Here is a 144,179-nt window from a genome sequence, read left to right as displayed (position 1 = left end):
TAGCCGATTTATACATCTCCCGAATAGTGTCTCTTCATGGTGTTCCATTGGAAATTAACTCAGACCGTGGGAGTCTCTTCACCTCTCGATTTTGGGAAAGTTTCCAAAATGCTATGGGAACTCGTCTCTCTTTTAGTACCGCCTTCCATCCTCAATCAAGTAGTCAAGTAGAACGAGTTAATCAAATTCTGGAAGATATGCTCCGAGCTTCTGTTATCTCGTTCGGAATGAGTTGGGAGAAATGCCTTCCATTCGCGGAGTTTGCTTATAACAATAGTTATCAAGAGAGCTTGGGCAAGGCTCCTTTCAAAGTTCTCTATGGACGAAAATGTCGAACGCCTCTTAACTGGTCAGAAACCGGGGAAGGACAACTCTTTGGCCCGGATATGATTCAAGAAGCAGAAGAGCAGGTTCGCGTTATTCCTGAGAAATTGAAAACAACACAATCTCGTCAAAAGAGTCAATATGATCGTAAACATAAGCCTATGACTTATGAAGTCGACGAGAAGGCTTACCTTCAGGTTACTCCGTTAAAGGGAACCCATCATTTCGGTATCAAAGGCAAATTGGCTCCTCGTTACATTGGACCCTTTCGCATTCTTGCCAAACGAGGAGAAGTTGCCTACCAATTGGAACTACTTTTTCATCTTTCCAGAGTTCACGATGTCTTCCACGTTTCTCAACTCAGGCGTTGCTTCGTGGATCCCATCCGTGGAGTGGACCACGAAACGCTTGATCTATAAGATAACCTGTCCTATCGGGAAAATCCCGTTCGTATCCTTGATCAAGCCGAGCGTACCACTCGACGTCATAATATCAAGTTTCTCAAGGTTCAATGGTCACACCATTCCGAGAAAGAAGCCACTTGGGAAAGGGAGGATCGTCTTCAACTCGAGTACCCCACCTTCTTGCCGGAGGATCCTAAATCTCGGGGCGAGATTCTTTTGAGTGGGGGTGAGTTGTTACACCCTAGTTAGTTCAAGCATTAGAGTGTGCATCATGTTTAAATTCCTCTTAAATTTGAAATGGGGAAGACAGAACCCCCAACACCCCCCGGAAACAACTAGGGTTTACTAAAATTATTTTTCAATGAACCTGAAATGCCCTTCTAAAAAGTTCACTCTCTTTGTCTTGGGTTAGAACCTCTGGCAAAATTGGTGCACAATTTTCTAGGTCAATAGAAGGTCATTGAATTAAATCATAAGTATTTGATTTTGGGCATTTAAATGCTATAAAATAATTTAAATGCTCAAATAATTCTGGAAATAAATGTATACTGTTGGAAATATTCTAAATAGAGCCCATATTTATTTTCAGGATTTTTGGAAATGTTTTAGTATTTTTAATAAAGCCCAACAGTTGCAGTTAAATAGAAAAACAGAAACAAATCAAAAAAAGAGAGAGAGGGAAGCCCACCTGGGCCTTACCTGTGCTGGCCCAACCCACCTGGCTCGTCCTAGCCGACTAGCCTTGCCAGACGTCGTCCTCCTCCCGCCAGGAGGACGAGGAGCGCGTGGCCGGTGCCCGCGGCCTCACGCTGGCCACCTCCTGCTTCTGCCGACGCCCTGGAGACATCCAGGGATGCCACGCCGACCCCCACGCCCCCCTCTCATCCTCCCTCACTCTCCCCCTCGTCTCCCTCACACTCTCCCGTGATGGCTGAGCGCGATCCTCGCCACCGTTCGCCGTAGACGTCACCAGAGCCACCCCCTCGCCCCTCTGACAAGCCCAATAGCTCCGCCTCATCGCCCTGGACCTCTCCGCTGACCCACGTGACTCCAAACGCCGCCGAACACCGTCTTCGCCCTCGTCTTCAACCTCGGGCACCCGAGCCATCTCCGGTCGATTCGTCGCCGCCAGGACCTCTCCGAGCTCGCTGACCCCCTCTCCGACCCCGCTGTGAGCTCCTCTTCCTCTTCCCCTAGCTCCCGTGCCCGTTTGGCCTCTGTAGTCGCCACTTCCACCGCACCCGAAAGCTCCCTGCCGCCGGCCATGGTGCCGTCGTGGCTAGAGCCATAGTGGCTCGAAGCCAAGCTCACTGTTGTGCTCAGCGCAGCACCAGGAGCCCGTAGCCACCACTAGCTCTTTCTCCCGTGCACCATAGCGTCGAACCCAACCCCGTCCGAACTCCGACCGCCACTGTCGAGCTCGCCGACGTCGTTTCCAGTGTTCCCGTATCCAACCACTTGCACCACTGGATGCGGCAGCTCCCCAGCTACATGTAGCACGTCTCCACCGGTGATTTGGTCATCGGAGGACCAAATCCGAAGCTTTCCGCCATCTCGGCCTCGCCGGCGACTCAATGCCGGCGGGATTAGCCCCGCTGACCAGGGGTTTGACCCCACTTTGACTCCATCTGAGACACTGATGTGTGGGGCCGGCTTCTAACTAATTTAGATTAGTTTAAATTAGAGCTAATCACTCTGTTAGAGGTTAATGACGCCGTTAACTACCCCTCTCTCACTGACATGTGGGCCCAGAGCCTAACTAACCCAGTTTAGTGCTAACTAAACACTAACCAACTCTGTTAGTTAGCTGAGAGACTGACAGAAGGGGCCCACCAGTCAGGTTTGACCTGGGCTGGCGCCTTTGACCCACTGACGTCACAGTGACGTAGTGCTGACGCATTAATTCAACTTCTGGATTTATCCTTTAATAGGAAATTCAAGAAAATAATCAAAACTTCTAAAAATCATAGAAAATCAACCATAGCTCCAAATGCAAAGATTTATATATGAAAAATGATCAGAAAAATTCAATCTATCCATCTGTAATGGTTTCGTGCATGACAAAACAAGTTAACCTTGCTGTTTAAGCAGAATGAGGTAATGCACTAATAAAGCCATGTTTAATAAGCTAATAATTGAATCTATGACTCAAATGAGTTCATCCCTTTCTGTTTTAGCTTGCATTAGGCCAAGACACCTTCATCTTGCCATGTCATAGCATGCATCATATTGTTGCATATTGCCATGTGTTGATTATGCTTCGGTGTGTCTTTCGTGGTAGGTTCTGCCTCCGAGGATAACCCCGAGTATCCGTCTGAAGGGCAGTACCCTACTACCACTACAAGAGGCAAGCAACCCATTGATCATTCCGATACAAAACCATGTTCTCGCTTCTGCTCTGGTTTACTGCATTAAGACAACGCGATTCAAACTGCTGTGTGTTACGGTAGTTGAACCCTTATGCTCTGCATGACCTGTCATTGCCACGGTAACTAGATGAAACCCACTAGCATGTGTAGGAGTTGATTGAGCCATGTATGTGATTCCTACCTTGCTATGCCTGCTATGCTTAGAGTTGTGTCAGGTCTGGTTCATCTGGGTGATGGGCTAGAGTGATATGATATGTTGGTAATGTGAGGAATGTGTTGAACATGTTTTGGTAAAGGTATCGATGAGAGGCCATGTAGGAGTACATGGTGGGTTGTTTCATTGAGACTGTCCATAAGAACTGAGATCTGTATGCGTGATTTAAGATTCAGCTACGACCGCACATTGGGCCCCGAAATATGACCCCGCTTGACTTACTGACCCCTCTCGCCCTCTGTCCAGGAGTTGCAACTAGTTTCTGGTGTTTGTAGGACATGTGTTGGCGGCCGTGCGTGGCGCTGACCCTTAGGGTGGGCTATGATGCGGTAGATACACTGTGGCCGGGTATGCCGGGCGCCCGTTTAGCTTCTCGTTACCCAGTACACACCGTTTGGGGCCGTTGAGGACACCCCAGCCGGATTTCCTTGCGGACGGAACCTGAATAGGCGATAAACCTGGACTAGAGACTTGTGAGGTTAGTCAGGTCGTGGTCTACACCCACGTCGGTTTTCGCTTGAAGTCTGCCGAGCACATGTCGTGTGCAGACGCTAAGTGGTGGAAACATGTGTGATGAAGTACACCCCTGCAGGGTATAAAACTATTCGAATAGCCGCGTCCGCGGTAAAGGACTACTTGGTTGCCTATGCAGTTCATAGACAAGTTAATGGATACTACTAAAAGACTCAAGATAAGTGTGAGTACCGAGAATGGCCCTCTCGTAGGATGACGAGGGAGGATCCTCGGTGGAGTATTGTGTTGGTGAGTAGTGGACTCCTGTGCGAAAACTATTTTACTGGTGGAGTTCCGTAGGATAGCTTAGCCAAGAGTCAAAGATGGCTTGCTGCAATAACCCCACCTCCTTCTTGAGAATAAGCATGTATAGTAGGTTCTGTTGTAAGACTTGCTGAGTACCCTTGTACTCATGTTTGCTTAATTACTGTTTTCAGATGACAACACCGCCCCCTCCGATGGGTTCTACGTAGACCTTGACGTCGATGAGTGACTAGCCACCCAGGTGGTGATCCTGGCCATGGAGGGCCCTATGTAGATAGACGGGCTTCGAGAAGCCTTCTTTCTTTCTAGTGTCTGTACTCAGACTAGTTGCTTCCGCATGTGCTTGTATGATTGTATGACTTGAGTGTCGGGTCATGTGACCCCTATCTGTATGAACATGTTATGTATGGCTCTCTGGAGCCTTTAAATAAAGTACTTGAGTTGTAGAGTTTTGTTGTGATGCCATGTTGTATGTACTCATATCGGGCATATTGTGTGTATGATTGAAATGCTTGGTATGAGCGGGATCCGACAATCTAGTTGTTTATCCTTGGCAGCCTTTCTTATGGGGTAATGTAGTCTAGTGTTCCTCGAGCCATAGTAGTCCGCTACAGCCCAGTTCACCAGAGTCCTGCTAGCCCAGCACTACTGTTCAGGACACTTGACTGGCCGTCATGTGGTTCACTTCGTTCCTATGTCTGTCCCTTTGGGGAAATGTCACGCGGTGACTTCCGGAGTACTGTTAGCCTAGTGCTACAGCCCGGAATCACTCGCTGATGACCGACATGCTCGATGTGATTCATGTATGCCTGTCTCCATAGGTCTGTGCCGCTTTGGGTTCATGACTAGCCATGTCGGCCCGGGTTCTCTGTCATATGGATGCTAGCGACACTATCATATAAGTGAGCCAAAAGGCGGAAACGGTCCCGGGCCATGGTAAGGCGACATCTGTGGGATACCGTGCGTGGGCCGCAAAGTGATATGAGGTGTTACCGGCTAGATCGATGTGGCTTGGAATCGGGGTCCTGACATGGTCAGACGAAAAGATGTAATGTTGTATGCGCGAGGAGTCAACCACGAGTAGACAACATTACGAATATCGTTGGTTCTGATTTGATTTGAGGATAGCCCACACTCAAATCAAGGTTGGACAAGACGATAGATTCAAGAACTGATCACGAGGATCAATCCATGAAGATATCATCTTTCTTCAACACAACCACAACACAAGGATAGCCCTTCCGAAATGAACTAAGTGGGAAAAGCTTTCATTTTCCAACTATACAAGTTGTTGTTTAGCTTAACCAACTAGCTCGGGGGTATCCAACACCGATTCTTGGAGGAGGGTGTTGGAGAACGTTGCAGAAAACAAAAATTTTCCTACTCGTTTCACCAAGATCCATCTAGGAGTTCATCTAGCAACGAGTGATTAGATGCATCTACGTACCTTGTAGATCGCGAGCGGAAGCGTTCAAAGAACGGGGATGATGTAGTCGAACACGACGTGATTCAAATCACCGATGATCAAGCACCGAACGGACGGTGCCTCCGCGTTCAACACACGTACGGAACGGATGACGTCTCCTCCTTTCTTGATCCAGCAAGGGGGGAAGAGAGGTTGATGAAGATCCAGCAGCACGACGGCGTGGTGGTGGATGCAGGGCGTCACAGTAGCAGGGCTTCGCCTATACTACGAGAGAGAGACGTAACGGGGAGAGAGGAAGCACCAAAGGCTGAGGTATGAAATCCCTCCTCTCCCCCACTATATATAGGAGGGCCAAGGGGGGGGGGTGGCGCGCAGCCTAGGAGATCCAATCTCCTAGGTGCGGCGGCCAGGGGAGGGTTTCCCTCCCCCCCAAGGCACCTCGGGGTGCCTTCCACCACTTGGACTCCTCCGTGGTGGAAACCCTAGGCGCATGGGCCTAGTAGGGCTGGTGCCCTTGGCCCATATAGGCCAAGGCGCACCCCCTACAGCCCATGTGGCCTCCCGGGACCCCTCCGATGGTCCCGGTACAATACCGATAACCCCGAAACTTGTCCCGATGGCCGAAACAGCACTTCCTATATATAATTCTTTACCTCCGGACCATTCCGGAACTCCTCGTGACTTCCGGGATCTCATCCGGGACTCCGAACAACATTTGGGTTACTGCATATTCATATCTTCATAACCCTAGCGTCACCGAACCTTAAGTGTGTAGACCCTACGGGTTCGGGAGACAAGCAGACATGACCGAGACGACTCTCCAGTCAATAACCAACAGCGGGATCTGGATACCCATGATGGCTCCCACATGCTCCACGATGATCTCATCGGATGAACCACGATGTCGAGGATTAATCAACCCTGTATACAATTCCCTTTGTCAATCGGTATGTTACTTGCCCGAGACTCGATCGTCGGTATCCCAATACCTTGTTCAATCTCGTTACCGGCAAGTCACTTTACTCGTACCGTAACGCATGATCCCGTGATCAACCACTTGGTCACCTTGAGCTCATAATGATGATGCATTACCGAGTGGGCCCAGCGATACCTCTCCATTATCCAGAGTGACAAATCCCAGTCTCGATCCGTGTCAACCCAACAGACACTTTCGAAGATACCTGTAATGCACCTTTATAGTCACCCAGTTACGTTGTGACGTTTGATACACCCAAAGCACTCCTACGGTATCCGGGAGTTACACGATCTCATGGTCAAAGGAAAAGATACTTGACATTGGAAAAGCTCTAGCAAACGACCTACATGATCTTTGTACTATGCTTAGGATTGGGTCTTGTCCATCACATCATTCTCCTAATGATGTGATCCCGTTATCAATGACATCCAATGTCCATAGCCAGGAAATCATGACTATCTGTTGATCAACGAGCTAGTCAACTAGAGGCTTACTAGGGACATATTATGGTCTATGTATTCACACATGTATTACGATTTCCGGATAATACAGTTATAGCATGAATAAAGACAATTATCATGAACAAAGAAATATAATAATAATGCTTTTATTATTGCCTCTAGGGCATATTTCCAACAGTCTCCCACTTGCACTAGAGTCAATAATCTAGTTACATTGTGATGAATCGAACACCCATGGAATTCTGGTGTTGATCATGTTTGGCCCTAGGGAGAGGTTTAGTCAACGGATCTTCTATATTCAGGTCCGTATGTACTTTACAAATCTCTATGTCTCCATCTTGATCATTTTCACGAATGGAGTTGAAGCGACGCTTGATGTGCCTTGTCTTCTTGTGAAACCTGGGCTCCTTGGAAAGTGCAATAGCTCCAGTGTTGTCACAAAAGAGTTTGATTGGCCCCGATGCATTGGGTATGACTCCTAGGTCGGTGATGAACTCCTTCATCCATATTGCTTCATGTGCTGCCTCCGAGGCTGCCATGTACTCCGCTTCACATGTAGATCCCGCCACGACGCTCTGTTTGTAGCTGCACCAGCTCACTGCTCCACCATTCAACATATACACGTATCCGGTTTGTGACTTAGAGTCATCCAGATCTGTGTCGAAGCTAGCGTCGACGTAACCCTTTACGACGAGCTCTTCGTCACCTCCATAAACGAGAAACATTTCCTTAGTCCTTTTCAGGTACTTCAGGATATTCTTGACCGCTGTCCAGTGTTCCTTGCCGGGATTACTTTGGTACCTTCCTACCAAACTTACGGCAAGGTTTACATCAGGTCTGGTACACAGCATGGCATACATAATAGAACCTATGGCTGAGGCATAGGGGATGACACTCATCTCTTCTATCTCTTCTGCCGTGGTCGGACATTGAGCTGAGCTCAATTTCATACCTTGCAAAACAGGCAAGAACCCTTTCTTGGACTGATCCATTTTGAACTTCTTCAAAATCTTATCAAGGTATGTGCTTTGTGAAAGACCTATGAGGCGTCTTGATCTATCTCTGTAGATCTTGATGCCTAATATATAAGAAGCTTCTCCAAGGTCCTTCATTGAAAATCTTTTATTCAAGTAGGCCTTCATGCTGTCCAAGAGTTCTATATCATTTCCCATCAAAAGTATGTCATCTACATATAGTATGGGAAATGCTACAGAGCTCCTACTCACTTTCTTGTAAACCCAGGCTTCTCCATAAGTCTGTGTAAACCCAAACGCTTTGATCATCTCATCAAAGCGAATGTTCCAACTCCGAGATGCTTGCACCAGCCCATAAATCGAGCGTTGGAGCTTGCACACCTTGTTAGCATTCTTAGGATCAACAAAACCTTCCGGCTGCATCATATACAATTCTTCCTTAAGGAAACCATTAAGGAATGCCGTTTTGACGTCCATTTGCCATATTTCATAATCATAGAATGCGGCAATCGCTAACATGATTCGGACGGACTTCAGCTTCGCTACCGGTGAGAAAGTCTCATCGTAGTCAACCCCTTGAACTTGTCGATAACCCTTAGCGACAAGCCTAGCTTTATAGATGGTCACATTACCATCCGCGTCTGTCTTCTTCTTAAAGATCCATTTATTTTCTATGGCTCGCCGTTCAACGGGCAAGTCAGTCAAAGTCCATATTTCGTTTTCATACATGGATCCTATCTCGGATTTCATGGCTTCTAGCCATTTGTCGGAATCCGGGCCCGCCATCGCTTCTTCATAGTTCGAAGGTTCACTGTTGTCTAACAACATGATTTCCAAGACAGGGTTGCCGTACCACTCTGGTGCGGAACGTGTCCTTGTGGACCTTCGAATTTTAGTAGGAGCTTGATCAGAAGTATCTTGATCATTATCATTAACTTCCTCTCTAGTCGGTGCAGGCACCTCAGGAACATTTTCTTGAGTTGCGCCATTTACCGGTTCAAGGGGTAATACTTCATCAAGCTCTACTTTCCTCCCACTTACTTCTTTCGAGAGAAACTCTTTCTCTAGAAAGAATCCATTCCTGGCAACAAAGATCTTGCCTTCGGATCTGAGGTAGAAGGTATACCCATAAGTTTCTTTAGGGTATCCTATGAAGACGCATTTTTCTGACTTGGGTTCGAGCTTTTCAGGTTGAAGTTTCTTGACATAAGCATCGCATCCCCAAACTTTTAGAAACGACAGCTTAGGTTTCTTCCTAAACCATAATTCATACGGTGTCGTCTCAACGGATTTCGACGGAGCCCTATTTAAAGTGAATGCGGCAGCCTCTAAAGCATAGCCCCAAAATGACAGTGGTAGATCGGTAAGAGACATCATAGATCGCACCATATCTAATAAAGTGCGATTACGACGTTCGGACACACCATTACGCTGAGGTGTTCCAGGCGGCGTTAGTTGTGAAACTATTCCACATTTTCTTAAGTGTGTGCCAAATTCGTGACTCAAGTATTCTCCTCCACGATCTGATCGTAGAAACTTGATTTTCCTATCACGTTGATTCTCAACTTCACTCTGAAATTCCTTGAACTTTTCAAAGGTTTCAGACTTGTGTTTCATTAAGTAGACATACCCATATCTACTTAAGTCATCAGTGAGGGTGAGAACATAACGATAGCCACCGCGAGCCTCAACACTCATTGGACCGCACACATCAGTATGTATGATATCCAATAAGTTGGTTGCTCGCTCCATTGTTCCTGAGAACGGAGTCTTGGTCATTTTTCCCATGAGGCATGGTTCGCACGTGTCAAATGATTCATAATCAAGAGATTCTAAAAGTCCATCTGCATGGAGCTTCTTCATGTGTTTGACACCTATGTGACCAAGGCGGCAGTGCCACAAGTATGTGGGACTATCATTATCAACTTTACATCTTTTGGTATTCACACTATGAATATGTGTAGTAATACGCTCGAGATTCATTAAGAATAAACCATTGACTATCGGAGCATGACCATAAAACATATCTCTCATATAAATAGAACAACCATTATTCTCGGATTTAAATGAGTAGCCATCTCGTATTAAACGAGATCCTGATACAATGTTCATGCTCAGACATGGCACTAAATAACAATTATTGAGGTTTATAACTAATCCCGTAGGTAAATGTAGAGGTAGCGTGCCGACGGCGATCACATCGACCTTGGAACCATTCCCGACGCGCATCGTCACCTCGTCCTTCTCCAGTTTCCGTTTATTCCGCAGCTCCTGTGGTGAGTTACAAATATAAGTAACGGCACCGGTATCAAATACCCAGGAGTTACTACGAGTACTGTTAAGGTACACATCAATCACATGTATATCAAATATACCTTTGGTGTTGCCGGCCTTCTTATCCGCTAAGTATTTAGGGCAGTTCCGCTTCCAGTGACCCTTCCCTTTGCAATAAAAGCACTCTGTCTCAGGCTTGGGTCCATTCTTTGACTTCTTCCCGACAGCTTGCTTGCCGGGCGCAGCAACTTCCTTGCCGTCCTTCTTGAAGTTCTTTTTACCCTTTCCCCTTTTGAACTTAGTGGTTTTATTCATCATCAACACTTGATGTTCCTTCTTGACTTCTACCTCTGCTGATTTCAGCATTGCAAATACTTCAGGAATGGTCTTTACCATCCCCTGCATATTGAAGTTCATCACAAAGCTCTTGTAGCTTGGTGGAAGCGACTGGAGGATTCTGTCAATGACCGCATCATCCGGGAGATTAACTCCCAGCTGAGTCAATCGGTTATGTAACCCAGACATAGTGAGTATGTGCTCACTGACAGAACTATTTTCCTCCATCTTACAGCTAAAGAACTTATCGGAGACTTCATATCTCTCGATCCGGGCATGAGCTTGAAAAACCATTTTTAGCTCTTCGAACATCTCATATGCTCCATGTCTCTCAAAACGCTTTTGGAGCCCCGGTTCTAAGCTGTAAAGCATGCCGCACTGAACGAGGGAGTAGTCATCAGTACGTGTCTGCCAAGCGTTCATAGCGTCTTGGTTTTGTGGGATGGGTGGATCACCTAGCGGTGCTTGTAGGACATAATCTTTCTTGGCAGCTATGAGGATGATCCTCAGGTTCCGGACCCAGTCCGTATAGTTGCTGCCATCGTCTTTCAGCTTGGTTTTCTCTAGGAACGCGTTGAAATTGAATACAACGTTGGCCATTTGATCTACAGGACATATTGTAAAGATTTTAGACTAAGTTCATGATAATCAAGTTCATCTAATCAAATTATTAATGAACTCCCACTCAGATTAGACATCCCTCTAGTCATCTAAGTGTTACACGATCCAAGTCAACTAATCCGTGTCCGATTAACACGTGAGACGGACTAGTCATCGTCGGTGAACATCTCCATGTTGATCGTATCTTCCATACGACTCGTGTTCGACCTTTCGGTCTTTGTGTTCCGAGGCCATGTCTTCACATGCTTAGGCTCGTCAAGTTAACCCTAAGTGTTTTTGCATGTGTAAAACTTCTTACACCCGTTGTATGTGAACGAAAGGATCTATCACACCCGATTAACACGTGGTGCTTCGAAGCTACGAACTGTAGCAACGGTGCATAGTTAGGGGAGAACACTTCTTGAAATTGTTGTAAGGGATCATCTTATTTACTACCGTCGTTTTAAGTAAACAAGATGCAAAACATGATAAACATCACATGTAATCAAATAATAATAGTGACATGATATGGCCAATATCACATAGCTCCTTTGATCTCCATCTTGGGGCTCCATGATCATCCTTGTAGATCGTCATACTCATCGACATATAAGTCGTGATTCCTTGTACAAGAACATGATCAATCTCATACATCACATATATCATTCATCACATCCTTTTGGCCATATCACATCACATAGCATACCCTGCAAAAACAAGTTAGACGTCTTCTAATTGTTGTTTGCATGTTTTACGTGGCTGCTATGGGTTTCTAGCAAGAACGTTTCTTACCTACGCAATGACCACAACGTGATATGCCAATTTCTATTTACCCTTCATAAGGACCCTTTTCATCGAATCCGATCCGACTAAAGTAGGAGAGACGGACACCCGCTAGCCACCTTATGCAACTAGTGCATGTCAGTCGGTGGAACCTGTCTCACGTAAGAGTACGTGTAAGGTCGGTCCGGGCCGCTTCATCCCACGATGCCGCCGAATCAAGATAAGACTAGTAACGGCAAGTATATTGAACAAAATCAACGCCCACAACTACTTTGTGTTCTACTCGTGCAAGAGAACTACGCATAGACCTAGCTCATGATGCCACTGTTGGAGAACGTTGCAGAAAACAAAAATTTTCCTACTCGTTTCACCAAGATCCATCTAGGAGTTCATCTAGCAACGAGTGATTAGATGCATCTACGTACCTTGTAGATCGCGAGCGGAAGCGTTCAAAGAACGGGGATGATGTAGTCGAACACGACGTGATTCAAATCACCGATGATCAAGCACCGAACGGACGGTGCCTCCACGTTCAACACACGTACGGAACGGATGACGTCTCCTCCTTTCTTGATCCAGCAAGGGGGGAAGAGAGGTTGATGAAGATCCAGCAGCACGATGGCGTGGTGGTGGATGCAGGGCGTCACAGTAGCAGGGCTTCGCCTATACTACGAGAGAGAGACGTAACGGGGAGAGAGGAAGCACCAAAGGCTGAGGTATGAAATCCCTCCTCTCCCCCACTATATATAGGAGGGCCAAGGGGGGGTGGTGCGCAGCCTAGGAGATCCAATCTCCTAGGTGCGGCGGCCAGGGGAGGGTTTCCCTCCCCCCGAAGGCACCTCGGGGTGCCTTCCACCACTTGGACTCCTCCGTGGTGGAAACCCTAGGCGCATGGGCCTAGTAGGGCTGGTTCCCTTGGCCCATATAGGCCAAGGCGCACCCCCTACAGCCCATGTGGCCCCCCGGGACAGGTGGCCCCACCCGGTGGGCCCCCGGGACCCCTCCGATGGTCCCGGTACAATACCGATAACCCCGAAACTTGTCCCGATGGCCGAAACAGCACTTCCTATATATAATTCTTTACCTCCGGACCATTCCGGAACTCCTCGTGACGTCCGGGATCTCATCCGGGACTCCGAACAACATTCGGGTTACTGCATATTCATATCTTCATAACCCTAGCGTCACCGAACCTTAAGTGTGTAGACCCTACGGGTTCGGGAGACAAGCAGACATGACCGAGACGACTCTCCAGTCAATAACCAACAGCGGGATCTGGATACCCATGATGGCTCCCACATGCTCCACGATGATCTCATCGGATGAACCACGATGTCGAGGATTAATCAACCCTGTATACAATTCCCTTTGTCAATCGGTATGTTACTTGCCCGAGACTCGATCGTCGGTATCCCAATACCTTGTTCAATCTCGTTACCGGCAAGTCACTTTACTCGTACCGTAACGCATGATCCCGTGATCAACCACTTGGTCACCTTGAGCTCATAATGATGATGCATTACCGAGTGGGCCCAGTGATACCTCTCCGTTATCCAGAGTGACAAATCCCAGTCTCGATCCGTGTCAACCCGACAGACACTTTCAGAGATACCTGTAATGCACCTTTATAGTCACCCAGTTACGTTGTGACGTTTGATACACCCAAAGCACTCCTACGGTATCCGGGAGTTACACGATCTCATGGTCAAAGGAAAAGATACTTGACATTGGAAAAGCTCTAGCAAACGAACTACACGATCTTTGTACTATGCTTAGGATTGGGTCTTGTCCATCACATCATTCTCCTAATGATGTGATCCCGTTATCAATGACATCCAATGTCCATAGCCAGGAAATCATGACTATCTGTTGATCAACGAGCTAGTCAACTAGAGGCTTACTAGGGACATATTATGGTCTATGTATTCACACGTGTATTACGATTTCCGGATAATACAGTTATAGCATGAATAAAGACAATTATCATGAACAAAGAAATATAATAATAATGCTTTTATTATTGCCTCTAGGGCATATTTCCAACAGAGGGGTGATTTATAAGAAAACCAATTTGATCACGAACCCAACATGGCGGTCAGGGGACAACCAGGAAACACTTCCGATAAGATCTTCAGAAAATCACGAACCACCGATATGTCACTAAGCTCGAGAACAATCTTGCTTTTCAGGGCAAGACGATATGATCAAATAAGCAAGGAATTCAATCCTAACTTCAAGATCGAAGAGTGCACCAGAGATAAGGACAAGGTAGAACGATCAATCCTAGAATAGTGATTCGATAACCAACACGCTAAGAATGATATTAATGTCCATAACTACCAAGCAACAAGGTTGCTAGGAGTATTGATTTCACACATCATGGTTCACTTGTCGGCATTCCGATTACAACATCACGGGACCGAGGAATGAATAATGATGGAGAGAAGTATCACTGCGTCAAGACTTCATAAGAGGTGGTGCAATTCTCATGACATTCCTAACATAAAGATGGTAACACTCCAAGGTAGAACAGAGCAAAAGCTGGATTGGCATTTTGATCTGCGAAATACAACTACTTTGACCAGTCCAAGAAATGGATGAGGTACTGGAGTTTGTTTCTCCTAGTCATTCTGAACTAGAATGGCTTGACGGACCACAAGAACGATAGGCACCGATGAATGAATGCTCACATACTCTTGACTATCAATTGATAGATGAAGGTCAGAGTATAACTGAAGGGGGGCAACTCAAAGGAACATATAACTTTCTGAGTTGTGGATGCATAGATTAGTATGTCGAACGAGTTCAACGTATTTCTTCCAGATAATGCATGCAGAAAGGTAGGACTGGTAGATTCACAATGCAGAATGGAGAACTCCTCAAGAGCACTCTTGTTGTGATCTTTTGGTTCAAAGAACTTATGCCATAAGCAGTTCATGGTATTCGGAAGAAAGAAATACCACAGACCTTGAGGACTAATGCAAAGGTTACTAATATCCTAAAGGAACTAGCAAACACTATCGACATGAGGTAAGTAGAGTGAATCTTGAGTTCAAGAACCCAGAAATAGAATACCTACATACTAAATGGCATCACGGGATGCTTTTCAAGAATAATGGCCAGAATCATCACACCAGGAAGACAAAACATGGCTAGATTACTAGGTGATCCTCTAAGACACCTAGGGTCATAATAATACTCCAACACATATACCGAGGCAATCAAGTACCTCAACTCACCGATTAGTGTGGTTGAACTGGCCCAAAGGAACAACGGGAACGGGAAGAGGGAATTTGCAAATGCATCAGACTATCTAGAAATCTGGGATGTCTTGGACAGCATAACAGCTGTAAATGCTCAAAAAGATTTAGGACATCCTGCAAAATGGTGGCATAACCACTCAACAACATCATATCAAGGTTCTGAGGCCAGCTATGAACACACGGAAGTAGTGGAGACTGAACCGAGCCTTGAATCCAGCAATCATATAAGTCTCCAACATAGTAACTCGTCATCCTGATAGATAGATGAGAAGACCTATTTCTTAATCCACGTAGAAGAGAAGAGGATGACTCAAATCAGAAGGGCATAAGCTAAAGGAGTAAAAAGAGCCTTACGTTCCCTTCCCCAATCAATTCCCGTATATAACTAAAGCATTTTTAGACTCAACTTCGACCAGTTTGGCTTGGTAATCCTAAAGGCAGCCATGCTCTGATACCAAAGCTGTCCGGACCCCGATCCTAAGTCACACCGATCTAGCATGTAACACTTCATATCACTTTGCGGCCTCACGCACGGTATTCCCACGGGTGCCACCTTACCTGGCCCGGGACCGTTTGCGCCTTTTGGCTCACGTATATGATAGTGTCGCTATCATCCATATGACAGAGAACCCAAGCCTACATGACTAGTCGTGAACCCAAAGTGGCACTAACTTACGGGGACAGGCATACATGAAACAACATCGAACATGTCTGAGGGAGTCCTGGATTAGGGGGTGTTCGGATAGCCGGGCTATACCTTCAGCCGAACTCCTGGACTATGAAGATATAAGATTGAAGACTTCGTCCCGTGTCCGGATGGGACTTTCCTTGGCGTGGAAGGCAAGCTTGGCGATGCGATATTCAAGATCTCCTAGCATTGTAACCGACTCTGTGTAACCATAACCCTATCCGGTGTCTATATAAACCGGAGGGTTGTGGCCCGTAGAGGATCAACTCCATACACAATCATACCATAGGCTAGCTTCTAGGGTTTAGCCTCCTTGATCTCGTGGTAGATCTACTCTTGTACTACCCATATCTTCAATATTAATCAAGCAGGAGTAGGGTTTTACCTCCATCGAGAGGGCCCGAACCTGGGTAAAACAAAGTGTCCCATGTCTCCTGTTACCATCCAGCCTAGACGCACAGTTCGGGACCCCCTACCCGAGATCCGCCGGTTTTGACACTGACATTGGTGCTTTCATTGAGAGTTCCTCTGTGTCGTCGCCTTTAGGCCCGATGGCTCCTTCGATCTTCAACAACGATGCGGTCCGGGGTGAGACTTTCCTCCCCGGACAGATCTTCGTCTTCGGCGGCTTCGCACTGCGGGCCAATTCTCTTGGCCACCTTGAGCAGATCGGAAGCTACGCCCCTGGCCATCAGGTCAGGTTTGGAAGCCTAAACTACACGGCTGACATCTGCGGAGACTTGATCTTCGACGGATTCGAGCCACAGCCAAGCGTGCCGCACTGTCTCGATGGGCACGATATAGCTCTGCCGCCGAACAACGCCTTGGAGGCCGCACACGCATCGGTTTCGACCATTGATTCAGAACCTACTGCGTCGATCGAGGATCAGCGGTTGGATGCTGCCTCAGTGGCTGCGATCTCAGAGGCGATCGAGCCGAACTCCAGCCCCGCACTCCGCATGGCCCGTGACTCCGAGGAGCCGGATCCCTCTCCGAACTCCGAGCCCCCCGCGCACCTGCCAATCGAATCCGAGTGGGCGCCGGTAATGGAGTTCACCGCAGCGGACATCTTTCAGCATTCGCCTTTTGGCGACATCCTGAATTCTCTTAAGTCTCTCTCTTTATTAGGAGAGCCCTGGCCGGACTACCGTCAGCAAGGGTGGGATACGGACGGTGAGGAAATTCAAAACCCACCCACCACCCACTTTGTAGCCACTGTTGACGACTTAACCGACATACTTGACTTCGGCTCCGAAGACATCGACGGCATGGACGACGATATAGGAGACGAACAGGAACCAGCACCTGTAGGGCGCTGGAAAGCCACCTCGTCATACGACATATACATGGTGGATACTCCAAAAGATGGAGATGGCGATGGAACAATGGGGGATAACGCCCCCAAGAAACAGCCAAAGCGCCGGCGTCAGCGGCGCCGCTCTAAATCCCTCCAAAGAAAAAATGGTGATTCCGGCACGGGAGATAATACTACCCCGGACAGCGCCGAAGAACGCCCACCTCAGCAAGATTCGGCATAGGAAGATGGAGAAGCCAGCCCTCACGAGAGAGCGGCAGACCAAGAGGTCGAGGATGATAACTATACGCCTCCCTCCGAAGACGAGGCAAGCCTCGATGACGACGAATTCATCATACCATCAGACCCTGCCGAACAAGAGCGTTTTAAACGCAGGCTTTTAGCCACGGCAAGCAGCCTCAAGAAAAAGCAGCAACAGCTTAGAGCTGCCCAAGATTTGCTAGCTGACAGATGGACTGAAGTCCTTGCGGCCGAAGAGTATGAACTCGAACGCCCCTCCAAGAGTTACCCGAAGCACAGGCCGCTACCCCGGTCAGAGGAGGAAGCACCTACATCACCAGCGCATGATACGGCAGACCGGCCACCCCGTGGCTGTGACAGAGAGGCCGCTCAGCCCTCCACCCAAGCCATGCCCCGACGCCGCACAACTAAGGCATGGGAAAATGCGCCCGACCTGCGAGACATACTGGAGGATAAAGCAAGACAAACAAGATCGATCTACGGATCGCGCAGGCACCCTACGGCATGTGACAATGATCATCACTCTGGATACAACAAATCCGGCCGGGCCGAACACAACAGACATAGCTCTTCCGAGCTGCGTCGTGATATAGCCCAGTACAGAGGCGCCGCACACCCGCTATGCATCACGAATGAAGTAATGGATCATAAAATCCCAGAGGGCTTCAAACCCGTAAACATCGAATCATACGATGGCACCACAGACCCGGTGGTATGGATCGAGGACTATCTCCTTCACATCCACATGGCACGCGGCGATGATCTACACGCCATCAAGTACCTCCCGCTCAAACTTAAAGGACCGGCCCGGCATTGGCTTAACAGCTTGCCAGCAAACTCAGTCGGTCCTTGGGAGGACCTGGAAGCCACATTCCTCGATAACATCCAGGGCACTTACGTACGACCGCCGGATGCCGACGACTTAAGCCACATAATTCACACTACAAGAAATATGTCAACTTATGACCTTCTGTCAGTGACCCTCGAAGAATTGGTCATAAATTTATGACCATTTTAGACCAATTGGTCAAAAGCTGTTCAGGGGGCTTCAAACCCTAAACCATTGCGACCATTTTGGTCAGAAAGGTCGTAATTTCCTTACACGAAATGGTCACAAAGCAAACAGTGCTAGTCCGCTGCCTTATTTCTAGTTGTTAATGACCAATATAGATGGTCATAGCCTTTTAGATTGTGGTGGGTTGTGATGACTAGGCGCCATCTCATCAGTTTTGCCTATGTGTCATGTCCATGTGGCAGTTTTTGCCCTAGGTTGTGAAGCAACCTATATTTCTATCATTCCAAAAATTCCCAAAAAAATCTCATAAATTCTTTGGGTCATATCTTCATCAAATATGTAAAAATCCTTCCTTTCCTAGTTCAAAACTAATTCAACAATATTCATTTTCCTATTATGTTCACAACAACACTTTATGAAGGAAGTGCTATTTATATATTCTTGATTGCCCTACGAATTTTTGGACACTCTTTCCTATCCAAATCATTACCGCATGACAAAATTCAGCTCCATTTTCCTAGCAAATCTTCCTCGGCAAATTTTCAAAGTTTTTGTCCACCTAGAAGCATTGTGAAGGAAGTACCTTTTTTATAGCTCTAAATGACATGAAATTTCTACAGTTTCTTCATATGCCCAAATTATCACCCTCCTCCAAATTGCAGCTCAGTCAAATCACCTATGTGAGCCCAGGTTCAATTTATATTTTATGGCCAAATTGGCACGTTGCAAAGCAAGTGTTATATATACCCCTCCTATTACCCTCAAACTTTTCGGGCACTCTTCCATACCCAAATCATTGCCACATGATAATATTCAGCTCAATTTTCCTAGTAAATCTTTCTCGGGAAATTTCCAAAGTTTCTACCTCGAGAGAAGCTTTGTGAAGTAAATACTAGCTAGGCTTACCCAAATGATCTGAAAATTGACCAGCACATGACCATACCTAAGTAACTTACCTACACCAATTTTGAGCTCATTTCATTCATCCAATCTCTCTCACTAGTTTTCCCAAGTTTCTGTCCATAGAAGAGCATTGTGAAGGAAGTACTACTTTGGCAGTCCAAATGGTATAAATTTCTACAATGCTTTTCTATGCCCAAATAACCATCCTCCACAAAATTTCAGCTCACTCCATTCATTATTTTGAGCCCAGCTTCAACATTCATATTTTTGTCCAGCGTGGTACTTTGCAAAGCAAGTACCACCTAGTATCCTCCTTTTGAGCTAAAAATTTGTGAAGACATTCTCCTTAGTAGATGATCATCCTCAGCCAAAACTCACGCCCAATGGCCATGTGCATTTCCCGTACCGCTAATCAAACACTTGGCTGCTAATTCATGTTTGAGCATCGATCAGTCTTCTCGTGAGAATCTTATGTTGTAATTTTCTTCCTAGCACCAACCTGGGGAGTTCCCAACCCACTAGACATGCCTAGGCCGCCCAGAACACATGGCAACGTCACGGTCACGCGGTGACCACGCGGCGGGCATGCGAGCTTACGCGCTCTAGAGTTGGGGCCCTCGGCCACTGTCCAAACCTCGATGTCTCTCCATAAAACCATGTATTTCGGATTAAATAGGTACTTATGTAACTAGAAATGATTTTTGGAAAAAATAAATAGCAAACTATGAGGCAGCTACATTTCAAATTTGACCCGCTTCCAACTGAATCGACGGGAATTTGTCTTTTTCACCAGAGGTGGATCAAAAAATTTGACACCCAACCATTTTGTCAATTGTGCACTAAATATGTCCTAATATTTTAGAAAAATGATTTGGTCCAATTTTGCAACAATTATTTGGTAGTTCCTTCACAAAAAAACCTCCTTTCGGGCACTCGGAAAATGAAAAATGGTTTTTTCGTCCAAAGAAAATGAAAACTTCCTTAGGCAACATTGTTTGCCATTCCAATATGCACCCTTGTGCACAATATGAGATCATTTGAATAAACTATGCCACGAATGTGGCCATAAGATTGATCATTTGGCTTGAAAGCCATGAATCTTCAGAGATGATAGCTCATTTCTGAGAACACTTCTTAAAAATAATTGCCGTATTACAAGTTTGTTATTTTTCCTGGGAACTTGGCCACATATAATAACACAATGCGAAGGTTTCCCAATTTTTTGATTTTTTTTGAATTTTTTATGCCCGTTTCAGAATGTGGTCAAAACGGCGGGAATGACCGTTCCTAGCTAGTTGTTGAATCTTGGAATGTTTTCGGTGTTTATCTGATTAAATAGATACTTATTTACCTAGAAATGATTTTTGGAAAAAATAAATAGCAAACTATGAGGCAGCTGCAGTTCAAATTTCACCCGCTTCCAACTGAATCGGTGGAAATTTGTCTTTTTCATGAGAGGTGGATCAAAACTTTTTACACCCAACCATTTGGTCAATTGTGCATTAAATATGTCCTAGTATTTTAGAAAAATTATTTGGTCCAATTTTGCAACAATTATTTGGTAGTTCCTTCACAAAAAACCTCCTTTCAGGCACTCGGAAAATGAAAAATGGTTTTTTCGTCCAAAGAAAATGAAAACTTCCTTAGGCAACATTGTTTGCCATTCCAATATGCACCCTTCTGCACAATATGAGATCATTTTAACAAACTATGCCACGAATGTGGCCATAAGTTTGATCATTTGCTTTGAAAGCCATGAATCTTTAGAGATGATAGCTCATTTCTGAGAACATTTTTTTAAAATAATTGCCGTATTACAAGTTTGTTATTTTTCCTAGGAACTTGGCCACATATAATCACACAATGCGAAGGTTTCCCAATTTTTTGATTTTTTTTGAATTTTTTATGCGCGTTTCAAAATGCGGTCAAAACGGCGGGAATGACCGTTCCTAGCTAGTTGTTGAATCTTGGAATTTTTTTGGTGTTTCTCTGATTAAATAGATACTTATTTACCTAGAAATGATATTTGAAAAAAATAAAGAGCAAACTATGACGCAGCTGTAGTTCAAATTTGACCCGCTTCCAGCTGAATCGACGGGAATTTGTCTTTTTCACCAGAGGTGGATCAAAATTTTTGACACCCAACCATTTTGTCAATTGTGCATTAAATATGGCCTAGTATTTTAGAAAATTGATTTTGTCCAATTTTGCAACAAATATATGGTAGGTCCTTCACAAAAAAAACTCATTTCAGGCACTCGAAAAATGGAAAATGGTTTTTTCGTTCGAGGAAAATGAAAACTTCCTTAGGCAACATTGTTTGCCATTCCAATATGCACCCTTGTGCACAATATGAGATCATTTGAACAAATTATGCCATGAATGTGGCCATAAGATTGATCGTTTGACTTGAAAGCCATGAATCTTCACACTTGATAGCTCATTTCTGAGGACCCTTTTTTAAAATAATTGCCGTATTACAAGTTTGTTATTTTTCCTAGGAACTTGGCCACATATAATGACACAATGCGAAGGTTTTCCAATTTTTTGATTTTTTTTGAATTTCTTATGCCCGTTTCAAAATGCGGTCAAAACGGCGGGCTTGACCGCTCCTACCTAGTGGTTGAATCTTGAAATTTTTTTGGTGTTTCTATGATTAAATAGATACTTATGTACCTAGAAATGATTTTTGGAAAAAATAAAGAGCAAACTATGAGGCAGCTACAGTTCAAATTTGACCCGTTTCCAACTGAATCGACGGCAATTTGTCTTTTTCACCAGACGTGGATCAAAACTTTTGACACCCAACCATTTGGTCAATTGTGCATTAAACATGGCCTAGTATTTTAGAAAATTGATTTGGTCCAATTTTACAATAAATATATAGTAGGTACTTCATAAAAAAACTCATTTTGAACACTCGAAAAATGAAAAATGAAATTTCGGTAGTTAGGTATTGAATCTTACAAACATTTCAGAGTATCTCTGATGAAATATATACTTTAGTATCTATAAATTATTTTTAGAAAAATTAAATAAGTACCTATTAATGTGAAAAAAGTAGAACAAAACAAAAATGTAAACACAGTTTGTTTTACTTTATTCTCATTGGTGGAACTAGCTCTCACCCGGATCGATGACGTGGCGGCCATCCATCCATCCATCCAACCCCTTGCCCTAAAAAAATCTACCCATCCCCTGCCCTCGTCTCCCACCCACCCACCACCCCGACCACTTCCCTCCCCTCGCATCGCGCCGCCACCCATCTAGCCGTCCCGCCCTCCCGCATCACGCCGCCATCCACATCCATCCCCTGGCCGCTCTCCCCCGTTCCGAGCACTTGACGGCGTCGGCCCGGCCCCCAAAACCCCCGCGGCGGCCACCGCATCCCTCCATCGTTCGCCGTTGCCGCCGCCACCGTGCGATGCACTTGGGGATCTGCTTCATGCGACCCCAAGCGGCCCTTCTCCTCCTCGCCCTCCCCCGCCTCCCCGCGCCGCCGCACATGAAGAAGGCCAAGCTCCCCACCGTCTCCTCCTCCTCCGCCGGTCACACCACTCATCCCCTCCTCTCTCTCGCCCGCACACCCCAGCGCTCCCCGATCCAGATCCCTCCCCTCCCCTCGCCGCCACCCACCCCTCCCCCGCCGCCACCCACCTCCAACACCCACCCCTCCCCTCGCTGCCACCCACCTCCGCCACACCTCCCCTCCCCACCTCAGATCCTCTCCCCACTCCCAGATCCAACTTGCCACCGGAGAACGAGGAGGTCGCGGCCAGGATCTTCGAGACGCGGTGGTCGTCGACGCGGGGTCATGACGCGGGGCCGGCCATGGAGGCGGTGGTCGTCGACGCGGTGTCCAAGCTGCTGAAGGCCGGCATCGCGCTGTCCGAGATCTCCTCTGCTCCCTGGGCTGGTGAGTCGCCAGATCTCCGCTGCTCTTGTTTGATTCGCTTGAGATTTCGCTGGGCGTTATGCATATGCGTGACCCTCCCTGTTCGATGTGTCTGCGGTCAGGTGATGCCCTCGAAGGTGATGATGGGCTGAGATGGCAGGCTGCTTGTTGCCTCGGCCCCGAAGATGAAGATGACGGTGGAGGAGAGCGAGCGTGGGTGAGATGGCCTCTCGCAGCATGTCCGACCGCCCCTACTCCCCCGACGAGCACATGCTGCAGCTCCTAGGCAAGGTATGCATCTCCCTCTGTCCTTCCCTTCCCCTACTGTTGCTGCTCTCCCCGGTCTCACTCCTCATCTTGTCTCTTGTGCAGGGTACACGAACTCCACTTCTTCCACCAGCCACCCTCCCCTCTGCGCCCAGCTTGTGGAACACCTCCACACCATCTTCGGAGCCGCCTGCTGGTGAGATTGGTGTTCATTGTGGCGCAATAGTGACTACACATGCCATCGAGTTAGTGATGTAGTCATGTAGGCAGCGAAGCTTAAAGTGTTATGTTTACTTCACATAAACTGAAAAGGGTATCATTTCATACTTTTCGTTTGGTTTGTGAATCTGCTTCACTTAAATTTCAGCCTGAGCTAGTAGTTGACTAAAGGAATGCTCGTACATTTAGAGATATTATATCACTATGCTAATGTGTTTCAACAAGGGAGTACCGTCTACTAGTCTGTTAATCTATGAGCGATGGATAGTTTAATCACGGCTTGTTTCTAGACTTGTATTAACACAGCATTCCCCTTTTAAAATTTCTACTACTATTCTGTTGAAAGAGATCTCAACAATGCTGTTTTAGTGAGCTTATTGTTGTCGGAGACTGGGTAATGATAAAAGACTGCCACGATTAAGTTCAGAAACGATAGTATGTGCATTCGTCTAGAGTTCATTTAGCAAAGTTCAGAAACGCAAACAACATCAGTTCATTAGTTACACTAAGCATTTGCCTGCCTAAGTTGTATTTAGACCAAAATTTGCTATTTGCCCTTCACAGATCTGCTATTTTTTGGCGTGCACATAATATGTATGTCTTAACAGTTTCCAGTAGTTGTGTTCTATTGTTTGATTAAATGAATCAAAACCTGAAGGAGATCTAGATTAACAGTAGAATCACATAGTTGTAATTACCCGAGAAATTTTAACAGAAGCTCACTGTTATGTCCTCCATCGGGCGATCTTGTTTGTTATCGTAGTAGAATTTGGTGTGCTTGAATAAAATGGCGCTCATTTGCATCATTGTATTTCTGCAGAGTTTTAAGAAGAATTCTGGTACGAATGCACTGACCGTATACTTGTACATGTGCAGCTGAGGAACATCATGTGGGCTACTTCCAAGCATGATGTGTACGTGATGTAGAACTATTCTGTGATGCATTGGTCGTCCTTACTCCGCAAAGGAAAAGAAGTGCTCAACGTGGCAGGCCCAAATCAGGTGATCTACCACAGAGCGATGTGATAGTCCTCTATCGTCGGAATTTCGGTCAATCTCTGATCCACTGTGCGACCACACTGTGCAGGATATGCAGGGAGGTCGGCCCTTGTCCAGGGGAAGATCAGCACCATGACGGTGAAAGACAACCTCGGCAGTGCCTTGTAGCAAGATTTCAATCATAAGCTGTGCATACTTGTTTATGATATGTGTGTGCCTCCATCAATCCTCTTTGGCATCATAGGATACAAGATACCAAGACTAGCAGTTCTTGTCTTGCTTATGTTTTGTGATCTCAGCTTATCTAATAAAACTGGCAATTATAGGATACAAGATACCATAACTACATAACTGGGGTCATTTGCGTTACTGTAGTTGTGCCGTCTGGCTAGTGGGCTAATATGGGAGCCACAGCATGGCATCCTTCTCCATTGTAGATCCATTGTATTTGCATGCTGCTATATTATGTCAAGTTGAGTGAAGCAAACATATCCTGGTGTGTGTGTGTGTGTGTGTGTGCTAACATCTCCTAAATGCTCCTACCAGCTTTCTGACTTTGGCAAATGATTTGACTCCTCCCACCTGGCCTAGGAGCAACACCACTGCTGATGAGAGCAGATCCTTTCCCTCAATAGATTAGCATCATTCCATTCTTACTGTGTAGTAGAATTGGTAGTGATAGAGTGGGTGAATCTATGTGATGTAGAGATACACTAAGATAATGCAAAAATATATATTAGTTCCGCTAATGCTTACCAGTGAATTCAAGTCTCCTTATTTGAAGGTCCAACACTTGTGCATACTGATTTGTGTGCTTTCTGGTTTAGGGAGGAGCTGCATGCTCTGTACCAGCTCATCCTTGGCCTGCTCGAGGAGCAGGAGGAGGAGGGGCGCATCTAGCCAGCCACAAAGGGCCTGCTCTGTACGACCACGTCATCGGCCTGCTGCAGCATCGAGTTCAATATGTCAGGTGACCCTTCCTATCCTGATGATGTCTAGTAGATAGTTTGATGTATACCTGCTGCTGATTGATGCTCTTGTGGTTAGCATTATACTCCTGGAATCATATTCTACTATATCTAGTGTTCTTGTGGTTCTCAAAGATCTAGTGTTCTGATATAAAATTGGTCTCTAAAATATGTTTCTAAAATTGGTCTCTAAAATATTATACTATACCTGTTGTTGATTGATGCTCTTGTGGTCTCTTGAAGTTGGCTGAATCTGTTGCTTTATCATATATTTGGTCCAACCAGAATCTGTTCTTGAAGTAATCAAATATTATACCCACTAGATAATTGGTCTCTAACCAGAATCTGTTGTTGTTATTGTGTCATCTGCTGATCACTTCTTCTATTAATCGCCTAATGCTCTTGTTAGTGAGATTCATCTAGTATTTTCTTTGCAAAGCACGGAATGGTTTTGAGTAGTTGATCATTGCTTGATGGAACCTTCATGTCGTTAGCTTGCACTACAGTAACCAGATGCAATCCATTTTTATTAAATGCATTCTGGTTAGGATTTTGTCGTGGCTGTTCTGTTTCCTATAGATCTAGATCTGGTCACTACTGAAATTTCATTCTAGGACTTCATCATGTGATTATTAGTTATTTTTAACCAATGCTATTCCTAGCATGTGTACACTCTAATCTCTAATGATGTTTGTCTTTGTGTTCAGGAGCTCGAGGTCTACAAAATTTGAAGATTGAAAGCATATAGCTCTACTCAGCAAAGAGCCGTCTCTTCTGTTTGATTGTAATAGAATGTAAATATTGCAATATTGTAATAGTAGGCATATCTGGGTTGTAATAACTATGTACAAATTGTAGTAGACTTAGTGTTATTTGACGTACTACATCTGTACTGCTCCGTTTGAAATAATGATTATGTATGTGATTTGAAAACGTGTGGAATGGAAACCTGACTTGTGGGATCCACTTATGAAAATAATCTGAGCATTTTTGAATTTTCTGTCAAGTGGGCCCAATGTGTGAGAAGATGACAAGTGGGACCAGCTCCAAAATATACTGGCCCAAACAATGTTAAAAGACCCGACCCAGAAATAAATAAAAGGTTGAAATGGGCTTGGCCCGTGTAACTTACAGAAAAAAATACATTAAAAGGCCGAATTGTTGGGCTAGGCCCATGTAGAAAACCGAATTGGACTGGGCTGAATCTTGTGCCACATCAGCTTGCCACGCTGGATGCCTACGTGGCCTGGAGAGGTTGCTAGTGACCAAAACGCCACAGTGGACATATTTTGGTCATAAACGTTTGCGACCATTCCAGAAGAAAGGTCGCTATAGTCAGTTTATGACGCCCAGCTTTTGACCTTATGTTTTTGGTCACAAAAAGGTCATAAATGGAAATTTGTGACCATTCAGTGACCAATAGTGGTGGTCATAAGTTGACATATTTCTTGTAGTGTCAGCAGCCAAAAGAATCAGCCAGACAATTCTGGACACGGTTCCTAACAAGGAAAAACCAGATAGTCGACTATCCGGACGCAGAGGCCCTAGCAGCCTTCAAAGCATAACATCCGCGACGAGTGGCTTGCCCGGCACCTGGGACAGGAAAAGCTGAAATCCATAGCAGCACTCACGACACTCATGACCCGCTTTTGCGCGGGAGAAGACAGCTGGCTGGCTCGCAGTAACAACTTATCGAAGAACCGTGGTAATTCGGATACCAAGGACAAAAGTGGCAGGACACGTCAGAATAAGCAAAAACGCCACGTTAACAGCGCCAGCAATGAAGAGACGGCAGTCAATGCCGGATTCAGAGGCTATAAATCCGGTCAGCGGAAAAAGCCATTCAAAAAGAATACTCAGGGCCCGTGCAGTTTGGACCGAATACTCGATCGCTTGTGCCAGATACATGGCACCCCCGAAAAGCTAGCCAATCACTCTAACAGGGATTGTTGGGTCTTCAAGCAAGCAGGAAAGTTAAGAGCCGAAAACAGAGACAAGGGGCTGCACAGCGACGACGAAGAGCCCAAGCCGCTGAACAACAATGGACAGAAGGGCTTTCCCCCACAAATGCGGACGGTGAACATGATATACGCAACCCATATTCCCAAGCGGGAGCGGAAGCGTGCGCTGCGGGACGTATACGTGATGGAGCCAGTCGCCCCAAAGTTCAACCCATGGTCCTCCTACCCGATCACCTTTGATCGAAGGGACCATCCCACTAGCATCCGTCATGGCGACTTCGCCGCATTGGTTCTCGACCCAATCATCGACGGAAGTCACCTCACAAGAGTCCTCATGGACGGCGGCAGTAGCCTGAACCTGCTTTATCAGGACACAGTGTGGAAAATGGGCATAGATCCCTCAAGGATCAAACCCACAAGAACGACCTTTAAAGGCGTTATACCAGGTGTAGAAGCCAACTGTACAGGCTCAGTAACACTTGACGTGGTCTTCGGATCCACGGATAATTTCCGAAGCGAAGAGTTAATCTTCGATATAGTCCCGTTTCGCAGTGGCTATCACGCCCTGCTCGGACGAACCGTATTCACAAAATTCAATGCGGTGCCGCATTACGCATATCTCAAACTCAAGATGCCAGGCCCTCGAGGAGTAATCACGGTCAATGGAAACACCGAACGCTCCCTTCGTACGGAGGAGCATACGGCGGCTCTCGCAGCGGAGATACAAAGTAGCCTTCTTAGGCAATTCCCCAATCCGGCCATTAAAAAGCCAGACACCGCCAAGCGCGCCCGGAGTAACCTACAGCAGGACCACCTGGCACACTCTGAGCAAGCGTAGCAATGCGGACCCAACCCCAGCTTTCGTGACCTAGCGAAACCAGTACCTCGCGTACACAACTACGCCCTTGAAATATCATGGGCACAGGGGAAGGGGCACAATAAACGGCACGCCCAACATACGGCTTAAAACGTACTAGGGGCTGCCGGATTCTTTTTTTAATTTTTTCTTACTTTCAGGACTACATACCCCGGACGACCTGTTCGGCAACTCGACTGCCGCACAAACGATGCAATATCCAGGGAGGCAGACAAGCCATGCCGCATTATGGAACTCCCAGGTGGTCTTTGTTACGAGCGGTATACCTGTTTTAAATACAATTCCGCGGCCTGCCCCTGTTTTAAATATCTTTTCCTTATCGCACTATTTGTATCGTTCGGCTTTGATAAATAGCCTCTCTACAAACAATGCTTAGCTTCTCGTCTATTTTTTGCATTACTCTATTTTATATATGTTCATTAATGACATGTTGCACCCGTACACTATGGCACGACAAGTATGCCAGGGGCTTCAGTACCCTTTAATATGGTGTGAAAAGTCCGTACACTTTCACAAGTGCGGCACCCCGAACTTATAGCACTATATGCATCGGCTCCGAATCATGATTTGGGTCAATAGTTGGGTTTGCCCGGCTCCTATGTTTTGGTGCCTTACGTTCCGCTATATCGGCTAAGGTAGCACTAGGAGAACCACTGCGATTGTGCTCCGGTTGAGCTGGGCTAAGCACCTAAGTGGAGAAAGCTAAAACTGACTGTCATGATGAGGCGAGAGACCGGTCGCTCTTCGAGAGGTTTTTTGGGTCCCTAAAGGCCTATGCCGCTTCGAGCGAGGAGCTGGATAACCCCAGCCAAGGCGTGGATAGCGCCCGAACTCGGTCTTCCGAACTAGGGGCTTCACCGAAATTTAAAATTATAAAGTTCTATGGCTAAGTGAGAGTGTTCAAGCATTGTAGTCCGATTGCCTGGTTCGCCGTGCTGAGCGCCTCCCTCGAAGGACCCAACTATGGGAAAAAGAGTGCTCTGGTTTATCCCCGAACACCCCAACATTAGTGGCATGGGGACAGAAGCCGACGACTGGCCATCTCTCAATTTTTTGATAAACGGCCGCACAGAAAATAATATTTTAAATTCAACAAGCATTGCTTAAGCGCCTATGAACAAGTTTTCAGTGCATAGGATAAAAACGAGCGAGTTTATTCAAAAATTACATCCTTGGTACATTCATCTGCCACAAGGCAAGCACCCGCAAGAACATCCTTGTAATAGTTCTCGGGCTTGCGATGCTCCTTCCCCGGTGGCGGCCCGTCCTTCACAAGCTTCTCACCGTCTAGCTTACCCCAGTGCACCTTTACACGGGCAAGGGCCCTATGGGCACATTCGATGCAGACGGAGCGCTTGAGGACCTCGAGCCTCGGACAGGCCTCCACCAGCCGCCGCACCAGCCCAAAGTAGCTCCCAGGCAGGGCCTCTCCGGGCCACAGCCGAACTATGAAGCCCTTCATGGCCTGTTCTGCCGCCTTGTGGAGTTCGACCAGCTGTTTCAGCTGGTCGCTCAAGGGCACAGGGTGTCCGGCCTCAGCATACTGAGACGAGAACACCTTCTCCGTCGAGCTTCCCTCTTCAGCTCGGTAGAATGCGGCGGCATCGGATACGCTGCGGGGAAGATCTGCGAATGCCCCTGGAGAACTCCGGATTCGGGTAAGTAACAAGTAGTTTACTTTTATATTTCTGCTTTGCATAAAGAATGCCTCACCTGCTGCTATCTTCTTCGTATCCTCCAACTCTCGGAGGGCCTTTTGGGCTTCGGCCTTGGCAGACTTGGCAGTCTCAAGGGCCGCGACGAGCTCGGACGCTCGGGTCTCTGACTCAAGCTCCAAGCTCTCATGTTTTCTCATGAGAGCCTGAAGCTCTTGCTGCTCCTCGCCGACCTGAGCCCCAAGTTTTTCTCGCTCGGTGCGCTCCGCGGCCATTTTCTTTTCGGCCTCAGACAGTGCCTGCTTGAGGGTCGCCACCTCAGTCGTGGCCCCTACAATAAGCAGTACAATCCTGTTATTTTTTGCAATCACGCCTCTCTATAGGCACTTATTTCTATAAGGTATTTCTTACCTTCTTTCTCCTCGAGTTGCCGCTTGGCAAGGCCGAGCTCTTGCTCGGACCGCTCGAGTCCCTGTTTCAGGACACCCACCTCCGCAGTCAGTGCGGCGGTGGACAGCAGCGAAGCCTGCATACGCATATTGACTCTTTATTGTTAGACTCCTACGAAATTTAATAGATCCTTTATTCGGCTTTTCTTTCCGAACGCCAAATAGAGCATCAGGGGCTATTGTCTATGCGGTAATATTTTTACATATTTTTACTTACCTCGAAGCCTGTTAGGAGGCTAGCGCAAGCTTCACTCAGCCCGCTCTTGGCGGACTGGACCTTCTGGACCACCATACTCATAATAGTACGGTGCTCCTCGTCGATGGAGGTGCCTTCAAGCACCTCCAGTAGATTTTCCAGCACCTCTGGTTGGACAGAGGTTGCCGGCTCAGAAGACTTGCTCCTCTTGGAAGGAGCTTTCCTACCGCGGTCCGGAATCGTTGAAGATTCCGGCACGGTATCCGGCTTAAGGCCGGACTTGGAGCCCTGGGGGGTCTTGTCCCCTTTACTCCTGGAGTCCGGGAGGTTGCCTTGCGGCTCCTCTAGGACCACCTCCTCCTGCCCCGGAGCTTGTTGCGATGCCACATCGGCGTCGTCCGCAGTGCGGGGGGAGACAGCAGGCGGAACAGAGTTCACGTCCGATGAATCCAGGGAGCCGCTCAACGACTCGTTGAGTTCGGCCCGGGGCGGGCTGCATAAGTATCATCGACATTAGGTAAAGCTGTGCAACAAAGGAACATCACGAGTTACTCTGATATCCGAACTTACGATTTCGCCGGACGCTTGGCCCTGTCCGGCCACTCCTCTTTGTCTTCTTCGGCGTCGGGAGAATAGTCCGGTGGAGGGGTCTTCCTCTTCCTGGACCCCTCGGCCTCCCCAGTTGGGGCGGCCTCCCTCTTCTTTCCTCCGCCCGCTGGAGGGGGAGAGGTTTCTTCTTCCTCCTCCTCGTTTTCATGGGAGGAGGGTGTCTTGGACTCGCCGGATGATTAGTCCGACAACACCACATTACGGGTACTCTTTCGAGTCCCCGTGGTCTTCTTCTTCTTAGCCTTCTTCTCTGGCACCACATAAGGCGCCGGAGTCAGCAGCTTCACCAGTAGAGTTGGGGCTGGGTCTTCGGGCAGCGGAGCCGGATAGTTAATCGGTTCGGCCATCGCCCGCCAAGCCTATCAAAGGCAAGGGAGTTTAGATCCCGCATAGAGTCAAACTATGAAAAAAGCTTGAACATCCCGTAACAGGTGTAGATAGCGTACCTTGCTAGCGTGACGCTGTGAGCTGTATCCGCGGTCCTCGGAAGCGGATGCGGGAGCCTCGGCGCCCTTGAATAGCATCTTCCAGGCATCTTCGTATGTTGTGTTGAAGAGCCTGCTGAGGGTTTGATGCTGCGCCGAGTCGAACTCCCACAGATTGAAATCCCGGTGTTGGCACGGGTGGATCCGGCGGACGATCATAACCTAGATTATGTTGACAAGCCGGATTGGCATGTTCACCAGGGACCGGATGCATGTTTGCAATCCGGTCACCTCTTTCTCATCGCCCCACAACAGGCCCGTCTGTTTCCAGGACACAAGCCGTGTGGGGGGTCCGGATCGGAACTCAGGGACCGCGGTCCATTCCGGATCGCGTGGCTCGGTGATATAAAACCACCCGGATTGCCATCCCTTTAGGGTCTCCATGAAAGAGCCCTCAAAACCATAGGGCGTTGGCCATCTTGCCCGCCATGGCGCCTCCGCACTCTGCCTGGCTGCCGCTCACCACCTTGGGCTTGACGTTGAAAGTCTTGAGCCAGAGGCCAAAATGGGGGCGGACGCGGAGAAGGGCCTCGCACACGACGATAAAGGCCAAGATGTTGAGGATGAAGTTCGGAGCCAGATCGTGGAAATCTAGGCCGTAGTAGAACATGAGCCCCCGGACAAATGGGTGGAGTGGAAAACCCAGTCCGTGGAGGAAGTGGAGGAGAAATACCACCCTCTCATGGGTCCTTGGGGTGGGGATAAGCTGTCCCTTCTCGGGAAGCCGGTGCGCTATGTCCTTGGACAGATACCCAGCCTTCCTTAGCTTCTTGATTTTGTCCTCCGTAACGGTGGAGACCATCCATTTGCCTCCCGCTCCGGACATTGCTGGAGAAGGTTGAGGTGGGAAGTGCGGGCTTTGGCGCTGGAGCTCAGGTGCGCGAGAGATGGGTAGGCAAGGGAGGAAGAAGGCATAGGTAAATAGGGTGGATCCTTATCCCCTTATATAGGCGGATGCGGTTATGCGTCCCCACTTGCCTAATAAAACTCGCTTGCCTCCCGAGCGCCGTGATAAATGGCGCGGTTGGGTTACCCACATCCGTATTAAAGACGTGCCAAGGAAACCACCTCGCAAAATATGCTGAGGTGGAAAAGTAAAAACGATTCGAGTAAAGGATTTGGCTGTAGTGTGATGGCGCACTGCAGAATACGTCAGCAGATTTGTTTTGTGTTAATATTATTCTCTCTATGGCAATATGTGGAAACTTATTTTACAGAGCCGGACACTACTCTTGGTGATTACAATCTTCTATGAAGGACTTGGAGGAGGAACCCGCCTTGCAATGCCGAAGACAATTTGCGCGCCGGACTCATCGTCATTGAAGCCTAGTTTAGGGGCTACTGAGGGAGTCCTGGATTAGGGGGTGTTCGGATAGCCGGACTATACCTTCAGCCGGACTCCTGGACTATGAAGATATAAGATTGAAGACTTCGTCCCATGTCCGGATGGGACTTTCCTTGGCGTGGAAGGCAAGCTTGGCGATGCGATATTCAAGATCTCCTACCATTGTAACCGACTCTGTGTAACCCTAACCCTATCCGGTGTCTATATAAACCGAAGGGTTGTGTCCCGTAGTGGATCAACTCCATACACAATCATACCATAGGCTAGCTTCTAGGGTTTAGCCTCCTTGATCTCGTGGTAGATCTACTCTTGTACTACCCATATCTTCAATATTAATCAAGCAGGAGTAGGGTTTTACCTCCATCGAGAGGGCCCGAACCTGGGTAAAACAAAGTGTCCCCTGTCTCCTGTTACCATCCGGCCTAGATGCATAGTTCGGGACCCCCTACCCGAGATCCGCCGGTTTTGACACCGACAATGTCGGTCATCAGCGTGTGAATCCAGGCTATAGCAACTGGGCTAATAGGACTCCGGGAACCCGGGCTGTAGCAGGCTAGCAGGACTCCGGAAGTTACCGCGTGACTTTTCCCGAAGGGACAGACACATGAACGAAGTGAATCACATGTCGGCCAGTCTAAGTGTTCCGGAGAAGTAGTACTGAGCTAGCAGGACTCCGGTAAACCGGGCTGTAGCAGACTACCAAGGCTCAGTGGAAACACCAGACTACATTTCCCCATAAGAGAGGCTACCAAGGATAAAAAACTAGATTGTCGGATCCCACACATACCAAGCATTTCAATAACATACACACAATATGCTCGATATGTGCAAATACAACATGGCATCACAACAAAACTCTACGACTCAATGTATTTATTCATTAGGCTCCGAAGAGCCAGATATTACAAACATGGTTCACATGACCCAACATTCAGAGCATACCAGACAAAGCACAGGCGGAAGCTTAACATGTCTGAGTACAGACATCTACAAATGAAAAAGGCTGAGAAGCCTGACTATCTACCAGATCCTGCCGAGGGCACAAGATCATAGCTGAGGTAACAAGCTAAACGTCGAAGTCCACACAGAACTACTAGCGAGACTGACGTCTCTCTGCAAAACATAAAATAGGAAAACGTGAGTACAAATGTACCCAGCAAGACTTACATCAGAACTATCTACATATGCATCGGTATCAATAAAGGGGGTGGTGGAGTTTAACTGCAGCCAGCCAGCTTTGACTCAGTGGCTAACCTGTACTACGACTGCAAGTATCTCTTTTGAGGTGGCGCACACGAGTCCACATATTCACCATATCAGTAAACCGCTAAGGATCCGCTCCTGTCTCCCTACAAGAACGCCATCCATAGCAATCACACTTATCTTGCACATTTTAGAGTATCCACTTTCACTTTTCTATGAACTGTATAGGCAACCAAGTAGTCCTTTACCACGGACGCGGCTATTCGAATAGATGATGTTAACCCTGCAGGGGTGTACTTCTTCACACACGCTCTCACCACTTACCGCCGTTTACACGACATGTACTTGGCAACCTTCAAGCGTAAGACCAACGAGGGTGTCGGCCACGGCCTACCTAAACACTCAAGTCTCTAGTCCAGGTTTATCGCCTATCCAGGTTCCATCCGCAGGGTGTCCGGCCGGGGTTTCCACATACGACCCCGAACGAGACACCAAACGGGCGCCCGGCATGCCCGGCCATGGTGTATCTACCGCATCATTGCCCACCCCTAGGGTCAGCGCTACACACGGCCTCCAACACATATCCTATAAACACCAAAAACTAGTTGCAACTCCTGGACAGAGGACTAGGGTGGTTAAGAAGCCGAGAGGGTCCATTGGTTTCGGGCCCAATGCATGGTAGTAGCTAGTTCTTAAATCACACATACAGATCTCGGTGCTTAAGGACGGTTCCAATGAAACAACCCACCATGTACTCCTACATGGCCTCTCATCAATACCTTTACCAAATCGTGTTCAACACACTTAGCTCACACATTGTAGGACATGTTCACAACTTTCCAATTCATCCCCGATGTATCAGACCTGACAAAAGTCTAAGAAATAGCAGGCATGCCAAACAAGAATGAATGAGTAGGCACATCAAGGCTCAAACAACTCCTACTCATGCTGGTGGGTTTCATCTATTTACTGTGGCAATGACAGGTCATGCAGAGGAAAGGGGTTCAACTACCGCAGCATGTAACAGTTGAATCATTGTTGTCCTAATGCAGTAAAAGAGAGCAGGATGGAGAGAGTGGGATTGTATCAGAATGAACAAGGGAGTTTTGATTGCCTGGCACTTCTGAAGATAATATAGTTCTTCATCGGTGTCATCGAACTCATCGCCGAAACCACGTTTACTGAGAGGGGACAATACCGGCAAACAAGGAAGAAACACAATCAATGCAATGCAACAATATGATGCATGCTCATGACATGGCAATATGCTGTTGATTGAACTAATGCAACTAGCAACATATCAAATGAAGTTGGTTTGAACCAAAGGTTCAAATTCAAACTCCATATGCGCTTTCTTAAATGCCATTTAATTGAATTGTCCTAATAAGAGGACATAAGTTGCTCTAACATGCATGCGAATGCCGTAAACAGATTCTTTGGATTTTTCTGATCATTTTTCATATATAAATTGTTTGATTTGGAGCTACGATGGATTTTCTATGATTTTTAGAAGTTTTGGCTATTTCCTGGAATTTCCTGGATAAACTTAAATCCAGAAAAAGCTTTACTGCGTCAGCATGACATAGGTGTGACGTCAGCAGGTCAACTGGGTCGGCCAGGGCAAACCTGACCTGTGGGACCCATACATCAGTGTCTCAGGCTAGTTTGGGTGGATGACAGGTGGGACCGGTGAACATTGACTTGACCAAAGTCAAAGGTGACACGTGGGGTCCACACGTATTATTACTAATCTTAACGTTGACTTGACCTAATTATGCTTGGGGACCCACATGTCATTGACACATGTAATAACTAAACACAATTAGCAACTAAACTAATGGTGCCACGTCAGCGTCACCGGAACCTCGCCGGCGGCGACCAAATTGACGGCGGCGCGGCTCGGAAACACGCTACGGGCGGCGGTTTGGCTTGCTGAGGGTACCATGGCATAGCCCTTGCGCCCGCACATCCAGAAGAGGCAGCGGCAGGTCGCGAGGTGACCGGAGATCGCCGGAAACAAGCTCACGGCGGCGGCCGGAGTTCGGGTGTGGTCGGGGTCGATGCTACGGGGCGCTAGGGGGATTAACTGGCAGGTGCTACACGCTCCTGGGGGTTCACCGAGCATGGTGACGCGCTTAGGCGCGGGCTACGGTGGCCCTGGCAACGGCGGTGAGCTTCTGGCTCCGGTGGACAGCGGGGCTAGAGGAGGAGAACGACGGCAGGGAGAGAGGGGTTCGGTAGAGGAGCTCACGGCGGGGTCGTCAGTGATCTCAGCGTGCTCGGGGATAGCCTGGTGACGACTAATCGGCTGATGACGGCCGTCGGTGCAGAGGGTAAAGATGGCATCGACGACGGCGCTCCAGGGCGTCCTGCGTCATGTGGCTTGGTGGAGAGGACCGGGGCCTCACGGCGGAACTCGGGGGCGCGTCGGAGATGCTCGGAGATGGCTGTGGCCGTGGGGGAGCTCGTCGGTGGCGACGGCTGCGTTCGGTCGCGCTCGTGGAAGGGACTAGAGGGTGAAGGAGAGAGCAGAGAGTGAGGGAGAGGAGCGACGGGCCACGAGGCGTCTCCGTGGCATCGCTAGAAGGTCCGGGGAGGAAGCAGGACGTGGCCAGAGCAGCGTCGGCGCTCGCCACGCACCTGGTTGTCCTCCTGGCAGAGGAGGAAGATGACAAGGGTGCTGGGGGGTTGGGCCGGCCTCTTGGGCCACCAGGTGGGCTGCACAGGTGAGTTGGCCCAGGTTAGTCTCTCTCTCTCTCTTTTATTTCTGTTTTTTTTCTATTTCTCTGTAATCTTTGTGGCTTTACTAAAATACCTAAACACTTCCAAAAATCATGAAACTAATCATGGCTACTGTTTAGAATATATCCAACAGTAAACTTTTTAGTTTATGATTATTTGGGCATTTTAAATATTTTATAGCATTTAAATGCCCAAATGCAAATACTATATGATTTAATGAAGTGACCCTATGTTGCCCTAGAAAAGTGTGCACCAATTTTGTCAGAGGTTCTATACCAAGGCAAAGACGATGAACATTTTAGAAGGCCATTTTGGGTTTATTGAAAAAGGTTTTTAGTAAACCCTAATTGGTATAAGGGGTGTGCTGGGGGTTCTGTCATCCCCATTTCAAATTCATTTGAAAAGTAAACGTGATGACATGAGGAACAAGCAAAGGCAACAGGGGCTGAGCTAGGGCTGTGACATGATCCCACTATTTCGGAAGATGTTGAATCTTATTATGATAATTATGAAAGTGGATTGGGAGAGGTCATGACTTTATTTAGTGATGATTCCACTATCTTGGAAGAGGTTTCAATCGATTATGATGAGAACAAAGTTGCTACTTATGATAATTATTGTGATGATAAATATGCTATAAAAAGTAGTGATGATTATATTTATAAAACTTGTCATGATTATGATTACCCTTTTTCTGAACATTACTCTTTTAATGTGGAAACAATTTATAGTATTCGAGTTTCTTATGATACTTCCACTATTCCGAATGAGAAGAATCTTGCTTATGTGGAGAGTAGTAACTTTTCTATGCTTGTACATCATGAAAAGAATGCTATAGGTTCTGGTTATATTGTTGAATTCATTCATGATGCTACTGAAAATTATTATGAGGGAGGAACTTATGCTTGTAGGAATTGCAATAATATCAAGTTTCCTCTCTATGTGCTTAAAGTTTTGAAGTTATGCTTGTTTTACCTTCCTATGCAAGTTGATTATTGTTCCCAGAAGTTGTTTGCTCACAAAATCCCTACGCATAGGGAGTGGGTTAGACTTAAATGTGCTAGTCATATTCTTCATGATGCTCTCTTTATGTTTCAATTATTATCTTTTATGTGAGCATCATTGAAATCATCATGCCTAGCTAGGGGCGTTAATCGATAGCGCTTGTTGGAAAGCAACCCAATTTTATTTTAATTACTTGATTTTTGTTCCTATTTAGTAATAAATAATTCATCTAGACTCTGTTTAGATGTGGTTTTATGTGTTTAATTAGTGTTTGTGCCAAGTAAAACCTTTGGGAAGACTTGGGGAAAGTCTTTGCGATCTCGCTGTAAAATACAGAAACTTTAGTGCTCACGAGAATTGCTGCCATTTTTTACTGGAGAGTGTTATTTAGCTAATTCTTTTTGAAGATGATTGATAGACAAATTTATCAGGTCCACCAATTTATTTAAGAATTTTATGAGTTCCAGAAGTATACGTTTGATACAGATTACTACAGACTGTTCTGTTTTTGACAGATTCTGTTTTCTATGTGTTGTTTGCTTATTTTGATGAATCTATGGGTAGTATCGGAGGGTATGAACCATAGAGAAGTTGGAATACAGTAGATATTACACCAATATAAATAAAGAATGAGTTCATTAGAGTACCTTGAAGTGGTTTTTTGTTTTCTTTCGCTAACGGAGCTTACGAGTTTTCTGTTAAGTTTTGTGTTGTGAAGTTTTCAAGTTTTGGGTCAAGATTCGATGGACGATTGAATAAGGAGTGGCAAGAGCCTAAGATTGGGGATTACCAAGGCACCCCAAGGTAATATTCAAGGACAACCAAGAGCCTAAGCTTGGGGATGCCCCAGAAGGCATCCCCTCTTTCGTCTTCGTTCATCGGTAACTTTACTTGGAGCTATATTTTTATTCACCACATGATATGTGTTTTGCTTGGAGCGTCATTTTATTTTCTTTAGTTTTTCTTGCTGTTTGAATAAAATACCAAGATCTGAAATTCATAAATGTTAGAGAGTCTTCACATAGTTGCATAATTATTCGACTACTCATTGATCTTCACTTATATCTTTCGGAGTAGTTTGTCGTTTGCTCTAGTGCTTCACTTATATTTTTTTAGAGCATGACGGTGGTTTTATTTTGAAGAAATAGATGAACTCTGATGCTTCACTTATATAATTTTGAGAGTCTCTAAACAGCATGGTAGTTTTCTTTGGTTATGAATTTAGTCTTAATATGATGGGCATCCAAGAGGAATATAATTAAAACGTTCATATGAAGTGCATTGAATACTAAGAGAAGTTTGATACTTGATAATTGTTTTGAGATAGAAAGATGGTGATATTAGAGTCATGCTAATTGAGTAGTTGTGAATTAGAGAAATCCTTGTGTTGAAGTTTGTGATTCCTGTAGCATGCACGTATGGTGAACCGTTATGTGATGAAGTCCGAGCATGATTTGTTTATTGATTCTCTTTCTTATGAGTGGCGGTTGGGGACGAGCGATGGTCTTTTCCTACCAATCTATCCCCCTAGGAGCATGCACGTAGTACTTTGCTTCGATAACTAATAGATTTTTGCAATAAGTATGTGAGTTCTTTATGACTAATGTTGAGTCCATGGATTATACGTACTCTCACCCTCCAACCATTGCTAGCCTCTCTAGTATCGCGCAACTTTCGCTGGTACCTTAAACCCACCATATACCTTCCTCAAAAGATCCACCATACCTACCTATTATGTCATTTACATAGCCATTCCGAGATATATTACCATGCAACTTTCCACCGTTCCGTTTATTATGACACGCCCCATCATTGTCATATTGCTTTGCGTGATCATGTAGTTGACATTGTATTTGTGGAAAAGCCACCGTTCATAATTCTTTCATACATGTCACTCATGAGTCATTGCACATCCCAGTACACCGCCAGAGGCATTCATATAGAGTCATATCTTGTCCTAAGCATCGAGTTGTAATTCCTGACTTGTAAGAAAAATAAAAGTGTGATGATCATCATTATTAGAGCATTGTCCCAGTGAGGAAAGGATGATGAAGACTATGATTCCCCCACAATTCGGGATGAGACTCCGGACGAAAAAAAGAGGCCAAAGAAGCCCAAATAAAAAAAGAGGCCATAAAAAAGGAGAGAAGGCCCAAAAAAATTAAAAAAATGAGAGAAAAAGAGAGAAGGGACAATGCTACTATCCCTTTACCACACTTGTGCTTAAAAGTAGCACCATAATCTTCATGATAGAGAGTCGCCTATGTTGTCACTTTCATATACTAGTGGGAATCTTTCATTATAGAACTTGGCTTGTATATTCCAATGATGGGCTTCCTCAAAATGCCCTAGGTCTTCGTGAGCAAGCAAGTTGCATGCACACCCACTTAGTTTCTTTTTGAGCTTTCATACACTTATAGCTCTAGTGCATCCGTTGCATGGCAATCCCTACTCACTCACATTGATATCTATTGATGGGCATCTCCATGGCCCGTTGATACGCCTAGTTGATGTGAGACTATCTTCTCCTTTTTGTCTTCTCCACAACCACCATTCTATTCCACCTATAGTGTTATGTCCATGGCTCACGCTCATGTATTGCGTGAAGATTGAAAAAGTTTGAGAACATGAAAAGTATGAAACAATTGCTTAGCTTGTCATCGGGGTTGTGCATGATTTAAATATTCTGTGTGGTGAAGATAGAGCATAGCCAGACTATATGATTTTGTAGGGATAACTTTTTTTGGCCATGCTATTTTGAGAAGACATAATTGCTTAGTTAGTATGCTTGAAGTATTATTATTTCTATATCAATATTAAACTTTTGTCTTGAATCTTATGGATCTGAATATTCATGCCACAATAAAGATAATTACATGGATAAATATGTTAGGTAGCATTCCACATCAAAAATTCTGTTTTTATCATTTACCTACTTCAGGACGAGCACGAAATAAGCTTGGGGATGCTGATATGTCTCCTACGTATCTATAATTTTTGATTGTTCCATGCTATTATATTATCAACCATGGATGTTTTATATGCATTTATATTCTATTTTATATGATTTTTGGGACTAACCTATTAACCTAGAGCCCAGTGCCAGTTTATGTTTTTTCCTTGTTTTAGAGTATCGCAGAAAAGGAAAATCAGACGGAGTGCAATTGACCTGAAACTTCACGGAACATATTTTTGGACCAAAAGAGCCGACGGAGTATCGGAGATGGACTAGGAGAGTCCCGGGCTGCCCACGAGGATGGGGGGCGCGCCCACCCCCCTGGGTGCGCCCCCTACCTCATGGACAGCCCAGAGGTCCACCGACGTACTTCTTCCTCCCATATATACCCATATACCCTAAAAACTTCGGGGGGGGGGGGGGGGCAGAATAAATTGGGAGTTCCGCCGCCAGAAGCCTCCGTAGCCATCGAAAACCAATCTAGACCCATTTCAGCACCCTGCCGGACGGGGCAATCCCTCTCCGGTGGCCATCTTCATCATCTCGGTGCTCTCCATGACGAGGAGGGAGTAGTTCTCCCTCGGGGCTGAGGGTATGTACCAGTAGCTATGTGTTTGATCTCTCTCTCTCTCTCTCGTGTTCTTGAGGTGGCATGATCTTGATGTATCGCGAGCTTTGCTATTATAGTTGGATCTTATGATGTTTCTCCCCCTCTACTCTTTTGTAATGGATTGAGTTTTCCCTTTGAAGTTACCTTATTAGATTGTGTCTTTAAGGATTTGAGAACACTTGATATATGTCTTGCGTGGGATACCTGTGGTGACAATGGGGTATTCTATGATCCACTTGACGTATGTTTTGGTGATCAACTTGCGGGTTCCGTGACCTTGGGAATCTATGCATAGGGGTTGGCACACGTTTCTGTCTTGACTCTCCGGTAGAAACTTTGGGGCACTCTTTGAGGTCCTATGTGTTGGTTGAATAGATGAATCTGAGATTGTGTGATGCCTATCGTATAATCATACCCACGGATACTTGAGGTGACATTGGAGTATCTAGATGACATTAGGGTTTTGGTTGATTTGTCTCTTAAGGTGTTATTCTAGTACGGACTCTAGGGCTGTTTGTGACACTTATAGGAATAGCCCAACAGATTGATTGGAAAGAATAACTTTGAGGTGGTTTCGTACCCTACCATAATCTCTTCGTTTGTTCTCCGCTATTAGTGACTTTGCAGTGACTCTTTATTGCATGTTGAGGGATAGTTATGTGATCCAATTATGTTATTATTGTTGAGAGAACTTGCACTAGTGAAAGTATGAACCCTAGGCCTTGTTTCAACGCAATGCAATACCGTTTACGCTCACTTTTATCATTAGTTACCTTGCTGTTTTTATATTTTCAGATTACAAAAACCTTTATCAACTATCCATATACCACTTGTATCACCATCTCTTGGCCGAACCAGTGCACCTATACAATTTACCATTGTATTGGGTGTGTTGGGCACACAAGAGACCACTTTGTTATTTGGTTGCAGGGTTGCTTGAGAGAGACCATCTTCATCCTACGCCTCCTACGGATTGATAAACCTTAGGTCATCCACTTGAGGGAAATTTTCTACTGTCGTACAAACCTTTGCAGTTGGAGGCCCAACAATGTCTACAAGAAGAAGGTTGTGTAGTAAAAATCAATTCACGACCACGACACCGCTCCAAGCCATCATCATGAACATGAGTTAAATCTGTCATTGGGCCATACCTAGGAAATTGCACCTGAAACCGCTCTGGCCTTAGATCCGGAACAGGTCACCCCGTCCGAGGAAAGGAAGGTCAACCCCGTCACAGAAGCCGCAGACCCCCCGGCATTGGAGCAAAACACAGACTTAACTTCAAGTAATATCCGTGTCACCAGAGCTACAGACTCTTCTCCAGTTATGATTTCCGAACTTTGTGCATGCACGCATTTCGAGCATGATCGGTCATCGATCACCGAATTCAGCGCCGCAGACATCTTCCGGCACTCGCCTCTGGGCGACGTGCTAAACTCGTTAAGAGCACTATCCTTAGAGGGAGGCTCACAGCCGAATTGTGTCCAGCTCGAACTGGAGGCTGATGAGGGAGAATTTCACTTCCCACCCACTTCATAGCCACTGTCGAAGACTTAACTGACATGCTTGATTATGGCTTCGACGACATCGACAGTATGGACGACGACGTCGGAGAAGAAGAGGCCCAGAACCCGTCGTTCACCGGACGCTGGACGGCCACTTCCTCGTACGATGTATACATGGTGGATGCACCAAAGGAGAATAGCGGCCATGACAAGGAAGTTCCAGCTGAGGATAAACCTTCCGAGATACAATCAAAGCACCGGCGCCAGCGGCGCCGCTCTAAGTCACACCGCAGTAAAGACAGCAACACCGGCACATGAGAAGATAACACTCTGGAAGTTGTCGAAAATAATGAAGACCCCGTTGATGCAGCCACTAAACAGGATGGCTGGGAAGATGGGCAGGTTAGCCCTGGTAAACAGGCTACGCACGAAGACTCGGAGGACGGTAGTTATCTTCCGCTGTCTGAGGATGAGGCGAACCTGGCACCGAGGATTTAATCGTGCCAGAGGAACCTCTTTAATAGGTGTGCTTCAAGCGCCAGCTAATAGGCACTGCAACGAGCCTGAAAAAGAAGTAGCAGCAGTTTCAAGCTGACCAAGATCTGCTCAACGACAAATGGACCGATGTCCTGACAGCCGAAGAATACGGCCTCAATCGCCCAGCCAAAAGCTACCCGAAGTGCAAATTGCTACCTCGGTTCAACGAAGAGGCGCCGAAACACATACCACGAACGCGCAATGCAACTGACCGACCACCACATGGTCGGGATAAAACGGCAACTCAAGCCGAACACCAGCCCGCCTCACCTCATCGCAAAGGCAGAGGTAAATCAGCTCACGGTCATACATATGACCTTCGACATGACCTGAAAAATAAAGCAGGACATACCAGATCGATCTACGGATCGCGAGGACGTGCCCCGACACGCGACGACGGCCATCTATTCAGACGTGAAAAACCTAGTCATGCGTGGGCCGAAAGCCGCAGACGGACTCCATCAGACCTATGTCGCGATACGGCCCGATATAGAGGCGCCGCACGCCCTCATTGCTTCACCGACGAAGTCATGGAACATGAATTCCCAGAAGAGTTCAAACCCGTGAATATAGAATCATACGATGGAACCACAGACCCCGCGGTATGGAATGGATACTTAATTGTCCACATTCATATGGCCCGCGACGATGACCTTCATGCCATCAAATACATCCCCCTAAAACTCAAAGGACCAGCCCGGCACTGGGTGAATACCTTGCCCGAAAATTCCATTGGCGGCTGGGAGGACTTGGAAGAAGCCTTCCTTGATAACTTCCAAGGTACATATGTTCGACCTCCGGATGCGGACGACTTAAGTCATATAGTCCAACAGCCCGGAGAGTCCGCCAGGAAATTCTGGACTAGATTCTTAATTAAAAAAACCAGATCATCGACTATCCAAATGCCGAAGCCCTAGCGGCCTTTAAACACAGCATCCGCGATGAATGGCTCGCCCGCCACCTCAGCCAAGAGAAGCCAATGTCCATGGCGGCCCTAACTGCACTCATGACCCGCTTTTGCGCAGGCGAGGATAGTTGGATGGCCCGTAGCAAAAACAACACCAGTGATGCGAGCACGCCTGAAGCTAAAAACAGCAACGACAAGTCTCGATGCAACAGATACAGGCGTTGAAAGAACAATGAAAACACCGAGGATACGGCGGTCAATGCCGGATTCGGTGGCTCTAAGTCGGATCGGCGGAAGAAGCCGTTCAAAAAGAACAATTCGGGCCCATCTAGCTTGGACCGTGTACTTGATCGTCCGTGCCAGATTCATGGCACCCTAGACAAACCACCCAAAGCGAAGATGACGACGAGGAGTCCCGGCTGACGAACACAGGGGGATAGAAGAAGTTTCCCCCTCAGGTCAAAACGGTGAACATGATATACGCCACTGACATCCCCAAGAGGGAGCGCAAGCACGCGCTCATGGACGTTTACGCGATAGAGCCAGTCGCCCCAAAATTTAATCCATGGTTTTCATGCCCGATCACTTTTGACCGCCGGGATCATCCGACCAGTATCCGTCACGGCGGCTCAGCCGCACTGGTCCAGGACCCAATAATTGATGGGTTCCAGCTGACGCAAGTCCTGATGGACAGTGGCAGCAGCCTCAACTTGCTCTATTGGGATACAATGCGCATAATGGGCATTAACCCATCGCGGATCAAGCCCGCAAAGACTACCTTTAAAGGAGTCATACCGGGCGTAGAGGCCCACTGCATGGGCTCAATCACACTATAGGTTGTCTTTGGATCTCCGGACAACTTCCGAAGTGAGGAGTTAATCTTCGATATCGTTCACTTTCGCAGTGGCTACCACGCACAGCTCGGACGAACCGCATTTGCTCGATTCAATGCAGTGCCACACTAAGCTTATCTTAAGCTCAAGATGCCTGGACCAGGCAGCATCATAATAGTCAATGGAAACACGGAACGCTCCCTCCGTACCGAGGAGCACACCGCTGCCTTAGCGGCAGAGGTACGGCGCGGCCTTTTCAGGTCTCAATTCGGCGGCTGATCCCCCGGACACTGTCAAGAGATTCCGAACTATTCCGCAGAGGGACAGCTCAGCTCATCAGGAGCTCGATTGGCAATTTAGCCTCTGTCCCAGTCCCAACCAAGTGATGGCAACTGTGCCATGCGTACATAGTTACGCACTAAAAATACCATTGGCACGGGTGGAGGCATAACCAGCTTGTGTTCCGCAATACGGCTCGACAGCTCCGGACACACATAATCTCACTATTTCCTTTTTCTTTTATTATAGGCCATTTTGGCGGCTTGACCATCAATTCTTTTCGAAGGATAAAAATACTAAGGCGACAAGAAAAATAGACGTACAGGGGAATCTTTAGGTGGTCTCTTTAATGATCCCTCTACCTATTTTCAGGACCCACACACAGCTCTCCCTTGGTTCATAGTAAATAGCCTTCTTCTTATCGCACTACTTTTATAAATGCGCTTTAACGCCCTAAGGAAATTATAATAGAAGCAATTTGTGGCCCAAATTTTTACGGTTCTAGCTTCCCACTTGTTCTTCTTTTTTCTTCCTTTTTGTCTTTTCTTTTTCTGGTAACTCTATCAGGTAACACCCGTACACTCTCGTGCGTTTCAATTCGCCAGGGGCTTCATAGCGCCTCATAGTATGGCAACAGAAGTCTGAACACTTTTACAAGTACAATTCGGCACCCTGAATTTAGCACTATATGCATTGGCTCTGAATCATGTCTTTGGTCAATAGTTGGGTTGCCCTGCTCCTGTGCTTACTACCTTACGATTCGCTGTATCGGCTAGGGTAGTAAAGGGAGAACTACTGTGATTGTGCCCTGGTTTACCCAAGTGAGCACCTCAGTAGACAAAGCCGAAAACTGACTGTCATGATGCGGCGAGAGCCGGTCAGCTCTTCGAAGGTCTCAAATCCTTAGAGATTTTTTCCGCATTATGCGAGGGATTGGTACTTACCCAATCAAGTGTATATAGCATCCTAGTCTGGATAGTAGGGGCTGCACCTATATTTATATCTATCAAACTCCTATGGCTAAGTGATGGTGCTAAAGCCGCATAGTGCGATTGCCTGGTTCGTCGCGCTAAACACCTCCTTCAAGGACCAAACAATTGGATTAAGAGTGTTTAGTTTACATCCCGAACACCCCCGTATTTCCTACGTGGGGGAAGAAGCCGACGACTTGCCAACTCTCAGATTTCACATAACACGGCCGCACAGGAGGAGAATTTTTTAACTAGACATTATATTACATAACAATTTCGTTTCATCATACAGGGCAAAGACAACATGATTGTATTCATTCAAAAATAGTGTCTTGCGCACATTGTGTTGCTACAATGCGTGACCCCTCCAGGACGTCTGCAAAATACCACTCAGGTGTGCGGTGCTCCTTGCCCTCTGCGCCCCTTGTTCGTCAGCTTGATGGTGTTCATCTTCGCCCACCATATCTTGACGCGGGCGAAGGCCATGCGCGCACCTTCAATGCAGGCCGATCGCTTGACTATGTCCAGCCGAGCACAGGCTTTCACCAGCCGCTTCACGAGTCCGAAGTAGCTGCCGAGTATAGCTTCTGCTGGCCACAGCCGGATTATTAAATCCTTCATGGCCAGTTCGGCCACCCTATGTAGCGCCACCAACTATTTTAGCTGATCGGTGAAGGGCACATGATGCTCTAGCGTAAGATACTGCGACCAGAAAAACTTCTCCGCCGAGCTCCCTTCTTCGGCTCGGAAGAACTCCGCGGCGTCGGACACACTACGCGGCAGATCTGCAAATGCCCCTGGAGAACTCCGAATCCGGGTTAGTAGGAGATATTTCTTCTTCACATGCTTGCTTTGCATACTAAATGACTTACCTGCTGCGATCTTCTTGGCCTCTTGGATCTTCTAGAGGGCACCCTGGGCTTCAACCCGGGCCGCTTCCGCGCTTTGGCGAGCCTTTGAGATTTCAGCCTCTCGAGCCGAACATCTCCCTCCTAGGCCTCATACTTCTTAACAGCATCTTGGAGATCTTGCTGGACCTCCTTCAGCCTGGCCTTAAGCTTTTTACGAGCAGCCTGCTCCTTGACAGCTTTTCCCTCAGCTTCGGCCAGGGCCTTTTTCAGGGCCTCGACCTCGGTCGTCGCCCCTACACATATCATGACACTACGGTCAGTATATATCATTTATTCTTTCCGAATACATTGCGAGTCACTACATACCTTGCTGGTCCTCTAGCTGCTTCCTCGCCTGGCCGAGCTCTTCTTCGGCCCACTCCAGTTTCTGCCTTAGTCCAGAGACTTCGACAGTGTGAGAGGTCGCGGCCAGCAGGGACGCCTGCTCATTCAAATCAGACACAATTTGGTTAGCTTCATGCGAAATTTAATTGATCCTCTGCCCAGCTTTTCTTTCCAAACACCGGACAGTGTCTGAGGGGCTACTGTCTATATTGGGATTTTCTAGGTTAAACACTGCTTACCACAAAACCTATCAGCCACTACGAGGAAAAGGCCTACTAGTGGCGCACCTATTTTGCCTACTAATGGCGCACTACAGGTGCGCCACTACCAGCACGCCATTAGTATTTTTTACTAATGGCGCACCTGTGGTGCACCATTAGTATCTGGTATACTAATGGCGCACCATGCAGTGCGCCATTAGTATAGCCCACGGTGCGCCATTAGTATGCCTCCCAGGGGGGCCATATTTACCCCTGTGCTTTGGCATACTAATGGCGCACTTGTGGATGATGCGCCATTAGTGTGCTCTGTCTTACTAATGGCGCACTATGTGGTGGTGTGCCACTAGTATGAATATTATGGAATTTTTTTCTTTTCTGATATTTTCACAGGTTACAAAATATATTATTAGACAGAATATAGCTAGCACCACACAGCAACAATAGATTCATCGAATACAATAGAAGATTAGTCTCCGAATACAATTCATTATATTAGTCTCCGAATTTAAAATACCGAACAAAGTTAGAACATTACAAGTCTCGAAACCGCGAGTAGTGAGTTTGTCTTCACATTACAAGTTGATATCGATCATCTAAACTATCATCACATAGAAGAGAGCTGCGGTCATCACGATCAGCATAATCGCCATGAAACTGGTCTTCATCCGGTTCCTCCAACGCTCCCTCCTCTCTCCCGCTAGATAGCGCGCGTATCTAACTTCGGCCTCCGCCCTAGTGGTCTACCCTTTGTAACTGTTACCGCTGAAACGGTGAACCTGTCTCCGACACTCCTCCCAGTCGTCGTAGACTCCGGGAACCTTACCCTTGTACACGACATATGACGGCATCTCTATGCACTAGCTAAACAAAATGTTAGTAGCAATTCACAAACAATACATAAGCAATATATAAGTATGCAACAAATGGATCGGAAGAGAAAAGCAACACACTAATAGCACGATTCATGGTCCTGCTAATAAATAGCATCGATTACATCTAAGTTGAATGACTGTCCAAACCAAAGAGACACACAAGTTCATTAAAGTTTAATTACAACATGAGCCAATCGATGTTTCAGGACTACACATAGCATCACTACTTTCGACTCGACTCAGGGACCGGAGCATGGATGAAGCCGCCGTCTCTCGTGATGGTCATGAAATCGTGGGCGTTGTCAGCCTGCATTTGTAGCGTTGTGTCTATCTCGCTGTTGGACAGTTGATATCTGAGGTAGAACTGCCCCGAGGTATGAAGGACATCTTGATGGATGATTTCCGCAAACTCCGACTGGATGCGAAAGAATTCTTGTCTGATGTCCGCGTCCTAGATTGCCGACAATCTTGCGGCCCAATCTTTTGAGATTATTTGGTAGCGGAAGGTGATTATGGTCCCGTACTATCGGCCGCATGTGATGGAGGGCGTAGTAGGCATCCTTATGACCGCCAGGCGGCTGCTTGACGCAGGGGAACATCGTAGTGTGGGCGAACACGTGCTTGCCGTACCTACGAACTGGCCTGGTGAAGGTGCCTCCAGATTTGTCCTAGCTGGGCAGAACATCATCAAGAACTTTCTTGATATTTGTGTAGTCTTTCTTCGACTGACGGTCCGAGTCAAAATACGTGGCCATGGAATATTTCGGGCTTAGGAGGATGAGTGTGCAATGTGTGTCACTTCATAAAACACGGAATGTTAGGAAAAAAAAGAAAGATCAAAATCTAAGAAATCATATGTTACGGGGCGGTGAGGGGATGACTTACTCGGGAAAGTAAGGCACAAGGAAGTTATCCTTATCTGGGTTTGCCAGAATGACGCCTTTGAGGTAAGAAATCGCGACCTGCCGGTCCACAGCGCTGCCCAAGATCTTGGCACGCATGTAGAAGGGGTCGACTATCACGAAGTTCGGGGTCTTGTCTCTAATGATCCGCATCTCCATACTCAGCGAAAATAGCCGAATGAAGGTGTAGTGCAGTGGATGAAGGTTAAACATAGCGAAGATGTCATCAAACCGCGGGACGATCGTACCCCCGATGGCGTTATCCACAAAGCCCTTGCCCTCTGGCACCTTGGCCACAAAAACCGGGTATGCCACATCATTCTCGGACAGACGCCGCTTCTCCAAAGAAAGAACACTGTCATGCGGACTCCGCATAGCACCGGTTGCAGCATTGAGCAGATTAGTCGGTAGCATCGGCCTACCCACCACATGCACCCTCCTCGAGATATCCTTAGGTGAAGGTGAACCGTACTGAGCACGGATCGTACTCGGTGCCGGCTGGCTGGTACCCTTGTTACTCTTTCTTTTCCGTCCCTTCTTCTTCTGCTGTAATGGGATCAAGTTCTGCTCACAGACCGCATTCTTGAGTGTGTTGGGGCTGATAATAGTTGGCACCTCGGCTATCTAGGCTCGGTGAAGGTGGCAGCTGAAGGCATCTCCTGAGAACTGAACGCCAGACGATGCCTGTTGCAATTTGGTTTCACCGTGGTAGCAGCATGATCATGGTCGTGTTTTTTAGGGTTGGGTTCTTGAGAAGGAGGCCCGAAGAATTCGTCACCGTACCCATGTTTGGCAAAGTACTTATCAACGTTGGTAAATGTACCGTCGTCGTTGTCATCGTCATCGTCCGGATACTGTGCCATATGCAGGTTTGGATCCTATGCCATAGGGATGTCCGGCATGTCCGGTAGCGTTGCAGCGGTTTTGGCATGGCTTGGCGCCGGCACGATTGGCGGTGTTGTATTTGGGGTGGTGTCCCCCGCCCCAAACGAATCTGGCTGTTTGGCCAAAGCAGGGGCCAGCTTAGGCAGGCGCTGAGGGTCATCAGATCATCTTCGTCAGCCCCGGCGGGTCGAATCGGAGGTAACAACTCGTCGCAGCCTAGCAGCACCCGAACCAGTTGAACCCTATACACGGTGGGTGGCATCGGATTACCATGGAACACGGGGTTGCCCGGTTGAATGATTTTCCCTTGGCGACATCGACCAACACGTCGTTCATGAAGTGCAGGAGAGTGCACGGAACGTCGGCGGCGCCCTGCGAAAACATGTAGGGCGTCAGGGATGCCCAGTCAAAGGCAAGGAGATGAAGTCCTCGGCCGAGAGGCTTAATTAGTTACCGTGATGATGGCGTCGAGCTCGGCTAATGTCGAGGCACCGCCAATGGCAGGCGTGCAACTGACGGAGGGGCCGCTTGCTGCTGACGTGCCGGCCGGCGTACAACCGGGTGCATTAAGCTCCAATGCCCGTGCCGGCGTCGGAGACACAAATACCGCCTCCGCCGGAGACACCAATGGCGCCGCATGTGCGTTGTGGGAGTTGCTGGCCATGAAGCTGGGAATCGGGGGTGTCCCCTGTTGGCCGCCTGCAATCCACGTCTTCAGCCCATTAATCAAGATAGGCATAATGCCGGTGAGCATCAATCCTAGTTGTTGTTGCACTTGCTCTTGGACAATCTCCGGAATCCGCGCCACTTGTGCCTTGAGTTCTTGAACCTCGCGCGACTGGCTTTCCGAGCTAGTCTTTCTCTCCTTTCGCCCACCAGCGTTATAGTATGACGACCATTTTGTGGACAAGCCTTTGCCGGCCACACGACCCGCTGTCCCAAGGGGTGCTTTGAGACGACCCCACTCTACTGCTTTCAGTCCCCAGGTCTTTGGATTCGTGGTAAGCTCCTTTGTTACCGGGTCCTCCTTGTACCGAGCCCTGACAAAGTTCCTGGTCTGCTTGTCACGGTATTTCTCGAAGCGGGGCGGTAGGCCTTGCTCGGCACGCTCCGCGTCCTCCTTGTCCCATATAGGCTCCACCACTCTGTAACCGCCGGGACCGAGTTTATGTTCCCCTATGTTCCACTCCCGCATTTCTTTCCCCCACTGATTTGATTCGGAGATTGCGCTGCTCTCACACTTGATCTTGAACTCCTTGTAGTCATCTTCGCCGATCGAAGGATTTTTCGCCTTGATCTTCTCATAACTATAACCTTTGTCAATCATTCTCTTCATCGCGCTTTCCCAAGTAGACAGGGCCGTGCTCATCGTCGTGAGGGCGGGACTGTTCACTCTATTCCCTGAGAGGTGTGTGTTTACAAATTCAGCGGGGAACTTGTATCGTTCGTGCAGCTTTGTGAAGAGGAGGTTGCGCAAATTCCCTCGGTCCTTATGCCTTAGGTTGTTGGTGTTGATCGACATGGTGCTCCGGAGAATGCACCCGAGCTGAAGTGAGTTCCCCTTGACTAATTCTTTGGGCGTCGTTGGATGCCTGTCGGAGTTCACTTGAGTAAATTCCTCCTTGAAGGTGCGGAGCACGTTCGGGCGCCGGTCGTTCCGTTGCCTCTTCGGTTGGCTGCCATCTGTGCGTGCGTTGGCATCATCAGTTGTGGCATCCTCGGCGGTACCATCAGTGGTGGCATCCTCGGCGGCACCATCAGTGGTGTCATCCCAACGCCACTAGGGGTTGTGTTGTCAGGATTGGTGTCTTCCGCGGCGTCCTCATAGCGGTGAGGTTGTTCCTCCATCTCCTGGGACAGCTCCCAGAATTGCTTGCCGCCCGAACCACCGGCCTCATCGTTGTGGGCCATGTTTCGCTCTAAATAGGAAAAAAGTTTGGTCAAAAAGTTGGTTATTGTCTTGGACCAAGATCATGGTCTCATCATTTAGGGTTTGTCGACACCGAGGCATCCTAAAAGCTAAGCTTTTATCATTTAGGGTTTGTCGACGCCGAGGCACCCTAAAAGCCAAGGTTTTATCATTTAGGGTTTGTCGACGCCGAGGCACCCTAAAAGCTAAGGTGGGAAGGAGAATTCTAAGCTAGGCCTAATCACTTGGCTCTATAGCCACCTATGGTTTAATGCAGCAAGAATGGCTGGGTAGTTGATCCTACTTAATTAAGTACTAAGATACCCCGACCCATGCATTAGTCGCAAGTACCCCATATGTCCTATTTTTAGCAAAGTCATGCTAAAATTCACGGAAAATTTCAGCATGACCTTTGCTGAAAATAGGACATATGCAGTACCCGAATTTGCCGGAACGGAAGTTAATCGACATTCCGGCAAACTCAAGGGGCTCTCAGGGTACCTGCAAAATCATTATCCCCGCGTAATGAAGTCGCCAATGGGTCATTTCAGAATATCACAAGTAGCACCATCACAAGTACAACATCATCACAAGTACAGCAACAGCAGAAGTGAATACAGCCATAACAGCAGCAGCAGGTTTATTCTTCTTCTTCATAAACATTAATTGGTGTGGGTGACTCTATCTGCCCTCTAATGACTCACTCAACTTAACAGGACAACCCACAAGCATTGTTTTGATTCCAACATTTGCTGTAAAATACATCCAGCAAAGGTGCTCTAAAATCAGAAATACTACCCCCCAAATCTTTAGCTCAATTCTGAAAATACATGGTCTTCTAGTTACAATACTACCCCCCAACAGTTAAGATCCCAGGTGAGTAACACACTTTGGTCTTCTAGTTACAAAACAAAATTGACATAATTCTAGATGCCATATCAGATCAAAATTTCAAACCACGCACTAACTTTCAACTATAAACAAAACTGACTTGCTGTTAATGAACAATGGCTAAAGATATATAAAACTCCATTGTAAATGTGCCATGTCAATAAAACAACTCATGGAAGTAACTACTAGCAGCATGTCATTATCATGGCAGTCCACTATATATTTTTATGACAAAATACATCATTATTAGAGCACATTATGGATATTTTCTTACATGATGCTAACTGTACCTAACTGAATTTTTTGACAGTAGCTCAAGTTTTTGACAGTAGCTCCTCACTGTCTGTCGCGTGCAACACTTTTTATGCTAGCAGCTCAAGTTTGTGCCATTGGAGCAAATAAGCAGGAACCAACATATGTAAGGTTTCAACAAGACTCATCATCAGTATATATAAGTAGGATCTCTGTAAACAAACAAACACTAAGAGCAGAATGTTCTTGCAACAAACATTATTGTATGACATCAAAAGGCATCACTGTGCTTAAAGGGAAGGCTGACTTAAGTGACAAGATGATACAATTTGCGTAACATAACAATATATGCAAGTGTAGCTAGATGACCATACATACAAAGAAAGTATGTAACAAATTTAAAGTGTACAACCAAGAATGGACTATTGCTCTCTGAATTGTTCAGCAGAGTCGCCAAACAACATTTAATAACTCTGAAACCCGAAAAATTGATGGTGATGTTCAGTGAACTTGAGCATCTAACAATCTACTTCACATCATGCAGTTCTACCATATCCTACCATCCCGAGATCTCGATTCTCACGGGAAGAAAGAAAACAAGCAGGAAGAAGAGATCCGGAGGAGGGGGGATGGCGAGTGGGCGTTACCCTGAGGCGCTCGGAGAGGACGGAGGGCGTGATCTACTTGTACTTGTGCACCGTGTTGTTCACCTTCTCCTTTTGCTTGCCCTTGCTCCACTTCTTCTTCTTCTTCTTGCCGCCGCCTCACTTGGCCGGCTTCGACGACGTCGTCGGGGCCTTCTCCTTCTTTGGTTCCTGCGAGCGAGACAAGAGATGGGTGTTAGCGCCTACTTGTTAAAGGGAAGGCTGTCGGCGATGGCGATGGGGGGCAGGGTAGGGGCTGACTGGGGGCGGCAATGGAGATGTTGGGCAGGGGCTGTCAGCGACGACGATGGGGTCATGGCAGGGGCCGACGCGGGGAGGCTGACGGCGACGGCGAGGTCCCGGAGGCGTCAACGATGGCGGAGCTGGAGTGGTGGGGGCGCGGGGGCGGCGGCGCACGTAGGGGCGGTGGCGGCGTGGGTCGGCGCAGCGGGGGGAAGTGGATCTGGCGAGAGGGAGGGACGAAGGGGTCGGGCGAATTAGAGCTAGGGGGGAAGATTAGTAATGGCGCAACCCCTAGCGGTGCGCCATAAGTATGTTTTTTATAGCAATGGCACACCCCCGATCGGTGCGCCATTAGAAATATTTTTTTAGATAGCAATGGCGCACCACCGAACCGGTGCGCCATTAGTATGTTTTATTATTACTATTTTTTAGAAAATGAATATGAATATGAAACAGTAATATTTTTTTATAAAAATATTAATAATTTTTTTTAAAAATATCATCAAATTTTTTATTTGAAAATATCATCAAATGGGGGTGCTCCGCGGCGGTGGAGCGGGCCGGGGAGGGTGCGGGGGGTCGGCGGCGGCGACAGAGCGGGGGAGGGTGCGGTGGGTCATCAGCGACGGTGGAGCGGGGGAGGGTGCGGGGTTGCTCGTCGGCGGCGGTGGAGCGGAGGAGTGTGCGGTGGGTCGTCGGCGGCGGTGGAGCTAGCGGGGGAGGGTGCGGGGGGGGGGGGGGGGATCGAGATCGAGATGGAGGGGGATAGAGATCGAGATGGAGGGGGATAGAGATCGAGATGGAGGGGGATCGAGATCGAGTGTCCTCGTCAATATTCAATATTTTTTCATATTGAATATGAAAAAATATCATCAAATTTGAAAAAATATTCATGAATTCAAAAAGTGCCAATGAAATTTAAAACTATTCATGATATCAAAAAGTGCCCATGAAATACAATCGAGAAATGAGAACTACGATTTAAATACAATCGATCTTAGCTAGCTATCTGTTCACAATCTTCTTGCCCTTCTTTTTTGCAAATGGAGTTCTTCTATGGATCAGACGTCCTTTAGGTAGGGTGGTCCTGCTTCTTCTTGTGGTGTATGCTGCTACTTCATCGTCGTCGTCATGTAGATCTTCGGGTCGCTGTACTTGTTGAAGTCTTGCTCATTGGCTACTCCATCCATTCCGATGATCTTCCTTTTGCCTCTCCTCACGACAACACGACTGGGCTTTGACGGGTCGGTAATGAAGAAGCATTGGTCCACTTGGGAAGCCAGTACCCATGGCTCATTTTTCATGGTGACGTTTGCGCCCGCGGTCTTGGATTTGGCTTCGGGTATAACCATGGTGGTGAAATATAGGTCTTCTTTTAGGGCGCTCTTGGCCCATCTGACACGGAACATCGGGACCTTCTCTCCAACGTAGCTCAGCTCCCAGATCTCCTCGATCCTTTGGTAGTATCTGTCCTTGTTGTTACCGGTGTAGGATTCCATCGTTACCCCGGATTTCTGATAACCATCGCTCTTCATGTCCTTGTCCTCGGTGTAGAATGTGTAGTCGTTGATATCGTACGCCTCATAGGTCATCAGGTTGTGCTCGGCGCCCTGTGACAAGGCGAATATGAGTTGTTCTTCCGTGGAAGAATCCTCATGTAAAGGGTACGGCAGAAGCTTCTGCTTGAACCAACGCGTGAAACATGAGTTGTGCTCTTTGATTATATCTCCGTCCGTCCTCTGTTGGCCTCGGTCATTGTATGTCTTCTCAATAAAGGTTTTGTGCTCTACCACCCAAGGATCGACCATGTCTATGTGTTGTAGCGCGACTAGGTTTGCTCTTTCAAAGTCGGCGAGTCGACCCTCAAAGTCGACATGCATTTCGCGGCGACCCTCACAGTGACCCCATCCAGCGAGCCCGCAGAGGTGCCTGTTGATGGGTAGACCAACGGGGTTCTCGATGCCTAGATAATTCGTGCAGTAGGAGATGCACTCTTCGGTCAGAAAGCCCCTGGCTATGCTTCCCTCTCGACATGACATGTTGCGAACGTATCATTTGATGACACCATTCAAGCTTTCGAACGGCATCAGGCTGTGCAGGAACGTCGACCCGAGTTGGATGATATCCTCCACGATATGGACCAGCAGATGCACCATAACGTCGAAGAAAGCGGGCGGGAAGTACATCTCAAGTACGCATAGTATCACCATGATCTCTTCCTGCAGCCATCTGAGTTTCCTCATGCCAACCGACTTCCGAGAGATGATGTTGAAAAAGTTGCATAGGACAAATAGCGTTTCACGAACGTGCGCGTCCATGATCCCACGGATTGCAACTGGAAGTATCTGCGTCATCAGCACGTGACAGTCGTGTGACTTCATCCCGCTGAACTTCTGCTTCGCTGGGTCTAGGTATCTGCTTATCTTCCCCGCGTAACCATAAGGAAGTTTTACTCCTACGAGGCAGGTGAAAAACTGCTCGATCTCCTCCCGACTTAGAGTGAAGCACGCGGGAGGGTAGTCATTTCCGTGCATCTTGGCCTTTTTGCCTTTGCGATGTCTTTCTGTGTCCTGCTTCGCCTCATCATCATCATCATTAGCGTGAAGCTCCTCCCTCATGCCCATTGATTTCAAGTCTGCCCTTTCTTTCGGCCCATCTTTTGTCCTCTCTGGCATGTTGAGCAGGGTACCAAGCAGACTCTCACACACGTTCTTCGTGATATGCATGACATCAAGGCTGTGAGGCACACGGTGGATCTTCCAGTACGACAAGTCCGAGAAAACAGACCTCGTTTTCCATACCTTCAGCAGCGGCTCTGGCGCCTTTAGCTTCTTTCCCGGCTCTGGCGCCTTTTGCTTCTTTCCCGGCAGTGGGTGTCTTCGGGGTTCGGTTTCACCATCGAACAGATCCTTGCGTTTCCCCCACGGGTCATCGTCGCGAAGCCACCTTCGATGTCCCATGAACACGGTTTTTGAAGACCCGGGATCTGTATCTAGCTAGCGATACGTTGTCTCATCCATGCACCTGACGCATCCAGAAAATCCGTGGACCACCTGCCCTGCGGGATATACGTAACCGAGATAGTCGTGCACCGTCATGAGTAGTGCGGCTCTCATAGGGAAATATTCTTTCTCTGCGGCGTCCCACGTATTGGCTGGCGTTTTCCACAGCGTTTCTAGCTCCTCTTTCAGCAGCCCCAGATACAGATTGATGTCGTTCCCTGGTTGTTTCGGCCCTTCAATTAGCATACTCATGTGAATGTACTTCCTCTTCATGCACAACCCGAGGGGAAGGTTGTACATCCACACAAACACAGGCCAGGTGCTATGTGTGCTTCTCTGGCTGCCAAATGGATTGACTCCATCGGTGCTCACGCCCAGCACGATGTTCCCTGGATCGTTCCCAAATTCTGGGTCTTCGAAGTTCAACGCTTGCCACTGGCTCGCATCCTTACGGTGACTCAGCATCTTGTCTTTTTTATTTATCTCCGGATCATTTCCGTCATCTTCTCGCTTCTTCTCCTCCCTATCCACGTGGCAACGCAGGAGCTTTGCTACCTTAGGGTCCGCGAAATACCACTGCAGACGAGGAGTGATCGGAAAGTACCACACCACTTTTCGAGGAGCTTTCTTCCTCTTCTTGTATCGAGTGACGCCGCACACCGGACATATGGTAGACTCCGCGTGCTCGTCCCGATAAATGATGCAATTTTTCATGCACACATGGTATTTCACCTGCGGTAAATCTAGAGGACACATGATTTTCTTCGCCTCCTCGAAACTGGTCGGGCACTTGTTCCCCTTGGGAAGACGTTCATGCCAGAATGACATGTTCTTGTTGAAGCATGCGTCGGTCATTTTGTGTTTTACCTTCATCTCCAGAGCCATGAGCGTTACTTTCAGGCGGGTATCCTCGGGCCTGCATCCTTCATACAATGGAGTAACCGCGTCTATCTCCAGTTGATCCAGCTTGGCATTCTCTCGGGCTGCATCTCTTGCGTTATCCGTCTGCTTGAGAAGCAGCTCTTGAATATGAGGGTCCTGCACCCAGCCTCCATCATTATCTTCTCCGGCATCTTCATCTTCATGATCATGCCCTTCATCTTGATCTTCCTCATCATCATGTCCGGCATCTTCTACATGATGACTGTGTACAGCATCACCGTCGTGATCATGTCCTGGAGATTCTTCGTCTTCTCGCACGCCCTCGCCGAGGTGGTTTTCTTGCTGCCCTTCCTCATTTCTTTCCCGGCCCCGATGGACGACTTCGTAGTCATCTTCATCACCTTGCCACCGATAGCCATCCATGAAACCACACGAGAGCAGGTGGTCCCGCACCTGCCCGGAATCCGGGTCCGCAATAAGGATCTTCAGCTTGCATCTTCGATACGGACATCTTATCTCCGTCTCGTTCTTTTGAAGCATCTCGGCCTTCGTGGAGCTCAAAAACCTATTCATGATGCCTTCGGTCATCGTGCGGGCCATGGTCGCCTGCGGGGTAGAGCAAAACGATATTTTAGAACCAAGAAAAAATTTGGCATGACTTTCCCTAAAAATAGGACCAAAAAGAATGCATAGTGCCAAAATTCTCGCCGAAACGGAAATGAATCAACATTCCGACAAAATATTGGCAACTATCGTATTTCAAATACCAGTACCTACAAACACAAACATATATGCAACACCACAAAGATATGCAACACCACAAACATACATAGATCTAGCAAGGCCATAAAAAGTGCATGTGCACGTTGTTGGAGCGAGCTAGGGAGAAAAAAAGTAGATCTAGAACATAAAGATAGCTTTCCCCTTACTTACCTATCAAAAAAAGGTAATTTAACCACTTAATTTTGATGAATCTGTGGTGCAAATGAGGTGAGGAGGAGGATGCAGGCGACACAAGCTTGGAGGAGGAGGTGTACAGAATGAAGTGGGGAAAGTGAGTGTGTAGGTGTGGCTGTCCAGAATATCTAGCTGGTCCCAGGTTACTAATGGCGCACCACCCACAAATGCGCCACTAGTAACCCTGGTTACTAACGGCACACCAGCTTGAGGTGCGCCATTAGTAGTTTTGCAAAAAAAATAGTAGTGGCGCACTGCGTCGGTGGTGTGCCATTACTAGTTAAACTAGTAATGGCGCACTCTTCCTTGGTGCACCATTAGTATTTTTGGAAAAAAATATTGTTACTAATGGCGCACTGTGTGTCTGGTGCGCCATTAGTGTCGACCACACTAATGGCGCACCAACTCATGGTGCGCCATTACTATATAGTAGTGGCACACCACGTGTCTGGTGCGCCATTAGTGGCCATATCATCTATAGCCCTTTTCCTAGTAGTGAGCAGGGCACTGCAGGCTTCGGTCAGTCCGCTCTTAATGGACTGAACCTTCTCCATCACCATACTCATAAGGACACGGTGTTCTTCCACAATGGAAGCGCCTCGCAGCGCTTCCAATAGATTATCCGGCGCCTCTGGTTGGACAGAGGTCGTCGGCGGGACGGGCACGCTTCCTTCACTTGAAGGAGGCAACTCGTTGGACTCCGGGGCCGTATGGGTCTCCGGATCTGTGCTCAAAGGCGGGCCGAATTGAGTACGACCCCCATCGTCAGTCTCCATGGGGGCTAGTTCCCTCATGTGTCTGGCGGCCGAGGTGTTACCCTCTGGCGCCGCCTTGACGGCCTCCCGAACCTCTCCCTGGCCTGGGAAGGTCCTTTGGGACAGCACCTCGTCATCTCCCTCGACCTTGGGAGAGTAAGCGGCCGGCTGTGTCTCACTGGCCATCTCCATTGAGTCCAACGAGCCTCTTGATGAGGATCGTTGGGAGCTGTCGTGGGCCGGACTGCAATGATATAATTAAACCATGTAAAATATCATAAGATGGAAAGGCCGTATAATTGGACGTGTACGGGTTCTTAGCACTCACGATGTGGCCAGGGGCTTGTTCCGGGGGCGTCGCTCTGGAATGATGGCGACATCCCTTGCGGAGCTGCCCACGAGTGGGCCTTTCCCCTTCTTGGGCGCCTCCACCTCCACAATTGTGGAGGCCACCTTCTTCTTCCTCCCCCATCCGGGGGAGAATCGCTTTCCTCCTCCTCCTCATCATCAACGTCTTCGGCGGCGGAGGAGCGGGTCTTGTCTTCAGACGTCGCGTCTGAAGCGCCCTTGTGGCGGGGGCCACTCCGGACCCCCTTGGCCTTCCCCTTGGCCTTCTTCTCCGGTGCCTTACACTACTAGAGAAAAGGCTAGCAGCACCACGGGTTCCAGGTATATCAGAAGCGCGGGGACCGGAGCTACTAATAAGGCGCTACAGCTGAGGGAGTCCTGGATTAGGGGGTCTCCAGACAGCCGGACTATACACTACTAGGAAAAGGCCTGCTAGTGGCGCACTTATTTTGGCTAGTAATGGCGCACTAGAGGTGCGCCACTAGCAACACGCCATTAGAAATTTTTACTAATGGCGCACCACGCAGTGCGCCATTAGTATAGCTCACGGTGCGCCATTAGTATGCCTCCCAGGGGGCCATATTTACCCATGTGCTCTGGCTTACTAATGGCGCACTAGTTGATGATGCGACACTAGTGTGCCTTTTGTAGTGCGCCACTAAAGTGCTGAGTGGTGCGCCACTAGTATGAATATTAGGGATTTTTTTTCTTTTCTGCTATTTGCACAAGTTACAAAACATATTACTGCACAGAATATAGAGAGCACAACATATAAACAGCAGATTTGTCGAATACAATAGAAGATTATTCTCCAAATACAATTCATCATATTAGTCTCCGAATTTAAAATACCGAACAAAGTTAGAACATTACAAGTCTCGAGACCGCGAGTAGCGAGTTTGTCGAAAGTAATGCTGCATTCGGAGATATTTGAGAGATGTCTCCTCTCTTATCTCCGTGCTACTGCTACTGCTATGCCTAAACATGAACTAAATACCCTATTTAAGGTAAAATAGCATAAAACAAAATAGACCCTGACTCTCCATTATGGAGAATGGAGATCATCCTGTCTCCAATTCTGGCGCTTCGCTTCCTTTTGCTTCCAAAAACCTCCTTATGACTGTCCATACATTTTTTCCATCCTTTGATTTGCATGTCTCCACTTCTTTTAGAAATCTGGTATGGACAGTTGAGATTCGTAGGATGACCTGGCTGTATGTTCAAAACATTAAGTCTACCTTTCTGATACATCAAATGAGGCACACAATTCTTTGGGATTATCTGTTGAAAAACATAGTTATAAGTTCATACTTAGCAATGATGTACTAGTTTTAGAAGTATGCAAAAGATGCACGGATGTCGTAATAGTAAAAAATCTTACCAGGGTATCTCCATGGTAGTTACCATAGTTCAACACATGCACTAGGGGCATGTATTGACCATAATGTTGAGGAGTTTGATTGTAGATATTGTAATTCTCAATGTCAGTACAAAATCCGACCAGTTGATTTTTCTCCTTGTAAGTTAATTCGGAGCCATCAGTGTAGTGGGTTTTGTCTACCATCTCCCGCACATTCTTTGAAGAATGAACATAAGCTATCAATGGAAATAAGCTGTCAACTATTTTGAAATGAACAATATAAATTAGTTAATAATTAACTATGTTTCAGAAACTCAAATAGCGGTAGAACTGGAGGCGTATCAACAAGGACCCCAATGTCGATATTGTCTTGGTCGATGTCAAGATCACCACGATCCATGGTGACAAGCATACCCTCATCAAAACCATAAATCTTGCAAAATGCTTCCCAATTTTTGCAACCAAAATGGGTTACGCTCCTAGAATTATACAGGTTTACTTCAAAATCCACATCGTGATGAGTCGTTAGGTGAATTTTCTTTGTTTTAGAATTTTCATGGTCGTCAAAATCCATCCTCTCCAAGACATAGTGTCTTGCATGGCATGGGATAAGCTATACTCGAATTGTAAAAGATGAAAATTACACGTTGAAATAGTTGAAGTCATGCTTAATTACGAAAATAACACTTGTCGTCGTTGTGTACCATTTCAACGTCGAAGGTCTCCTCGAGCTTAATGCTGAAGCGCCGATCGTTGTCCTGGTGAGGCCTGTCGCACAGACCTCGATCGTCGTGGCACCAGATGCACTCCCCCGGGAGACTTTCGTCGTCCGATGACGACATTTCTGTCACATCCATAGTTTTGGTATGACCTAGGCTAGCCTTCATGTTTGCATCATGTTTAAATTTCATTGAAATTTGAAATGGGGATTTGTGAAACCCTCAGAATCATTCTGGAAATGACCCAAATAAAAAAATTGCTCCAAAAGGGTCCAAGAAAATGCTCATGTTGCTCTCTGAAAATCTTGGACAGAGATAAAAATCAAACCAACATTTTCAGGAGCTCATAAGTATTTATTTTGGGCATTTGGAATTAATGTAGTAATTATTTTCTTTGGATATATATTATTATATATATATAATATAATCCAAAAATTATGCCAGTAGTTGAGGAGCTCTGGAATAATACCACTAGCCCCTGCAAAAAATTGGCATAAGAAAATAAAATGGAATAGTATTTTTATTAAACCAAACAAATGTCAGAAAAATAGAAAAGAAAACAAAAAGGAAAACTTTACCTGGGTTACCGCGGCCTGGCACTGTGCAGCCGGCCTGGCCTAGTGGCCCAACAGGCCGGCCTAGCCGACTGGCCAGTGCCAGTCATCCGCCACCTCCCGCCAGGAGGACAGGGGCGTGTGCTCGCGGCACGCACGCACGCGTCCGACCACCTCCTGCTTGCCTGTCTCACTCCCCCATCGCCCTGGATGACGCAACGTGCCACCCCGCACCTCTCTCACTCTCTCTCGTGGCCTCCCCTCCATTGCCGCTCTCTCTCTCTCACCCGCCCGAGCGCTGCCGTCGCCGCCGCTCGCCGTTGCCGTAGCCACCGCCTCCCCCCACCCTCTCTCCGTGTCTGCAAGCTCTGCGCCGCCGTCTGCTGCCTCTCCGTCGAGCCACGCGATGCGGGAAGCCCTGGAGTGCCTCCATCACCGTCGTCTTCATCTCCGGCTGCCGTGGATTCCCATCGCCGCACCGTCGACCTCAGCGCGTCCCCGAGCTCGTCGTCAAGCCCACCGAGACCGCTGTGAGCTACTGCTCCTCCTCCCCCTCCGTTTTCTCGCTTGCATGCCGTAGCCGCTGCCTCACCGATGACCGTAACCGTCGCCGCCTGAGCTCGTCGCCGACATAGCTCCAGTGACCAAATGGTCGCCTCGGCTAGTCCAAACCTCTCACCGCATCATGTAGGCCACCGCTAGCGCTTCAGCTCACTTGCTCGCACCCACGCCTGAACTACGGCAACCTCCATGGGCTCCACTTCGGCGAGCTTCGGCCTCCCCACGACCCAGCACCTGCACCGTTCGACACGCGGGAGCAAGAGCTTTATAACGCACCCAGACACACTTCGAATGAGGCCCTGTAGTGGTTTTTCGAGCCGCGGCGCCGTCTCGGGCCTCGCCGGTGTCAAGTCGCCGGCGGGTTTGACCCCGCTGACCAGGGTTTGACCTTTCCCCTTGTTTCACTGAGGCGTGGGCCACCCACCCCTGACATTTTAGTTAGTATTAGTTTAACACTAATTTACCTAGGTTAGTTAGCTAGTTAGTCGCTGACCAGTGGGCCCGACGCCCACTAATCCTAATTAGACTAAATAAAACCCCCCTATTAACTAACTGAGTCACTGACGTGTGGACCTCACACGTCAGGTTTGACTTGGTCAGCGCCATCGACCTGCTGACGTAAGCATGACGGTGTGCTGACGCAATATATCATTTTCTGGTTTAAAAATAAATCAGGAAATTCCAGAAAATGATATAAACTTCAAAAATTCATAGAAATTCAACTGTAGCTCAGATTGAAATAATTTATATATGAAAAGTGATCAGAAAAATTCAATCTATCCATCTGTACCATTTTCATGCATGAAAAACCAACCTATACATGCTGTATATATGAAAACATATAAATGGCATATTTAAGAGCTTAATTTGGAGTTGCATTTGAACCCTTGGTTCAAATGGACTTCAACCAAATAAATGCTAGATGCATTAACTCAAACAACATCACATACTCATGCCATGTTCATGCATCATATTGTTGCATATGCTTGTGTTAGATTTTCGACACCGTTCCTTCTCGATAGGTCCTGCTCCGGAGACCAATCCAGAGTACCTGTCAGTGGAGCAGTGCCCCCCTGTTGATCTACCAGGCAAGCAACCCCCCTTGTTCATTCCGATACAATCCTACTCTCTCGCTCCTTCTCTCATTTATTGCATTAGGACAACAACGATTCAACTGCTACTTTATGCTGCGGTAGTTGAACCCATTCCTCTGCATGACCTGTCATTGCCACAATAAATAGTTAAAACCCACTAGCATGTGTTGGAGTTGTTTGGGCCATGTTGTGTTCCTACCATGCCATGCTTGATATTGCTTAGAGTTGTGTCAGGTCTGATTCATCGGGAATGAATTTGAGTGTTACGATATGTTCCGGTGCTGAGCGTTAAGCGTGTGAACACGATTTGGTAAAGGTAGCGGTGAGAGGTCATGTAGGAGTACATGGTGGGTTGTCTCATTGGGACCGTCCTTAAAGAACTGATTCCTATGTAAGTTGTCCAATGACTAGCTACTACCACACATTGGGCTCTGGGCACTCCAAGCTCTCTCGACTTATTAACCGCCTTGATCTGTGTCCAGGAGTTGCAAATAGTTTCTAGTGTTTGTAGGTAGTGCTATTTTTCTACCGAGTGGCACCCGGCAAGGTGGACATGGGACAGACTAGGCACACATGGCCCGGTGTACTGAGTGGCACCCGGATGAATCCATAGTAGTGTATCGATGTGGTGGTTAGTGGACTCGTGTGCACTGCCTCACCTCTCAAAGAAGTTTCTCATTGTCGTAGAACAGGATAGCCACTGAGTCAAAACTGGCTTGCTGCAACTAAACCCCACATTACCTTCTTGATACTAATGCATGTATGATAGGATCTTATGTAAGTCTTGCTGAGTACCTTTGTACTCACGTTTGCTATATTATGTTTTACAGGTGAGACATCTGTCTCACTAGTAGTACCTCTTGGACTTCGACGAGTAGCTTGTTACCTCAGCTATGATCTTGTACCCTTGGAAGGGACTTGTAGATAGTCAGGCTTCTCAGCCCTTTTCTTTTGTAGTTGTCTATACTCAGACATGTAATGCTTCCGTTACTTGTATGCTCTGAATGATGGGTCATGTGACCCCTGTTTGTATTAATGCTATGTGGCTCTTCTGGGCCTTTATCTATATTAGTTCGCGTTATGTTGTGATGCCATGTTGTACATCACATACTTGCATGTTATGCGTACGTGTAACGTGTATTGCTATGTGTGGGATCCGACAACCTAGTTGTTTATCCTTGGTAGCCTCTCTTATGGGGAAATGTAGTCTAGTACTTCCACTGAGCCATGGTAGTCTGCTACAGCCCGGTTCACCGGAGTCCTGCTAGCCCAGCACTACTGCTCCGGAACACTTAGACTGGCCGACATGTGATTCACTTCGTTCCTGTGTCTGTCCCTTCGGAGAAATGTCACGCGGTGACTTCCGGAGTCCTGCTAGCCTGCTACCGCCCAGTTCACCGGAGTCCTGTTAGCCCAGTTGCTACAACCCGAATTCACACGCTGATGACCGACATGCTCGATGTTGTTTCATGTATGCCTGTCCCTGTAAGTCAGTGCCACTTTGTGTTCACGACTAGTCATGTCGGCCCGGGTTCTCTATCATATGGATACTAGCGATACTATCATATACGTGAGCCAAAAGGCGCAAACGGTCCCGGGCCATAGTAAGGCGACACCCGTGGGAATACCATGCATGAGGCCGCAAAGTGATATGAGGTGTTACAAGCTAGATCGGTGTGACTTAGAATCGGGGTCCCGACAGCTTGGTATCAGAGCCTGACTGCCTGTAGGATTACCAAGCCAACCTGGTCGAAGTTGGTTCTAGAAATTCTTTAGCTATATAGGGGAATTGATTGTGGAAAGGAACGTAAAGCTCTTTTTACTCCTTATACCGCATGCCTTCTTATCTGAGTCATCCTATCTTTCCTACGGGGTTAAGGAACTAGGCTTTCTCTTCCGTCTATCAGGATCACGTGTTACTACTCCGTAGTCTCTTAGGATTGGTTGATCAGAGTCATATTCTAGTTGTACTTCTGGTGTAGTCTGTTTAGTAATATCTCAGAACCTTGAGTGATGATGTTGAGTATGGTACTACCCCATCGTTTGCAGGATGTCTCATTTTGAGCATTTTACTGCCGTTATGCTGCCAGAATTGTCCTAGGAGTTCAAGGGGTAGTATTTTCCTTGTACTATGTTCTACATCCTTATGATGATGCTGAATCCATCCTTGTTTCCTTGGTTGGTTCTTCAGGATGTCGTCAGTTAACCAAAGTTCTGCTGCTCGTAGTCGAAACCACGGAGATGGTAGGGACGAGGATCCTCCCGATCAGTCTTCATTGGCAGAGTTCATGTTAGAGATGGAGAGGAACAAGCATGAGTCTAACCGCTTGTTAGCATATATTGAGGAGAACACCGCACCCCAGTGCAAAGAGTCAGCGACCATCTATGATTTCATTGGTCTGAAACCACCTACCTTCCATCATTCCATTGAACCACTCGATGCAGATGACTGGCTTTGTAGTATTACTATCAAGCTGCGCTCTGCGAACATAGCTGAAGGTGACAAGGTCACCTATGCTGCATATCACCTGGAAGGTCCTGCTAGTCTTTGGTGGCAGAACTATGAGGCTATGCTTCCAGCTGGCCAGATACCCACCTGGAGAGATTTCACTGAGGCTTTTCGCGAGCATCACATCCCTCTGGCTCTCATTGACCGCAAGAGAGAAGAGTTCTGTAGTTTCACCCAGGATAAGATGGCTGTTGATGCTTATAGTAGAGAGTTTGAGAACCTTGCCCGCTATGCTACAGAAGAGGTGTCCATGGACGCCAAGAAGCGGGCCAGGTTCCGGAAGGGTCTCGCCCCCAAGTTGCGTCGTGATCTCCACTTGCATCATTGCAATACATTTCAGGCTCTTGTGAACAAGGCCATTAATGCAGAGACAGCTCAACTCACTTACGAGGAGTCTCGTAAGCACACCGGTGATTTGGGTTCTTCCTCCGGTTCTAGTTCTCAGAAGCGCCGGATTTGGGTTCCGAACTCCGCTCTTCCACCCGGTTATACACTGAGGCCCTTTTATGTGGCGCCTCACCTAGTTCAGTTGCATGCTCCACCTAGCCCTACTGGTAGACCGCTTGTCAATGTGGGTCCACGTCCTACCTCAGGGACATGCTTCACATGCGAAGAGCCAGGACACTATGCACGTGACTGCTCTCAAACCAACTATGCTCCACCCCAGCCTGAGAAGTCTGTTGGCCGTGGTAAGCCATCACGCAAGATGATCAGTGTCAAGTCAGCTCCCACTGAACGTGGATGTGTGCATCACGTCTCAGCTAAAGACGCTCACGATGATTCGGATGTCGTTCTTGGTACTCTCCTTGTCAACTGTCATCCAGCTTCGGTTCTGTTCGATAGCGGAGCATCTCACTCCTTCATCTCTGAAGGCTATGCTCGTTTGCACGACATGTCATTTTGTGATATGCCAACTCCACTTGAAATCCAAACCCCAGGGTCTAGATGGAAAATGACCAGAATAAGCCATGGTAATGAAATCCTTGTTGACAGACTTGTATTCCTTGCATCACTTATAGCCCTCAAGTCTACAGATATTAACATCATCTTTGGTATGGACTGGATGAAAGACCATTATGCCAAGATTGATTGTTACACCAGGTCCGTTCAGCTTACACACCCATCTGGCAAGATAGTCACTGTCTCCACCAGAATTGCAAAGCGTAAACTCTATTCTCTTAATGCCAGCCCTCTTCCAGACCTTGAAGATATCCCGGTAGTCCGTGACTTTCCGGATGTCTTTCTTGAGGAACTGCTAGGTATTCCACCTGACAGAGATGTAGAGTTTGTCATAGATCTTATCCCAGGAACCGCCCCAATTTCTAGGAGACGTTACAAGATGGCACCCTTAGAGCTAGCCGAGCTTAAGAAACAACTCGATGAATCCTTGCAGAAGGGTTTCATCCGTCCTAGTTCTTCTCCCTGGGCTTGCCCCGACCTCTTCGTCAAGAAGTAGGATGGTACCGACCGAATGGTTGTAGATTATCGTCCCGTTAATTTGGTCACGATAAAGAACAAGTATCCGCTTCCCAGGATCAATGACCTGTATGATCAGCTCGCTGGATCCTCAGTCTTTTCCAAGATGGATGTGAGGTTAGGCTACCATCAAATCAAGATTAGAAATGGGGACATTCCTAAGACGGCTTTTGTCACTCGTTATGGCTAGTATGAGTACACCGTCATGTCTTTTGGTCTAACCAATGCTCCAGCTACATTCTCTCGCTTGATGAACTCGATCTTCATGGAATACATAGATAAGTTCGTCGTGGTTTACCTCGATGATATTCTTATTTACTCGAAGAACGAGGAAGAGCATGCCGAACATCTTAGACTTGTGTTAGAGAAACCCAGAGAGCACCGCCTTTATGCCAAGTTCTCCAAGTGCGAATTTTGGTTGCGACAAGTGACCTACCTAGGCCATGTGATCTCTGGTAAGGGCATTGTTGTCAATCCCGAGAGAGTTCAAGCCGTTCTTGATTGGACTCTGCCTGAAATGTTTAAGCACGTTAGGAGTTTCCTTGGCCTAGCCAGTTATTGTCGCCGCTTCATTGAGAACTTCTCCAAAGTGGCCAAACCTCTCACGGAACTTCTCAAGAAAGATAAAAAGTTTGAGTGCTCCCCACAGTTTTCAGGAACTGAAAAGACGCCTGACTTCCGCTCCCATACTTGTGCCACCGGATTTCACTAAAGACTTTGTTATCTACTGCGACGCCTCACGACAGGGACTAGGTTGCATTCTTATGCAAGATCGCCATGTGATTGCCTATGCATCTCGACAGTTGCATCCACATTAGGAGAATTATCCTACACATGATCTGGAGCTTGCAGCCGTAGTCTATGCACTTAAGACATGGCGACATTACCTTCTTGGTAAACGTTGCGAGATTTACACCGACCACCAGAGTCTCAAGTATATTTTCACCAAACCAGATTTGAACCTTAGGCAAAGACATTGGTTGGAGTTGATCTCAGATTACGACTTAGGAATTACCTACACCCCAGGCAAGGGGAATGTCATGGATGATGCGCTAAGTCGTAAGTCCTATTGCAACAATCTTATGTTGCAGCAGGGCCAACCACTTCTCCATGAGGAATTCAGTAAGCTTAACCTTGACCTTGCTCCTCACGGATTCCTTTCTACCTCGGTGGCGAAACCTACTCTTGTGGATCAGATCATCTCTGCTCAGAAGCAGGATACGGGAATTTCCCGGATCAAGAGAAACATTAACAAGGGAGTTGGTGGTAGTTTCTCTATAGATGATCATGGTGTTGTTTTCTTTGAGAGTCGCTTGGTGGTTCCCAAGAATCAACATCTTCGACAATTAATCCTTAAGGAGGCACATGAATCTCCTCTCATGATTCATCCCGGTAGTACTAAAATGTATCAGGACCTACGCCAGAGGTTCTGGTGTACTAGGATGAAGAGAGAAATTGCTTAGTTCATTGCTAACTGCGACGTTTGTCGTCGCGTTAAGGTAGAGCATCAAATACCTGCTGGCACCCTTCAGCCTTTAGCTATTCCTGAGTGGAAATGGGATAAAGTTGGTATGGACTTCATCACCGGCTTTCCCAGGATCAAGAAAGGGAATAATGCTATCTTTGTAGTCATTGATCGTCTTTCCAAAGTGGCTCACTTCCTATCTGTCCGAGAGAGTATCAGTGCTAGTCAGCTCGCTGACTTATATATTTCTGGAATAGTGTCACTTCATGGTGTTCCAATAGAGATCAATTTGGACCGTGGTAGTATTTTCACTTCTCATTTCTGGGAGAGTTTCCAAACTACCATGGGCACCCATCTTTCCTTCAGTACCACTTTCCACCCACAATCAAGTGGTCAGGTGGAAAGGGTTAACCAAATTCTCAAAGACATGCTTAGAGCTTGTGTTTTCTCATTCGGTATGAATTGGGAGAAGTGTCTTCCCTTCGCCGAGTTTGCTTATAATAATAGCTACCAATCCAGCCTCAAGAAAGCTCCTTTTGAGGTTCTGTATGGACGAAGATGTCGAACACCTTTGAACTGGTCAGAAACCGATGAAATACAATTCTTTGGACCGGATATGATCCAGGAGGCAGAAGAGCAAGTTCGCATCATTCGTGAAAATTTAAAAACAGCCCAATCTCGTCAAAAGAGCTAGTATGACCGTAGTCATAAGGAAGTGGCTTATGAAGTTGGCGACAAAGCTTACCTTCGGGTTACCCCTTTGAAGGGTACCCATCATTTCGGTACCAAGGGCAAGTTGGCTCCTCGTTACATTGGTCCTTTTCGCATTCTCGCTAAACGAGGAGAGGTTGCCTACCAGTTGGAACTACCCCCACATCTTTCTCGAGTACATGATGTCTTCCACGTCTATCAACTCAGGCGTTGCTTCTCGGATCCCATCCGCGGAGTGGACCACGAAACACTTGATCTCCAAGATAAACTCACATATCGAGAGTACCCTGTTCGCATTCTTGATCAAGCAGAGCGTGTCACTCGATGTCATAACATCAAGTTTCTCAAGGTTCAGTGGTCCCATCATTCTGAGAGGGAAGCTACCTGGGAGCGTGAAGATCGTCTTCCACTTGAGTACCCCACTTTCCTTCCGCCAACGCCTGAATCTCGAGACGAGATTCTTCCGAGTGGGGGCGAGTTGTCACATCCCTAGTTCTGGTATGACCTAGGCTAGCCTTCATGTTTGCATCATGTTTAAATTTCATTGAAATTTGAAATGGGGATTTGTGAAACCCTTAGAATCATTCTGGAAATGACCCAAATAAAAAAATTGCTCCAAAAGGGTCCAAGAAAATGCTCATGTTGCTCTCTGGAAATCTTGGACAGAGATAAAAATCAAACCAACATTTTCAGGAGCTCATAAGTATTTATTTTGGGCATTTGGAATTAATGTAGTAATTATTTGCTTTGGATATATATTATTATATACATAATATTGTCCAAAAATTATGCCAGTAGTTGAGGAGCTCTGGAATAATACCACTAGCCCCTGCAAAAAATTGGCATAAGAAAATAAAATGGTTTAGTATTTTTATTAAACAAAACAAATGTCAGAAAAATAGAAAAGAAAACAAAAATGAAATGCTTACCTGGGTTACCGCGGCCTGGCACTGTGCAGCAGGCCTGGCCCACTGGCCCAACAGGCCGGCCCAGCTGACTGGCCAGTGCACGCACGCGTCCGGCCACCTCCTGCCTGCCTGCATCACTCCCCCATCGCCCTGGACGCCCTGGACGACACCACGCGCCGCCTCGCACCTCTCTCACTCTCTCCCGTGGCCTCCCCTCCTCTGCCGCTCTCTCTCTCTCACCCGCCCGAGCGCTGCCATCGCCGCCGCTCGCCATTGTCGTAGCCACCGCCTCCCCCTCGCCCTCTCTCCATGTCTACAAGCTCCGCGCCGCCGTCTGCTACCTCTCCATCAAGCCACGCGACGCGGGAAGCCCTAGAGCGCCTCCATCGCCGTCGTCTTCATCTCCGACCGCCGTGGATTCCCAACACCGCACCGTCAACCTCAGCGCGTCCTCGAGCTCGCCATCAAGCCCACAGAGACCGTTGTGAGCTGCTGCTCCTCCTCCCCCTCTCCGCTTTCTCGCTTGCATGCCGTAGCCACTGCCTCACCGGTGACCGTAACCGTCGCCACCTGAGCTCGTCGCCGACGCACCTCCGGTGACCAAATGGTCGCCCCGGCGAGTCCAAACCTCTCACCGCATCATGTAGGCCACCGCTAGCGCCTAGCTCACTTGCTTGCACACCGCAACGCTGCCCGCACCCACGCCCGAACTGCGGCAACTGCCACGGGCTCCACTCCGACAAACTCCGGCCTCCCCACGACCCAGCACCTGCACCGTTCGACGCGTGGGGGAAAGAGCTTTCCGACGCACCCAGAAACACGCCGAACGAGGCCTTGTAGCGGTTTTCCGAGCTGCCTCGCCGTCTCGGGCCTCGTCGGTGTCAAGTCGTCGGCGGGTTTGACCCCTCTGACCAGGGTTTGACCTTTCCTCTTGTGTCACTGATGCATGGGCCACCCACCCCTGACATTTTAGTTAGTATTAGTTTAACACTAATTTACCTAGGTTAGTTAGCTAGTTAGTCGCTGACCAGTGGGCCCAGCGCCCATTAATCCTAATTAGACTAAATAAAACCCCCTGTTAACTAACTGAGTCACTGACGTGTGGACCTCACACGTCAGGTTTGACTTGGTCAGCGCCATCGACCTGCTAACGTAAGCATAACATGTGCTGACGCAACATACCATTTTCTGGTTTAAAAATAAAAAAGGAAATTCCAGAAAATAATATATGAAAAAATTCATAGAAATTCAACCGTAGCTCAGATTGAAATAATTTATATATGAAAAATGATCAGAAAATTCAATCTATCCATCTGTACTATTTTCATGCATGAAAAACCAACCTATACATGCTGTATATATGAAAACATATAAATGGCATATTTAAGAGCTTAATTTGGAGTTGCATTTGAACCCTTGGTTCAAATGGACTTCAACCAAATAAATGCTAGATGCATTAACTCAAACAACATCACATACTCATGCCATGTTCATGCATCATATTGTTGCATATGCTTGTGTTTGATTTTCGACACCGTTCCTTTTCGATAGGTCCTGCTCCGGAGACCGATCCAGAGTACCTGTTAGTGGAGCAGTGCCCCCCTGTTTATCTACCAGGCAAGCAACCCCCTTGTTCATTCTGATACAATCCTACTCTCTCGCTCCTGATCTCATTTATTGCATTAGGACAACAACGATTCAACTGCTACTTTATGCTGCGATAGTTGAACCCATTCCTCTCCATGACCTGTCATTGCCACAGTAAATAGTTAAAACCCACTAGCATGTGTAGGAGTTGTTTGAGCCATGTCGTGTTCCTACCATGCCATGCCTGCTATTGCTTAGAGTTGTGTCAGGTCTGATTCATCGGGAATGAGTTGGAGTGTTACGATATGTTCCAGTTTTGAGAGTTAAGCGTGTGAATACGATTTGGTAAAGGTAGCGGTGAGAGGCCATGTAGGAGTACATGGTGGGTTGTCTCATTGGGACCGTCCTTAACGAACTGAGTTCTGTGTAAGTTGTCCAATGACTAGCTACTACCACACATTAGGCTCCGGGCGCTCCAAGCTCTCTCGACTTATTAACCGCCTTGATCTCTATCTAGGAGTTGCAAATAGTGTCTGGTGTTTGTAGGTAGTGCTATTTTTCTACCGAGTGGCACCTGGCAGGGTGGACTTGGGACAGACTAGGCACACGTGGCCCGGTGTACCGAGTGGCACCCGAATGGTGGGCTCGGGAACCCTGTACACATCGTTTGGGGCCATGAGCGAAACCCCGCTCGGATCTCCTTGCGGATGGAACCTGAATAGGCGATAAACCTGGACTAGAGTCTTGTGTGGTTAGTAACACTAGTATACAAAGGGCCTTTAGTCCCGGTTCATAAGGGGCCTTTAGTCCCGGTTCTGGAACGGTCACCCATCCTCTCACTACTCCAGCCTAAGCACGCTTAACTTCCGGGTTCTATTCTCCCTCGTTTCCAAGTCTGCACTTGTTGTTTTCCTGACAATAGTAAGATGTCAATCCTATTAACCCTCAGGAATTTAGCTTGAGCATGAAGTCACACATTTCACTGTTTGAGTTTGAAACTATTGTTCTAAAAATCAATAATTACTTAGTAACACTAATATTTGTTGAATAAGTAGTTTGACCACAGTTTGACCATAGTTGACCAAAATTCAAAAAAACTGAAATAATTATTTAGTAACACTAATATTCTTGAATAATTATTTAGTAACACTAATACTTCTTGAATAAGTAGTTTGACCAAAGTTTGACCAGATTTAACAAAAAGTCAAAAAAACTGAAATTTGAGCATAACTTTTTTTCCTTTTAGAATTTGAGGATTCTAAAAATTGGCAAACATGCCATAGGCGGTCTCCATCGGATGCGGATTTTCGTTCCGAACATTTTGATATATTATACGTTTTTTTCCGACATGGTATGCAAAAGTTATAGCCGTTTTACATTTTCCCTACATTTTTTGCAAAACATGTCCAAATTTAAGTTTTTTAATTTTCCTAACTAGTAGATGTAGTAATATAACTACCTCTCGAAGGATTTTATTTTTTGAAGTTTTATCATTTTCTTTTGAATTTTTCAAAACAAAAAAGGCGATCCACCCGGGGGGTAGAGTTTGAAAATGGGACCTTTAGTCCCGGTTTGAGACACAAACCGGGACTAAAGGGCATCGCACCCTTTAGTCCCGGTTCGTGTCTCAAACCGGGACTAAAGGTCTAATCTTTAGTCCCGGTTTGAGACACAAACCGGGACTAAAGGGCATCACACCCTTTAGTCTCAGTTCGTGTCTCAAACCGGGACTAAAGGGCTCAGGTGAACCGGGACTAAAGCCTTAGCCGCACGAACCGGGACCAATGCTCACATTAGTCCCGGTTCGTGAGAGAATCGGGACTAATGTGAATATTGCCCCGTGACCGAAGCCCTATTTTCTACTAGTGTAAGGTCGTGGCCGACACCCTCGCCAGGCTTCTGATTGAAGGTTGCCGATATACATGACGTGTATATGGTGATAAGTGGTGAGAGCGTGTGTGAATAAGTACACCCCTGCAGGGTTATCATGATCTATTCGAATAGCCGTGTCCTCGGTTATTGACTTCTTGGATGCTTATGTGGTACATAGACAACTTGAAATGGATACTCTAAAATGCTCAAGACAAGTGTGAGTGCTATGGATGGCGTTCTCGTAGACAGACGGGGATGAATCCATAGTAGTGTATTGATGTGGTGGTTAGTGGACTCGTGTGCGCTGCCTCACCTCAAAGAAGTTTCTCGTTGTCGTAGAACAGGATAGCTACTGAGTCAAAGCTGGCTTGCTGCAACTAAACCCCACATTACCTTCTTGATACTAATGCATGTATGATAGGATCTGATGTAAGTCTTGCTGAGTACCTTTGTACTCACGTTTGCTTTATTATGTTTTGCAGGTGAGACATCTGTCTCACTAGTAGTACCGCTTGGACTTCGACGAGTAGCTTGTTACCTCAGCTACGATCTTGTACCCTTGGAAGGTACTTGTAGATAGTCAGGCTTCTCAGCCCTTTTCTTTTGTAGTTGTCTGTACTCAGACATGTAATGCTTCCGTTGCTTGTATGCTCTGAATGATGGGTCATGTCACCTCTGTTTGTATTAATGCTATGTGGCTCTTCTGGGCCTTTATCTATATGAGTTCGCGTTATATTGTGATGCCATGTTGTACAGCACATACATGCATGTTATGCGTACGTGTAACGTGCATTGCTATGTGTGGGATCCGACAACCTAGTTGTTTATCCTTGGTAGCCTCTCTTATGGGGAAATGTAGTCTAGTGCTTCCACTGAGCCATGGTAGTCTACTACAGCCCGGTTCACCGGAGTCCTGCTAGCCCAGCACTACTGCTCCGGAACACTTAGACTGGACGGCATGTGATTCACTTTGTTCCTGTGTCTGTCCCTTCGGGGAAATGCCACACGGTGACTTCCGGAGTCCTGCTAGCCTGGTACAGCCCGGTTCACCGGAGTCCTGTTAGCCCAGTTGCTACAGCCCGAATTCACACGCTGATGACCGACATGCTCGATGTTGTTTCATGTATGCCTGTCCCTATGAGTCAGTGCCACTTTAGGTCCATGACTAGTCATGTCGGCCCGGGTTCTCTGTCATATGGATGCTAGCGATACGATCATATACGTGAGCCAAAAGGCGCAAACGGTCCCGGGCCATAGTAAGGCGACACCTGTGGGAATACCGTGCGTGAGGCCGCAAAGTGATATGAGGTGTTACATGCTAGATCGGTGTGACTTAGAATCGGGGTCCCGACAATTTCCTACATTCATAATTCAAAACTACATCATCTCTTGCATTGGGTCCAATAAGATAATCCAAAGTGTGGTGAAAACACGCCCTTCGAACTGGTTTGAGCTATTGGTGAATGGTGATGGTCTAAGATTTTCAGTAGTAAGAAGTGAAGTGGTAATTTTGAGAGCAAAAGGTTAGGATGATTGGTTCCTCTTTCCTGTTTTGCTTTACAATAGAATATTGTTAGTCATGCACACTTGTCCATCTTCAGCCAGGCCCAGTGGAGTTGGCCTAAAAACATTTCTTTCTTTAAGCCCGCTACATCCATCTCAAGTATTTATGGTCAAGGTTTAGCAAGGCCATCCAAATAGAATATGTGGTATGGGTTTTTTACTCGGTCATCCTACCAGATTAGGGTTTATCGATGACGAGCAACTGACATTAGTAATAACTATGACTTGATATCACACTTCTATATGTATAACAAAAGAGGCAGTTGATCGTACTTAATTAAATACTAAGATACCCCGGCCCATGCATTAGTCGCAAGTACCCCCATATGTCCTATTTTTAGCAAAATCATGCTTAAATTCACGGAAAATTTCACCATGACCTTTGTTGAAAATAAGACATTATGGAGTACCCGAATTTTCCAGAACGGAAGTTAATCGACATTCCGGCAAACTCAAGGGCCTCTCGGGGTACCTGCAAAATCATCACGACACGATGGTCGGAGACAAAACCCAGCAAACTAGCACCACAATGTGCCTCTACTTTCATATGGATGAAAAGGCCACAGACAATATGGTCCTCTGCTTTCATATGGACAAAAATCAGTCACTGCCAAACAGTACTACAAACAAAACCTGTGGCAAGCAACAGCAGAAACAGTTTCGTCCAATTTGAATCTAATATCCCAGTAAAATTCAGGTAGCATTCTACAAGTTTCAACTACGAGTAGCGTCCTTGGGGCCAACTCTAATCAATTCAGCTACGGGTTGCTGATTCGACAACCTACAAACTGATGACAAATTTATCTGCCATGACCACATCCAGGAACAGTTCTATTATAACACAATATTTCAGGGAAACACACAAAAGAAAACAATTCTTGTAATACATTGTTAATAGGGCATGGATTTTACTCCTACAGTATCAGCATGAGAGATGCGGCAAAAATAACAAACTGTTTCGCATGGATTTTACTCCTACAGTATCAGCATGGATTTTATTCCTACAGTATCAACATGAGAGATGCAGAAAAAATACCAAAACAATGATAAGTATAGGCAAGTGTAACTGGTTTTTCAAGCAAAGCAGGATCATATTACAAGGATAGTAAATAAAAATCAGATCACCTTCCTCTTCCTCACAACATCACAACACATGGGCATAATCGCCACTGTCAAGCTTATGTATAATAAGAGGACGGTAGTGTGGCTGGAGACCAAGTAGGACGACCAATATTGAGAGTTACAACTACTTAAGCAAACAAAATAGCAAGCTCAAACAACTAAATAAAAACACCACTCCCTTCAGAACTAGACAAACCAATACAATTCAGTTGAGTTTTAAGGTTGACCAATTGCGCCCTTGTAAGTGCCTAGCAAACAGACTATAGGAATGGCATAAAGAAATGAACATGCCAATGCACTCCAGGTTTTGCAGCAAGTTGTACTTAAAATATTCACCTTAGACAATCCATGACTGCGTATTGTGTTAGATAATGCAAACAAGAATAGAAGGAAACTTTGCTTCTATAGAAAGGTTAGCAAATGCAAACTCCCAAGTCTAACCAGGAAGCATCAGACGCCGACGCATAACACTGCTCACTCGCTTACACACACTACCGCCCCAAAATTTAGAACATAACCTAGTACTTGGTGCCTCGGCTCAATCAGGCATGGGGCGAAGGAAGGGGAAGAGGAGAGGGGCACCTGCGCAGGGGCCGGGTAGTGACGGACGGTGACGAGGTTGCACGGGCGACGGACAGCGGAGGTGAAGCCGCTCGGCGAAACAGAAGGCGGTGGCTACAGCGAGACGGGGTCGGTCAGAGGAAGAAGACGTCCTCCGGCGGGCCTCCTCCTCAAAAATTCTGTTTTTATTATTTACCTACTCGAGGACGAGAAGGAATTAAGCTTGGGGATGCAATGTGTGAGGATTGATCTAATGCAATAAAACTAGGTAGTAGGAGGTATGCTCAAAGTGTTACTTTCTTGCTGATGATCCGGGAAACCTAGCGATTCGAAGTAGCAAGCGGTGCACTCCGGGTACTCTATCACAACCAAACAGGCACAGAATAAGTACTCATCTAATGCACAGGTAAAACTCGAACAAAAGATCTAACTAGAAGGTTCAACTTAAGAACTCTGGATGGCAAAAAGAACCAAATCGAACGAAGCAACGAAAGGCAAACGGCAAAAGAAATAAGCTTCGTTTACTATTCTGAATCTAGTGCAATTTTTACTGTGGCAAAAACTTGTTTGAGTTGGTTAAACGGAAAGAGGGTTTCGAGACGAACAGATAAACTAGAACGAACATCGGATCAGAGATCACGATCAGAAAAACCGCGGAATTAATTCAAGAAAAGAAAAACGACGAACAGTTAACGAATGAACGGGAGCTCGCAAAATAAATAAACCGACAAAAAAACCGATATATTTATTTTAAAAAACGAAAACTATGGTTTTCAAAAGAAAACCGAATCGGTTTTTTTTCAAAAACCGGCCGGCGACTACCTCGGCGGCGGCGGCTCTCCGGCAGGGCGGTGGCTCCGGGCGGCGCGGGCGGCGGCGGGGCGGCAGCAGGCGGCGGCGGGCGACGCGGCGCGGGGTGGCGGCGGCGGCGACTCGGGGCTCTAGGGGGGCCCCGGGGTGGCTATTTAAAGGAGGGGGGTTGACTTGGGGACGGGGTCAGCGGCGGCGAGGCGGCTCCAGCTCGGACTCCTCTCCGAGTCCGGCGGGGAAGGCGGCGGTGGCTGGGCCGGCCTGGCTCGGCTGGGCCCTTGGCCTAGTCGGGCGCGGGGGTTTTTTTTAAACAATTTCGCTGTGCCTAAAAAACTGTAGAAAAAAATAAAATCTAAAAATGCCAAAAAAAATTCTCCGTCTAAATAAAATATTTAGAATAGGATGAACATTTTTTTGGCTCTAAATGCAATTTTTGAAAACAGGCATTTTTTCCTAAATTCAAATAAAATAGCAAATAAAACCAAAATAAAATCTTACTTGATTTTTTTATTAAATCCTCAATATTTCTTTATTTTGGGAAAGTCATTTTATTTCCTCTCTCATATTTTGAGAATAGAAATAATTGAAGATAAAATAAATAAAATTACATGATCCTATTTTCAAAATTTGAGAAAACTCAAATATGAAAATAACGAAATCCCCAACTCTCTCCCAGGGTCCTTGAGTTGCGTAGAATTTCTAGGATCAACCAGAAAAGCAATACAATATGATATGCAATGATGATCTAATGTATAACATTCCAAATTGAAAATTTGGGATGTTACAAAGAGAGAAGGGACAATTCTACTATATTTCTTCCACACTTGTGCTTCAAAGTAGCACCATGTTCTTCATAATAGAGAGTCTCTTATTTTGTCACTTTCATATACTAGTTGGAATTTTCATTATAGAACTTGGCTTGAATATTCCAACAATGGGATTCCTCAAAATGCCCTAGGTCTTCGTGAGCAAGAAAGTTGGATGCACACCCACTTAGCTTCTTTTGTTGAGCTTTCATACATTTATAGCTCTAGTGCATCCGTTGCATGGCAATCCCTACTCACTCACATTGATATATATTGATTTGCATCTACATAGCCCATTAATATGCCTAGTTGATGTGAGACCATCTTCCTCTTTTCTGTCTTCTCCACAATCACTATTCTATTCCACCTACAGATCTATGTCCATTGCTCATGCTCATGTATTGCCTAAAAGTTGAAAAAGTTTGAGAATACTAAAGTGTGAAACAATTGCTTGGCTTGTCATCGTGGTTGTGCATGATTTGAATATTTTGTGTGACAAAGATGGAGCATAGCCAAACTATATGATTTTGTAGGGATGAACTTTCTTTGGCCATGATATTTTGAGAAGACATGATTACTTTGTTAGTATGCTTGAAGTATTATTATTTCTATGTCAAGATTAAACTTTTGTCTTGAATCTTTCGGATCTGAACATTCATGCCACAATAAAGAAAATTACATTGATAATTATGATAGGTAGGATTCCATATCAAAAATTCTGTTTTTATTATTTACCTACTCGAGGACGAGCAGGAATTAAGCTTGGGGATGCAATGTGTGAGGATTGATCTAATGCAATAAAACTAGGTAGTAGGAGGTATGCTCAAAGTGTTACTTTCCTTGCTGATGATCCGGGAAACCTAGCGATTCGAGGTAGCAAGCGGCGCACTCCGGGTACTCTATCACAACCAAACAAGCACACAATAAGTACTCATCTAATGCACAGGTAAAACTCGAACAAAAGATCTAACCAGAAGGTTCAACTTAAGAACTCTGGTTGGCAAAAAGAACCAAATCGAACGAAGCAACGAAAGGCAAACGGCAAAAGAAATAAGCTTCGTTTACTATTCTGAATCTAGTGCAATTTTTACTGTCGCAAAAACTTGTTTGAGTTAGTTAAACGGAAAGAGGGTTTCGAGACGAAACTCCAGGCGCTTGAATCGCCTGATTCCGATAAATGAGTGAACAGATAAACTAGAACGAATATCGGATCAGAGATCACGATCAGAAAAACCGCGGATTTAATCTGAGAAAACAAAAACGACGAACAGTTAACGAATGAACGGGAGCTCGCAAAATAAATAAACCGACAAAAAAACCGATCTATTTATTAAAAAAAACGAAAACTAGGGTTTTTAAAAGAAAACCGAATCGGTTTTGTTTCAAAAACCAGCCGGCGACTACCTCGGCGGCGGCGGCTCTCCGGCAGGGCGGCGGCTCCGGGCGGCGCGGGCGGCGGCGGGGCGGCCGCAGGCGGCGGCGGGTGACGCGGCGCGGGGTGACGGCGGCGGCGACTCGGGGCTCTAGGGGGGCCCCGGGGTGGCTATTTAAAGGAGGGGGGTTGACTTGGGGAGGGGGTCAACGGCGGTGAGGCGGCTCCAGCTCGGACTCCTCTCCGAATCCGGCGGGGAAGGCGGAGGCGGCTGGGCCGGCCTGGCTCGGCTGGGCCCTTGGCCTAGTCGGGCGCGGGGGGGTTTTTTTAAACAATTTCGCTGTGCCTAAAAAAATCTAAAAAAAATAAAATCTAAAAATGCCAAACAAATTTTCTCCGTCTAAATAAAATATTTAGAACAGGATGAACATTTTTTTGGCTCTAAATGCAATTTTTGAAAACATGCATTTTTTCCTAAATTCAAATAAAATAGCAAATAAAACCAAAATAAAATCTTACTTGATTTTTTTATTAAATCCTCAATATTTCTTTATTTTGGGAAACTCATTTTATTCCCTCTCTCATATTTTGAGAATAGAAATAATTGAAGATAAAATAAATAAAATTACATGATCCTATTTTAAAAATTTGAGAAAACTCAAATATGAAAATAACGAAATCCCCAACTCTCTCTGGGGGTCCTTGAGTTGCGTAGAATTTCTAGGATCAACCAGAAAAGCAAGAAAATATGATATGCAATGATGATCTAATGTATAACATTCCAAATTGAAAATTTGGGATGTTACAAAGAGAGAAGGGACAATTCTACTATCTTTTTTCCACACTTGTGCTTCAAAGTAGCACCATGTTCTTCATGATAGAGAGTCTCTTATTTTGTCACTTTCATATACTAGTTGGAATTTTCATTATAGAACTTGGCTTGAATATTCCAACAATGGGATTCCTCAAAATGCCCTAGGTCTTCGTGAGCAAGCAAGTTGGATGCACACCCACTTAGCTTCTTTTGTTGAGCTTTCATACATTTATAGCTCTAGTGCATCCGTTGCATGGCAATCCCTACTCACTCACATTGATATCTATTGATTTGCATCTACATAGCCCATTAATATGCCTAGTTGATGTGAGACCATCTTCCTCTTTTTTGTCTTCTCCACAACCACTATTCTATTCCACCTATAGATCTATGTCCGTGGCTCATGCTCATGTATTGCGTGAAAGTTGAAAAAGTTTGAGAATACTAAAGTGTGAAACAATTGCTTGAATTGTCATCGGGGTTGTGCATGATTTGAATATTTTGTGTGACAAAGATGGAGCATAGCCAAACTATATGATTTTGTAGGGATGAACTTTCTTTGGCCATGATATTTTGAGAAGACATGATTACTTTGTTAGTATGCTTGAAGTATTATTATTTCTATGTCAAGATTAAACTTTTGTCCTGAATCTTTCGGATCTGAACATTCATGCCACAATAAAGAAAATTACATTGATAATTATGTTAGGTAGGATTCCACATCAAAAATTTTGTTTTTATTATTTACCTACTCGAGGACGAGCAGGAATTAAGCTTGGGGATGCAATGTGTGAGGATTGATCTAATGCAATAAAACTAGGTAGTAGGAGGTATGCTCAAAGTGTTACTTTCCTTGCTGATGATCCGGGAAACCTAGCGATTCGAAGTAGCAAGCGGCGCACTCCGGGTACTCTATCACAACCAAACAAGCACACAATAAACACTCATCTAATGCACAGGTAAAACTCGAACAAAAGATCTAACCAGAAGGTTCAACTTAAGAACTCTGGTTGGCAAAAAGAACCAAATCGAACGAAGCAACGAAAGGCAAACGGCAAAAGAAATAAGCTTCGTTTACTATTCTGAATCTAGTGCAATTTTTACTGTGGCAAAAACTTATTTGAGTTGGTTAAACGGAAAGAGGGTTTCGAGACGAAACTCCAGGCGCTTGAATCGCCTGATTCCGACAAACGAGTGAACAGATAAACTAGAACGAACATCGGATCAGAGATCACGATCAGAAAAACCGCGGATTTAATCCGAGAAAAGAAAAACGACGAACAGTTAACGAATGAACGGGAGCTCGCAAAAGAAATAAACCGACAAAAAAACCGATCTATTTATTTAAAAAAACGAAAACTAGGGTTTTGAAAAGAAAACCGACTCGGTTTTTTTTTCAAAAACCGGCCGGCGACTACCTCGGCGGCGGCGGCGCTCCGACAGGGCGGCGGCTCCGGGCGGCGCGGGGTGGCGGCTGTGGCGACTCGGGGCTCTAGGGGGGCCCCGGGGTGGCTATTTAAAGGAGGGGGGTTGACTTGGGGAGGGGGTCAGCGGCGGCGAGGCGGCTCCAGCTCGGACTCCTCTCCGAATCCGGCGGGGAAGGCGGCGGCGGCTGGGCCGGCCTGGCTCGGCTGGGCCCTTGTCCTAGTCGGGCGCGGGGTTTTTTTTTAAACAATTTCGCTGTGCCTAAAAAAATCTAGAAAAAAATAAAATCTAAAAATGCCAAACAAATTTTCTCCGTCTAAATAAAATATTTAGAACAGGATGAACATTTTTTTGGCTCTAAATGCAATTTTTGAAAACATGCATTTTTTCCTAAATTCAAATAAAATAGCAAATAAAACCAAAATAAAATCTTACTTGATTTTTTTATTAAATCCTCAATATTTCTTTATTTTGGGAAAGTCATTTTATTCCCTCTCTCATATTTTGAGAATAGAAATAATTGAAGATAAAATAAATAAAATTACATGATCCTATTTTCAAAATTTGAGAAAACTCAAATATGAAAATAACGAAATCCCCAACTCTCTCCGAGGGTCCTTGAGTTGCGTAGAATTTCTAGGATCAACCAGAAAAGCAATAAAATATGATATGCAATGATGATCTAATGTATACACTGGTAGAAAAAGGTCCTATAGTCCCGATTCGTAAGGGCCTTTAGTCCCGGTTCAGGAACCGGGACTAAAGTGTCGGTACTAATACCTCCCCCCTTTAGTCCCGGTTCAATCCAGAACCGGGACTAAAGGCCCTCCACGTGGGCAGTGCGCAGAGCCCAGTCAGGAGACCCTTTGGTCCCGGTTGGTGGCACCAACCGAGACCAATAGGCATCCACGCGTCAGCACTTCTGTGGCTGGGGTTTTTGTTTTTTTTTGAAAGGGGGGGGGGTTGGGGGTTTTGGGGGGTTAATTTAGGTGTTTCATATATTGTGTTAGCTAGTTATAATTAATAGAGAGAAGTGTCCTCTGCTATGTCCGTGCTTGGTCGACGCTACGTACTATACATACGTATATAGAGAGGACTAGACACGCTAGCTAGCTAGTAAGCAAACGAAGGAAACAGAAGATCGTCATGAACATATATGCATATATACAGAGAGAAGTGATATCGACCACCTCTCCTTCTCCGAGAGATTGGTCGAACAACAAGTTCTCGTATATCTATCTGACACTACCGGCTACATATATACAATAATTATCTCTTACAAATATAATCATACGGACTCAGGGTCCACATAGAATTCTCCGTCTTCAGGGATCACGTGGTCAAGAAAGAATGCCGCCAATTCCTCTTGAATTGCTCGCATGCGAGCTGGTGCTAGGAGTTCATCCCGTTTCCGAAACATCTAATTTGAAGAAGGGGGTCAATACATATATATATATAAATGAATGAAACTCAACACAAATGATGGTAATAAAATAAAATTGTGAATGTTGTTATTTACGTACTTCATATTGTTCGTTAGAGTACCCGCCCCGCTCACAGGTCGTGTGGCGGATGGACTCACAGATGTAGTATCCACAGAAATCATTCCCTTGTTCCTGCCACAACCACTTTACAAGAAATAGTGGTCAATCAAACTGATAAGCAAGAATGCTAAATGGTATTGATGAAACTAGCGCTTGAATCACTAGGAGATGCGCGGAACATGCTACTATAGTACTTACTTTCGGGTGTCTAAATTCCAGCTCCTTCGGCAGTCCCGGAACTGTTTTGGTGAATTTTCTCCAAACCCTGCCGGACAAAGAAAACAATTACTTGATATCAGGAAATGAACAAAGTTGCTGATATGGTGGATAATGATCGATTTAACTTACTTCTTGAGGATTTCAGTCATGTCCGCATACTCCTTGGGATCTTTTCGTTTAGAGTCCAAGACGGTTACTACTCCCTGCTCAAGCTTAATCTCTAGGAGAATATAGTGGAAACTGCACACACATGCATAACTCATGAATTACATTACTATAACCTTGACTAATATATAAGGGAAACCGAATACGCACAAGACAGTAACACTCACCTGAAGTTGTAAGGAAAGATTATTATATCTTTGTTTTGATTTATTACGAACGATCGTAGCAAGCTGGCCTCGGTAGCTGCGGCATGAAGTTTAACCTGAGTTGCATCTATGAGATGTGTGTTAATGAACCCAATATCACCAACTTGTCTTTTCTTCAATACGGCGATCTTCAATCTGCATAATATAGTGAGGATGATTATAAATACATGCAATGAAAGAGCTAAGCTATATAGAGAAACTTAATGATAGAAGTAGTACTACCTACAGACAGTAGTAGGCGACCGTTGTTTTATCGAGGGCCAATTGATTGAAAAACTGATAGAACTCCTCAAATGGAATAGGCAACAGATCAATTCCAACGAGGTCATGCTCCTTTTTAACTTTCACATACAAGGTACTCCTCCCCCCAGAGTCTCTGCAGATTTTCAAGTACCAATCATGCAATCTTCGCATCATCGTTGATAGAGATATTTCATATTTGACGAGAGGCTTCCCGTACTCGTATCTTTGTATCTACACCTCCATGGGTTCATAATGTACTTCGTCGGGCAAGTAATCTGCAAGATTGCTATAACCGGGCACCATCCTCGGATCATTATCGAAGTTGTGGCTAGGCACCTTGAGCGGGGGGCACGATTGCTTCGCTTGTTCGCCGAGCTGGGCAATTTGTTTCCCAGCTCGTCGTTCTTTCAGCCTTTGATCACTGACAGTACTTCCCGACCGCTCCGCTTCGGCAAATTCCTTTCTAATAATGCGGTCATAGTTTCCTTTCGGCGAATCAGACTTCGGTGCTTTTGTCAGGGCAGCCAGAGTGCGCTTCACTTTCACCCGATCTACCTTCTCCTCCGGAGGTGGATGTTTCTTTGCTTTCACCCCTTCAAAGAATTTCTTCACTTCTTCTCGCGCGATCTCGGCGTTCTCCTCCTGGGTCCTCTCGTATGGTAACTTCTCTGGAGTCTTCAGAGAAGGATCGAATCTGTATGTCCTCCCGCCTCTGATTGTACTTCTAGACGCCGACCAAGCAGACGTAGCGGTTGTCTTCTTTACATGCTTAAGAGGCGGAGGAGAAGGACTACGACGCGCCGGAGCAGCTGGAGCGGCGGCAGGTCTCTTCCGCCCTTGCTGACGAGGCGGAGAAGGAGGAGGCTGGCTGCTGGGCCGCGTCAGCGCAGGCGGAGAAGGAGGCGGAGTGCCGCCACGCGTCGGAGAAGGAGCCGGCCGAGGGCCCTGATCGTCACTCGCCGGAGGAGGAGGCGGTGGAGGCGGAGTGCCCTGACTCGCCGGAGGAGGAGGAGGAGGCGGTGGCGTCCAGTTCGGAAGGTTGATGAGCTCCTTCCGCCATAGGCATGGAGTCTTCAGAGCAGACCCCAGCCGAGTCTCCCCTTCACCGGTAGGGTGGTCAAGCTGGAGGTCCTCAAATCCCTCCGTTATCTCATCCACCATCACCCTAGCATATCCTTCTGGAATCGGCCGGCAGTGAAAAGTTGCGCCGGGTTCAGTAGGAAAAACAGAGCCAACAGCCGCCTTGACCTTCAAATTCATCCATTGCGTCATAAGGTGGCAATTTTGAGACTCCGTTATAGCATCCACGGGATAGCTGGCAGGAGCCGTCAAGGCATGCTCCGGCTGAAGCAGCTCGGTGGAAGCCACGCTGCTTCTGCACTGAGATGGCGGGGTAGCTTCGGGGGAGGCTTCGGCAGTACGTTTGCTGCGATTTGCTTCTCGTTCCTCTATCGCGTCTACCCTTGCTTTCAGCGCCTGCATTTGGGTCTGCTGCACTTTTTTCCTCCTCTCATGGGATTTGTAACCGCCTGCGTCCGGAAACCCAACCTTCCATGGAATGGAGCCTGGCGTGCCTCGTGTCCGTCCAGGGTGCTCAGGATTCCCGAGGGCCATTGTGAGCTCATCGTTCTCTCTGTCTGGAAAGAACGTCCCTTCCTGCGCTGCTTCGATATACTGCTTAAGCTTACTGACTGGTATGTCCATTTGATCGTTCGTCCAAATGCACTTCCCTGTTACAGGGTCCACTGTTCCGCCAGCCCCGAAGAACCAAGTCCGGCAACGGTCTGGCCAGTTAATTGTCTCTGGTTCGATCCCTTTATGAACCAGATCATTCTGAGTCTTGGACCACTTAGGCCGGGCTACGAGGTAGCCACCTGACCCCGTGCGATGGTGAAGCTTCTTCTTCGCAGCATTTTGCTTGTTTGTCGCTGACATCTTCTGACTCTTTTCCGATGTCTTGTAGGCCACAAATGCGGGCCAGTGATCTCTGATCTTCTCATATCTGCCCTTGAATTCTAGTGTCTCGTTATTTTTGACAAACTTATTCAGCTCTTTCTCCCACCTCCTGAATAGTTCTGCCATCCTCTTCAGAGCAAAAGACTTGATTAATTTCTCTTTAACTGGGTTCTCTGGATTATCCTCAGGCGGTAGGGTGAAATTTGACTTCAGCTCAGTCCAAAGATCATTTTTCTTCATATCATTGACATAAGACACCTCAGGGTCTTCTGTAGCCGGCTCAAACCATTGCTGGATGCTTATCGGGATCTTGTCCCTAACCAGAACCCCGCACTGAGCAACAAATGCGCTCTTTGTCCAGAGGGGTTCAATAGGTTGGCCGTCGGGCGCGATTGCTATGATCTCAAACTTTTCATCCGAGCTCAACTTTTTCTTCGGGCCTCGTCTCTTTACCGAAGTTGTGCTCGATCCGGAGGGCTGGAAAAAAGAACAAAGACTTAATTAATATGTGTACATACCAAAACAATGAATGCATCAATCAGCTACTCAGCATAGGCTTAACTAATATATATACCTGGCCGGACTCGGTTCGGTCACCGGAGCCGTCATCACGGTCTCCTTCTTGCACCGGCATTGGGTCACCGGAGCCGTCCTCATGTTCTTCTTCTTGCACCGGCATTAGGTCACCGTAGCCAGCTTGTTCACCCTCTCCTTCCAGACCATCGGTTTCGTTGAGAAACAACGAGATGGCATCACTTCCTTCTGCGATTATGTCCCTCAACAACGCTTCTTTTGTTGCTTTGTCTAGGGCGGTGTCCATAGTTTCTACAAATATTTACAACATGGCAATTATTATTCAAACATGACAGATGGATATATTAGTGCCAAACGTAGAACTAGCTACCTAATCATAGTAAGCTATGGGGAGGGGGTATATATCGACAACGACGACACTACATCTATGTCCCTCGACGACCCTCGTTCCCGACAACGACGACACTACATCTACAACTTTGAAGATCTCCTCTATTCTTTCTTCTCCTCTTTTTTTTCTTCTTCCTCTTCTTTTTTTATCCTATTCTTCCTCTCATGTTTGATAGGATCGCCGAGGGGTCGGGAGGTTGCCTAGTGTCTCAGGATTCAACAAAACCATGTCTTCATCATTAGGCGAAAGTAACATGTGCATGATGGTCTGAAGCTCTTCAAAGTTGTTCTGGAACGGACTCCCAGATAGGATAATCCGCCTTTTGGTACAAAGTTCAGCAAGAGCCTTCCGAATATCGCTATTTGGAAGGCCTTTGCTGAATTGGTACCAAAAGGCGGATTATTCTATCCGGGACTCCATTCCAAAACAAGTTTGCAGAACTTCATACCAACATGCCCTGGTTACTTCCAGCTAATGATGAAGGCATGGATTTCTTCAATACTTTGACACTAGGAAACCTCTCTCGACCCCTCGGCGATCCTCGACCCCTCGACGACCCTGGAACCCTCGACCCCTCGACGATCCTCTTCTTCCTCTCATGTTCGAGAGGATCGCCGAGGGGTCGGGAGGTTGCGTAGTGTCTCAGGATTCAACAAAACCATGTCTTCATCATTAGGCGAAAGTAACATGTGCATGATGGTACGAAGCTCTTCAAAGTTGTTCCGGAACGGACTCCCAGATAGGATAATCCGCCTTTTGGTACAAAGTTCAGCAAGAGCCTTCCGAATATCGCTATTTGGAAGGCCTTTGCTAAATTGGTACCAAAAGGCGGATTATACTATCCGGGACTCCATTCCAAAACAACTTTGCAGAACTTCGTACCAACATGCCCTGGTTACTTCCGGCTAATGATGAAGGCATGGATTTCTTCAATACTTTGACACTATGAAACCTCTCTCTACTTCCGGCTAATAAGAATAAGAAGAAGAAGAAGAATAAGAAGAAGAAAAGAAGAAAAAAAAGAGGAGAAGAAGAAAGGAATAGTGGAGAAAAGAGAAAATAGAATATATTCTATTTTCTCTTCTTCTCCACTATTCCTTTCTTCTTCTCCTCTTCTTTTTCTTCTTTCTTCTTCATCTTATTTATTTCTCCTCTTCTTTTCGGTAGAGGAAACCCTAAATAGCTAGCAAGTATCGTGGGCGTGAAATACATGTGGCCTTCGGTGTCGGACACTACATCCACGTCCCACAAGTGACGTGGGCGTCGAAGCCCGCGCCACTTGTGGGATGTGGGTGTAGTGTTCGACACCGACGGTACATGTATCTCACACCGACGATACTTTCTATTTAGGGTTTCTCCTCTACCGCTCCTCGAGCTCTTGACGACCCTCGTTCCCGATAAAATAAAGAGGAAGAAGAAGAAGAAAAAAGAAGAAAAGAAAGAATAGAGGAGAAGACTTCCTCTTCTTCCTCTCCTCCTCTTCTCCCTCTTCTTCCCCTTCTTTTTTCTTCTTCTTATTTATTTCTCCTCTTCTTCCTCTCCTCTTATTCTTCTTATTTAGTTCTCTCGACCCCTCATCCCTCTCTCGACCCCTCGATGACCCTCGTCCCTGATAACACATTTTTTCTCCCCTCGACACCTCTCGACTTCTCGTCCCACTCTCGACCCCTCATCATCATCTATCACCCCCCTCGTATTCTTTAGCATATATCCATGAACAAAATAGAGGAGAAGATCGAAGAAAAAAAAGAGGAGAAGAAGAATGGAATAGAGGAGAAAAGAGAAAATAGAATATATATTCTATTTTTCTCTTCTTCTCCTCTATTCCTTTCTTCTTCTCCTCTTCTTTTTCTTCTTTTTTCTTCTTCTTATTTATTTCTCCTCGTCTTCCTCTCCCCTCTCGGCGACCCTAGACCCCCTCTCGACCCTCGACCCCTAGGCGACCGTCGACCCCTCTCTTTTTTTTCTTCCTCTTCTATTTTATCCTCTTCTTCCTCTACCGCTCGGCGACCCTCGACGACCCTCGTTCCCGATAAAAAAAAGAGGAAGAAGAAGAAAAAAAGAGAAGAAGAAAGAATAGAGGAGAAGATCTCCTCTATTCTTTCTTCTCCTCTTTTTTCTTTTCTTATTCCTCTTCTTTTTTTATCCTCTTCCTCCTCTCCTGTTCGACGACCCTCGACCTCTCGGCGACCCTAGACCCCCTCTCGACCCCCTCTTCTTCTCCCTCTTCTAATTCATTTGTTCATATGAATATACAAACATTTTCATATTTACAATAATTAATATCACCAAAAAAAATCTATGAGCAGAAAAAAATCCTAATTTTTCTAAAAAACTATCTTTTGCATATATACATGAACATAGATATATACACAGAGAACATATATATACATATATATAAAAAACAAGCATATATACGAAAAAAAGCATATAAATGAAAAAAAATGCTAGCTAGGGCGCCGGCCGGACCAGAGGAGGACCGTGGAGTCGGCGGCGAGGATGGCGACGGGGCAGTGGGCGCGCGCTTGGGGTAGGAGACGCGGGCGATGGCGACGGCGGGCCGGGGCGGCGGGCGGCGGGCAAGGGGCCGGCGCGGGCGACGGCGAGGGCGGGACGGGGCGGTGCGCGTCGGGGCAGGGACGAGGGCGACGGCGACGGGGGCGGGCCGGGGCGGCGCGCGTCGCGGGCGACGGCGACGATGGGCGCGGGCGACGGCGACGATGGGGGCGGGCGGCGTCGGGGCAGCCTGGCGGCGTCGGGGCAACTGCAAGATGAGAATGAAAAATTCCAAAGTGTGGCCTTATATAGAAGAGGCTTTAGTCTCGGTTCGTGGCAGCAACCGGGACTAAAGGTGGGCATTAGTCCCGGTTGGTGCCACGATCCGAGACCAATGGCCTCTTTTTGGCAGCCCAAAGGGCAGGAAGCGAAGCCCATTGGTCCCGGTTGGTGGCACCAACCGGGACTAAAGGGGGGCAATGGTCATGGCTGGTGCCACCAACCGGGACCAATGCCACCTTTAGTCCCGGTTGGTGCCACCAACCGGGACCAATACCCTTGTGCTGCCCCGCGCCCAAAAGTTTAGTCCCACATCGCTAGTTGACAGCGCCCAACACCAGTTTATAAGCTCTGCTGCCTCCTCCCTCTCGAACTCCTCTGAACTGCAGGCCTATGTGCCTAATTTGACACTGCTTTGCCTGTGGGCCTATTGGGCCTTCTGCGGGCCTGAATCCTGGCCCATGTAGGGTTTCTAGTCCTATTCAGGCCGTGGAGGCCCAGTAGGTGGCATTTTTTTTTGGTTTTTTCTTTTTTATTTCTACATTTTTTGGTTTTTTATTTTTTTATTTCTACTTAAAACTAAATACTTACAGTTTTTTAGTGATTTCTTTTTGCTTTTAGGTCACAAAAATTATAAACTTTCTGTTAGTGCCATTAGTTTTAAATTTTAAATAGTTTAAATTTGAATTTTTAAAAATTTGTGTGAATCACTAGTTTATGAATAACTTTACTATAAAAGAAGAGTTTTTTTTCTATTTATTTTTTATTTCTACTTAAAACTAAATACTTACAGTTTTTTAGTGATTTCTTTTTGCTTTTAGGTCACAAAAATTATAAACTTTCTCTTAGTGCCATTAGTTTTAAATTTTAAATAGTTTAAATTTGAATTTTTAAAAATTTGTGTGAATCACTAGTTTATGAATAACTTTACTATAAAATTAGAATTTTTTTCTTCTTTGCTATTTATTTTTTATTTATACTTACAATTAAATAATTATAGTTTGATTTTAGGTCACACAAATTATATTCTTTTTGCTATTGAAGAATATTATAGTTTTATTTTAGTTGATCATAACATAATATTTTAATTGATTGTTTTTATTTTCATAAAAGTTTTGTAGTTCATTTTGTTTGCTATTAATTCATTCTTTGAGCTAAATGACTCTGAAATTGGAAAGCATTTCAAAATGAACTCTGAAAAGGTTGAAAGTTGGCATGGTATCATCATTTCACCCACATAGCATGATCCAAAAAGTAGAGAGGGTTACGACAAAAACTTGATGCACTTCATGTACAAAATGGACAATCACTTTCGAAGTATCAAAGTTTCGAACCATAAGACATGAAAGCATTTCAAATGAACTCTAAAAAAGTTGAAAGTTGGGATGGTATCATAAGTTCACCCACATAACATTTGCTTATTGCGGGAGAAAGTCTTCACTTTTTCTTCGCTTGTGTCATTTGCTTATTGTGCCGTAACCATGGATAATGTTCATTGTTTATCAGGATGCTTGGGTCAGCCTTGACATTGAAGGGAGGAATTTCATGAAACTTTTCATAATCGTCAGACATGTCTGTCTTGCCGTCCACTCCCAGGATGTCCCTTTTTCCTGAAAGAACTATGTGGCACTTTGGCTCATCGTATGATGTATTCGCTTCCTTATCTTTTCTTTTTCTCGGTTTGGTAGACATGTCCTTCACATAAATAACCTGTGCCACATCATTGGCTAGGATGAACGGTTCGTCAGTGTACCCAAGATTTTTTAGATCCACTGTTGTCATTCCGTACTGTGGGTCTACCTGTACCCCGCCGCCTAACAGATTGACCCATTTGCACTTAAACAAAGGGACCTTAAAATCAGGTCCGTAGTCAAGTTCCCATATGTCCACTATGTAACCATAATATGTGTCCTTTCCGCTCTCGGTTGCTGCATCAAAGCGGACACCGCTGTTTTGGTTGGTGCTCTTTTGATCTTGGGCGATCGTGTAAAATGTATTCCCATTTATCTCGTATCCTTTGTAAGTCAATATAGTCAAAGATGGTCCCCTGGACAACAAGTACAACTCATCACAAACAGTGTTGTCACCTCTGAGACGTGTTTCCAACCAACTGCTGAAAGTCCTGATGTGTTCACACGTAATCCAGTCGTCGCACTGCTCCGGGTGTTTGGAGCGCAGACTGTTCTTGAGTTCATCGACATACGGGGTCACCAAGGTAGAGTTCTGTAGAACTGTGTAGTGTGCTTGAGACCAAGAATATCCGTCCCTGCATATTATAGAGTCTCTTCCCAGAGTGCCTTTTCCAGTCAGTCTCCCCTCATACCGCGATTTAGGGAGACCTATCTTGTTAAGGCCAGGAATGAAGTCAACACAAAACCCGATAACATCCTCTGTTTGATGGCCCATGGAGATGCTTCCTTCTGGCCTAGCACGGTTACGGACATATTTCTTTAGGACTCCCATGAACCTCTCAAAGGGGAACATATTGTGTAGAAATACGGGCCCCAGGATGACAATCTCGTCGACTAGATGAACTAGGACGTGCGTCATGATATTGAAGAAGGATGGTGGGAACACCAGCTCGAAACTGACAAGACATTGCGACACATCGCTCCTTAGCCTTGGTACGATTTCTGGATCGATCACCTTCTGAGAGATTGCATTGAGGAATGCACATAGCTTCACAATGGCTAATCGAACGTTTTCTGGTAGAAGCCCCCTCAATGCAACCGGAAGCAGTTGTGTCATAATCACGTGGCAGTCATGAGACTTTAGGTTCTGAAACTTTTTCTCTGGCATATTTATTATTCCCTTTATATTCGACGAGAAGCCATTCGTGACCTTCATACTGAGCAGGCATTCAAAGAAGATTTCTTTCTCTTCTTTCATAAGAGCGTAGCTAGCAGGACCTTTATACTGCTTCGGAGGCATGCCGTCTTTTTCGTGCAAACGTTGCAGGTCCTCTCGTGCCTCGGGTGTATCTTTTGTCTTCCCATACACGCCCAAGAAGCCTAGCAGGTTCACTCAAAGGTTCTTCGTCACGTGCATCACGTCGATTGAGGAGCGGACCTCTAGGTCTTTCCAGTAGGGTAGGTCCCAAAATATAGATTTCTTCTTCCACATGGGTGCATGTCCATCAGCGTCATTCGGAACAGCTAGTCCACCGGGACCCTTTCCAAAGATTACGTAGTGTAAATCATTGACCATAGCAAGCACGTGATCACCGGTGCGCATGGCGGGCTTCTTCCGGTGATCTGCCTCGCCTTTGAAATGCTTGCCTTTCTTTCGACATTGATGGTTGGTCGGAAGAAATCGACGACGGCCCAGGTACACATTCTTCCTGCATTTGTCTAGGTATATACTTTAAGTGTCATCTAAAGAGTGCGTGCGTGCGTGGTATCCTTTGTTTGTCTGTCCTGAAAGGTTACTGAGAGCGGGCCAATCGTTGATGGTCACGAACAGCAACGCCTTAAGGTTAAAATCCTCTTGTCTGTGCTCATCCCACATACGTACACCATTTCCATTCCACAGCTGTAAAGTTCTTCAACTAATGGCCTTAGGTACACATCAATTTCGTTGCCGGGTTGCTTAGGGCCTTGGATGAGAACTGGCATCATAATGAACTTCCGCTTCATGCACATCCAAGGAGGAAGGTTATACATACATAGAGTCACGGGCCAGGTGCTGTGATTGCTGCTCTGCTCCCCGAAAGGATTTCATGCACATCCGCGCTTAAAGCAAACCATACATTCCTTGGGTCCTTTGCAAACTCATCCCAATACTTTCTCTCGATTTTTCTCCACTGTGACCCGTCAGCGGCTGCTCTCAACTTCCCATCTTTCTTTCGGTTCTCACTATGCCATCGCATCAACTTGGCATGCTCTTCGTTTCTGAACAGACGTTTCAACCGTGGTATTATAGGAGCATACCACATCACCTTCGCAGGAACCCTCTTCCTGAGGGGCTCGCCGTCAACATCACTAGGGTCATCTCGTCTGATCTTATACCGCAACACACCGCATATCGGGCATGCGTTCAGATCCTTGTATGCATCGCGGTAGAGGATGCAATCATTAGGGCATGCATGTATCTTCTCCACCTCCAATCCTAGAGGGCATACGACCTTCTTTGCTGCGTATGTACTGTCGGGCAATTCGTTATCCTTTGGAAGCTTCTTCTTCAATATTTTCAGTAGCTTCTCAAATCCTTTGTCAGCCACAACATTATCTGCCTTCCACTGCAGCAATTGGGGTATAACCCTTTTTTGTGATCCTCTAACATGCGATCGAACTTCAGCTTCTCCTTTTGACTAATGCATTGCGTCCTTGCATCGACAATGACCCGGCGGAGATCATCATCATCGGGCACATCGTCTGGTTCCTCTTGATCTTCAGCAGCTTCACCCGTGGCAGCATCATTGGGCACATCGTCTGGTTCCTCTTGATCTTCACCAGCTCCCCCCGTTGCAGCATCACCGTATCCAGGGGGCACATAGTTGTTATCGTACTCTTCTTCTTCGCCGTCTTCCATCATAACCCCTATTTCTCCGTGCCTCGTCCAAACATTATAGTGTGGCATGAAACCCTTGTAAAGCAGGTGGGAGTGAAGGATTTTCCGGTTAGAGTAAGACCTCGTATTCCCACATTCAGTGCATGGACAACACATAAAACCATTCTGCTTGTTTGCCTCAGCCGCATCGAGAAACTCATGCACGCCCTTAATGTACTCGCGGGTGTGTCTGTCACCGTACATCCATTGCCGGTTCATCTGCGTGCATTATATATAATTAAGTGTCCAAATTAATAGAAGTTCATCATGACATTAAAACCAAAGTGCATACATAGTTCTCATCTAACAACATATATATAGCTCTCCAGAGCATCTAATTAATTAAACCATACATTGAAACTATGTAAAACATTTCAATGCGAAAACAAATGCGATCATAATCGCAACCAAGGTAACAATTGATCCAGCGGCATAATGATACCAAGCCTCGGTAGGAATGGCATATTTTCTAATCTTTCTAATCTTCAAGCGCATTGCATCCATCTTGATCTTGTGATCATCGACGACATCCGCAACATGCAACTCCAATATCATCTTCTCCTCCTCAATTTTTTTTATTTTTTCCTTCAACAAATTGTTTTCTTCTTCAACTAAATTTAACCTCTCGACAATAGGGTCGGTTGGCATTTCCGATTCACATACATCCTAGATAAATAAAATCTATGTCACGTTGGTCGGCCTAATTTTCATAAACAATAAATGAACCAATAGTTATGAAGATAATATACATACCAAATCCGAATCATAGACAGGACGAGGGCCGACGGGGGCGGATACGAAAACCATAGCACTATATAAGATGCAATAATAAATGTAAGAAAATGATACAAGTATCTATCTAAACAGACAAGTAAGAATATTTTTCCTTTCAGAAAGAAGATAAGAACAAGAGGCTCACCACGGTGGTGTCGGTGATGAGATCAGCGCGGGTGATCGACGGCGGTGAAGACGGGGACGGGGCGTGACGGACCGCTAAATCTAGACAAATCTCGAGGAAAATGGAGCTTGGAGGTCGAGCTTCGAGAGGAGAAAGTTTAAGTAGTGTGGCTCGGGCATTCCATCGAACACCTCATGTGCATAGGAGGTGAGCTAGAGCACCACAAACCCCTCCCCTCCCCGGCCAAAGAAAAACAGAGCACTTGAGTGCTCTGCTCGCGGGCGAGGGTATATATAGGCACCTCATTGGTCCCGGTTTGTGGCATGAACCGGGACTAAAGGGTAGCCTTTGGTCCCGGTTCAGGCCACCAACCAGGACCAATGGTGGTGGGCCAGGAGGCAGGCCCATTGGTCCCGGTTCGTCCCACCAACCGGGACCAAAAGGTCCAGACGAACCGGGACCAATGGCCCACGTGGCCCGGCCAGCCCCCTGGGCTCACGAACCGGGACCAATGCCCACATTAGTCCCGGTTCTACACTGAACCGGGACTAATGGGCTGAGCTGGCCTGGACCATAGCCCTGTTTTCTACTAGTGATAACATTCCAAATTGAAAATTTGGGATGTCACAAAGAGAGAAGGGACAATTCTACTATCTTTTTTCCACACTTGTGCTTCAAAGTAGCACCATGTTCTTCATGATAGAGAGTCTCTTATTTTGTCACTTTCATATACTAGTTGGAATTTTCATTATAGAACTTGGCTTGAATATTCCAACAATGGGATTCCTCAAAATGCCCTAGGTCTTCGTGAGCAAGCAAGTTGGATGCACACCCACTTAGCTTCTTTTGTTGAGCTTTCATACATTTATAGCTCTAGTGCATCCGTTGCATGGCAATCCCTACTCACTCACATTGATATCTATTGATTTGCATCTACATAGCCCATTAATATGCCTAGTTGATGTGAGACCATCTTCCTCTTTTTTGTCTTCTCCACAACCACTATTCTATTCCACCTATAGATCTATGTCCATGGCTCATGCTCATGTATTGCGTGAAAGTTGAAGAAGTTTGAGAATACTAAAGTGTGCAACAATTGCTTGGCTTGTCATCGGGGTTGTGCATGATTTGAATATTTTGTGTGACAAAGATGGAGCATAGCCAAACTATATGATTTTGTAGGGATGAACTTTCTTTGGCAATGATATTTTGAAAAGACATGATTACTTTGTTAGTATGCTTGAAGTATTATTATTTCTATGTCAAGATTAAACTTTTGTCTTGAATCTTTCGGATCTGAACATTCATGCCACAATAAAGAAAATTACATTGATAATTATGTTAGGTAGGATTCCACATCAAAAATTCTGTTTTTATTATTTACCTACTCAAGGATGAGCAAGTGTTAAGCTTGGGGATGCAATGTGTGAGGATTGATCTAATGCAATAAAACTAGGTCGTAGGAGGTATGCTCAAAGTGTTACTTTCCTTGCTGATGATCCGGGAAACCTAGCGATTCGAAGTAGCAAGCGGCGCACTCCGGGTACTCTATAACAACCAAACAAGCACACAATAAGTACTCATCCAATGCACAGGTAAAACTCGAACAAAAGATCTAACCAAAAGGTTCAACTTAAGAACTGTGGTTGGCAAAAAGAACCAAATCGAACGAAGCAACGAAAGGCAAATGGCAAAAGAAATAAGCTTCGTTTACTATTCTGAGTCTAGTGCAATTTTTACTGTGGCAAAAACTTGTTTGAGTTGGTTAAACGGAAAGAGGGTTTCGAGACGAAACTCCAGGCGCTTGAATCGCCTGATTCCGATAAACGAGTGAACAGATAAACTAGAACGAATATCGGATCAGAGATCACGATCAGAAAAACCGCGGATTTAATCCGAGAAAAGAAAAATGACGAACAGTTAACGAATGAACGGGAGCTCACAAAATAAATAAACCGACAAAAAAACCGATCTGTTTATTTAAAAAAATGAAAACTAGGATTTTCAAAAGAAAACCGAATCGGTTTAAAAAACCGGCCGGCGGCGGCGGCTCCGGGCGGCGCGGGCGGCAGCGGGGCGGCAGCAGGCGGCGGCGGGCGACGCGGCGCGGGGTGGCGGCGGCGGCGACTCGGGGCTCTAGGGGGGTCCCGGGGTGGCTATTTAAAGGAGGGGGGTTGACTTGGGGAGGGGGTCAGCGGCGGCGAGGCGGCTCCACCTCGGACTCCTCTCCGAATCCGGCGGGGAAGGCGGCGGCGGCTGGGCCGGCCTGGCTCGGCTGGGCCCTTGGCCTAGGCGGGCGCGGGGGGTTTTTTTTAAACAATTTCGCTGCGCCTAAAAAAATCTAGAAAAAAATAAAATCTAAAAATGCCAAACAAATTTTCTTCGTCTAAATAAAATATTTAGAACAGGATGAACATTTTTTTGGCTCTAAATGCAATTTTTGAAAACAGGCATTTTTTCCTAAATTCAAATAAAATAGCAAATAAAACCAAAATAAAATCTTACTTGATTTTTTTATTAAATCATCAATATTTCTTTATTTTGGGAAAGTCATTTTATTCCCTCTCTCATATTTTGAGAATAGAAATAATTGAAGATAAAATAAATAAAATTACATGATCCTATTTTCAAAATTTGAGAAAACTCAAATATGAAAATAACGAAATCCCCAACTCTCTCCGAGGGTCCTTGAGTTGCGTAGAATTTCTAGGATCAACCAGAAAAGCAATAAAATATGATATGCAATGATGATCTAATGTATAACATTCCAAATTGAAAATTTGGGATGTTACAAAGAGAGAAGGGACAATTCTACTATCTTTTTTCCACACTCGTGCTTCAAAGTAGCACCATGTTCTTCATGATAGAGAGTCTCTTATTTTGTCACTTTCATATACTAGTTGGAATTTTCATTATAGAACTTGGCTTGAATATTCCAACAATGGGATTCGTCAAAATGCCCTAGGTCTTCGTGAGCAAGCAAGTTGGATGCACACCCACTTAGCTTCTTTTGTTGAGCTTTCATACATTTATAGCTCTAGTGCATCCGTTGCATGGCAATACCTACTCACTTACATTGATATCTATTGATTTGTATCTGCATAGCCCATTAATATGCCTAGTTGATGTGAGACCATCTTCCTCTTTTTTGTCTTCTCCACAACCACTATTCTATTCCACCTATAGATCTATGTCCATGGCTCATGCTCATGTATTGCGTGAAAGTTGAAAAAGTTTGAGAATACTAAAGTGTGAAACAATTGCTTGGCTTGTCATCGGGGTTGTGCATGATTTGAATATTTGTGTGACAAAGATGGAGCATAGCCAAACTATATGATTCTATAGGGATGAACTTTCTTTGGCCATGATATTTTGAGAAGACATGATTACTTTGTTAGTATGCTTGAAGTATTATTATTTCTATGTCAAGATTAAACTTTTGTCTTGAATCTTTCGGATCTGAACATTCATGCCACAATAAAGAAAATTACATTGATAATTATGTTAGGTAGGATTCCAGATCAAAAATTCTGTTTTTATTATTTACCTACTCGAGGACGAGCAGGAATTAAGCTTGGGGATGCAATGTGTGAGGATTGATCTAATGCAATAAAACTAGGTAGTAGGAGGTATGCTCAAAGTGTTACTTTCCTTGCTGATGATCCGGGAAACCTAGCGATTCGAAGTAGCAAGCGGCGCACTCCGGGTACTCTATAACAACCAAACAAGCACACAATAAGTACTCATCTAATGCACAGGTAAAACTTGAACAAAATATCTAACCAGAAGGTTCAACTTAAGAACTCTGGTTGGCAAAAAGAACCAAATCGAACGAAGCAACAAAAGGCAAACGGCAAAAGAAATAAGCTTCGTTTACTATTCTGAATCTAGTGCAATTTTTACTGTGGCAAAAACTTGTTTGAGTTGGTTAAACGGAAAGAGGGTTTCGAGACGAAACTCCAGGCGCTTGAATCGCCTGATTCCGATAAACGAGTGAACAGATAAACTAGAACGAACATCGGATCAGAGATCACGATCAGAAAAACCGCGGATTTAATCCGAGAAAAGAAAAATGACGAACAGTTAACGAATGAACGGGAGCTCGTAAAATAAAAAAACCGACAAAAAAACCGATCTATTTATTTAAAAAAACAAAAACTAGGGTTTTCAAAAGAAAACCGAATCGGTTTTTTTCGAAAACCGGCCGGCGACTACCTCGGCGGCGGCGGCTCTCCGGCAGGGCGGCGGCTCCGGGCGGCGCGGGCGGCGGCGGGGCGGCAGCAGGCGGCGGCGGGCGACGCGGTGCGGTGTGGCGGCGGCGGCGACTCGGGGCTCTAGGGGGGCCCCGGGGTGGCTATCTAAAGGAAGGGGGTTGACTTGGGGAGGGGGTCAGCGGCGGCGAGGCGGCTCCAGCTCGGACTCCTCTCCGAGTCCGGCGGGGAAGGCGGCGGCGGCTGGGCCGGCCTGGCTTGGCTGGGCCCTTGGCCTAGTCGGGCGCGGGGTTTTTTTTAAACAATTTCGCTGTGCCTAAAAAAATCTAGAACAAAAATAAAATCTAAAAATGCCAAAACAAATTTTCTCCGTCTAAATAAATTATTTAGAACAGGATGAACATTTTTTTTGCTCTAAATGCAATTTTTGAAAACATGCATTTTTTCCTAAATTCAAATAAAATAGCAAATAAAACGAAAATAAAATCTTACTTGATTTTTTTATTAAATCCTCAATATTTCTTTATTTTGGGAAAGTAATTTTATTCCCTCTCTCATATTTTGAGAATAGAAATAATTGAAGATAAAATAAATAAAATTACATGATCCTATTTTCAAAATTTGAGAAAACTCAAATATGAAAATAACGAAATCCCCAACTCTCTCCGAGGGTCCTTGAGTTGCGTAGAATTTCTAGGATCAACTAGAAAAGCAATAAAATATGATATGCAATGATGATCTAATGTATAACATTCCAAATTGAAAATTTGGGATGTTAGAAAGAGAGAAGGGACAATTCTACTATCTTTTTCCACACTTGTGCTTCAAAGTAGCACCATGTTCATCATGATAGAGAGTCTCTTATTTTGTCACTTTCATATACTAGTTGGAATTTTCATTATAGAACATGGCTTGAATATTCCAACAATGGGATTCCTCAAAATGCCCTAGGTCTTCGTGACCAAGCAAGTTGGATGCACACCCACTTAGCTTCTTTTGTTGAGCTTTCATACATTTATAGCTCTAGTGCATCCGTTGCATGGCAATCCCTACTCACTTACATTGATATCTATTGATTTGCATCTACATAGCCCATTAATATGCCTAGTTGATGTGAGAGCATCTTCCTCTTTTTTGTCTTCTCCACAACCACTATTCTATTCCACCTATAGATCTATGTCCATGGCTCATGCTCATGTATTGCGTGAAAGTTGAAAAAGTTTGAGAATACTAAAGTGTGAAACAATTGCTTGGCTTGTCATCGGGGTTGTGCATGATTTGAATATTTGTGTGACAAAGATGGAGCATAGCCAAACTATATGATTCTATAGGGATGAACTTTCTTTGGCCATGATATTTTGAGAAGACATGATTACTTTGTTAGTATGCTTGAAGTATTATTATTTCTATGTCAAGATTAAACTTTTGTCTTGAATCTTTCGGATCTGAACATTCATGCCACAATAAAGAAAATTACATTGATAATTATGTTAGGTAGGATTCCAGATCAAAAATTCTGTTTTTATTATTTACCTACTCGAGGACGAGCAGGAATTAAGCTTGGGGATGCAATGTGTGAGGATTGATCTAATGCAATAAAACTAGGTAGTAGGAGGTATGCTCAAAGTGTTACTTTCCTTGCTGATGATCCGGGAAACCTAGCGATTCGAAGTAGCAAGCGGCGCACTCCGGGTACTCTATAACAACCAAACAAGCACACAATAAGTACTCATCTAATGCACAGGTAAAACTTGAACAAAATATCTAACAAGAAGGTTCAACTTAAGAACTCTGGTTGGCAAAAAGAACCAAATCGAACGAAGCAACAAAAGGCAAACGGCAAAAGAAATAAGCTTCGTTTACTATTCTGAATCTAGTGCAATTTTTACTGTGGCAAAAACTTGTTTGAGTTGGTTAAACGGAAAGAGGGTTTCGAGACGAAACTCCAGGCGCTTGAATCGCCTGATTCCGATAAACGAGTGAACAGATAAACTAGAACGAACATCGGATCAGAGATCACGATCAGAAAAACCGCGGATTTAATCCGAGAAAAGAAAAATGACGAACAGTTAACGAATGAACGGGAGCTCGCAAAATAAAAAAACCGACAAAAAAACTGATCTATTTATTTAAAAAAACAAAAACTAGGGTTTTCAAAAGAAAACCGAATCGGTTTTTTTCGAAAACCGGCCGGCGACTACCTCGGCGGCGGCGGCTCTCCGGCAGGGCGGCGGCTCCGGGCGGCGCGGGCGGCGGCGGGGCGGCAGCAGGCGGCGGCGGGCGACGCGGTGCGGTGTGGCGGCGGCGGCGACTCGGGGCTCTAGGGGGGCCCCGGGGTGGCTATCTAAAGGAAGGGGGTTGACTTGGGGAGGGGGTCAGCGGCGGCGAGGCGGCTCCAGCTCGGACTCCTCTCCGAGTCCGGCGGGGAAGGCGGCGGCGGCTGGGCCGGCCTGGCTTGGCTGGGCCCTTGGCCTAGTCGGGCGCGGGGTTTTTTTTAAACAATTTCGCTGTGCCTAAAAAAATCTAGAACAAAAATAAAATCTAAAAATGCCAAAACAAATTTTCTCCGTCTAAATAAATTATTTAGAACAGGATGAACATTTTTTTTGCTCTAAATGCAATTTTTGAAAACATGCATTTTTTCCTAAATTCAAATAAAATAGCAAATAAAACGAAAATAAAATCTTACTTGATTTTTTTATTAAATCCTCAATATTTCTTTATTTTGGGAAAGTAATTTTATTCCCTCTCTCATATTTTGAGAATAGAAATAATTGAAGATAAAATAAATAAAATTACATGATCCTATTTTCAAAATTTGAGAAAACTCAAATATGAAAATAACGAAATCCCCAACTCTCTCCGAGGGTCCTTGAGTTGCGTAGAATTTCTAGGATCAACTAGAAAAGCAATAAAATATGATATGCAATGATGATCTAATGTATAACATTCCAAATTGAAAATTTGGGATGTTAGAAAGAGAGAAGGGACAATTCTACTATCTTTTTCCACACTTGTGCTTCAAAGTAGCACCATGTTCATCATGATAGAGAGTCTCTTATTTTGTCACTTTCATATACTAGTTGGAATTTTCATTATAGAACATGGCTTGAATATTCCAACAATGGGATTCCTCAAAATGCCCTAGGTCTTCGTGACCAAGCAAGTTGGATGCACACCCACTTAGCTTCTTTTGTTGAGCTTTCATACATTTATAGCTCTAGTGCATCCGTTGCATGGCAATCCCTACTCACTTACATTGATATCTATTGATTTGCATCTACATAGCCCATTAATATGCCTAGTTGATGTGAGACCATCTTCCTCTTTTTTGTCTTCTCCACAACCACTATTCTATTCCACCTATAGATCTATGTCCATGGCTCATGCTCATGTATTGCGTGAAAGTTGAAAAAGTTTGAGAATACTAAAGTGTGAAACAATTGCTTGGCTTGTCATCGGGGTTGTGCATGAGTTGAATATTTGTGTGACAAAGATGGAGCATAGCCAAACTATATGATTCTATAGGGATGAACTTTCTTTGGCCATGATATTTTGAGAAGACATGATTACTTTGTTAGTATGCTTGAAGTATTATTATTTCTATGTCAAGATTAAACTTTTGTCTTGAATCTTTCGGATCTGAACATTCATGCCACAATAAAGAAAATTACATTGATAATTATGTTAGGTAGGATTCCACATCAAAAATTCTGTTTTTATTATTTACTTACTCGAGGACGAGCAGGAATTAAGCTTGGGGATGCAATGTGTGAGGATTGATCTAATGCAATAAAACTAGGTAGTAGGAGGTATGCTCAAAGTGTTACTTTCCTTGCTGATGATCCGGGAAACCTGGCGATTCGAAGTAGCAAGCGGCGCCCTCGGGGTACTCTATCACAACCAAACAAGCACACAATAAGTACTCATCTAATGCACAGGTAAAACTCGAACAAGAGATTTAACCAGAAGGTTCAACTTAAGAACTCTGGTTGGCAAAAAGAACCAAATCGAACAAAGCAACGAAAGGCAAACGGCAAAAGAAATAAGCTTCATTTACTATTCCGAATCTTGTGCAATTTTTACTGTGGCAAAAACTTGTTTGAGTTGGTTTAACGGAAAGAGCGTTTCGAGACGAAACTCCAGGCACTTGAATCGCCTGATGCCGATAAACGAGTGAACAGATAAACTAGAACGAACATCGGATCAGAGATCACGATCAGAAAAACCGCGGATTTAATCCGTGAAAAGAAAAATGACGAACAGTTAACGAATGAACGGGAGCTCGCAAAATAAAAAAACCGACAAAAAAACCGATCTATTTATTTAAAAAAACAAAAACTAGGGTTTTCAAAAGAAAACCGAATCGGTTTTTTTCGAAAACCGGCCGGCGACTACCTCGGCAGCGGCGGCTCTCCGGCAGGGCGGCGGCTCCGGGCGGCGCGGGCGGCGGCGGGGCGGCAGCAGGCGGCGGCGGGCGACGCGGTGCGGTGTGGCGGCGGCGGCGACTCGGGGCTCTAGGGGGGCCCCGGGGTGGCTATCTAAAGGAAGGGGGTTGACTTGGGGAGGGGGTCAGCGGCGGCGAGGCGGCTCCAGCTTGGACTCCTCTCCGAGTCCGGCGGGGAAGGCGGCGGCGGCTGGGCCGGCCTGGCTTGGCTGGGCCCTTGGCCTAGTCGGGCGCGGGGGTTTTTTTAAACAATTTCGCTGTGCCTAAAAAAATCTAGAACAAAAATAAAATCTAAAAATGCCAAAACAAATTTTCTCCGTCTAAATAAATTATTTAGAACAGGATGAACATTTTTTTTGCTCTAAATGCAATTTTTGAAAACATGCATTTTTTCCTAAATTCAAATAAAATAGCAAATAAAACGAAAATAAAATCTTACTTGATTTTTTTATTAAATCCTCAATATTTCTTTATTTTGGGAAAGTAATTTTATTCCCTCTCTCATATTTTGAGAATAGAAATAATTGAAGATAAAATAAATAAAATTACATGATCCTATTTTCAAAATTTGAGAAAACTCAAATATGAAAATAACGAAATCCCCAACTCTCTCCGAGGGTCCTTGAGTTGCGTAGAATTTCTAGGATCAACTAGAAAAGCAATAAAATATGATATGCAATGATGATCTAATGTATAACATTCCAAATTGAAAATTTGGGATGTTAGAAAGAGAGAAGGGACAATTCTACTATCTTTTTCCACACTTGTGCTTCAAAGTAGCACCATGTTCATCATGATAGAGAGTCTCTTATTTTGTCACTTTCATATACTAGTTGGAATTTTCATTATAGAACTTGGCTTGAATATTCCAACAATGGGATTCCTCAAAATGCCCTAGGTCTTCGTGACCAAGCAAGTTGGATGCACACCCACTTAGCTTCTTTTGTTGAGCTTTCATACATTTATAGCTCTAGTGCATCCGTTGCATGGCAATCCCTACTCACTTACATTGATATCTATTGATTTGCATCTACATAGCCCATTAATATGCCTAGTTGATGTGAGACCATCTTCCTCTTTTTTGTCTTCTCCACAACCACTATTCTATTCCACCTATAGATCTATGTCCATGGCTCATGCTCATGTATTGCGTGAAAGTTGAAAAAGTTTGAGAATACTAAAGTGTGAAACAATTGCTTGGCTTGTCATCGGGGTTGTGCATGAGTTGAATATTTGTGTGACAAAGATGGAGCATAGCCAAACTATATGATTCTATAGGGATGAACTTTCTTTGGCCATGATATTTTGAGAAGACATGATTACTTTGTTAGTATGCTTGAAGTATTATTATTTCTATGTCAAGATTAAACTTTTGTCTTGAATCTTTCGGATCTGAACATTCATGCCACAATAAAGAAAATTACATTGATAATTATGTTAGGTAGGATTCCACATCAAAAATTCTGTTTTTATTATTTACTTACTCGAGGACGAGCAGGAATTAAGCTTGGGGATGCAATGTGTGAGGATTGATCTAATGCAATAAAACTAGGTAGTAGGAGGTATGCTCAAAGTGTTACTTTCCTTGCTGATGATCCGGGAAACCTGGCGATTCGAAGTAGCAAGCGGCGCCCTCGGGGTACTCTATCACAACCAAACAAGCACACAATAAGTACTCATCTAATGCACAGGTAAAACTCGAACAAAAGATTTAACCAGAAGGTTCAACTTAAGAACTCTGGTTGGCAAAAAGAACCAAATCGAACAAAGCAACGAAAGGCAAACGGCAAAAGAAATAAGCTTCATTTACTATTCCGAATCTTGTGCAATTTTTACTGTGGCAAAAACTTGTTTGAGTTGGTTTAACGGAAAGAGCGTTTCGAGACGAAACTCCAGGCACTTGAATCGCCTGATGCCGATAAACGAGTGAACAGATAAACTAGAACGAACATCGGATCAGAGATCACGATCAGAAAAACCGCGGATTTAATCCGTGAAAAGAAAAATGACGAACAGTTAACGAATGAACGGGAGCTCGCAAAATAAAAAAACCGACAAAAAAACCGATCTATTTATTTAAAAAAACAAAAACTAGGGTTTTCAAAAGAAAACCGAATCGGTTTTTTTCGAAAACCGGCCGGCGACTACCTCGGCGGCGGCGGCTCTCCGGCAGGGCGGCGGCTCCGGGCGGCGCGGGCGGCGGCGGGGCGGCAGCAGGCGGCGGCGGGCGACGCGGTGCGGTGTGGCGGCGGCGGCGACTCGGGGCTCTAGGGGGGCCCCGGGGTGGCTATCTAAAGGAAGGGGGTTGACTTGGGGAGGGGGTCAGCGGCGGCGAGGCGGCTCCAGCTCGGACTCCTCTCCGAGTCCGGCGGGGAAGGCGGCGGCGGCTGGGCCGGCCTGGCTTGGCTGGGCCCTTGGCCTAGTCGGGCGCGGGGTTTTTTTTAAACAATTTCGCTGTGCCTAAAAAAATCTAGAACAAAAATAAAATCTAAAAATGCCAAAACAAATTTTCTCCGTCTAAATAAATTATTTAGAACAGGATGAACATTTTTTTTGCTCTAAATGCAATTTTTGAAAACATGCATTTTTTCCTAAATTCAAATAAAATAGCAAATAAAACGAAAATAAAATCTTACTTGATTTTTTTATTAAATCCTCAATATTTCTTTATTTTGGGAAAGTAATTTTATTCCCTCTCTCATATTTTGAGAATAGAAATAATTGAAGATAAAATAAATAAAATTACATGATCCTATTTTCAAAATTTGAGAAAACTCAAATATGAAAATAACGAAATCCCCAACTCTCTCCGAGGGTCCTTGAGTTGCGTAGAATTTCTAGGATCAACTAGAAAAGCAATAAAATATGATATGCAATGATGATCTAATGTATAACATTCCAAATTGAAAATTTGGGATGTTAGAAAGAGAGAAGGGACAATTCTACTATCTTTTTCCACACTTGTGCTTCAAAGTAGCACCATGTTCATCATGATAGAGAGTCTCTTATTTTGTCACTTTCATATACTAGTTGGAATTTTCATTATAGAACTTGGCTTGAATATTCCAACAATGGGATTCCTCAAAATGCCCTAGGTCTTCGTGACCAAGCAAGTTGGATGCACACCCACTTAGCTTCTTTTGTTGAGCTTTCATACATTTATAGCTCTAGTGCATCCGTTGCATGGCAATCCCTACTCACTTACATTGATATCTATTGATTTGCATCTACATAGCCCATTAATATGCCTAGTTGATGTGAGACCATCTTCCTCTTTTTTGTCTTCTCCACAACCACTATTCTATTCCACCTATAGATCTATGTCCATGGCTCATGCTCATGTATTGCGTGAAAGTTGAAAAAGTTTGAGAATACTAAAGTGTGAAACAATTGCTTGGCTTGTCATCGGGGTTGTGCATGAGTTGAATATTTGTGTGACAAAGATGGAGCATAGCCAAACTATATGATTCTATAGGGATGAACTTTCTTTGGCCATGATATTTTGAGAAGACATGATTACTTTGTTAGTATGCTTGAAGTATTATTATTTCTATGTCAAGATTAAACTTTTGTCTTGAATCTTTCGGATCTGAACATTCATGCCACAATAAAGAAAATTACATTGATAATTATGTTAGGTAGGATTCCACATCAAAAATTCTGTTTTTATTATTTACTTACTCGAGGACGAGCAGGAATTAAGCTTGGGGATGCAATGTGTGAGGATTGATCTAATGCAATAAAACTAGGTAGTAGGAGGTATGCTCAAAGTGTTACTTTCCTTGCTGATGATCCGGGAAACCTGGCGATTCGAAGTAGCAAGCGGCGCCCTCGGGGTACTCTATCACAACCAAACAAGCACACAATAAGTACTCATCTAATGCACAGGTAAAACTCGAACAAAAGATTTAACCAGAAGGTTCAACTTAAGAACTCTGGTTGGCAAAAAGAACCAAATCGAACAAAGCAACGAAAGGCAAACGGCAAAAGAAATAAGCTTCATTTACTATTCCGAATCTTGTGCAATTTTTACTGTGGCAAAAACTTGTTTGAGTTGGTTTAACGGAAAGAGCGTTTCGAGACGAAACTCCAGGCACTTGAATCGCCTGATGCCGATAAACGAGTGAACAGATAAACTAGAACGAACATCGGATCAGAGATCACGATCAGAAAAACCGCGGATTTAATCCGTGAAAAGAAAAATGACGAACAGTTAACGAATGAACGGGAGCTCGCAAAATAAAAAAACCGACAAAAAAACCGATCTATTTATTTAAAAAAACAAAAACTAGGGTTTTCAAAAGAAAACCGAATCGGTTTTTTTCGAAAACCGGCCGGCGACTACCTCGGCGGCGGCGGCTCTCCGGCAGGGCGGCGGCTCCGGGCGGCGCGGGCGGCGGCGGGGCGGCAGCAGGCGGCGGCGGGCGACGCGGTGCGGTGTGGCGGCGGCGGCGACTCGGGGCTCTAGGGGGGCCCCGGGGTGGCTATCTAAAGGAAGGGGGTTGACTTGGGGAGGGGGTCAGCGGCGGCGAGGCGGCTCCAGCTCGGACTCCTCTCCGAGTCCGGCGGGGAAGGCGGCGGCGGCTGGGCCGGCCTGGCTCGGCTGGGCCCTTGGCCTAGTCGGGCGCGGGGTTTTTTTTTAAACAATTTCGCTGTGCCTAAAAAAATCTAGAAAAAAAATAAAATCTAAAAATGCCAAAACAAATTTTCTCCGTCTAAATAAATTATTTAGAACAGGATGAACATTTTTTTTGCTCTAAATGCAATTTTTGAAAACATGCATTTTTTCCTAAATTCAAATAAAATAGCAAATAAAACGAAAATAAAATCTTACTTGATTTTTTTATTAAATCCTCAATATTTCTTTATTTTGGGAAAGTAATTTTATTCCCTCTCTCATATTTTGAGAATAGAAATAATTGAAGATAAAATAAATAAAATTACATGATCCTATTTTCAAAATTTGAGAAAACTCAAATATGAAAATAACGAAATCCCCAACTCTCTCCGAGGGTCCTTGAGTTGCGTAGAATTTCTAGGATCAACTAGAAAAGCAATAAAATATGATATGCAATGATGATCTAATGTATAACATTCCAAATTGAAAATTTGGGATGTTAGAAAGAGAGAAGGGACAATTCTACTATCTTTTTCCACACTTGTGCTTCAAAGTAGCACCATGTTCATCATGATAGAGAGTCTCTTATTTTGTCACTTTCATATACTAGTTGGAATTTTCATTATAGAACTTGGCTTGAATATTCCAACAATGGGATTCCTCAAAATGCCCTAGGTCTTCGTGACCAAGCAAGTTGGATGCACACCCACTTAGCTTCTTTTGTTGAGCTTTCATACATTTATAGCTCTAGTGCATCCGTTGCATGGCAATCCCTACTCACTTACATTGATATCTATTGATTTGCATCTACATAGCCCATTAATATGCCTAGTTGATGTGAGACCATCTTCCTCTTTTTTGTCTTCTCCACAACCACTATTCTATTCCACCTATAGATCTATGTCCATGGCTCATGCTCATGTATTGCGTGAAAGTTGAAAAAGTTTGAGAATACTAAAGTGTGAAACAATTGCTTGGCTTGTCATCGGGGTTGTGCATGAGTTGAATATTTGTGTGACAAAGATGGAGCATAGCCAAACTATATGATTCTATAGGGATGAACTTTCTTTGGCCATGATATTTTGAGAAGACATGATTACTTTGTTAGTATGCTTGAAGTATTATTATTTCTATGTCAAGATTAAACTTTTGTCTTGAATCTTTCGGATCTGAACATTCATGCCACAATAAAGAAAATTACATTGATAATTATGTTAGGTAGGATTCCACATCAAAAATTCTGTTTTTATTATTTACTTACTCGAGGACGAGCAGGAATTAAGCTTGGGGATGCAATGTGTGAGGATTGATCTAATGCAATAAAACTAGGTAGTAGGAGGTATGCTCAAAGTGTTACTTTCCTTGCTGATGATCCGGGAAACCTGGCGATTCGAAGTAGCAAGCGGCGCCCTCGGGGTACTCTATCACAACCAAACAAGCACACAATAAGTACTCATCTAATGCACAGGTAAAACTCGAACAAAAGATTTAACCAGAAGGTTCAACTTAAGAACTCTGGTTGGCAAAAAGAACCAAATCGAACAAAGCAACGAAAGGCAAACGGCAAAAGAAATAAGCTTCATTTACTATTCCGAATCTTGTGCAATTTTTACTGTGGCAAAAACTTGTTTGAGTTGGTTTAACGGAAAGAGCGTTTCGAGACGAAACTCCAGGCACTTGAATCGCCTGATGCCGATAAACGAGTGAACAGATAAACTAGAACGAACATCGGATCAGAGATCACGATCAGAAAAACCGCGGATTTAATCCGTGAAAAGAAAAATGACGAACAGTTAACGAATGAACGGGAGCTCGCAAAATAAAAAAACCGACAAAAAAACCGATCTATTTATTTAAAAAAACAAAAACTAGGGTTTTCAAAAGAAAACCGAATCGGTTTTTTTCGAAAACCGGCCGGCGACTACCTCGGCGGCGGCGGCTCTCCGGCAGGGCGGCGGCTCCGGGCGGCGCGGGCGGCGGCGGGGCGGCAGCAGGCGGCGGCGGGCGACGCGGTGCGGTGTGGCGGCGGCGGCGACTCGGGGCTCTAGGGGGGCCCCGGGGTGGCTATCTAAAGGAAGGGGGTTGACTTGGGGAGGGGGTCAGCGGCGGCGAGGCGGCTCCAGCTCGGACTCCTCTCCGAGTCCGGCGGGGAAGGCGGCGGCGGCTGGGCCGGCCTGGCTCGGCTGGGCCCTTGGCCTAGTCGGGCGCGGGGTTTTTTTTAAACAATTTCGCTGTGCCTAAAAAAATCTAGAAAAAAAATAAAATCTAAAAATGCCAAAACAAATTTTCTCCGTCTAAATAAATTATTTAGAACAGGATGAACATTTTTTTTGCTCTAAATGCAATTTTTGAAAACATGCATTTTTTCCTAAATTCAAATAAAATAGCAAATAAAACGAAAATAAAATCTTACTTGATTTTTTTATTAAATCCTCAATATTTCTTTATTTTGGGAAAGTAATTTTATTCCCTCTCTCATATTTTGAGAATAGAAATAATTGAAGATAAAATAAATAAAATTACATGATCCTATTTTCAAAATTTGAGAAAACTCAAATATGAAAATAACGAAATCCCCAACTCTCTCCGAGGGTCCTTGAGTTGCGTAGAATTTCTAGGATCAACTAGAAAAGCAATAAAATATGATATGCAATGATGATCTAATGTATAACATTCCAAATTGAAAATTTGGGATGTTAGAAAGAGAGAAGGGACAATTCTACTATCTTTTTCCACACTTGTGCTTCAAAGTAGCACCATGTTCATCATGATAGAGAGTCTCTTATTTTGTCACTTTCATATACTAGTTGGAATTTTCATTATAGAACTTGGCTTGAATATTCCAACAATGGGATTCCTCAAAATGCCCTAGGTCTTCGTGACCAAGCAAGTTGGATGCACACCCACTTAGCTTCTTTTGTTGAGCTTTCATACATTTATAGCTCTAGTGCATCCGTTGCATGGCAATCCCTACTCACTTACATTGATATCTATTGATTTGCATCTACATAGCCCATTAATATGCCTAGTTGATGTGAGACCATCTTCCTCTTTTTTGTCTTCTCCACAACCACTATTCTATTCCACCTATAGATCTATGTCCATGGCTCATGCTCATGTATTGCGTGAAAGTTGAAAAAGTTTGAGAATACTAAAGTGTGAAACAATTGCTTGGCTTGTCATCGGGGTTGTGCATGAGTTGAATATTTGTGTGACAAAGATGGAGCATAGCCAAACTATATGATTCTATAGGGATGAACTTTCTTTGGCCATGATATTTTGAGAAGACATGATTACTTTGTTAGTATGCTTGAAGTATTATTATTTCTATGTCAAGATTAAACTTTTGTCTTGAATCTTTCGGATCTGAACATTCATGCCACAATAAAGAAAATTACATTGATAATTATGTTAGGTAGGATTCCACATCAAAAATTCTGTTTTTATTATTTACTTACTCGAGGACGAGCAGGAATTAAGCTTGGGGATGCAATGTGTGAGGATTGATCTAATGCAATAAAACTAGGTAGTAGGAGGTATGCTCAAAGTGTTACTTTCCTTGCTGATGATCCGGGAAACCTGGCGATTCGAAGTAGCAAGCGGCGCCCTCGGGGTACTCTATCACAACCAAACAAGCACACAATAAGTACTCATCTAATGCACAGGTAAAACTCGAACAAAAGATTTAACCAGAAGGTTCAACTTAAGAACTCTGGTTGGCAAAAAGAACCAAATCGAACAAAGCAACGAAAGGCAAACGGCAAAAGAAATAAGCTTCATTTACTATTCCGAATCTTGTGCAATTTTTACTGTGGCAAAAACTTGTTTGAGTTGGTTTAACGGAAAGAGCGTTTCGAGACGAAACTCCAGGCACTTGAATCGCCTGATGCCGATAAACGAGTGAACAGATAAACTAGAACGAACATCGGATCAGAGATCACGATCAGAAAAACCGCGGATTTAATCCGTGAAAAGAAAAATGACGAACAGTTAACGAATGAACGGGAGCTCGCAAAATAAAAAAACCGACAAAAAAACCGATCTATTTATTTAAAAAAACAAAAACTAGGGTTTTCAAAAGAAAACCGAATCGGTTTTTTTCGAAAACCGGCCGGCGACTACCTCGGCGGCGGCGGCTCTCCGGCAGGGCGGCGGCTCCGGGCGGCGCGGGCGGCGGCGGGGCGGCAGCAGGCGGCGGCGGGCGACGCGGTGCGGTGTGGCGGCGGCGGCGACTCGGGGCTCTAGGGGGGCCCCGGGGTGGCTATCTAAAGGAAGGGGGTTGACTTGGGGAGGGGGTCAGCGGCGGCGAGGCGGCTCCAGCTCGGACTCCTCTCCGAGTCCGGCGGGGAAGGCGGCGGCGGCTGGGCCGGCCTGGCTTGGCTGGGCCCTTGGCCTAGTCGGGCGCGGGGTTTTTTTTAAACAATTTCGCTGTGCCTAAAAAAATCTAGAACAAAAATAAAATCTAAAAATGCCAAAACAAATTTTCTCCGTCTAAATAAATTATTTAGAACAGGATGAACATTTTTTTTGCTCTAAATGCAATTTTTGAAAACATGCATTTTTTCCTAAATTCAAATAAAATAGCAAATAAAACGAAAATAAAATCTTACTTGATTTTTTTATTAAATCCTCAATATTTCTTTATTTTGGGAAAGTAATTTTATTCCCTCTCTCATATTTTGAGAATAGAAATAATTGAAGATAAAATAAATAAAATTACATGATCCTATTTTAAAAATTTGAGAAAACTCAAATATGAAAATAACGAAATCCCCAACTCTCTCCGAGGGTCCTTGAGTTGCGTAGAATTTCTAGGATCAACTAGAAAAGCAATAAAATATGATATGCAATGATGATCTAATGTATAACATTCCAAATTGAAAATTTGGGATGTTAGAAAGAGAGAAGGGACAATTCTACTATCTTTTTCCACACTTGTGCTTCAAAGTAGCACCATGTTCATCATGATAGAGAGTCTCTTATTTTGTCACTTTCATATACTAGTTGGAATTTTCATTATAGAACTTGGCTTGAATATTCCAACAATGGGATTCCTCAAAATGCCCTAGGTCTTCGTGACCAAGCAAGTTGGATGCACACCCACTTAGCTTCTTTTGTTGAGCTTTCATACATTTATAGCTCTAGTGCATCCGTTGCATGGCAATCCCTACTCACTTACATTGATATCTATTGATTTGCATCTACATAGCCCATTAATATGCCTAGTTGATGTGAGACCATCTTCCTCTTTTTTGTCTTCTCCACAACCACTATTCTATTCCACCTATAGATCTATGTCCATGGCTCATGCTCATGTATTGCGTGAAAGTTGAAAAAGTTTGAGAATACTAAAGTGTGAAACAATTGCTTGGCTTGTCATCGGGGTTGTGCATGAGTTGAATATTTGTGTGACAAAGATGGAGCATAGCCAAACTATATGATTCTATAGGGATGAACTTTCTTTGGCCATGATATTTTGAGAAGACATGATTACTTTGTTAGTATGCTTGAAGTATTATTATTTCTATGTCAAGATTAAACTTTTGTCTTGAATCTTTCGGATCTGAACATTCATGCCACAATAAAGAAAATTACATTGATAATTATGTTAGGTAGGATTCCACATCAAAAATTCTGTTTTTATTATTTACTTACTCGAGGACGAGCAGGAATTAAGCTTGGGGATGCAATGTGTGAGGATTGATCTAATGCAATAAAACTAGGTAGTAGGAGGTATGCTCAAAGTGTTACTTTCCTTGCTGATGATCCGGGAAACCTGGCGATTCGAAGTAGCAAGCGGCGCCCTCGGGGTACTCTATCACAACCAAACAAGCACACAATAAGTACTCATCTAATGCACAGGTAAAACTCGAACAAAAGATTTAACCAGAAGGTTCAACTTAAGAACTCTGGTTGGCAAAAAGAACCAAATCGAACAAAGCAACGAAAGGCAAACGGCAAAAGAAATAAGCTTCATTTACTATTCTGAATCTTGTGCAATTTTTACTGTGGCAAAAACTTGTTTGAGTTGGTTTAACGGAAAGAGCGTTTCGAGACGAAACTCCAGGCACTTGAATCGCCTGATGCCGATAAACGAGTGAACAGATAAACTAGAACGAACATCGGATCAGAGATCACGATCAGAAAAACCGCGGATTTAATCCGTGAAAAGAAAAATGACGAACAGTTAACGAATGAATGGGAGCTCGCAAAATAAATAAACCGAAAAAAAACTGATCTATTTATTTAAAAAAACGAAAACTAGGGTTTTCAAAAGAAAACCGAATCGGTTTTTTTTCAAAAACCGGCCGGCGACTACCTCGGCGGCGGTGGCTCTCCGGTAGGGCGGCAGCTCCAGGCGGCGCGGGCGGCGGCGGGGCGGCAGCAGGCGACGGCGGGCGACGCGGCGCGGGGTGGCGGCGGCGGCGACTCGGGGCTCTAGGGGGGCCCCGGGTGGCTATTTAAAGGAAGGGGGTTGACTTGGGGAGGGGGTCAGCGGCGGCGAGGCGGCTCCAGCTCGGACTCCTCTCCGAGTCCGGCGGGGAAGGCGGCGGCGGCTGGGCCGGCCTGGCTCGGCTGGGCCCTTGGCCTAGTCGGGCGCGGGGGTTTTTTTAAACAATTTCGCTGTGCCTAAAAAAATCTAGAAAAAAAAATAAAATCTAAAAATGCCAAAAGAAATTTTCTCCGTCTAAATAAAATATTTAGAACAGGATGAACATTTTTTTGGCTCTAAATGCAATTTTTGAAAACATGCATTTTTTCCTAAATTCAAATAAAATAGCAAATAAAACCAAAATAAAATCTTACGTGATTTTTTTATTAAATCCTCAATATTTATTTATTTTGGGAAAGTTATTTTATTCCCTCTCTCATATTTTGAGAATAGAAATAATTGAAGATAAAATAAATAAAATTACATGATCCTATTTTCAAAATTTGAGAAAACTCAAATATGAAAATAACGAAATCCCCAACTCTCTCCGAGGGTCCTTGAGTTGCGTAGAATTTCTAGGATCAACCAGAAAAGCAATAAAATATGATATGCAATGATGATCTAATGTATAACATTCCAAATTGAAAATTTGGGATGTTACAAAGAGAGAAGGGACAATTCTACTATCTTTTTTCCACACTTGTGCTTCAAAGTAGCACCATGTTCTTCATGATAGAGAGTCTCTTATTTTGTCACTTTCATATACTAGTTGGAATTTTCATTATAGAACTTGGCTTGAATATTCCAACAATGGGATTCCTCAAAATGCCCTAGGTCTTCGTGACCAAGCAAGTTGGATCCACACCCACTTAGCTTCTTTTGTTGAGCTTTCATACATTTATAGCTCTAGTGCATCCGTTGCATGGCAATCCCTACTCACTTACATTGATATCTATTGATTTGCATCTACATAGCCCATTAATATGCCTAGTTGATGTGAGACCATCTTCCTCTTTTTTGTCTTCTCCACAACCACTATTCTATTCCACCTATAGATCTATGTCCATGGCTCATGCTCATGTATTGCGTGAAAGTTGAAAAAGTTTGAGAATACTAAAGTGTGAAACAATTGCTTGGCTTGTCATCGGGGTTGTGCATGAGTTGAATATTTGTGTGACAAAGATGGAGCATAGCCAAACTATATGATTCTACAGGGATGAACTTTCTTTGGCCATGATATTTTGAGAAGACATGATTACTTTGTTAGTATGCTTGAAGTATTATTATTTCTATGTCAAGATTAAACTTTTGTCTTGAATCTTTCGGATCTGAACATTCGTGCCACAATAAAGAAAATTACATTGATAATTATGTTAGGTAGGATTCCACATCAAAAATTCTGTTTTTATTATTTACTTACTCGAGGACGAGCAGGAATTAAGCTTGGGGATGCAATGTGTGAGGATTGATCTAATGCAATAAAACTAGGTAGTAGGAGGTATGCTCAAAGTGTTACTTTCCTTGCTGATGATCCGGGAAACCTGGCGATTCGAAGTAGCAAGCGGCGCCCTCGGGGTACTCTATCACAACCAAACAAGCACACAATAAGTACTCATCTAATGCACAGGTAAAACTCGAACAAAAGATTTAACCAGAAGGTTCAACTTAAGAACTCTGGTTGGCAAAAAGAACCAAATCGAACAAAGCAACGAAAGGCAAACGGCAAAAGAAATAAGCTTCATTTACTATTCTGAATCTTGTGCAATTTTTACTGTGGCAAAAACTTGTTTGAGTTGGTTTAACGGAAACAGCGTTTCGAGACGAAACTCCAGGCACTTGAATCGCCTGATGCCGATAAACGAGTGAACAGATAAACTAGAACGAACATCGGATCAGAGATCACGATCAGAAAAACCGCGGATTTAATCCGTGAAAAGAAAAATGACGAACAGTTAACGAATGAATGGGAGCTCGCAAAATAAATAAACCGAAAAAAAACTGATCTATTTATTTAAAAAAATGAAAACTAGGGTTTTCAAAAGAAAACCGAATCGGTTTTTTTTCAAAAACCGGCCGGCGACTACCTCGGCGGCGGTGGCTCTCCGGCAGGGCGGCAGCTCCAGGCGGCGCGGGCGGCGGCGGGGCGGCAGCAGGCGACGGCGGGCGACGCGGCGCGGGGTGGCGGCGGCGGCGACTCGGGGCTCTAGGGGGGCCCCGGGTGGCTATTTAAAGGAAGGGGGTTGACTTGGGGAGGGGGTCAGCGGCGGCGAGGCGGCTCCAGCTCGGACTCCTCTCCGAGTCCGGCGGGGAAGGCGGCGGCGGCTGGGCCGGCCTGGCTCGGCTGGGCCCTTGGCCTAGTCGGGCGCGGGGGTTTTTTTAAACAATTTCGCTGTGCCTAAAAAAATCTAGAAAAAAAAAATAAAATCTAAAAATGCCAAAAGAAATTTTCTCCGTCTAAATAAAATATTTAGAACAGGATGAACATTTTTTTGGCTCTAAATGCAATTTTTGAAAACATGCATTTTTTCCTAAATTCAAATAAAATAGCAAATAAAACCAAAATAAAATCTTACGTGATTTTTTTATTAAATCCTCAATATTTATTTATTTTGGGAAAGTTATTTTATTCCCTCTCTCATATTTTGAGAATAGAAATATTTGAAGATAAAATAAATAAAATTACATGATCCTATTTTCAAAATTTGAGAAAACTCAAATATGAAAATAACGAAATCCCCAACTCTCTCCGAGGGTCCTTGAGTTGCGTAGAATTTCTAGGATCAACCAGAAAAGCAATAAAATATGATATGCAATGATGATCTAATGTATAACATTCCAAATTGAAAATTTGGGATGTTACAAAGAGAGAAGGGACAATTCTACTATCTTTTTTCCACACTTGTGCTTCAAAGTAGCACCATGTTCTTCATGATAGAGAGTCTCTTATTTTGTCACTTTCATATACTAGTTGGAATTTTCATTATAGAACTTGGCTTGAATATTCCAACAATGGGATTCCTCAAAATGCCCTAGGTCTTCGTGACCAAGCAAGTTGGATCCACACCCACTTAGCTTCTTTTGTTGAGCTTTCATACATTTATAGCTCTAGTGCATCCGTTGCATGGCAATCCCTACTCACTTACATTGATATCTATTGATTTGCATCTACATAGCCCATTAATATGCCTAGTTGATGTGAGACCATCTTCCTCTTTTTTGTCTTCTCCACAACCACTATTCTATTCCACCTATAGATCTATGTCCATGGCTCATGCTCATGTATTGCGTGAAAGTTGAAAAAGTTTGAGAATACTAAAGTGTGAAACAATTGCTTGGCTTGTCATCGGGGTTGTGCATGAGTTGAATATTTGTGTGACAAAGATGGAGCATAGCCAAACTATATGATTCTACAGGGATGAACTTTCTTTGGCCATGATATTTTGAGAAGACATGATTACTTTGTTAGTATGCTTGAAGTATTATTATTTCTATGTCAAGATTAAACTTTTGTCTTGAATCTTTCGGATCTGAACATTCATGCCACAATAAAGAAAATTACATTGATAATTATGTTAGGTAGGATTCCACATCAAAAATTCTGTTTTTATTATTTACTTACTCGAGGACGAGCAGGAATTAAGCTTGGGGATGCAATGTGTGAGGATTGATCTAATGCAATAAAACTAGGTAGTAGGAGGTATGCTCAAAGTGTTACTTTCCTTGCTGATGATCCGGGAAACCGGGCGATTCGAAGTAGAAGGCGGCGCACTCGGGGTACTCTATCACAACCAAACAAGCACACAATAAGTACTCATCTAATGCACAGGTAAAACTCGAACAAAAGATTTAACCAGAAGGTTCAACTTAAGAACTCTGGTTGGCAAAAAGAACCAAATCGAACAAAGCAACGAAAGGCAAACGGCAAAAGAAATAAGCTTCATTTACTATTCTGAATCTTGTGCAATTTTTACTGTGGCAAAAACTTGTTTGAGTTGGTTTAACGGAAAGAGCGTTTCGAGACGAAACTCCAGGCACTTGAATCGCCTGATGCCGATAAACGAGTGAACAGATAAACTAGAACGAACATCGGATCAGAGATCACGATCAGAAAAACCGCGGATTTAATCCGTGAAAAGAAAAATGACGAACAGTTAACGAATGAACGGGAGCTCGCAAAATAAAAAAACCGACAAAAAAACCGATCTATTTATTTAAAAAAACAAAAACTAGGGTTTTCAAAAGAAAACCGAATCGGTTTTTTTTCGAAAACCGGCCGGCGACTACCTCGGCTGCGGCGGCTCTCCGGCAGGGCGGCGGCTCCGGGCGGCGTGGGCGGCGGCGGGGCGGCAGCAGGCGGCGGCGGGCGACGCGGTGCGGTGTGGCGGCGGCGGCGACTCGGGGCTCTAGGGGGGCCCCGGGGTGGCTATCTAAAGGAAGGGGGTTGACTTGGGGAGGGGGTCAGCGGCGGCGAGGCGGCTCCAGCTCGGACTCCTCTCCGAGTCCGGCGGGGAAGGCGGCGGCGGCTGGGCCGGCCTGGCTCGGCTGGGCCCTTGGCCTAGTCGGGCGCGGGGTTTTTTTTAAACAATTTCGCTGTGCCTAAAAAAATCTAGAAAAAAAATAAAATCTAAAAATGCCAAAAGAAATTTTCTCCGTCTAAATAAAATATTTAGAACAGGATGAACATTTTTTTGGCTCTAAATGCAATTTTTGAAAACATGCATTTTTTCCTAAATTCAAATAAAATAGCAAATAAAACCAAAATAAAATCTTACGTGATTTTTTTATTAAATCCTCAATATTTATTTATTTTGGGAAAGTTATTTTATTCCCTCTCTCATATTTTGAGAATAGAAATATTTGAAGATAAAATAAATAAAATTACATGATCCTATTTTCAAAATTTGAGAAAACTCAAATATGAAAATAACGAAATCCCCAACTCTCTCCGAGGGTCCTTGAGTTGCGTAGAATTTCTAGGATCAACCAGAAAAGCAATAAAATATGATATGCAATGATGATCTAATGTATAACATTCCAAATTGAAAATTTGGGATGTTACAAAGAGAGAAGGGACAATTCTACTATCTTTTTTCCACACTTGTGCTTCAAAGTAGCACCATGTTCTTCATGATAGAGAGTCTCTTATTTTGTCACTTTCATATACTAGTTGGAATTTTCATTATAGAACTTGGCTTGAATATTCCAACAATGGGATTCCTCAAAATGCCCTAGGTCTTCGTGACCAAGCAAGTTGGATCCACACCCACTTAGCTTCTTTTGTTGAGCTTTCATACATTTATAGCTCTAGTGCATCCGTTGCATGGCAATCCCTACTCACTTACATTGATATCTATTGATTTGCATCTACATAGCCCATTAATATGCCTAGTTGATGTGAGACCATCTTCCTCTTTTTTGTCTTCTCCACAACCACTATTCTATTCCACCTATAGATCTATGTCCATGGCTCATGCTCATGTATTGCGTGAAAGTTGAAAAAGTTTGAGAATACTAAAGTGTGAAACAATTGCTTGGCTTGTCATCGGGGTTGTGCATGAGTTGAATATTTGTGTGACAAAGATGGAGCATAGCCAAACTATATGATTCTACAGGGATGAACTTTCTTTGGCCATGATATTTTGAGAAGACATGATTACTTTGTTAGTATGCTTGAAGTATTATTATTTCTATGTCAAGATTAAACTTTTGTCTTGAATCTTTCGGATCTGAACATTCATGCCACAATAAAGAAAATTACATTGATAATTATGTTAGGTAGGATTCCACATCAAAAATTCTGTTTTTATTATTTACTTACTCGAGGACGAGCAGGAATTAAGCTTGGGGATGCAATGTGTGAGGATTGATCTAATGCAATAAAACTAGGTAGTAGGAGGTATGCTCAAAGTGTTACTTTCCTTGCTGATGATCCGGGAAACCGGGCGATTCGAAGTAGAAGGCGGCGCACTCGGGGTACTCTATCACAACCAAACAAGCACACAATAAGTACTCATCTAATGCACAGGTAAAACTCGAACAAAAGATTTAACCAGAAGGTTCAACTTAAGAACTCTGGTTGGCAAAAAGAACCAAATCGAACAAAGCAACGAAAGGCAAACGGCAAAAGAAATAAGCTTCATTTACTATTCTGAATCTTGTGCAATTTTTACTGTGGCAAAAACTTGTTTGAGTTGGTTTAACGGAAAGAGCGTTTCGAGACGAAACTCCAGGCACTTGAATCGCCTGATGCCGATAAACGAGTGAACAGATAAACTAGAACGAACATCGGATCAGAGATCACGATCAGAAAAACCGCGGATTTAATCCGTGAAAAGAAAAATGACGAACAGTTAACGAATGAACGGGAGCTCGCAAAATAAAAAAACCGACAAAAAAACCGATCTATTTATTTAAAAAAACAAAAACTAGGGTTTTCAAAAGAAAACCGAATCGGTTTTTTTTCGAAAACCGGCCGGCGACTACCTCGGCTGCGGCGGCTCTCCGGCAGGGCGGCGGCTCCGGGCGGCGCGGGCGGCGGCGGGGCGGCAGCAGGCGGCGGCGGGCGACGCGGTGCGGTGTGGCGGCGGCGGCGACTCGGGGCTCTAGGGGGGCCCCGGGGTGGCTATCTAAAGGAAGGGGGTTGACTTGGGGAGGGGGTCAGCGGCGGCGAGGCGGCTCCAGCTCGGACTCCTCTCCGAGTCCGGCGGGGAAGGCGGCGGCGGCTGGGCCGGCCTGGCTCGGCTGGGCCCTTGGCCTAGTCGGGCGCGGGGTTTTTTTTAAACAATTTCGCTGTGCCTAAAAAAATCTAGAAAAAAAATAAAATCTAAAAATGCCAAAAGAAATTTTCTCCGTCTAAATAAAATATTTAGAACAGGATGAACATTTTTTTGGCTCTAAATGCAATTTTTGAAAACATGCATTTTTTCCTAAATTCAAATAAAATAGCAAATAAAACCAAAATAAAATCTTACGTGATTTTTTTATTAAATCCTCAATATTTATTTATTTTGGGAAAGTTATTTTATTCCCTCTCTCATATTTTGAGAATAGAAATATTTGAAGATAAAATAAATAAAATTACATGATCCTATTTTCAAAATTTGAGAAAACTCAAATATGAAAATAACGAAATCCCCAACTCTCTCCGAGGGTCCTTGAGTTGCGTAGAATTTCTAGGATCAACCAGAAAAGCAATAAAATATGATATGCAATGATGATCTAATGTATAACATTCCAAATTGAAAATTTGGGATGTTACAAAGAGAGAAGGGACAATTCTACTATCTTTTTTCCACACTTGTGCTTCAAAGTAGCACCATGTTCTTCATGATAGAGAGTCTCTTATTTTGTCACTTTCATATACTAGTTGGAATTTTCATTATAGAACTTGGCTTGAATATTCCAACAATGGGATTCCTCAAAATGCCCTAGGTCTTCGTGACCAAGCAAGTTGGATCCACACCCACTTAGCTTCTTTTGTTGAGCTTTCATACATTTATAGCTCTAGTGCATCCGTTGCATGGCAATCCCTACTCACTTACATTGATATCTATTGATTTGCATCTACATAGCCCATTAATATGCCTAGTTGATGTGAGACCATCTTCCTCTTTTTTGTCTTCTCCACAACCACTATTCTATTCCACCTATAGATCTATGTCCATGGCTCATGCTCATGTATTGCGTGAAAGTTGAAAAAGTTTGAGAATACTAAAGTGTGAAACAATTGCTTGGCTTGTCATCGGGGTTGTGCATGAGTTGAATATTTGTGTGACAAAGATGGAGCATAGCCAAACTATATGATTCTACAGGGATGAACTTTCTTTGGCCATGATATTTTGAGAAGACATGATTACTTTGTTAGTATGCTTGAAGTATTATTATTTCTATGTCAAGATTAAACTTTTGTCTTGAATCTTTCGGATCTGAACATTCATGCCACAATAAAGAAAATTACATTGATAATTATGTTAGGTAGGATTCCACATCAAAAATTCTGTTTTTATTATTTACTTACTCGAGGACGAGCAGGAATTAAGCTTGGGGATGCAATGTGTGAGGATTGATCTAATGCAATAAAACTAGGTAGTAGGAGGTATGCTCAAAGTGTTACTTTCCTTGCTGATGATCCGGGAAACCGGGCGATTCGAAGTAGAAGGCGGCGCACTCGGGGTACTCTATCACAACCAAACAAGCACACAATAAGTACTCATCTAATGCACAGGTAAAACTCGAACAAAAGATTTAACCAGAAGGTTCAACTTAAGAACTCTGGTTGGCAAAAAGAACCAAATCGAACAAAGCAACGAAAGGCAAACGGCAAAAGAAATAAGCTTCATTTACTATTCTGAATCTTGTGCAATTTTTACTGTGGCAAAAACTTGTTTGAGTTGGTTTAACGGAAAGAGCGTTTCGAGACGAAACTCCAGGCACTTGAATCGCCTGATGCCGATAAACGAGTGAACAGATAAACTAGAACGAACATCGGATCAGAGATCACGATCAGAAAAACCGCGGATTTAATCCGTGAAAAGAAAAATGACGAACAGTTAACGAATGAACGGGAGCTCGCAAAATAAAAAAACCGACAAAAAAACCGATCTATTTATTTAAAAAAACAAAAACTAGGGTTTTCAAAAGAAAACCGAATCGGTTTTTTTTCGAAAACCGGCCGGCGACTACCTCGGCTGCGGCGGCTCTCCGGCAGGGCGGCGGCTCCGGGCGGCGCGGGCGGCGGCGGGGCGGCAGCAGGCGGCGGCGGGCGACGCGGTGCGGTGTGGCGGCGGCGGCGACTCGGGGCTCTAGGGGGGCCCCGGGGTGGCTATCTAAAGGAAGGGGGTTGACTTGGGGAGGGGGTCAGCGGCGGCGAGGCGGCTCCAGCTCGGACTCCTCTCCGAGTCCGGCGGGGAAGGCGGCGGCGGCTGGGCCGGCCTGGCTCGGCTGGGCCCTTGGCCTAGTCGGGCGCGGGGTTTTTTTTAAACAATTTCGCTGTGCCTAAAAAAATCTAGAAAAAAAATAAAATCTAAAAATGCCAAAAGAAATTTTCTCCGTCTAAATAAAATATTTAGAACAGGATGAACATTTTTTTGGCTCTAAATGCAATTTTTGAAAACATGCATTTTTTCCTAAATTCAAATAAAATAGCAAATAAAACCAAAATAAAATCTTACGTGATTTTTTTATTAAATCCTCAATATTTATTTATTTTGGGAAAGTTATTTTATTCCCTCTCTCATATTTTGAGAATAGAAATATTTGAAGATAAAATAAATAAAATTACATGATCCTATTTTCAAAATTTGAGAAAACTCAAATATGAAAATAACGAAATCCCCAACTCTCTCCGAGGGTCCTTGAGTTGCGTAGAATTTCTAGGATCAACCAGAAAAGCAATAAAATATGATATGCAATGATGATCTAATGTATAACATTCCAAATTGAAAATTTGGGATGTTACAAAGAGAGAAGGGACAATTCTACTATCTTTTTTCCACACTTGTGCTTCAAAGTAGCACCATGTTCTTCATGATAGAGAGTCTCTTATTTTGTCACTTTCATATACTAGTTGGAATTTTCATTATAGAACTTGGCTTGAATATTCCAACAATGGGATTCCTCAAAATGCCCTAGGTCTTCGTGACCAAGCAAGTTGGATCCACACCCACTTAGCTTCTTTTGTTGAGCTTTCATACATTTATAGCTCTAGTGCATCCGTTGCATGGCAATCCCTACTCACTTACATTGATATCTATTGATTTGCATCTACATAGCCCATTAATATGCCTAGTTGATGTGAGACCATCTTCCTCTTTTTTGTCTTCTCCACAACCACTATTCTATTCCACCTATAGATCTATGTCCATGGCTCATGCTCATGTATTGCGTGAAAGTTGAAAAAGTTTGAGAATACTAAAGTGTGAAACAATTGCTTGGCTTGTCATCGGGGTTGTGCATGAGTTGAATATTTGTGTGACAAAGATGGAGCATAGCCAAACTATATGATTCTACAGGGATGAACTTTCTTTGGCCATGATATTTTGAGAAGACATGATTACTTTGTTAGTATGCTTGAAGTATTATTATTTCTATGTCAAGATTAAACTTTTGTCTTGAATCTTTCGGATCTGAACATTCATGCCACAATAAAGAAAATTACATTGATAATTATGTTAGGTAGGATTCCACATCAAAAATTCTGTTTTTATTATTTACTTACTCGAGGACGAGCAGGAATTAAGCTTGGGGATGCAATGTGTGAGGATTGATCTAATGCAATAAAACTAGGTAGTAGGAGGTATGCTCAAAGTGTTACTTTCCTTGCTGATGATCCGGGAAACCGGGCGATTCGAAGTAGAAGGCGGCGCACTCGGGGTACTCTATCACAACCAAACAAGCACACAATAAGTACTCATCTAATGCACAGGTAAAACTCGAACAAAAGATTTAACCAGAAGGTTCAACTTAAGAACTCTGGTTGGCAAAAAGAACCAAATCGAACAAAGCAACGAAAGGCAAACGGCAAAAGAAATAAGCTTCATTTACTATTCTGAATCTTGTGCAATTTTTACTGTGGCAAAAACTTGTTTGAGTTGGTTTAACGGAAAGAGCGTTTCGAGACGAAACTCCAGGCACTTGAATCGCCTGATGCCGATAAACGAGTGAACAGATAAACTAGAACGAACATCGGATCAGAGATCACGATCAGAAAAACCGCGGATTTAATCCGTGAAAAGAAAAATGACGAACAGTTAACGAATGAACGGGAGCTCGCAAAATAAAAAAACCGACAAAAAAACCGATCTATTTATTTAAAAAAACAAAAACTAGGGTTTTCAAAAGAAAACCGAATCGGTTTTTTTTCGAAAACCGGCCGGCGACTACCTCGGCTGCGGCGGCTCTCCGGCAGGGCGGCGGCTCCGGGCGGCGCGGGCGGCGGCGGGGCGGCAGCAGGCGGCGGCGGGCGACGCGGTGCGGTGTGGCGGCGGCGGCGACTCGGGGCTCTAGGGGGGCCCCGGGGTGGCTATCTAAAGGAAGGGGGTTGACTTGGGGAGGGGGTCAGCGGCGGCGAGGCGGCTCCAGCTCGGACTCCTCTCCGAGTCCGGCGGGGAAGGCGGCGGCGGCTGGGCCGGCCTGGCTCGGCTGGGCCCTTGGCCTAGTCGGGCGCGGGGTTTTTTTTAAACAATTTCGCTGTGCCTAAAAAAATCTAGAAAAAAAATAAAATCTAAAAATGCCAAAAGAAATTTTCTCCGTCTAAATAAAATATTTAGAACAGGATGAACATTTTTTTGGCTCTAAATGCAATTTTTGAAAACATGCATTTTTTCCTAAATTCAAATAAAATAGCAAATAAAACCAAAATAAAATCTTACGTGATTTTTTTATTAAATCCTCAATATTTATTTATTTTGGGAAAGTTATTTTATTCCCTCTCTCATATTTTGAGAATAGAAATATTTGAAGATAAAATAAATAAAATTACATGATCCTATTTTCAAAATTTGAGAAAACTCAAATATGAAAATAACGAAATCCCCAACTCTCTCCGAGGGTCCTTGAGTTGCGTAGAATTTCTAGGATCAACCAGAAAAGCAATAAAATATGATATGCAATGATGATCTAATGTATAACATTCCAAATTGAAAATTTGGGATGTTACAAAGAGAGAAGGGACAATTCTACTATCTTTTTTCCACACTTGTGCTTCAAAGTAGCACCATGTTCTTCATGATAGAGAGTCTCTTATTTTGTCACTTTCATATACTAGTTGGAATTTTCATTATAGAACTTGGCTTGAATATTCCAACAATGGGATTCCTCAAAATGCCCTAGGTCTTCGTGACCAAGCAAGTTGGATCCACACCCACTTAGCTTCTTTTGTTGAGCTTTCATACATTTATAGCTCTAGTGCATCCGTTGCATGGCAATCCCTACTCACTTACATTGATATCTATTGATTTGCATCTACATAGCCCATTAATATGCCTAGTTGATGTGAGACCATCTTCCTCTTTTTTGTCTTCTCCACAACCACTATTCTATTCCACCTATAGATCTATGTCCATGGCTCATGCTCATGTATTGCGTGAAAGTTGAAAAAGTTTGAGAATACTAAAGTGTGAAACAATTGCTTGGCTTGTCATCAGGGTTGTGCATGAGTTGAATATTTGTGTGACAAAGATGGAGCATAGCCAAACTATATGATTCTACAGGGATGAACTTTCTTTGGCCATGATATTTTGAGAAGACATGATTACTTTGTTAGTATGCTTGAAGTATTATTATTTCTATGTCAAGATTAAACTTTTGTCTTGAATCTTTCGGATCTGAACATTCATGCCACAATAAAGAAAATTACATTGATAATTATGTTAGGTAGGATTCCACATCAAAAATTATGTTTTTATTATTTACTTACTCGAGGACGAGCAGGAATTAAGCTTGGGGATGCAATGTGTGAGGATTGATCTAATGCAATAAAACTAGGTAGTAGGAGGTATGCTCAAAGTGTTACTTTCCTTGCTGATGATCCGGGAAACCGGGCGATTCGAAGTAGAAGGCGGCGCACTCGGGGTACTCTATCACAACCAAACAAGCACACAATAAGTACTCATCTAATGCACAGGTAAAACTCGAACAAAAGATTTAACCAGAAGGTTCAACTTAAGAACTCTGGTTGGCAAAAAGAACCAAATCGAACATAGCAACGAAAGGCAAACGGCAAAAGAAATAAGCTTCATTTACTATTCTGAATCTTGTGCAATTTTTACTGTGGCAAAAACTTGTTTGAGTTGGTTTAACGGAAAGAGCGTTTCGAGACGAAACTCCAGGCACTTGAATCGCCTGATGCCGATAAACGAGTGAACAGATAAACTAGAAGGAACATCGGATCAGAGATCACGATCAGAAAAACCGCGGATTTAATCCGTGAAAAGAAAAATGACGAACAGTTAACGAATGAACGGGAGCTCGCAAAATAAAAAAACCGACAAAAAAACCGATCTATTTATTTAAAAAAACGAAAACTAGGGTTTTCAAAAGAAAACCAAATCGGTTTTTTTTCAAAAACCGGCCGGCGACTATCTCGGCGGCGGCGGCTCTCCGGCAGGGCGGCAGCTCCAGGCGGCGCGGGCGGCGGCGGGGCGGCAGCAGGCGGCGGCGGGCGACGCGGCGCGGGGTGGCGGCGGCGGCGACTCGGGGCTCTAGGGGGCCCCGGGTGGCTATTTAAAGGAAGAGGGTTGACTTGGGGAGGGGGTCAGCGGCGGCGAGGTGGCTCCAGCTCGGACTCCTCTCCGAGTCCGGCGGGGAAGGCGGCGGCGGCTGGGCCGGCCTGGCTCGGCTGGGCCCTTGGCCGAGTCGGGCGCGGGGGTTTTTTTTAAACAATTTCGCTGTGCCTAAAAAAATCTAGAAAAAAAATAAAATCTAAAAATGCCAAAAGAAATTTTCTCCGTCTAAATAAAATATTTAGAACAGGATGAATATTTTTTTGGCTCTAAATGCAATTTTTGAAAACATGCATTTTTTCCTAAATTCAAATAAAATAGCAAATAAAACCAAAATAAAATCTTACGTGATTTTTTTATTAAATCCTCAATATTTATTTATTTTGGGAAAGTCATTTTATTCCCTCTCTCATATTTTGAGAATAGAAATATTTGAATATAAAATAAATAAAATTACATGATCCTATTTTCAAAATTTGAGAAAACTCAAATATGAAAATAACGAAATCCCCAACTCTCTCCGAGGGTCCTTTAGTTGCGTAGAATTTCTAGGATCAACCAGAAAAGCAATAAAATATGATATGCAATGATGATCTAATGTATAACATTCCAAATTGAAAATTTGGGATGTTGGAAAGAGAGAAGGGACAATTCTACTATCTTTTTTCCACACTTGTGCTTCAAAGTAGCACCATGTTCTTCATGATAGAGAGTCTCTTATTTTGTCACTTTCATATACTAGTTGGAATTTTCATTATAGAACTTGGCTTGAATATTCCAACAATGGGATTCCTCAAAATGCCCTAGGTCTTCATGAGCAAGCAAGTTGGATGCACACCAACTTAGCTTCTTTTGTTGAGCTTTCATACATTTATAGCTCTAGTGCATCCGTTGCATGGCAATCCCTACTCACTTACATTGATATCTATTGATTTGCATCTACATAGCCCATTAATATGCCTAGTTGATGTGAGACCATCTTCCTCTTTTTTGTCTTCTCCACAACCACTATTCTATTCCACCTATAGATCTATGTCCATGGCTCATGCTCATGTATTGCGTGAAAGTTGAAAAAGTTTGAGAATACTAAGGTGTGAAACAATTGCTTGGCTTGTCATCGGGGTTGTGCATGATTTGAATATTTTGTGTGACAAAGATGGAGCATAGCCAAACTATATGATTCTATAGGGATGAACTTTCTTTGGCCATGATATTTTGAGAAGACATGATTACTTTGTTAGTATGCTTGAAGTATTATTATTTCTATGTCAAGATTAAACTTTTGTCTTGAATCTTTCGGATCTAAACATTCATGCCACAATAAAGAAAATTACATTGATAATTATGTTAGGTAGGATTCCACATCAAAAATTATGTTTTTATTATTTACTTACTCGAGGACGAGCAGGAATTAAGCTTGGGGATGCAATGTGTGAGGATTGATCTAATGGAATAAAACTAGGTAGTAGGAAGTGTTACTTTCCTTGCTGATGATCCGGGAAACCTGGCGATTTGAAGTAGCAAGCGGCGCACTCGGGGTACTCTATCACAACCAAACAAGCACACAATAAGTACTCATCTAATGCACAGGTAAAACTCGAACAAAAGATTTAACCAGAAGGTTCAACTTAAGAACTCTGGTTGGCAAAAAGAACCAAATCGAACAAAGCAACGAAAGGCAAACGGCAAAAGAAATAAGCTTCATTTACTATTCTGAATCTTGTGCAATTTTTACTGTGGCAAAAACTTGTTTGAGTTGGTTTAACGGAAATAGCGTTTCGAGACGAAACTCCAGGCACTTGAATCGCCTGATTCCGATAAACGAGTGAACAGATAAACTAGAACGAACATCGGATCAGAGATCACGATCAGAAAAACCGCGGATTTAATCCATGAAAAGAAAAATGACGAACAGTTAACGAATGAACGGGAGCTCGCAAAATAAATAAACCGACAAAAAAACCGATCTATTTATTTAAAAAAACGAAAACTAGGGTTTTCAAAAGAAAACCGAATCGGTTTTTTTTCAAAAACCGGCCGGCGACTACCTCGGCGGCGGCGGCTCTCCGGCAGGGCGGCAGCTCCAGGCGGCGCGGGCGGCGGCGGGGCGGCAGCAGGCGGCGGCGGGCGACGCGGCGCGGGGTGGCGGCGGCGGCGACTCGGGGCTCTAGGGGGGCCCCGGGTGGCTATTTAAAGGAAGGGGGTTGACTTGGGGAGGGGGTCAGCGGCGGCGAGGCGGCTCCAGCTCGGACTCCTCTCCGAGTCCGGCGGGGAAGGCGGTGGCGGCTGGGCCGGCCTGGCTCGGCTGGGCCCTTGGCCTAGTCGGGCGCGGGGGTTTTTTTTAAACAATTTCGCTGTGCCTAAAAAAATCTAGAAAAAAAATAAAATCTAAAAATGCCAAAAGAAATTTTCTCCGTCTAAATAAAATATTTAGAACAGGATGAACATTTTTTTGGCTCTAAATGCAATTTTTGAAAACATGCATTTTTTCCTAAATTCAAATAAAATAGCAAATAAAACCAAAATAAAATCTTACGTGATTTTTTTATTAAATCCTCAATATTTATTTATTTTGGGAAAGTTATTTTATTCCCTCTCTCATATTTTGAGAATAGAAATATTTGAAGATAAAATAAATAAAATTACATGATCCTATTTTCAAAATTTGAGAAAACTCAAATATGAAAATAACGAAATCCCCAACTCTCTCCGAGAGTCCTTGAGTTGCGTAGAATTTCTAGGATCAACCAGAAAAGCAATAAAATATGATATGCAATGATGATCTAATGTATAACATTCCAAATTGAAAATTTGGGATGTTACAAAGAGAGAAGGGACAATTCTACTATCTTTTTTCCACACTTGTGCTTCAAAGTAGCACCATGTTCTTCATGATAGAGAGTCTCTTATTTTGTCACTTTCATATACTAGTTGGAATTTTCATTATAGAACTTGGCTTGAATATTCCAACAATGGGATTCCTCAAAATGCCCTAGGTCTTCGTGAGCAAGCAAGTTGGATGCACACCCACTTAGCTTCTTTTGTTGAGCTTTCATACATTTATAGCTCTAGTGCATCCCTTGCATGGCAATCCCTACTCACTTACATTGATATCTATTGATTTGCATCTACATAGCCCATTAATATGCCTAGTTGATGTGAGAGCATCTTCCTCTTTTTTGTCTTCTCCACAACCACTATTCTATTCCACCTATAGATCTATGTCCATGGCTCATGCTCATGTATTGCGTGAAAGTTGAAAAAGTTTGAGAATACTAAAGTGTGAAACAATTGCTTGGCTTGTCATCGGGGTTGTGCATGATTTGAATATTTGTGTGACAAAGATGGAGCATAGCCAAACTATATGATTCTATAGGGATGAACTTTCTTTGGCCATGATATTTTGAGAAGACATGATTACTTTGTTAGTATGCTTGAAGTATTATTATTTCTATGTCAAGATTAAACTTTTGTCTTGAATCTTTCGGATCTGAACATTCATGACACAATTAAGAAAATTACATTGATAATTATGTTAGGTAGGATTCCACATCAAAAATTATGTTTTTATTATTTACTTACTCGAGGACGAGCAGGAATTAAGCTTGGGGATGCAATGTGTGAGGATTGATCTAATGCAATAAAACTAGGTAGTAGGAGGTATGCTCAAAGTGTTACTTTCCTTGCTGATGATCCGGGAAAGCTGGCGATTCGAAGTAGCAAGTGGCGCACTCGGGGTACTCTATCACAACCAAACAAGCACACAATAAGTACTCATCTAATGCACAGGTAAAACTCGAACAAAAGATTTAACCAGAAGGTTCAACTTAAGAACTCTGGTTGGCAAAAAGAACCAAATCGAACGAAGCAACGAAAGGCAAACGGCAAAAGAAATAAGCTTCATTTACTATTCTGAATCTTGTGCAATTTTTACTGTGGCAAAAACTTGTTTGAGTTGGTTTAACGGAAAGAGCGTTTCGAGACGAAACTCCAGGCACTTGAATCGCCTGATTCCGATAAACGAGTGAACAGATAAACTAGAACGAACATCGGATCAGAGATCACGATCAGAAAAACCGCGGATTGAATCCGTGAAAAGAAAAATGACGAACAGTTAACGAATGAACGGGAGCTCGCAAAATAAATAAACCGACAAAAAAACCGATCTATTTATTTAAAAAAACGAAAACTAGGGTTTTCAAAAGAAAACCGAATCGGTTTTTTTTCAAAAACCGGCCGGCGACTACCTCGCCGGCGGCGGCTCTCCGGCAGGGCGGCAGCTCCAGGCGGCGCGGGCGGCGGCGGGGCGGCAGCAGGCGGCGGCGGGCGACGCGGCGCGGGGTGGAGGCGGCGGCGACTCGGGGCTCAAGGGGGGCCCCGGGTGGCTATTTAAAGGAAGGGGGTTGACTTGGGGAGGGGGTCAGCGGCGGCGAGGTGGCTCCAGCTCGGACTCCTCTCCGAGTCCGGCGGGGAAGGCGGCGGCGGCTGGGCCGGCCTGGCGCGGCTGGGCCCTTGGCCTAGTCGGGCGCGGGGTTTTTTTTTAAACAATTTCGCTGTGCCTAAAAAAATCTAGAAAAAAAATAAAATCTAAAAATGCCAAAAGAAATTTTCTCCGTCTAAATAAAATATTTAGAACAGGATGAACATTTGTTTGGCTCTAAATGCAATTTTTCAGAACATGCATTTTTTCCTAAATTCAAATAAAATAGCAAATAAAACCAAAATAAAATCTTACGTGATTTTTTTATTAAATCCTCAATATTTATTTATTTTGGGAAAGTCATTTTATTCCCTCTCTCATATTTTGAGAATAGAAATATTTGAATATAAAATAAATAAAATTACATGTTCCTATTTTCAAAATTTGAGAAAACTCAAATATGAAAATAACGAAATCCCCAACTCTCTCCGAGGGTCCTTGAGTTGCGTAGAATTTCTAGGATCAACCAGAAAAGCAATAAAATATGATATGCAATGATGATCTAATGTATAACATTCCAAATTGAAAATTTGGGATGTTAGAAAGAGAGAAGGGACAATTCTACTATCTTTTTTCCACACTTGTGCTTCAAAGTAGCACCATGTTCTTCATGATAGAGAGTCTCTTATTTTGTCACTTTCATATACTAGTTGGAATTTTCATTATAGAACTTGGCTTGAATATTCCAACAATGGGATTCCTCAAAATGCCCTAGGTCTTCGTGAGCAAGCAAGTTGGATGCACACCAACTTAGCTTCTTTTGTTGAGCTTTCATACATTTATAGCTCTAGTGCATCCGTTGCATGGCAATCCCTACTCACTCACATTGATATCTATTGATTTGCATCTACATAGCCCATTAATATGCCTAGTTGATGTGAGACCATCTTCCTCTTTTTTGTCTTCTCCACAACCACTATTCTATTCCACCTATAGATCTATGTCCATGGCTCATGCTCATGTATTGCGTGAAAGTTGAAAAAGTTTGAGAATACTAAAGTGTGAAACAATTGCTTGGCTTGTCATCGGGGTTGTGCATGATTTGAATATTTTGTGTGACAAAGATGGAGCATAGCCAAACTATATGATTCTGTAGGGATGAACTTTCTTTGGCCATGATATTTTGAGAAGACATGATTACTTTGTTAGTATGCTTGAAGTATTATTATTTCTATGTCAAGATTAAACTTCTGTCTTGAATCTTTCGGATCTGAACATTCATGACACAATTAAGAAAATTACATTGATAATTATGTTAGGTAGGATTCCACATCAAAAATTTTGTTTTTATTATTTACTTACTCGAGGACGAGCAGGAATTAAGCTTGGGGATGCAATGTGTGAGGATTGATCTAATGCAATAAAACTAGGTAGTAGGAGGTATGCTCAAAGTGTTACTTTCCTTGCTGATGATCCGGGAAACCTGGCGATTCGAAGTAGCAAGTGGCGCACTCGGGGTACTCTATCACAACCAAACAAGCACACAATAAGTACTCATCTAATGCACAGGTAAAACTCGAACAAAAGATCTAACCAGAAGGTTCAACTTAAGAACTCTGGTTTGCAAAAAGAACCAAATCGAACGAAGCAACGAAAGGCAAACGGCAAAACAAATAAGCTTCATTTACTATTCTGAATCTAGCGCAATTTTTACTGTGGCAAAAACGTGTTTGAGTTGGTTAAACGGAAAGAGGGTTTCGAGACGAAACTCCAGGCACTTGAATCGCCTGATTCCGATAAACGAGTGAACAGATAAACTAGAACGAACATCAGATCAGAGATCACGATCGGAAAAACCGCGGATTTAATCCGAGAAAAGAAAAACGACGAACAGTTAACGAATGAACGGGAGCTCGCAAAATAAATAAACCGGAAAAAAAGCGATCTATTTATTTAAAAAAACGAACACTAGGGTTTTCAAAAGAAAACCGAATCGGTTTTTTTTCAAAAACTGGCCGGCAACTACCTCGGCGCGGCGGCTCTCCGGCAGGGCGGCGGCTCCAGGCTGCGCGGGCGGCAGCGGGGCGGCAGCAGGCGGCGGCGGGCGACGCGGCGCGGGGTGGCGGCGGCGGCGACTCGGGGCTCTAGGGGGGCCCCGGGGTGGCTATTTAAAGGAGGGGGGTTGACTTGGGGAGGGGGTCAGCGGCGGCGAGGCGGCTCCAGCTCGGACTCCTCTCCGAGTCCGGCGGGGAATGCGGCAGCTACTGGGCCGGCCTGGCTCGGCTGGGCCCTTGGCCTAGGCGGGCGCGGGGTTTTTTTAAAACAATTTCGCTGTGCCCAAAAAAATCTAGAAAAAAATAAAATCTTAAAATGCCAAAACAAATTTTCTCCGTCTAAATAAAATATTTAGAACAGGATGAACATTTTTTTGGCTCTAAATGCAATTTTTGAAAACATGCATTTTTTCCTAAATTCAAATAAAATAGCAAATAAAACCAAAATAAAATCTTACTTGATTTTTTATTAAATCCTCAATATTTCTTTATTTTGGGAAAGTCATTTTATTCCCTCTCTCATATTTTGAGAATAGAAATAATTGAAGATAAAATAAATAAAATTACATGATCCTATTTTCAAAATTTGAGAAAACTCAAATATGAAAATAACGAAATCCCCAACTCTCTCCGAGGGTCCTTGAGTTGCGTAGAATTTCTAGGATCAACCAGAAAAGCAATAAAATATGATATGCAATGATGATCTAATGTATAACATTCCAAATTGAAAATTTGGGATGTTACAAAGAGAGAAGGGACAATTCTACTATCTTTTTTCCACACTTGTGCTTCAAAGTAGCACCATGTTCTTCATGATAGAGAGTCTCTTATTTTGTCACTTTCATATACTAGTTGGAATTTTCATTATAGAACTTGGCTTGAATATTCCAACAATGGGATTCCTCAAAATGCCCTAGGTCTTCGTGACCAAGCAAGTTGGATGCACACCCACTTAGCTTCTTTTGTTGAGCTTTCATACATTTATAGCTCTAGTGCATCCGTTGCATGGCAATCCCTACTCACTTACATTGATATCTATTGATTTGCATCTACATAGCCCATTAATATGCCTAGTTGATGTGAGACCATCTTCCTCTTTTTTGTCTTCTCCACAACCACTATTCTATTCCACCTATAGATCTATGTCCATGGCTCATGCTCATGTATTGCGTGAAAGTTGAAAAAGTTTGAGAATACTAAAGTGTGAAACAATTGCTTGGCTTGTCATCGGGGTTGTGCATGATTTGAATATTTGTGTGACAAAGATGGAGCATAGCCAAACTATATGATTCTATAGGGATGAACTTTCTTTGGCCATGATATTTTGAGAAGACATGATTACTTTGTTAGTATGCTTGAAGTATTATTATTTCTATGTCAAGATTAAACTTTTGTCTTGAATCTTTCGGATCTGAACATTCATGACACAATTAAGAAAATTACATTGATAATTATGTTAGGTAGGATTCCACATCAAAAATTATGTTTTTATTATTTACTTACTCGAGGACGAGCAGGAATTAAGCTTGGGGATGCAATGTGTGAGGATTGATCTAATGCAATAAAACTAGGTAGTAGGAGGTATGCTCAAAGTGTTACTTTCCTTGCTGATGATCCGGGAAACCTGGCGATTCGAAGTAGCAAGCGGCGCACTCGGGGTACTCTATCACAACCAAACAAGCACACAATAAGTACTCATCTAATGCACAGGTAAAACTCGAACAAAAGATTTAACCAGAAGGTTCAACTTAAGAACTCTGGTTGGCAAAAAGAACCAAATCGAACGAAGCAACGAAAGGCAAACGGCAAAAGAAATAAGCTTCATTTACTATTCTGAATCTTGTGCAATTTTTACTGTGGGAAAAACTTGGTTGAGTTGGTTTAACGGAAAGAGCGTTTCGAGACGAAACTCCAGGCACTTGAATCGCCTGATTCCGATAAACGAGTGAACAGATAAACTAGAACGAACATCGGATCAGAGATCACGATCAGAAAAACCGCGGATTTAATCCGTGAAAAGAAAAATGACGAACAGTTAACGAATGAACGGGAGCTCGCAAAATAAATAAACCGACAAAAAAACCGATCTATTTATTTAAAAAAACGAAAACTAGGGTTTTCAAAAGAAAACCGAATCGGTTTTTTTTCAAAAACCGGCCGGCGACTACCTCGCCGGCGGCGGCTCTCCGGCAGGGCGGCAGCTCCAGGCGGCGCGGGCGGCGGCGGGGCGGCAGCAGGCGGCGGCGGGCGACGCGGCGCGGGGTGGAGGCGGCGGCGACTCGGGGCTCTAGGGGGGCCCCGGGTGGCTATTTAAAGGAAGGGGGTTGACTTGGGGAGGGGGTCAGCGGCGGCGAGGTGGCTCCAGCTCGGACTCCTCTCCGAGTCCGGCGGGGAAGGCGGCGGCGGCTGGGCCGGCCTGGCGCGGCTGGGCCCTTGGCCTAGTCGGGCGCGGGGTTTTTTTTTAAACAATTTCGCTGTGCCTAAAAAAATCTAGAAAAAAAATAAAATCTAAAAATGCCAAAAGAAATTTTCTCCGTCTAAATAAAATATTTAGAACAGGATGAACATTTGTTTGGCTCTAAATGCAATTTTTGAGAACATGCATTTTTTCCTAAATTCAAATAAAATAGCAAATAAAACCAAAATAAAATCTTACGTGATTTTTTTTATTAAATCCTCAATATTTATTTATTTTGGGAAAGTCATTTTATTCCCTCTCTCATATTTTGAGAATAGAAATATTTGAATATAAAATAAATAAAATTACATGTTCCTATTTTCAAAATTTGAGAAAACTCAAATATGAAAATAACGAAATCCCCAACTCTCTCCGAGGGTCCTTGAGTTGCGTAGAATTTCTAGGATCAACCAGAAAAGCAATAAAATATGATATGCAATGATGATCTAATGTATAACATTCCAAATTGAAAATTTGGGATGTTAGGAAGAGAGAAGGGACAATTCTACTATCTTTTTTCCACACTTGTGCTTCAAAGTAGCACCATGTTCTTCATGATAGAGAGTCTCTTATTTTGTCACTTTCATATACTAGTTGGAATTTTCATTATAGAACTTGGCTTGAATATTCCAACAATGGGATTCCTCAAAATGCCCTAGGTCTTCGTGAGCAAGCAAGTTGGATGCACACCAACTTAGCTTCTTTTGTTGAGCATTCATACATTTATAGCTCTAGTGCATCCGTTGCATGGCAATCCCTACTCACTCACATTGATATCTATTGATTTGCATCTACATAGCCCATTAATATGCCTAGTTGATGTGAGACCATCTTCCTCTTTTTTGTCTTCTCCACAACCACTATTCTATTCCACCTATAGATCTATGTCCATGGCTCATGCTCATGTATTGCGTGAAAGTTGAAAAAGTTTGAGAATACTAAGGTGTGAAACAATTGCTTGGCTTGTCATCGGGGTTGTGCATGATTTGAATATTTTGTGTGACAAAGATGGAGCATAGCCAAACTATATGATTCTGTAGGGATGAACTTTCTTTGGCCATGATATTTTGAGAAGACATGATTACTTTGTTAGTATGCTTGAAGTATTATTATTTCTATGTCAAGATTAAACTTCTGTCTTGAATCTTTCGGATCTGAACATTCATGACACAATTAAGAAAATTACATTGATAATTATGTTAGGTAGGATTCCACATCAAAAATTTTGTTTTTATTATTTACTTACTCGAGGACGAGCAGGAATTAAGCTTGGGGATGCAATGTGTGAGGATTGATCTAATGCAATAAAACTAGGTAGTAGGAGGTATGCTCAAAGTGTTACTTTCCTTGCTGATGATCCGGGAAACCTGGCGATTTGAAGTAGCAAGCGGCGCACTCCAGGTACTCTATCACAACCAAACAAGCACACAATAAGTACTCATCTAATGCACAGGTAAAACTCGAACAAAAGATTTAACCAGAAGGTTCAACTTAAGAACTCTGGTTTGCAAAAAGAACCAAATCGAACGAAGCAACGAAAGGCAAACGGCAAAACAAATAAGCTTCATTTACTATTCTGAATATAGTGCAATTTTTACTGTGGCAAAAACGTGTTTGAGTTGGTTAAACGGAAAGAGGGTTTCGAGACGTAACTCCAGGCACTTGAATCGCCTGATTCCGATAAACGAGTGAACAGATAAACTAGAACGAACATCAGATCAGAGATCACGATCAGAAAAACCGCGGATTTAATCCGAGAAAAGAAAAACGACGAACAGTTAACGAATGAACGGGAGCTCGCAAAATAAATAAACCGAAAAAAAAGCGATCTATTTATTTAAAAAAACGAACACTAGGGTTTTCAAAAGAAAACCGAATCGGTTTCTTTTCAAAAACTGGCCGGCAACTACCTCGGCGGCGGCGGCTCTCCGGCAGGGCGGCGGCTCCAGGCGGCACGGGCGGCAGCGGGGCGGCAGCAGGCGGCGGCGGGCGACGCGGCGCGGGGTGGCGGCGGCGGCGACTCGGGGCTCTAGGGGGGCCCCGGGGTGGCTATTTAAAGGAGGGGGGTTGACTTGGGGAGGGGGTCAGCGGCGGCGAGGCGGCTCCAGCTCGGACTCCTCTCCGAGTCCGGCGGGGAATGCGGCAGCGGCTGGGCCGGCCTGGCTCGGCTGGGCCCTTGGCCTAGGCGGGCGCGGGGTTTTTTTAAAACAATTTCGCTGTGCCTAAAAAAATCTAGAAAAAAATAAAATCTTAAAATGCCAAAACAAATTTTCTCCGTCTAAATAAAATATTTAGAACAGGATGAACATTTTTTTGGCTCTAAATGCAATTTTTGAAAACATGCATTTTTTCCTAAATTCAAATAAAATAGCAAATAAAACCAAAATAAAATCTTACTTGATTTTTTATTAAATCCTCAATATTTCTTTATTTTGGGAAAGTCATTTTATTCCCTCTCTCATATTTTGAGAATAGAAATAATTGAAGATAAAATAAATAAAATTACATGATCCTATTTTCAAAATTTGAGAAAACTCAAATATGAAAATAACGAAATCCCCAACTCTCTCCGAGGGTCCTTGAGTTGCGTAGAATTTCTAGGATCAACCAGAAAAGTAATAAAATATGATATGCAATGATGATCTAATGTATAACATTCCAAATTGAAAATTTGGGATGTTAGAAAGAGAGAAGGGACAATTCTACTATCTTTTTTCCACACTTGTGCTTCAAAGTAGCACCATGTTCTTCATGATAGAGAGTCTCTTATTTTGTCACTTTCATATACTAGTTGGAATTTTCATTATAGAACTTGGCTTGAATATTCCAACAATGGGATTCCTCAAAATGCCCTAGGTCTTCGTGAGCAAGCAAGTTGGATGCACACCAACTTAGCTTCTTTTGTTGAGCTTTCATACATTTATATCTCTAGTGCATCCGTTGCATGGCAATCCCTACTCACTCACATTGATATCTATTGATTTGCATCTACATAGCCCATTAATATGCCTAGTCGATGTGAGACCATCTTCCTCTTTTTTGTCTTCTCCACAACCACTATTCTATTCCACCTATAGATCTATGTCCATGGCTCATGCTCATGTATTGCGTGAAAGTTGAAAAAGTTTGAGAATACTAAGGTGTGAAACAATTGCTTGGCTTGTCATCGGGGTTGTGCATGATTTGAATATTTTGTGTGACAAAGATGGAGCATAGCCAAACTATATGATTCTGCAGGGATGAACTTTCTTTGGCCATGATATTTTGAGAAGACATGATTACTTTGTTAGTATGCTTGAAGTATTACTATTTCTATGTCAAGATTAAACTTCTGTCTTGAATCTTTCGGATCTGAACATTCATGACACAATTAAGAAAATTACATTGATAATTATGTTAGGTAGGATTCCACATCAAATTTTTTTTTTATTATTTACTTACTCGAGGACGAGCAGGAATTAAGCTTGGGGATGCAATGTGTGAGGATTGATCTAATGCAATAAAACTAGGTAGTAGGAGGTATGCTCAAAGTGTTACTTTCCTTGCTGATGATCCGGGAAACCTGGCGATTCGAAGTAGCAAGCGGCGCACTCTAGGTACTCTATCACAACCAAACAAGCACACAATAAGTACTGATCTAATGCACAGGTAAAACTCGAACAAAAGATCTAACCAGAAGGTTCAACTTAAGAACTCTGGTTTGCAAAAAGAACCAAATCGAACGAAGCAACGAAAGGCAAACGGCAAAACAAATAAGCTTCATTTACTATTCTGAATCTAGTGCAATTTTTCTGTGGCAAAAACGTGTTTGAGTTGGTTAAACGGAAAGAGGGTTTCGAGATGAAACTCCAGGCACTTGAATCGCCTGATTCCGATAAACGAGTGAACAGATAAACTAGAACGAATATCGGATCAGAGATCACGATCAGAAAAACCGCAGATTTAATCCGAGAAAAGAAAAACGACGAACAGTTAATGAATGAATGGGAGCTCGCAAAATAAATAAACCGAAAAAAGCGATCTATTTATTTAAAAAAACGAACACTAGGGTTTTCAAAAGAAAACCGAATGGGTTTTTTTTCAAAAACCGACCGGCGACTACCTCGGCGGCGGCGGCTCTCCGGCAGGGCGGCGGCTCCAGGCGGCGCGGGCGGCAGCGGGGCGGCAGCAGGCGGCGGCGGGCGACGCGGCGCGGGGTGGCGGCGGCGGCGACTCGGGGCTCTAGGGGGGCCCTGGGGTGGCTATTTAAAGGAGGGGGGTTGTCTTGGGGAGGGGGTCAGCGGCGGCGAGGCGGCTCTAGCTCGGACTCCTCTCCGAGTCCGGCGGGGAATGCGGCGGCGGCTGGGCCGGCCTGGCTCGGCTGGGCCCTTGGCCTAGTCGGGCGCGGGGTTTTTTTAAAACAATTTCGCTGTGCCTAAAAAAATCTAGAAAAAAATAAAATCTTAAAATGCCAAAACAAATTTTCTCCGTCTAAATAAAATATTTAGAACAGGATGAACATTTTTTTGGCTCTAAATGCAATTTTTCAAAACATGCATTTTTTCCTAAATTCAAATAAAATAGCAAATAAAACCAAAATAAAATCTTACTTGATTTTTTATTAAATCCTCAATATTTCTTTATTTTGGGAAATTCATTTTATTCCCTCTCTCATATTTTGAGAATAGAAATAATTGAAGATAAAATAAATAAAATTACATGATCCTATTTTCAAAATTTGAGAAAACTCAAATATGA

At 44.6% G+C, this 144,179-nt stretch overlaps 1 long non-coding RNA gene across 2 annotated transcripts; it reads left to right on the top strand.

The window, feature by feature from the left end:
* Window positions 1-23,031: 23,031 nt before the first annotated feature.
* Window positions 23,032-26,574, top strand: LOC125547649 (uncharacterized). 2 transcript variants are annotated; one of them, XR_015599513.1, is made up of 7 exons: window positions 23,032-23,258; window positions 23,360-23,528; window positions 23,610-23,700; window positions 24,600-24,725; window positions 24,811-24,931; window positions 25,550-25,692; window positions 26,398-26,574. It is a non-coding gene; the product is annotated as an uncharacterized LOC125547649 (long non-coding RNA). The 2 variants fall into 2 exon arrangements; XR_015599512.1 differs by lacking the exons at window positions 25,550-25,692; window positions 26,398-26,574 and having other exon boundaries at window positions 23,038-23,258; window positions 24,811-25,211.
* The last annotated feature ends 117,605 nt before the right edge of the window (window positions 26,575-144,179 follow it).

Source organism: Triticum urartu, chromosome 3A, assembly GCF_056163025.1.
Source record: "Triticum urartu cultivar PI428250 chromosome 3A, HENAU_Tu73, whole genome shotgun sequence".
Lineage (NCBI taxonomy): Eukaryota > Viridiplantae > Streptophyta > Magnoliopsida > Poales > Poaceae > Triticum > Triticum urartu.
This window is presented reverse-complemented; position numbering and strand designations above follow the sequence as displayed.